Here is a 140,443-nt window from a genome sequence, read left to right as displayed (position 1 = left end):
CATCAAGAAGGCTCTGGCTGCCGGCGGATACGATGTGGACAAGAACAAGGTCCGCGTCAAGACCGCCATCAAGGGCCTGGTCGCTAACGGGACTCTGACCCAGACTAAAGGGACCGGGGCCTCCGGATCCTTCAAGCTCGCCAAGAAGGCCGCCGAGCCCAAGGCCAAGAAGCCCGCAGCTAAGAAACCTGCAGCTAAACCTAAGAAGCCCGCAGCCAAGAAACCTGCAGCGGCCAAGAAGCCCAAGACATCGGCAGCAAAGAAGCCAGCAGCCGCAAAGAAGTCTCCCAAGAAGGCCAAGAAACCCGCAGCGGCCAAGAAAGCCACCAAGAGCCCCAAGAAGGCCACCAAGCCCGCCAAGAAGGCTACACCCAAAAAGGCTGCTGCAGCCAAGAAAGCCCCCGCAAAGAAAGCTGCTGCCAAGCCCAAAGCCAAGAAAGCAGCACCCAAGAAGAAGTGAGCGCCACATCACTCTCATCACCAAAGGCTCTTTTAAGAGCCAACCACACCAGCTTTAAAGAGTGTTTTCCCTTTTATATCTCTTTATGAAACACACGATGTGTGGGTTATGCCTTATTTATTGTATTGCCTTACAACTAACATAAGATACATTCTAGATGGCTGAATCATTTTTATACCAGCTAACTGCAGACCTGTGTTTCAATTTAAGGTCAAAATGTGATTTTAAATACAATACATATGGTGTTACTTACATTACATAGGAAATATGTCTAAAGGGTTGTTAAAATGTTCCACTTAATATATCGTTGTGTGGTTTGATTTGCAAAATCTCATGCATATACATTTTACATTGTTCATATATTTTTCTATCTTAACAATATGAAAAGTAACTAAATTGACTGTAGTGGAGTAAAAAGTAACATCTGACCCTAGAATGTAGTGAAGTATAGTACATAGTAGTACAAATACCTGGAAATGATTCCACCACTGATATTTATTTACTTGAATTTAACATTTAGTTCCAAAACGGGGAAACATCCAGTGTTTTAACAAAATACAATTAAATAGAAATAACGTTCAGAGGACAAGTAGGGAAATAAAACATTCATAGATAATTTTGGATTATCTGTGCAATATGAACCTCAAGAAATCATTGTTACATCTCTATACAGTGTACTGAAGAGTACTGTTTTATATTGTTATATAGCAAGTTCAGCACATTTTTGTTTTGGTTTTTAAATTATTACTTTGTAGTCTTATACAGCTGCAACTGTCACAAGCAATTTCCCACCAGGGACCAAACAATTATTTCATGTACATAGATATAACGAAGTTTCCTAAAACCCTCGAAGCATTTTATCAGGGATAAGAGCTCTATTTTCAAAGCAAAAGATGACATTGTGGGAAAAAAGGCATCAAGTGATCCAGACATTTCCCCATATGAATAAAATATATATTTACCACGTTAATTATTAATTGCTGTAGCAATATGTTTGCTGTAGGGAAAATACTCATCATTAAATTCAAGATGTAAATAGACATCTAAAAGCTATTCGTCCTGGAACCAGGAGTACTTATTTAATTTTGAATCATATTTGTCAAGCACAGAGGAAATGCTGATTATTGAATAAACTGACCAGGATTCATTATAATACATGTTAGTACTACATTTTGCTAGACTTTTAATTTAAGTTTTGAATTGAGATTTGAAGTCAACAGGAAATTTTAGGGTCTTTGGTGACTAATTTCATCATCTTGCGGTCTGCTCTCCGGGTGAACTTGCTTGGACAGCCAGACCTGGGCATGTTGGCAGTTGTTTTGAATGTCCTCCACCTATAGATTATTTTCCGGACAGTGGAATGGCTGATGTCAAATTCTTTTGAGGTCATTTTAAATCCCTTACCAGACTCACTAGCTGCTACAATCTTCTTTCTGAAGCCCACAGACAGCTCTTTTGATCTCACCATGGTCTTCACTCTCATTTCAACAGTCAGGAGCACACCAAACTAAATGTCTGAGGTTTAAATAGGGCAAGCCTCCTTCAAAATGCTGAGTAACGATGTTCTAATCATGTGCACCTAATGTGATACACATGTGTGATTTTAGCCATTTTAAGTGGGAATAAATGTGGGGGTGTCCTAATTTATTCCCCACCAGAATTTTTTTTTTTTTTTAAATTATATTTTACTTTTAATTTAAGTTTTGAATTGAGATTTGAAGTCAACAGGAAATACAATGAGTTTTTCGTCAATCTCCTTATACTCTTCATAAAGCTTTGCTGTAGGGAAAATGGTCATTAAATTAAAGAGAAAAAATGGACATCTAAAAGCTATTCATCCTAGAACCAAATGAATCAGACTTTTATTTACCAGTAGGTCATTCAACAGTCTAAAATTCTTTAATTTAAAGTCATATTTGTCATGCACAGGTCCATAGAAAATACAGATTGGATTAACTGACTAGGATTCATTGATATAAATTAAAAACGTTAGTACTACATTTTGCTAAACTTTTTTGAATTGATATGTGAAGTTAGTAAGACACCCTCTGAGGTTTTTGATCAGTCTTCTTCAGGCTTAATTCATTACTAGTCTTTTGTTTGTAGAACAAGAGGAAACGCTCTAGGATGAAGTGGGTGGCTCTTAGAAGAGCCGTTGTGTTGTTGGAGCAGCAGCAGTAAGAGTTTACTTGGAGCTGGTGTACTTGGTGACGGCCTTGGTGCCCTCAGACACGGCGTGCTTGGCCAGCTCCCCGGGCAGCAGCAGGCGGACGGCGGTCTGGATCTCCCTGGAAGTGATGGTGGAGCGTTTGTTGTAGTGAGCCAGACGGGAGGCCTCGCCGGCGATGCGCTCAAAGATGTCGCTGACAAACGAGTTCATGATGCCCATGGCCTTGGAGGAGATGCCGGTGTCGGGGTGGACCTGCTTCAGCACCTTGTACACGTAGATGGCGTAGCTCTCCTTCCTGGACTTTCTCCTCTTCTTGCCGCCCTTGGTTGCTTTAGTGACGGCTTTCTTTGAGCCCTTCTTGGGCGCTTTCACTGGATCAGGCATGATTCAAGCAGAGGTTGCTCCGGAGTAATGACGTATGTGCTGCGGTCCAGTCTTTTTATAACCACCTCATGCAAATGTTAACTGTGCTGTTGCTCTTAGAGGATTGGCTGTTTTCTGAGCCGGACTGAGCATGTGCTGAACAAAAACACTGACCTCTATAATCTCACACAATCAATTTTAAGTGGGAACAAAAGAAGGAGTTACTAAAAGGAATTTATTGTACAAAAGTAAAATAGACAGAGACCTTGGTGTTTATTATAATAGGTTTCTTGATAATAGACCCTCGATTTTTAGCTGTTCACTGTTCACTCATGCAGTTTACTTTTTCAAACTGCACTTCATAACTCAAATGATTTTATATTCAAAAATGACCCCCACGATATAAACCACATTTGTCCACAGCTTTGATGGATTTATTAACAAGGCAATACATGTTTTTAAAATTATAAAATGAAATTTTCCTCATGTTGGAGTGATTCTAGTTGAGTTCATCTAAATTGAGAAAAGGTAGATTACATGGGGTATTATGGGTAGTGGTTTTATGAAGTAGTAGAGTAGTCTTTTATGAAGAGTGTAATTGAGGCTTGTTGATGACGTTTGAAGCCTCGCTGATTCAGGGAATGGTTTGAGTGTAGGCGTGATTTACGAACGTATATAAAGAATAATATATTAATAGCAATGGATCCCTACGAGATTGAGTCCAATCACAGTGGCAAAAATATTATTTCTTAATAAAAATGAATAAAGTCGTCATCATCATCATCATCATCATCATCATCATCATCATGTTAGAAAAATTGCATGAGGAAACCTTGAAAATTGATAATCTGTCACCGACAGAAAAAATCTCACCATTTTTCTGCGCATTCGTTGATGGGAAATGAAGAGCTGGAGACGTCCAAGTTTCTCAGTTTAACAAAAGTTTTATTACAATACGTCAAAAAATGTGCACTTTACAGAGATCTCCTGGTTCAAAATTAATTCATGTCCCTGAATACAAACAGACGTGTTTCAGTTCATGAAGTCTGAACCACGACTCTCTCCTTGGAACCCATTAAAATAACCTTACAATTGTTTACAAAACATGCTGGTCGATTTCCTCCAGGAAGTCCCGCCTTCCCCCTCCGCTGATTCGCCAGTCTTCTTTCATACCGTCACACATCAGGCCACCTGGGCATAACAATCACTGCTACCCAGGACAAGGCCTTGTGGCCTGCTAACAAACTTGTTATGACGAACATACTGCCTTATTATGACCTACAGAAATATAACAAGAGCCAACTATTCTTCAATATCTACATGTTCTTTTAAAGGTTAAAAAATATAAGACAGACAATACTATTTTTTTGTGATTATAGAATCTTAATTAGTTTAAGCAAATGGAATATATGTAATTAAAGTAATCATAGTTTTCTACATCAATATTAACACAAAAACACAATCAATGTATCAAATCATATTGTCTGACTTAATATAAATGCATAGAGACATTTATTACAGTCAAGGTTTGACCTTTGATAGTGACCTGCGTCACTCACAGAGAACAGAGACAGAGAAGCAGAAATAAAGCATAACATAATTTACCAATATAGAAAATAATCAATTATTTTAAGAATCATCTTAATCACCACAGTATTCATAAGCACAATCACTGTCTAATCTTTGGAAAACACTGCAACAGCTTTAACATAAACATCTCATGTCCTCTTGGATTTTTTCAAACATTGATTGAAATCATACTGACACGTTTTTTGTTCATTAGACTTTTACCTTTACCCATGAATAAATAAAAAAGATTAAATGAATGAACCACACAAAATCAAATTAAATGGTTCTTGGCAGTGATTATCCCCATGCTAGCAGACTGATTAAGTATAGACTATTCAGATAGTCATAATATATTCAGCCAGTTGAAATACACCTAGAGTAATGATTTTACTGGAACTGATATAATTAATATATACCAGAGTTAAGATAAATCTCGTGAAATATAAATATGGCTGAATATAACAACCCATTTGTGTTAAGTTAGTATTCCCATCTTCCTTTCATAAGATGTATCGGTACCAACAATACTGGTCCTGAATTTATTCAGTATGGGATTAACACAATGTTTTGCAGATCTCGTGGCACTCCTTTTGGTCTTCCTTTTTTACTGCGCCACTTCTAGAGTCAGTCGACAAAAATGCGTTTGACAAGAATGACAATTTCAATTCAATTCAATTCAATTCAAACAACTTTATTTATCCCAAATAGGGCAATTCAGTTTGCAGTCTCCAGTCAGACAGCGCACGAGACAAAGCAAAAACAAAACAACAAACAAAACAAAAGCAGGACAGCACATAAACCAAACAATTCCCTCTGTCAGTGGCAACAAATCAGTGTGAGGGTAGCAGCAATATCCAGTCCCCAATGGACCACAGTGCAAACAATCTCAGGACAAAATGAGGGGAAGAGTAATAAATAAATAAATACATTTCCACCTTATGGCTGGAATAAATAAATACATGACTAATTACTGCTATCGGTAGCATTTAGCAGTTTGATAGCTGAGGGAATAAAAGAACTGGCGTATCTATTTGTTCTCCTTGGAGGGGCAAGATACCGCCGTCCGGAAGGCATTAAGCGAAACTCCTGGCTAAGAATATGGTCAGGATTGCCCATGACCTGTCTGGCTTTCTGGACGACACGTTTTTGCCAGAGGGAGTTCAGGTCTGACAGTCGAACTCCAATAATCTTAGAGCAGACATTAACAATGCTGCTGAGACTATTCTTCTCCTTTACTGACAGTCCATGGAACCAACTAATAAAAGAAAAGGTCAAAAGACTTTCAATAAATGAATGATAAAAGTTACACAAAATGTTCTTAGAAACATTAAAAGAATTCAGTTTACGCAACAGATATATCCTCTGTTGACCCCTTTTAGCAATCGACTCTGTGTTTACATCAAACTTAAGTTTGGAGTCAAACATGGCTCCCAAGTACTTATATGTCTCAACAATTTCAACATCATCTCCATGGATGGTGCTGGCTACAGGCTTAGGGTAACTCCTCCTGAAATCAATTACTATCTCCTTAGTTTTAGTTACATTTAAATCCAGAAAGTGATCGTCACACCAGTTGACAAAAGAAGACACAGGCACAGAAGGCACAGTCGTGGTCTGATTGGGCCCCCTGAAGAAGTGATACTAGCAGTGTCGTCCGAGAACTTTACAAAGTAGCTGTCCTCTTGCACAGACCTACAGCTGTCTGTGTACATAATAAATAACAAAGGAGAAAGGACACAGCCCTGTGGAGAACCTGTATTTGAGGTGATGACGGAGGACATGCTGCCATTCACAAATACTCTCTGAATTCTGTCAGTTAAGAAGTTTAAGAGCAACAAAAGAATCTGATCTGGTAGATTAAAATAAGATAAAAGCTGCTCAATTAAAATGAGGCTGCATCTTATTAAAAGCTGAGGAAAAGTCAGCAAATAAAAGCCTCGCATGTGCACTGGGTTTTTCAAGGTGCTTGTAAAGATAAAAATATTATCATCTACACTTTTCCCAGATTGATAAGCAAATTGGAGAGGATCAAGTTTGCCATTAATCAAAGAAGCAATTTCTTCTTTCAGTATTTTTTCAAAGACCTTTATCACAAGGGACGTTAAAGCAACTGGCCTAAATTCATTGAGCTCCTTTGGATTATTATTTTTTGGGACAGGGATTATGGTAGATATTTCCATATAGTTGGTATCTGGCCACTCTCAACACACATTAAGAAAAGTGATGTAAACACTTTGCTGAGCTGGTCTACACAGTGGGTCCACAAATAGAGTCTGGACCGGCAGCCTTACATTTATTAACCCTCTTAAGATTTGTGACATTTTGGTGAGTGATCATCACAATATAATTCTGAGGTGACAGATTCCTTCAACATAGAAATATCCCAAAATTCAGATCTTTCAAACAGAGAAAAAAATGAATTACAACAGTTAGCCAAGTTGTCAGCAAATGTTTTGCCTTTTAAAATATGTACTTAAAAACTAGTAAATTACTATCTGATGGACAGTCAAAAGACTTGCTTTTACCATGTTCTGATATTTTTTTTACAGTCTATGGTTCTGACTAAAAAAAAAGTTTTTTTTGTTTTAAAGTTACCGCAATTACCACTATAAAGTATCACAATGTAAAATCTAAGGCATGTAAACCTTTTTAACCCTTTAAACATTTCGAATTGTATTTTTTAAACTTACTCCAAGCATTGCATGAATCACATTTAACATTTTTAACGGTTTAAAACTTAAATCGTTGCTGAACTGGCCCTTACAGCAGTATTGCAGAACACTGTCCGATGTATACACACAATGACGGGAAGTTTCTCTGTAGATGAAGTGTGTGGCTCTTAAAAGAGCCTTTGTGTTTGTATCAGCAGTGTGTAGTTTAACCTCCGAAGCCGTACAGGGTGCGGCCCTGCCTCTTGAGAGCGTACACCACATCCATGGCGGTCACAGTCTTCCTCTTGGCGTGCTCGGTGTAGGTGACGGCATCACGGATGACGTTCTCCAGGAAGACCTTCAACACACCGCGGGTCTCCTCGTAGATCAGACCGGAGATACGCTTGACTCCACCGCGGCGAGCCAGACGGCGGATAGCGGGCTTGGTGATGCCCTGGATGTTATCACGGAGCACTTTACGGTGACGCTTAGCGCCTCCTTTACCGAGTCCTTTACCTCCCTTACCGCGGCCAGACATTTTCAATTATGTTGAGTTTGGGTCGTCAAAAACGAATGACCGGTAACTGGCTGATTGCCGGTATTTATATCTGAACTGCGGACGTGAGAGAGAACATATGACGCGTTTCACGGTGGGCGGAGACAAACTCATCAGACCTTCGTAAATCATGTGATATTTTTTCTTCTCTTTTTCTGCATTTATTCATTTGAAGGTTCAGAACGTCATGTACATTTTTTAAATTAATCATAATATGTCATTTGTGGAACAACAGCACCAGAACGGACTGACGGGGATATATATTAATGTAACCAATGTCCAATTTTCTTGTGCAATATTGTCAAAAGTCAATGTCAACTTTATCGTCTTATCGTATTTCCCATATGTACAAGACACACAGATAATTAAATTACGTTTCTTGACGTACCATGGTTAGAAGAACAGAAATGTGCAAAATATACAAAAAAAAAACAAGTTTGTAGGAGTTTAAAGTGTGTAAACTTCTGTCTCTTATTCAAACATTCTATAAAATAAAACATTTAAATGACACATAGAAAATAAATAGGAAAGCACTCTTTAAAGCTGGTGTGGTTGGCTCTTAAAAGAGCCTTTGGTGATGAGAGTGATGTGGCGCTCACTTCTTCTTGGGTGCTGCTTTCTTGGCTTTGGGCTTGGCAGCAGCTTTCTTTGCGGGGGCTTTCTTGGCTGCAGCAGCCTTTTTGGGTGTAGCCTTCTTGGCGGGCTTGGTGGCCTTCTTGGGGCTCTTGGTGGCTTTCTTGGCCGCTGCGGGTTTCTTGGCCTTCTTGGGAGACTTCTTTGCGGCTGCTGGCTTCTTTGCTGCCGATGTCTTGGACTTCTTGGCCGCTGCAGGTTTCTTGGCTGCGGGCTTCTTAGGTTTAGCTGCAGGTTTCTTAGCTGCGGGCTTCTTGGCCTTGGGCTCGGCGGCCTTCTTGGCGAGCTTGAAGGATCCGGAGGCCCCGGTCCCTTTAGTCTGGGTCAGAGTCCCGTTAGCGACCAGGCCCTTGACGGCGGTCTTGACGCGGACCTTGTTCTTGTCCACATCGTATCCGCCGGCAGCCAGAGCCTTCTTGATGGCGGCCAGAGACGTGCCGCCCCGCTCCTTGGATGCGGACACAGCAGCAATGATGAGGTCTTTGGCGCTGGGACCAGCCGGTTTGGGTTTGGAAACCTTCTTCTTCGGTGCTTTGGCCGGGGCCGGGGCGGCGGGAGCGACTTCTTTATCTGCCATGACTTCCTCTAAGCTTTGTTCCTCACGGAGTGACCAGAGAGTCTGAGGGACTGTTGCAGAGCTCGGAGCAGCGGGCTGTACTTGAACACACCATGAGAACCGTGGAGACTCAAGCCAGGCCGCGGCTCCTCTGTGCAGTGTGAAAGCCGGGACACTTGTGTTTTCTCTGCACTGATAAAAGGCTAAAAACTAAATGTAGGAGAAGTGCTGAAGGCTGACAGTGACGGAGCTGATAGCGGACTTGTTTCTCTTCACATTGAAGTCACGTAGAGTTCTGATGCTCTCTGCATTTTGTTTGTGGAGCCTCCAAACCTCACCTCTTCACCGCCAAGAACAGCACTTCTCAGCGGCTTTTAACACTTATTTCTCTCCTAAAATGATTTAAAGTGCATCAGAGCTCCGATAATAAACATTTCCCAGCTGCTCCACGTGTTTGTCCAGAGACTGAGTGTAAAAACAAACATCTCCCCCTAATGAATTTATAATAAAATTAAGTTATTCTGGTCGCTGCAAACACACTGATGAGGCTGATGGAGTTCATCCAGACTTCCTATCAGAGCTGCTGGCTGTGAACATTTCTTCTGTTAAAGACCACTTTTAATATAAATACTTCATAATTCTAATATTAATGATCAAATGCATGACATCTGTGCAGAAATGTTCAAATGTTACAGTTACTCTGTTCCACTGACACCTGAATATTAGTACTCTTCATCAAGTGTCACACAAAAGATATGACTTTTTTTCCTGCAGTGGGGAACTTTAGTCGTCACAGAAGCTCAAGATATAGACATATAGATATGAAAACAGAAAAGAATAAAAAGTGAGACTAATACATACATAATATACACCTTGTATACATAAAATACTTACATGGCTGCTATTTGGCATTGATCATATGTATAAAATTTGTTTTTCCTGTTTTCTTTATTTTCATGGCTATTTACATTGTAGATTCTCACTATAGGCATCAAAGCTATGAATGAACACATATGGAATTATGTTCTTTACAAAAAAGTGTGAAATAACTGAAAACATTTCTTGTATTTTAGATTCCTCAAAGTAACCACCCTTTGCTTTTTTGATAGCGCTGCGAATCCTGGGTGTTTTCTCAATGAGCTTCATGAGAAAGTCACCTGAAATGGTTTTTCACTTCACAGGTGTGCCTTGTCAGGGTTAATTACTGGAATTCTTTCCCTTATTAATGGGGTTGGGACCATCAGTTGTGTTGTGCAGAAGTCAGGTTGATACATAGCTGACAGCCCTATTGGACAACTGTTAGAATTCATATTATGGCAAGAACCAATCAGCTAATTAAAGAGAAACGAGTGGCCATCATTACTTTAAGAAATGAAGGTCAGTCAGTCCGGAAAATTGCGAAAACTTTGAATGTGTCCCCAAGTGCTGTCACAAAAAACATCAAGCGCTACAACAGAACTGGCTCACATGAGGCCCGTCCCAGGAAAGTAAGACCAAGAGTCACCTCTGCTGCTGAAGATAAGTTCTTCTGAGTCACCAGCCTCAGTAATCACAAGTTAACAGCAGCTCAGATTAGAGACCAGATGAATGGCACACAGAGTTCTAGCAGCAGACACATCTCTAGAACAACTGTTAAGAGGAGACTACGTGAACCAGGCCTTCATGGTCAAGTTGCTAGGAAACCACGGCTAAGGAGAGGCAACAAGCAGACAAGATTTGTTTGGGCCAAGAAACACAAGGAATGGACATTAGACCAGTGGAAATCTGTGCTTTGGTCTGATGAGTCAAAATTGAAGTCAAAACCATTTCAGGTGACTACCTCTTGAAGCTCATCAAGAGAATGCCAATAGTGTGCAAAGTAGTTATCAGAGCAAAGGGTGGCTACTTTGAATAAACTAGAATATAAAACATGTTTTCAGTTATTTCACACTTTTTTGTTAAGTACATAATTCCACGTGTTCATTAATAGTTTTGATGAATCTACAATTTAAATAGTCATGAAAATAAAGGAAATGCTTCGAATGAGAAGATATATCAGATATATGATATATATATATAAAAAACCATATAACCATATATTTAATATAGATACGATAATCACAGCCTCATGAAAATTTACAACCAAAAAAGAGAAGTGCTTGGTATCCAATCGCTGAAAATATATAAATCTCCAAAATTTTCGAAAGCCAAATCACTGTTAAATGTACTAAACACTATATCTCTAACAGAAATATACTGTAATATTTAATGGTCAAATTTTTAATTCATGTGGCATTTATAAAGTATTTTCTTGTCAATTATATGGCGGAACAACGTTTCTTTTGATGGAAAACCTTTTTATTTTTTACGGTTAAAAAAAAATGGAATAAAATGGCAATCTTAAACAGGAATTCAACAGTGCTAATATAATTTTACTGTAATATTTCCAAAAAAGCTGCACGATATTTATGAAAACTATAATTGTATAATCTTTATTTTTCCCTTTTTGCAGTTCAGTATACAGAGCAAACATATAATCTTTTGTTTGTGCACTCCATCTTTCTCCCTCTGCAGGTTTAATTGCTGCTCTGAGGTGCGTTCAGGTGCACGCTGCCAAGTGTGCAGAGAGCCAAAACACCTGAGGGCCCAGCCTGCAAAGATTTCTATCTGTCAGTGATCACAAGCACCTTGGACAGCTCCCTCATGTCTTACTGTTCTCCATCAGAGCAGAAACACACCACTCTGCTCCCATTTCTCTAGTCTTGTTCCTCAGATAGACTGTATCTGCTCTCAACTTGTTAAATAAGGTGTTGGTGCAATAGCGACACCTACTGAGCATCAGCATTCATTATAGACAGCATGGAGCTTGCTCGTTGAGTGTATTTCAGACCCTTTACTTCAGTGAAAGTACGAATATTACACCGTGAAATTACTCTGAGTAGCTGAAAGTATCAAAAGAAAAAGCACTCATATGAAAGATGGCTCCAGCCAGATTGTCATGTATACATTACAAATATATTATTTGTGCATTAAAGTAAGTATCTTCATACATTTACCAAGGTGGGACTCATTTGACTGCTTTATTTAATGAAGGTTAAAGTAAATCAATGCGAGTACCAAACAGTTTTTATTCATACAGCAATATATTGTATGTTATGGCTTTAGTTGGAGTGGAGGTTAAGTGTTTTTATTTTATCAAGCTAGGTATAGTGAATTTAACGTTAAAGGCTTTGTTTTCTTTTCTTTTCAAATACAAATTATTCAGTAATATGATTTAACATTTGAAGCCAGCAGAGGAATGAGCTCTGGAGTTGAGTGAGGTGGCTCTTAAAAGAGCCGTTTTGTTGTGTTGGTGTGGTAGCGGGTGAGTCTAAGCTCTCTCTCCACGGATGCGGCGGGCCAGCTGGATGTCTTTGGGCATGATGGTGACCCTCTTGGCGTGGATGGCGCACAGGTTGGTGTCCTCGAAGAGTCCGACCAGGTAAGCCTCGCTGGACTCCTGCAGAGCCATGACAGCGGAGCTCTGGAAGCGCAGGTCGGTCTTGAAGTCCTGAGCGATTTCTCGGACCAGGCGCTGGAAGGGCAGCTTGCGGATCAGCAGCTCGGTGGATTTCTGGTAGCGACGGATCTCTCTCAGAGCCACGGTACCGGGCCTGTAACGGTGAGGCTTCTTCACGCCGCCGGTGGCCGGGGCGCTCTTACGGGCAGCCTTGGTGGCCAGCTGCTTCCTGGGAGCTTTGCCTCCGGTGGATTTACGAGCGGTCTGCTTGGTTCTAGCCATGACTTCTTTTTCTTTCTCTGAACAGGAGAAAATGTGTGATTCAACGGAGAGACTCGCTGCTCTTAAACTGTGGGACCGGCGGTGAAATGTGACGCTGCTTCAGACCTCCGGATCCTGATTGGTGAGCGGCTCCTCCTGCAGCTCAGCTCCTCCTAGAGGAGGAACCCACCGCCCGGATCTCCGCTGCTTATTGGGGGAAAATTATTTTAACATGCCCGCCAACAGTGAGAGCGGGCCGCCCCCTGCTGCTCTACTGGAGCCTCCTGTTTGCTTGGTTGTCCGCGGACATATAAAGGAGGCTCCGGCTGCTGGAGCTCCAGTTTCTCTGAGTTCTTAGTCCAGAAAACACATCTAACCATGAGTGGAAGAGGCAAAACCGGTGGCAAAGCCAGAGCAAAGGCCAAGACCCGCTCCTCTCGTGCCGGGCTCCAGTTCCCGGTCGGTCGTGTCCACAGGCTGCTGAGAAAGGGAAACTACGCTCAGCGTGTCGGTGCCGGAGCTCCGGTCTACCTGGCGGCCGTGCTGGAGTACCTGACCGCTGAGATCCTGGAGCTGGCTGGAAACGCTGCCCGCGACAACAAGAAGACCCGTATCATCCCCCGTCACCTGCAGCTGGCTGTCCGCAACGACGAGGAGCTCAACAAGCTGCTGGGCGGAGTGACCATCGCTCAGGGCGGCGTGCTGCCCAACATCCAGGCGGTCCTGCTGCCCAAGAAGACCGAGAAGGCCGCCAAGAAGTAAACATGGACCCTCTCTGACTGCTGGAGACAACACAAAGGCTCTTTTAAGAGCCAACCACTTCTGATAAACGGCAGCGTTTCTCTATTACGTGCTCAGTGGGCTAACTGTAGGGACAGCAGCTAATCACCTACAATATAAAGTATAGTAACTAGTAACAAACCAGGTGCTTAAAAGTTGATCACCATGAACCTCTCACTAGTATATTGTCTTTAGATGAATATTTTTCTTTATTAAAGTAATAAAGTATAGGCGTTTACTGCTGGCCTTTAAAATAATAAAGGTAATATTAATAGTCTCGGTTTATATATTAAGTCCTATTCAAATATTTATTTTTAATGGAATACTAGAAGTATTGCCGCGGTATAACTAAGTATTTAATGCGTATTAATGAAAATCAACATGCTGTTGTCGAAAAATGTATTTGGGTGATTCTTCAATTAAGGGAGTTTTTCTTTCCCCAGGGTAGATTTTCAAGAAAATGTTTTTTAGGAAAAACAATTATTGTATTTGTTAAGGTTAGGTTGTAGTAGCTATGAAAAAAATAACTGTCTCAATGATGACATTTTAATACTTTTTGAAATGTTGAAGATTGAAATGGGCAAGAATTTCACTGTTTTGGGCTTGTCCCCAACCCAGACTTTTTGACATTCCCTCTTCAATAAAGCAATAAAAAGTGCTAAATTAATTAAAACTTTACTTTGCATTTCCTCATAACAACTTAAAAAGACATTTTTTTAATTCATATAATTTAAATTTATTCAATTTACAATTTATTTATAGTTAAATATCACTGTCCCTCATACATCTGTCATTACCATCACACTCAACATTTTAGAGAGCAATAAAGTTTTTACAAAAAGTTACTTACATTGTTGCATGCACATTAGATGCTCCAGAGGACCAATCCCAGACATGAATTAAGTAATTTGATGTTTTATACATCCTCATTTGAGAGTATGTTTATTAGGCGTCATTACCAAACAAGTTACTATTTGAGTATTTTAATTCATTAATAGGAAATTTCACTTTATTTAAGTATATTTAGTGTAAATTGTATGCTAGCTAACCAGTCAGCTTAGCTTAGCGAAAACCTAGCCAACATATTGTGCGGCAAGTGAAAATTGTCATTACCATCGCACAAGTGACTGTGATGGTAATGACAATCACTGATGGTAATGACAATTTATCTGTTTATTACCTTATAACTAGAATATATTAGCTTAATTTACTATTTACTACTTTACTATGATACAAAATTAAACAGTGACCAAAATGTATTTCAATTGTACTTGCAAATATTTAGAATATGATTCTTAAAGAGCATGTTTTGTACTTACTGGAATGATTGTGAAAACTTTGCTTTTCAAATCATTTTCTATTAAAATCAGTGTTTTGTTTTTGTGATGGTAATGACATTTTGCTCTGACAACTTTGAAAAAAATATCAAAATCATCATGAAATACAATCAAAGCTATGCTAAGATCTTTGTTTCAGACCAATTGATAAACTTTTTGAAATAGAAAAAACAGAGATAAAAGAACATTATTTTTTCAAAATTTGGGGACAGAAAAACTCCCTTAATTGAAGAATCACCCATTTATAAATTATGTTTAAAGAAAGTAAAGGGTATAATAAACATAAAGCCACTTATTAATGCCTGTAAGCCCTTTATAACGTGGTAATAAAAAAACGAAGAAAACGTCACTATAAAAGATATGTCACACGGTGTTAATCATTAAAATGGCAGATACACTCGACGCAGAGTAGTTATTAACCAAAAAATCCAGAAAATTAGATTTTAAACCTTATGTTTCAGGAGTTATTGTCTAAAATATGTAAGCTGTTTTATAAATATTTTAAAATTACTTGTTCCTTTGTGATGAACTAGAACTCTGTCAGAATCGTTTTACGAGCTAGTACACATGTTTGTTCAGGGACTTGAAGTAAAACCAACCATTTGCTGATACTCAGTTTGTAATAAACTCGTTATTCAGGTAACACACTAATGATAGCTGAGGCTTACAGTGCAGTTAGTCAGACTTCCTATCAGAGCTGCTGTTATTAAGAGAAAAAAACACTTTAATATAATTTCTAATATATATATATATATATATATATATATATATATATATATATATATATATATATATATAAACAAGATGCAACATTGATCTCTACAGCCGATATAACTAACCTGCATTATTTATTTCCTTTTTTTATTTCAGTAACTGTTATCACAAACCCATTGATAGGAATCAGGCCTGTGGTTTCAGGTAGACAACTCATGTTGTGTGTTAATGGGGATAGAAGTGCAAAATAACAAAGGACAAGTACTCGTTTTAAACTTAAACTTTATTTGAAATACATATTGAGTGGATTTGCTGATAAAGCTTGTGACATGTGGAGCCAGTGTCTGATCACCAAAAAAAACAATGGATATAATGACAACATTGCACAAAGGAATTGTTAATACACACAGGATGTGGACCTGTGGTCATGACCTTTGGATAGTGACTAACAGAATTAGATTGTGGATTCAAAGTGTAAAAAAACAGAAAATAATTAAGATAAGAAGCAGCTCTATATTGGCTACTGGACTCGCTTCACTCTATAATATCGGTCATTGAAAAACCCATATCGGTGGACTGCTTACTTATTAGAAAGTAATATTAATGTAAGTGTTTATCCTAATATGCGTCTTGAAGAAGGCAGGGTGATGTGCAAAAAAAGTATATAGATAATTGGGTACAGGCTGTGTGCATATCGATCACACTGATAATTACTGTCTGATTAAAGACAAAATATGATTTGTCTTAACTCACTAGTGTACCGTGAAGTGAGACCTTTGTGTCCCAGTGTCCCACTGGTTGCTGCTCTGCTCTCATTATCACTATTGGCAGTTAATGCATGTTACTTTTTTATGAACATTTAATATGCTAAACTCAAACTGTATATCATATTTCATTTTCTGATAAGACTCAGATCTTATAAAATGGATAGATAGCTTTCTTTACATCTGATGCCCAAAGGTATATTCTGTTTTCACCAAAGTAAATGGCACACCTTCTACACAACCTTTTTTATATTCTCTCTACACTATGTGTTTTATACCATTTTATACTAACAAAGGATATGCATAATTGAACCTCAACATACTTTTTTTTTTTTTTAAATATATAAATCCACCTACATTGCAGTCACACGTTTGAGCAAAAGTACACTGCTATTGAATATATTTGCTAAATATTATATGAATGTAAGAGATATAAACAGATTAACTCTTCAGAGAACGTGTGTGGCTCATAAAAGAGCCTTTGGCTTGTTGCTGGTTTACAGCAACAGGTAGAGAACATGCTGATTATTGGATAAACTGACAAGCTTTCATTGTAATTAATTAAAACCATTTTACTACATTTCATGTTTTAAATTGATATTTGAAGTCAATAACACACCCTGAGGTTTTTGGTCAATCTTATATAAACTTCATGAGGTTTAATTAGTTACTAATCTTTTTAAAGTTTGAAGGACAAGAGGAAAAGCTCTTGGGATGAAGTGGGTGGCTCTTAAAAGAGCCGTTGTGTTGTTGTTGTTGTTGTTGGAGCAGCAGCAGTAAGAGTTTACTTGGAGCTGGTGTACTTGGTGACGGCCTTGGTGCCCTCAGACACGGCGTGCTTGGCCAGCTCCCCGGGCAGCAGTAGGCGGACGGCGGTCTGGATCTCCCTGGAAGTGATGGTGGAGCGTTTGTTGTAGTGAGCCAGACGGGAGGCCTCGCCGGCGATGCGCTCAAAGATGTCGCTGACAAACGAGTTCATGATGCCCATGGCCTTGGAGGAGATGCCGGTGTCGGGGTGGACCTGCTTCAGCACCTTGTACACGTAGATGGCGTAGCTCTCCTTCCTCTTGGTCCTCCTCTTCTTGCCGCTCTTGGTGACGGCCTTAGAAACGGCTTTCTTGGAGCCCTTCTTGGGCGCTTTCACGGTGGTCTCAGGCATGATTCAATGCAGTTTCTCTTTCAGTCTGAATGAGCTCAAGCGAATGCAGTCCGGTGATTTTGTATCCTTTCGATGCAAATGTGACTGTGTGGTTGCTCATACATGATTGGATTGGATCAGACCTGAGCATGCGCCGAAGCAGTGATACTGTAAAGTGGGGGTTGCCAGGCGGTCCCTGAAAAGTTTCTTCCTTGGTCCTATTCCTCTTCTTGCCGCTCTTGGTGACGGCCTTAGAAACGGCTTCCTTGGAGCCCTTCTGCTCCAGAAGGCTGCTTTCAGTGCTGGTTCAGGCATGTTGAAGTATCGAGTCTTTCAGAAGTCGAATACCCACTCAGTCCACAGAGCGGTATTTTTTATAGCGGCGGTCCGTGGGTTAGGAATCGGGCTTGTAACTGGAGAGTCGCCGGTTCGAATCCCAGGACTGACGGGCCAAGGACTGAAGTGCCCTTGAGCAAGGCACCTAACCCCGCTGCTCCTTGCATGGTGTGTTCACTTGTGTGTAAAAAAGGATGGGTTAAATGCAGAGGTTGAATTTCCCTATTAATAAATTAATCTGGGCGAATTCACTCTGCACCTTTTGCATGGAATAAGCTACAGAATGACAGGAAACTAACAGAGTTAATATCATTGAGTGCTTTTAAATCTCAACTGAGAGTATTTGAGGACAACTCTATAACATGTACGTGTTTTTAATAATCTGTTTGTTCTTAATTTGTGTTTTCACTGTGTTACTTTGTAACTCAATGGGATTTTCCTATTTGAGTAAAGGTTATAATAATATAATATTTATTAAATCAACAGTTGCAAATGGATCATATATAGTGAAATATACACCTAAATGTTTGATTTGGATTTGCTGTTTTTACTGTTCTGTTATGGGAGAAAAATAGCCAGAAACATCAAAACTGACCACTGCGTGATGTTTTTGCCTGTAGTGTCTCACCTGAAAGTTAAAGTATTGTATAGTTGAATAGAACATTATTTTTGCTTTGTGTAATTCACTGATTTACCTGATTTCATATCAATTATGTGTTGCTTTGTGGCTCCACTGTGAGTTGATATAATCCGTGCTGGATGTTTCAGGTCTGTCTCAAAGTCTTTAGCTAAACTAGACCCGCCTCAATCTGTTAACATTAGCTCCGGCTTCATGAAACAGAATGATCCTGGTTCGGTGAATTCAAGACTGTTTCCTGACAATAAGACCTGAGTCAACTCTACACAGCAATTTCCAAAGTGTTATTTTTCCAGAGTTCAGGTTGATAGAGTAAATTTTTTTCACTGGGGAGTTCATTGTGGCATATTAACACTTGTGATACTGATAAAGTGTTGCTGATTGGTGCAGTGGTTCAGTGTTGGTGTAGAATTAATGTGTACTGCACTGACTCCCTTTTCAGCTCTTTTCTCAACATGAAAGCCCCAAAGCTAATCCTGTGGTGACTAGTCTTGAACTCCAGTGTGTTAAAACCATAAAACTAACATTTTTTTTTTAATGTATGTGATCTGATTTCTACAGAAAAAGATGCTGTTTGCTATGCTATGTCAAACTGAATTGAGCCTCTTAATCGGCATTTGTCAAATAGGGTAATGCATTAAAACACAGTTAAAACAGAGGGGCACCATTGAAGCCAATAATTGTATAAATATTTAAGCTACATTTTGTGCAAGCTCTCCAAATATTCTATTTTATGTGAAAGATGTGACATACAGTATATTACAGTGATGCACATATTATATATATAATATTAATGCTAGCAATGATTATTGAAACATTATTAAAACACTAGTTAAAATTTAGAATATTTCAAAAAGCAACTAAATGTTGATGAAATGTTTTCTAAATCAATACAAGGTCACCTGCATCACGAATGCTTGTGTATATACAGCCAAAGAGGAGTTCAGCATCTCCAGTGCAGTGAGACTGTGTATATCTAGTGTATCTAGTGTATATCTAGTGATATAATGAAACATGGACACAGATTGATGAAGAGGTCTTCGGTGATGCCCGAGAGAAGTCCGAGATCATCTGGACCATTGTTGATGCCTCTGCAGTGATTGGTAGGGCATGCTCTGCACTCAATTTTTTAAGTCATTCCAGCTATACAAAATGAAGTCTAATAAATAAACAATAATAAACAATAAATCCGTTTTCATTTGTTCACAAACATTTTTTAACTATTTGGTTTCTTTTAGAGTCTCCTCTTGAGTCCTTACGTACAGACACACTTTCTCTTTCTTCATCGTCATCAGACAGTGAGGCTTCATTTATGTCCCGAAAGAGACAGTGGTTCAATGACACCGACATGATGTTCCAGAGAAGGAACGAAAGCGACGATGACTACTCACAGGCCAAAGAAGTGAAGTGTTGAGTTCAGTAATTGAAGTATCTTCAGTGGCGGTTCTAGATCAATTTTACTGTGGGGGCCAAGGAGGGGCCAGTGTTAATCAGAGGGGCACATTAAAAAACAGCAAAGATGATATTTAAGCATTCACAACCTTTATTTTAGCTTATTGAAAAATCTCATTTAGTATATTTGGAAGATACAAATACATTGATTGAAACAATGAGACAGACTCACCAACAATAACAATTATTTTTGTACGACAATGACATTTTTCATTTTTGTGCTTTTATTTTGAAAGTGCAGGACAGTGAGAATTATCTTTTATATCTGTATATATACACACACACAAGCTTTTATTGCACAATTAAACTATCATACAATGTGCACATTCTGGGTTCCTTTTGTGTACAATGAGATATTGTTTAAACAAAGAAAGGTACGAATTGTTCCGACGTTCATCGTTATAAATTGATAATTTTATTATTAATTTGACACAGGGGCCACAGTACGGGCCAAGGGCTTTTTCACAGGGGCAGTTGCCCCTGTGGCCCCTGTGTAGAACCGCCACTGAGTATCTTATATTTCTGTTACTTATTCTAGACTATCAGAGACACTATGAATTCTGACGAATCTTGTCGGCTGTTGTTGTACTTATACAATATCAGGGACATGATGTGAGTTTCTGGTAAGCTGTTTTGTGACTTTAAACCTGAAGAGATTTTGGTTCAAATTTGTCAACTTCCTATGCATTCCTTTCTGTCTCTGTTTAGCATCTTTCAGTCTGTCCTTACATCACATGCATGGCTCCTTTTTCTCCACACAAACTTGGCTATCAGTCAGATTTTTCATTTTATTTCAATTAAAGTATAAAGCTGCCAGGAACCCAAAATACAAACAAAAGACACAGGTGTCTATGGAAATGTACCTTTTTGTGTGTGTGTGTGTGTGTGTGTGTGTGTGTGTGTGTGTGTGTGTGTGTGTGTGTGTGTGTGCGTGCGTGCTTGCGTGTGTGTGTGCGTGCGTGCGTGCTTGCGTGTGTGTGTGTGTGTGTGTGTGTGTGTGTGTGTGTGTGTGTGTGTGTAAAGCTCCTATGATTCACTTCCAACTGGCTTTCTCAGCTTGTCTACATGTCATAAATAAATAAAGTCATTACTGTAAATTATAAATGTGTATTTTCAATAAATAGATATACTCCAGAGGGTTAATATGTAGTTGTGTTTTTTTTTTTTTTTAAATTCATGACTGATGGTAGTAACCCAGCTGCAGTACATTTAATCTTCTTCATTTAAGTGCAACAAGATGCAACCTTAAACTTTTGTGTCCTTTTTGTCCTCTCTAAGCTTGTTCAACAGCTTCTGAAAACAAAGCCAGGCGGTCAATTGACCAGGCAAACTGGTCAACATAGTGGTAGCAACAATGATTGAGAAGCATGGTAAGGCAAAAAAAAATCAATGCCAGATATTAAATAAGAGTAACAACTTCAAGCAATATGTACGACAATGTATTGAATATTGTCTTAAAATGGATAATATTACTACATATTTGTTCTCTTAGGAGTGCTCCCTAAAAGGATATGAAATTATTTCTGTGTTATGAAAAGGGATTTTGATACATTTTAACAAGATTTTTATTAGCACGATATCTTTTTTAAAAATATTTTATTGAACATTTTGTTTTGTTTTTCTTATGCTAACTATACATCAGAGGACTTTGACAAGATTTGGAAAAGACTCCCAGAAAACTACTAGCTCACATCTGCTCACATATAAAGACAAGTGTTTAGAGTTTTTAGTCTCACACTGAGATTTTAGACAGATTGTGAATCTTGCAGGGTAACTATTTACAAGACTACAACTATTTTTTTTTTAGCATTTCTTTCCTACCATGCAAATTCTCTCTTGGTAAAAACTTAACAACAAAAAGAAGAGAAGACGTCACAAAATGCCCCCTCGCAAAGCTGAAAGAGGGTTTCTGTTTTTCTGACATGAAAAGTTGACTGATTTTCAGTAAAAATAGATATAAGGAAGAATAAAGAAAAGGAAAATTTAGAAATTAATTCTTGATATACATTTAAGTCCTATTTAATTATAATTTGTTTAATTAAATCATTATATTTATCAGCTCTATCAACTCTCATTTCGTTAATCATACATTAATCATTGATTATTTATAACTTATTTATGTATACATTTATTTATACATTTTAACTGGGTCTCCTTACTGTTCTCTTTACTAAGAAACAACGCCCCCAAAATCCTGCTTGTGGCCGTAAAAATATATGACATCACTATATTTCTATTTAGGACTGAGCTTACTAACATGGAGGGCAGGGAGGCCATATCCCTACTGACGCACATGTGAGGGGCAGATCTTTACGAAAAGGAAACATGTACATAGAAATTGATTCATGATCCAGAGACATCCTGTAACATGCTACAACTGTTCCCCACATTCCTTGACACAAAGGGCCTTGTGAGTTCAGGAAAAAACTGTGTATTACATTTTTTTGATATTCACATTCCCAATTACGGTTTTTACTGATGTCTTTAGGTGCTGCAGGATTTTCAGCTGCTGCTTGGAGAAGCAACCTCATCCAGACTTAAGGAGAAGTGTGGTCATGAGTTTACACTAAGTTTTTTGTAATTTTATTTTGTTTGTAGATATGTTAAAATGCATCACTCCTCTCTAAGAGATAATCAATAAACAATGGCCAACATTTTATCATGTTTCATTCTTATCAGTTTATATTTTGTCTCCTTAATCCACATATATCAGACCTTATGTAAATTTAATGTTTTATGTCTCCCATGTCCAATTAATTCAATGAGACACAGGTAGACTGCAGTCAAGTTGTATTAGCATCTCTGGGAGCATTGTTGAAAAACCTGTAGCTGGTTGGTTTTCATTTTTTTTTTTTTACAACAGTCTATTCGTAATATTTGCCTATTTTTTTCCTCAATTTAAACATTCTAAAAAAAAAAAAAATATATATATATATATATATATATATATATATATATATATAAATGTATATTTCTGTATAAAGTATGCAATGCTGCCCAAGTGTATAGCCATAGGGAAAAAATTAGACCTGTCTAGAGTTTACTTTCAAGAGTTGATTTAGCATTTTTCCATAAGTAAACTCAAGAAAATTAACCGATGTAGAATTGAATGTACACTGACGGGAAGTTTCTCTGTAGATGAAGTGTGTGGCTCTTAAAAGAGCCTTTGTGTTTGTATCAGTAGTGTGTAGTTTAACCTCCGAAGCCGTACAGGGTGCGGCCCTGCCTCTTGAGAGCGTACACCACATCCATGGCGGTCACAGTCTTCCTCTTGGCGTGCTCGGTGTAGGTGACGGCATCACGGATGACGTTCTCCAGGAAGACCTTCAACACACCGCGGGTCTCCTCGTAGATCAGACCGGAGATACGCTTGACTCCACCGCGGCGAGCCAGACGGCGGATAGCGGGCTTGGTGATGCCCTGGATGTTATCACGGAGCACTTTACGGTGACGCTTAGCGCCTCCTTTACCGAGTCCTTTACCTCCCTTACCGCGGCCAGACATTTTCTATTTTGTTGAGTTTGGATCGTCAGAAACGAATGAGTGGAAGCTCTCTGATCGCCGGTATTTACATCTGAACTGCGGACGTGAAGGAGAACAGATGAGCCGTCTCTCGGTGGGCGGAGACAAACTGCTGAGTTTGTCTCCGCCTTCTTACATTGTTTTGTCCATCATGTGATCTTTTTTCTTCTCCTTTTCTGCATTTATTCATTTGAAGGTTCCGAACGTCATGTACATGTTTTACATTTATCATAATATGTCATTTGTGGAACAACAACACCAGAACGGACTGACGGGGATATATATTAATGTAACCAATGTCAAATTTTCTTGTGCAATATTTTCAAAAGTCAATGTCAACTTTATCGTCAATTTCCCATATGTACAAGACACGCAGATAATTAAATTACGTTTCTCGACGTACCATGGTTAGAAGAAAAGAAATGTGCAAAATATACAAAAAAAAACAACAGGAAAATATGTAAGTAATAAGTAATGTGCACATATGCGTATGGAATTTAACTAAGTACATTTACTCAAGTACTGTACATACTTTACTATATTATAGTATTTACACATTTGTAACTTTATACTTCAACTTCACTACATTTTAAGGGCAAGTATTGTACTTTTTACTCTACTACATTGAGCTGACAGCTGTAGTTACTTTTCAGGTCAAAATTTCCTTCATTATATTCAAGGACAATGTGATTATTGATGACTTTTCTACATGCATTTAGACCAGGGGTCTAAAACTCAAATTACCTGGGGGCTGCTGGAGGCAGTATCAAAATGACCAAAAAAGACACAAAATTACAAAAAAAGACACTAAATGACACAAAATGAACAAAAAAATACACAGAATTACCAAAAAAGAAAAAACTAATTAAAAAAACAGACACAAAATGACCCAAAAAGACAGAAAAAGAAAAATTACGTAAGACATAAAAAGTGACCAAAAAAGACAGAATTATTTTTTTTTAAAAAGACACAAAATTACCCAAAAAAGTAATTAAATGGACCTTCCACACACAACACGGTAAAGTGCCATTCATATAAAACTCACATTAAACTTACATATCAAGGTGGGGGCCGAGAGTTTGAGACCCATGGTAATGAGTCGACTGGTAAAGCCATTGCCTAGACCGAGGATGTTAGATGTAGACAGCTGTTGCTACACCTCAGAGTGAAATGATAAAGAAAGCTGACACTTTAATTGAGGAGTTGGAGGAAAATTAGGACAATCTTAGTATAAATCTACAGGTGTTCTCAAGTCATTTATTGCTTTGTGTGGAGGTGGTCTATTGTGTGAAGCATTGTTATATTTTACAAAAGTCCTACTGATTTATCTGTAAATATATCTGGATCATCAGAAGATCGGAATCAAATGTTGAGCAGCCCAATAGTAGAGAAAACCAGTTAAGTTATTTGGGAACACCTTTCCATCTGCATCGTTATGACCTTCTAGGTGGCAGTTAATGTACATCTAAAAGTGTTACTGTTCTTGATGTATGATGATTGATGATGGCGGCGGCGATGGCGGCTGCAGCGCGTCGTGGGTCTGCTGGCATCCCATTACGCACAAACCCGGAAATCTACCGAACCACGGATAATAAGATCATCGTGGTGGACGAACTTCTTAACTTCCTTGTGATAAAAATGAGACGTTTAAATCACGATGATATCGTCCTACTGGCCACGGGTAACTTCAGCTCCGAGTGGATTGAGGCGTCGAAAAACATTCTCTTTGACGTCTGCCCTCAAACGACTCAGCGCAATGTTGCCCACAAAGGGACACAGAAGGACGTAAATAACATCAAAACGTGCTTGAAGGTGTTGAATGAATGTGATGAAAACATCCCTAGATTTGTCTCGCACCACTTGGACAACTTGCCACCAATTACGTTTGATAACATTGATGTCTCTGCGCTATTGGGGCGTTTGGACCAGCTAAGCAACGACATCACTTGTGTGAGGAAAACGCTAGAAACCCAAAATGTCACCTGTGAGAGCTTACAAGCAATCACCACGTCTATTCACGACCGGGTGTCCGCTTTGGAGCACCCCTATGGATCTACCGACGAGGGCGCTCGCGCTGTGGATGGCAGCGGGAGCCAGGGTGAGCCTCTGGCGGATGGCGTGCGCGGCGAATTGCAGCGCATGGAGACGAACGACGCCAAGGAAGCGACACCGGTGGTTTCCAGCGTATGCGGTGGCCCGTCTTCACCATCAAAACCCCGCACTGCTCCGCTGTGGATTGACGTCGTGAGGAATGGGCGCCGCCGGCCGGCTCCTGTGCGTGAGCCGAGCGCACAGCAACAGCCCCAGCAAGTGTCAAACAAACGCCCGAGAAAGAATACCGGCATAGTTGGAACTGGCAGCACGAGCTCCATTCAAGTTATCAACACGAAGAGGGTGAGTGTTTTTGCCACACGCTTTTCCCCGGACATGGAAGAAAACACACTAACCGAATATTTACGTGACAAACTTTGCCGAGAGGTCACATGTCGCAAGATTCAGAGCGCGCACAATAGATTCAGCTCATTCCAAATAACTGCTGAATGTAATGAAGTGACCGAAATGTACCTACCCGAACTGTGGCCGGCCGGGATACATGTTCGGCGATACTATGAGCCCAGGCAGCCCAAACATCCTCATGCATCATGAACATCAACATGTTGACAAACTATTGGAAGAATGTGACATTTTGTGCCTACAAGAGACTTGGTTACCTAAGCAGGAGTTGATGCATCTGAACTCAATTCATACCAACTTCTTGGGTGCTGGTGAATCTACGACTGACTACTGCGATAAATTACATCGTGGTAGAATACCGGGAGGTGTCGCTATCTTATGGAACAATAAATATGATAATTGTATTTCAGTGGTACGTCTAGATGTTGACTGGGCAATTGGCATAAAGATCAAGTGTGACAACAGGTCCTTTATCATACTGAATATTTATACTCCCTATGAATCTTATCAGAATGAAGAAGTCTACTGCAATAGATTATCTTTTATTAATGCCTTCATTAGGGACAATGCCACAACAAGTGTATTTGTAGTGGGTGATTTTAATGCAGATATTTCTGATGAAAGATCACTGTTTGCCAAATGTCTTACTACTTTTTGTGACGACAATAATTTTGTGTTATCCACCAAATGCCTGCTACCTGAGAACAGCTATACTTATATCAGTGAAGCATGGCATACCACCTCATGGCTGGACCACTGTATATGCACTGCAGACGCACATGGGTCTGTGAGCAACATAAGAATACGTTATGAAATGGCCACTTCTGACCATATTCCATTTCAACTGGTTTTAAATCTAGAGAATATTCCAGCACAATCTGACAATGTTTCCAATTCATTCACTGCCAAACTGGACTGGACAAAGCTCACTGAAGAAAATGTACAGCAATATTCATCACATACAGATGAATTACTTCAGATTATCAAATTACCAATGGACTCTCTGCTATGCAGGGATCCAGTGATGCCGGTAACGCGTTAATTAGTAACGCGTTACTCTAATATGACCACTTTTTTCAGTAACGAGTAATCTAACGCGTTACTATTTCCAAACCAGTAATCAGATTAAAGTTACTTATCCAAGTCACTGTGTGCGTTACTATTTTTTTTGTCATTTTCCTTAGTAAAACGATATATTTGCTTTCTTCTTGCGACTCGGGGAGCGACGTCGATCGGCGGTTTTGCAATCTATTTTGCGGGTAAAAATGGGTTTTGGTGGGTGGATAAACTTGGGCTGTTTTCGGATCAGTTCTGCGGGTTTTTGAAGCCGAAACACGGGCACTTCCGATCCTTTTTCTGCGACCCTCTGTTCAGCAGGCAGCAGTCTCACTCACTCATTCACTCACACACACACTACAGCTCTGGCTGACGTGCCCCCTAAACTCACAACAGACACTCCCACTACCTTCAGGCTACGTTAAGTCAATCAGTAAGGATGACTATATGGCGCTTTATATCCAACACAATCATGATCTAGTCTGTCCTTAGCCTACAAAATAAAGTTTGAGAAATGTCTGCATGGAGCACAGCTGCTTACAGGTGTGCAGCTGACAGGTGTGCAGCTTACAGTGACAGTTTCCTCATCGCTACCTGAGCCACCATCCGATCCTCCTCCTTCAGTTTTTGCCCGTACGCGCCCGGTATCTCATCTCTTTCTCTCTTGCGATTCACACAGCACAGCTGGACAAAGTGGTCTATAACTGCCGTTTATATGCAGCAGTCAATATGATCGCTATTGGCAGTCCGGGGTATAAATGCTCAGAGTTTGTTTCATTTTAATATATTATTATATATAAGTTGTAAGCTTCAGAAACCATCAAACACATATATTTAGGAAAAGTCGCCGACTGAGAGACATGTAGCTTTAATGTAAACGAAGTTATTTATAAAAGAACATGTTAAAAAGATTTTGATTGTTACATTTATAAACAATGTAGATCATAAAACAGTAGGTTTTGTCATTACAGTATTAGTTAAATATGTCAGGTCAGAAAAGACTGTCTTTATGTTATATACAGTCTTATACAAAAAGAGTATTTTTAAGTGAAGTCAAGAAAGACTGTCTTTATTTTATTTTTTATTTAAAAAAGAGTATTTGTTTTTAAGTGAAGTCAAGAAAGACTGTCTTTATTTTATTTTTTATAAAAACATGTATTTTTTTCAGGAAATTGTTTTTAAGTTTGTACGTTATTGTTAAAAATACACTTCCAATAAAATGAGTATTGGCAATTTAAAACTGGTTGTCATTTTTATGTTGAGGCGGCGAGGGGTTGTTGTCGGCAGCCGCTGAATGTAACTAATAAAGTAACTTGTAATCTGACTTAGTTACTTTTAAAATCAAGTAATCAGTAAAGTAACTAAGTTACTTTTTAAAGGAGTAATCAGTAATCGGATTACTTTTTCAAGGTAACTGTGGCAACACTGCAGGGATCCTAACTGTAGAAATGAGCAGCAAAGGTCAGCTCTATGCGGCATGTATAATTTTATTATTGAAGCACTAAATGAATCTAGTAAGTGTTTTTACTCAAACAAAAATAAGGTGCATAATCTTAAACCGGGCTGGAACGAGCATGTGTCAGAGCTTCACATGGCTGCTAGAGACGCCTTTAAAATGTGGTCACAAGCTGGAAGGCCGAAACATGGGCCACTTTCTGCACAGAAAATGGCTTCCAATGCGAAATTTAAATATGCTGTCCGTTTTATTAAAAAGAACGAAGACACAATGAGGGCTGATGCACTTGCTAGGAAGCTGTATAAATACAGTAGTACTGACTTCTGGCAGGAGATCAAAGTAATGAACAACAGTAAAGCCCCATTACCGTCTTCAATTGACGGAGTGTGTGGCTCGGACGACATTGCTGAACTTTGGTGGCAACATTACCATGATCTATTTAACTGTTTAAAAAGTGACACTTTTCAAGTAGATGGAGTTGAATTCTCGGAGGATAATTTCATCACTCCTGCGGAGATTCACAGTACAGTCAGAGGTCTGGAGAACAACAAAACATGTGGTCTGGATCACATTACAGCTGAACATTTAAAATATGCCAGCCCTAGGATTGCTCCTCTTCTTTCAGTATGCCTTACTGGGTGTTTTTCCCACGGAATATTGCCTGCGTCCATGCTGTCTATCCTTTTAGTACCTGTTATTAAAGATAAAGCAGGAAAAATTAGCAGCAAGGATAACTATAGACCCATAGCACTGGTGAGTACGATGTCTAAGCTGCTAGAGAGGATCCTCTTAAACAGACTGGAAACATATATACAGTCTGCTGATAACCAGTTTGGCTTTAAGCAAAAGCATGGCACAGATATGTGTATATTTGCTTTAAAGGAAATGGTGTCAAGCTATAGAAGTAGAGGGTCCACTGTGTTTTTGTGTTTTATTGATGCCTCTAAAGCCTTCGACCGTATAAATCACTATAAATTATTTGATAAATTAAACCAAAGGGGTGTGCTTAGGTACATTCTCAGGATTTTATTATTTTGGTACACTGAACAGACAATGAAGGTAAAGTGGGGAAACAGTATTTCTGCTAATTTTCACGCCAGTAATGGAGTGAAACAAGGTGGAATTTTATCCCCATTTTTATTTAATGTTTATGTGGATGATCTGAGCAGACAATTGAACCAATGTAAGACTGGTTGTGTACTCGGTGACACTCTTGTCAATAACCTCATGTATGCAGATGACTTAGTCATCCTGTCTCCTTACAGTGCTGGCCTGCAAGAGCTATTAATGATTTGCTCCCAGTATGGTGTTGATTTTGATATTCAGTATAATGCCAAGAAGCGTGCCATCATGATTGTGCGTAGCAAAGATGACAGGAAGTCAGTTTTTCCCAAGTTTACACTGTGTGACAACACATTGAACGTGAGCAGTGAGATTAATCAGTATATTAACTCAGTATATTGGAGACACTGGCGTAACAGTTTATTTTGGTCGGTCTGAAGATCATCTTTTTGTATTTTTTGGTCTCTGTCATATTTTTGTCTGCTGTGTTATTTATTTATTTATTTGTATTGTTCCTGTTTTTAATATCTGTCTCCTATGGACCCTGAGTCTTGAATAAAATTTGATTGATTGAAAAGTCTTTAATATTTATGTATGGCAGTGTATTTCCAGATAATGTTTAGAAACAGCTTTTTGAAATCAGAAGTGGTTGGCTCTTAAAAGAGCCTTTGTGTTGTCTCCAGCAGTCAGAGAGGGTCCATGTTTACTTCTTGGCGGCCTTCTCGGTCTTCTTGGGCAGCAGGACCGCCTGGATGTTGGGCAGCACGCCGCCCTGAGCGATGGTCACTCCGCCCAGCAGCTTGTTGAGCTCCTCGTCGTTGCGGACAGCCAGCTGCAGGTGACGGGGGATGATACGGGTCTTCTTGTTGTCGCGGGCAGCGTTTCCAGCCAGCTCCAGGATCTCAGCGGTCAGGTACTCCAGCACGGCCGCCAGGTAGACCGGAGCTCCGGCACCGACACGCTGAGCGTAGTTTCCCTTTCTCAGCAGCCTGTGGACACGACCGACCGGGAACTGGAGCCCGGCACGAGAGGAGCGGGTCTTGGCCTTTGCTCTGGCTTTGCCACCGGTTTTGCCTCTTCCACTCATGGTTAGATGTGTTTTCTGGACTAAGAACTCAGAGAAACTGGGTCTCCAGCAGCCGGAGCCTCCTTTAGCAGCACAGGGGGGCAGCTCTCAATTTTGGCGGACATTTTCAAATAATCTCTCTTCTCCCCCCCCCCCCAATAAGCAGCGGAGATCCGGGCGGTGGGTTCCTCCTCTAGGCGGAGCTGAGCTGCAGGAGGAGCCGCTCACCAATCAGGATCCGGAGGTCTGAAGCAGCGTCACATTTCACCGCCGGTCCCACAGTTTAAGAGCAGCGAGTCTCTCCGTTGAATCACACATTTTCTCCTGTTCAGGGAAAGAAACGAAGTCATGGCAAGAACCAAGCAGACCGCTCGTAAATCCACCGGAGGCAAAGCTCCCAGGAAGCAGCTGGCCACCAAGGCTGCCCGTAAGAGCGCCCCGGCCACCGGCGGCGTGAAGAAGCCTCACCGTTACAGGCCCGGTACCGTGGCTCTGAGAGAGATCCGTCGCTACCAGAAATCCACCGAGCTGCTGATCCGCAAACTACCCTTCCAGCGCCTGGTCCGAGAAATCGCTCAGGACTTCAAGACCGACCTGCGCTTCCAGAGCTCCGCTGTCATGGCTCTGCAGGAGTCCAGCGAGGCTTACCTGGTCGGACTCTTCGAGGACACCAACCTGTGCGCCATCCACGCCAAGAGGGTCACCATCATGCCCAAAGACATCCAGCTGGCCCGCCGCATCCGTGGAGAGAGAGCTTAGACTCACCCGCTACCACACCAACACAACAAAACGGCTCTTTCAAGAGCCACCTCACTCTCAACTCAAGAGCTCATTCCTCTACTTGCTTCACATGTTCAATCATATTATTACTGAATAATGTTTTTTTTTTTTTTTTTTTTTTAAACAAAACCTTTAACGTTAAATCACTATACCTACCTTGAGAAAACACACTTTACTCTCCAAGTAAGACTATAACATGCATAAACAATACCTCTTGCTATATGGACAAAAACATTTGCCTCGCGCATAGGTTTACAATAACCTTCATTAAATAAAGTCGAATGAGTCCTACCTTGAGTAATGTATAATGCTACTTAGGCCTACTTAAATGCACAAATAATGTATTTGGAATATATAATCTGTGGCCATTTTGCATGAGTACTTTTTCTTTTCATACTAAAACTGACATTAGTACTTTAACTGAAGTAAAGGGTCTGAATACACTGTCAGTGAACAAGACGTACAAGCTCCATGTTGTCTATAATCACTGTTGCTCAGTAGGTGGCGCTATTGCACCAACACTTTATTTAACAAACAGAGCCGAGACAGTCTGTCTGAGGAACAGGACTAGAGAAACGAGAGCAGAGTGGTGTGTTTCTGCTCTGATGGAGAACAGTAAGACATGAGGGAGCTGTCCAAGGTGCTTGTGATCACTGACAGATAGAAATCTTTGCAGGCTGGGCCCTCAGGTGTTTTGGCTCTCTGCACACTTGGCAGCATGCACCTGACCGCACCTCAGAGCAGCAATTAAACCTGCAGAGGGAGAAAGATGGAGTGCAGATAACCCTTCTGGGTTGGTCTCACCTGCATACATCAGCTTCAAAGTATTTATTTTTTGTAAATGTAAAATAACGTTTGTGTCCTTTGGACACATGGATACATATCATTTTAAGATGATCATGCATCAGCTCTGTGGACAGACATTATTGCAAAATACACAGCATGGTCAATTAGTGTACGTCAATTTACTGCTGCAGAGTGCTTTATTTCCAGAAGTGGGTAAAAATGGAACATATAATTATAATTTCCGAGCATAAATGTCCGCAGCTCTTCTGGTTTGATCATCTGTATTGTGTGCAGGTTATTTGTTCACCTTGACTGCAGCAGCATCTATTGTGACTGTTTACAAAGACATCAAGAAGCACTGAAATGTAATGTTTAAGTGTTACCATTAAGCACTTGAATATTACGATAAACTAATCTGTAATGTCCTTATATTAATTAAGATATTTCCCACTTTAATTGTTAGTTTATAATATAGTCATTTACCTTTTTTTACTAAGACATTTGCACATATAGAAAAAAAACTAAAAAAAAAAGGGCAAGTTTATGGAAAACGTCTTTTCTTTTACATTGTAGTTATCCAGGGCAACCAGAGTCATCTGTTTAAATATTTGTTTTGTCTACATGAGAAAATTGATGAGTGGCATATATGAGTCTCCCTGTCAAAGTTTGAGAGTTGGCAGACTGGTGAGCTGTAAGAACTAATGAATATTTTAAAAAGATTTTTGAAATAAGTCCAAATCTAACTTTTCTCCTCAGCAGAAAATAACATTTGTTTTACACTTGAAGTTTACTTATATTAGGGCATCAGTGACAACATAATGTAACATTTGAAGCCACTTACCGCGCTCCAAACATGTTGTGTATTTTATAATAGAATTACGCATTTATATTAAAAGTAATCTTTAACAGAAGGCATGTTCACAGCCAGCAGCTCTGATGTGCAAGACTGGTGAGCTCAATTCATGTAAACTGAAAGGATCAGTATTCCCATCTTCTTTTCATGAGGGAAAGGATCGGCACGATACTGGCCCAGAATTCATTTAGTATGGGATTAATACCATATTCTGCAGGATTGCCGACCAGTTCAATAATGATAAACAATGAAAGAAAGTTCCTCTGTAGATGTAGTGTGTGGCTCTTAAAAGAGCCTTTGTGTTTGTATCAGTAGTGTGCAGTTTAACCTCCGAAGCCGTACAGGGTGCGGCCCTGCCTCTTGAGAGCGTACACCACATCCATGGCGGTCACAGTCTTCCTCTTGGCGTGCTCGGTGTAGGTGACGGCATCACGGATGACGTTCTCCAGGAAGACCTTCAACACACCGCGGGTCTCCTCGTAGATCAGACCGGAGATACGCTTGACTCCACCGCGGCGAGCCAGACGGCGGATAGCGGGCTTGGTGATGCCCTGGATGTTATCACGGAGCACTTTACGGTGACGCTTAGCGCCTCCTTTACCGAGTCCTTTACCTCCCTTACCGCGGCCAGACATTTTCTATTATGTTGATTGTGGGTCGTCAGAAACGAATGAGTGGAAGCTCTCTGATCGCCGGTATTTACATCTGAACTGCGGACGTGAAGGAGAACAGAGGAGACGTCTCTCGGTGGGCGGAGACAAACTCAGCAGAACTTCATTAAAAGGACTATGTAATTATCTACGACTTTTCTACATGCATTTAGAGAAACAGAATGTATAAATATAAAGAACTAGAGGCAAAAAACAAAACAAAACATCAGCAGCCTTTAAATATATTAAATCTCTTCTTAAAACCCAACTCTTCTCTTTGGCTTTTAACACTATTATTTTATGTGTATACATGCATATTTCATATTGCGTGGGCAGTGCATTTTATTTAATTCTATTTTTATCTTATTGTATTTTATCATTTTATTGTCTACTTTTTTATTGTGTGATCTATTTATTGTTTTTATCTATTTGTGCAGCACTTTGAAAACCCTTTGTTTGCCATTAACGTTGCTATATAAATTAAGTGGATTGGATATAGGTATTTACATATATTTGCAGGTTATTTACAGTGAGGATATTGAAAAAGCTAATTTATACAATTGTACAAAACAGTTTCTTTCCTTTTATTCTGTTTCTCTGTATTAATTTATACGAAGGCTCATAAGCTCATATACCTTATATGGGCTTATCATTCAAAAAACTACAAGTTACTTTTTAGCCCATATTATATTCCTCCCAAATTAAATGCAAAAATTATTTTCATCTGAAAAGAGGACATTTGCACCACTGAGCAAAAGTCCAGTTCTTTTTCTCCTCAGCCCAAGACACTTCTGATGTTTTCTCCAGTTCAGGAGTGGCTTGACTTGAGGAACGCCCAGATTCGTCTGTGCATAGTGGCTCTTGATGCGCAGACTCCACACTCAGTCCACTCTTTGTGAAGCGCCCCCAAATTCTTTAAAGGATTTGCTTGACAATCCTCTGAGGCTGCGGTTATCCCTGTTACTGGTGCACCTTTTCCTATCACTTACCTTTCTACATGCTTGGATACATCACTTTGTGAACAACCAGCTTCTTTATCAATGACCTCTTGTGGCTTTATCTCCTTATGGATGGTATCAATGACTGTCTTCTGGATATCTGTCAAGTCAGCAGTCATCCCCATGATTGTGTAGTCTACTGACCCCAACTGAGACACCATTTAAAGGCCCAGGAAACCTTTGCAGGTGTTTGAGTTTAATAGCTGATTCGGGTGTGAGACCGTGAGTTTCCAATATTGAACTTTTTCTACAATATTCTCATTTTCGGAGACACTGATTTTTAGGTTTTCGTTATCTCTAAGCCAAAATCATCAAAATTAAAAGAAAAACAGGCTTGAAATATTTCACTCAATGTGTAATGAATCTATATCATGTATGAGTTTCACTTTCTGAAATGACTGACAAAAAATATTGAACTTTTTCAAGATGTTCCAATTTTTGAGATGTACCTGTATGCAATTCTTTGTTACATATGTGTGTCCGTTGTCTCCACTGTGAGCTGGTGTGATCAGTGCTGGATGTTTCTGGTCAGTCTCAACGTCTTTAAATAAACCAGACTTGACTCAGTCTGCAACATTAGCCACAGTCCGGTTGATTCTGGTATGCTTTTCTCTGCTGTCATTGTGTCTGACAATAATATCATCATTCAGGAGAAGAATAGTATAACCCTCAATTTATTAAAAAAAAAAAGAAAGAAAAGGGGCCAATACTGTGACATGTAGTAAGAATCAGACTTAAGGAGGACAAGCTGACAGAAACGTTGGAGAACAGGTTTATTCTTTAACATAGCATGTTTTTAACTTTTTAATTTATTTACCACCATGTGATCCAGGTTAGAAGTAGAGTGCATTAGAACAGGTCTAAAATTAAAAACAAAATCCCTTCATATGTTTGTGGTGTACTAGTGTACACTCTCAATGCTATACTCTCTCTGTGTAATATACATCTCACACACACACACACACACACACACACACACACACACACACACACACATATATATATATATATATATATATATATATATATTAGGGATTTTTGCTTTTTAGGTACTTATTTTGTTGTTTTATTGTAATCATCCACCCACTAAGAGCCAATGCAACAAAAATCTGTCCAAAGTCTAAAGTTAGTGTTTGTATAATATCAATGATGTTTACCATTTTAGATCAGACTGCTTTCATGAAACAGTACGAACAATGATTAATAGTTTATTAGCGATGCACAAACTGTGTCAGTCAGTCCTTCTTTCGGTCTCACCAGTGGAGCTCTAGCTGATACCTGTCAATGGAAAAACTACAAATATCAACTAAAACAACTTACTGTGCTGTCCAAAACAGGTGACATGTGATTTTCAAGGTGTTTGCATTGTTTATAGTGGAAGAATTTAAAAATAGCCTTCAGCAGAGGACACGTTGGGAAACAGAGCAGCTCAACTGCACTTTAAGCGTCAGGCATCATCAGTGTGTTTGCTGCGACCAGAATAACTTCATTTTATTATAAATTCATTCGCAGCAAATTTTTGTTTTTACACTCAGTCTCTGGACAAACATGTGCAGCAGCTGGGAAATGTTTATTATCGGAGCTCTGGTGCACTTTAAATCATTTTAGGAGAGAAATAAGTGTGAAAAGCCGCTAAGAAGTGCTGTTCTTGGCGGTGAAGAGGTGAGGTTTGGAGGCTCCACAAACAAAATGCAGAGAGCATCAGAACTCTACGTGACTTCAATATGAAGAGAAACAAGTCCGCTATCAGCTCCGTCACTCTCAGCCTTCAGCACTTCTCCTACATTTAGTTTTTAGCCTTTTATCAGAGCAGAGAAAACACAAGTGTCCCGGCTTTCACAGTGCACAGAGGAGCCGCGGCCTGGCTTGAGTCTCCACGGTTCTCATGGTGTGTTCAAGTACAGCCCGCTGCTCCGAGCTCTGCAACAGTCCCTCAGACTCTCTGGTCACTCCGTGAGGAACAGAGCTTAGAGGAAGTCATGGCAGATAAAGAAGTCGCTCCCGCCGCCCCGGCCCCGGCCAAAGCACCGAAGAAGAAGGTTTCCAAACCCAAACCGGCTGGTCCCAGCGCCAAAGACCTCATCATTGCTGCTGTGTCCGCATCCAAGGAGCGGGGCGGCACGTCTCTGGCCGCCATCAAGAAGGCTCTGGCTGCCGGCGGATACGATGTGGACAAGAACAAGGTCCGCGTCAAGACCGCCGTCAAGGGCCTGGTCGCTAACGGGACTCTGACCCAGACTAAAGGGACCGGGGCCTCCGGATCCTTCAAGCTCGCCAAGAAGGCCGCCGAGCCCAAGGCCAAGAAGCCCGCAGCTAAGAAACCTGCAGCTAAACCTAAGAAGCCCGCAGCCAAGAAACCTGCAGCGGCCAAGAAGCCCAAGGCATCGGCAACAAAGAAGCCAGCAGCCGCAAAGAAGTCTCCCAAGAAGGCCAAGAAACCCGCAGCGGCCAAGAAAGCCACCAAGAGCCCCAAGAAGGCCACCAAGCCCGCCAAGAAGGCTACACCCAAAAAGGCTGCTGCAGCCAAGAAAGCCCCCGCAAAGAAAGCTGCTGCCAAGCCCAAAGCCAAGAAAGCAGCACCCAAGAAGAAGTGAGCGCCACATCACTCTCATCACCAAAGGCTCTTTTAAGAGCCAACCACTTCATCTAAAGAAAAAAAAAAAAAAAAAAATCCTCTTATGTTGGTGTATGATTACTAGTACTAAGTGATTATTAAGCACAATACTTACTATTAATTGCTCCTTAAAATGACTGATTTAAACATTTTTATTCTGGGACATTTCTTTCAGCATATTAGTCACATAGTCAAGATTACTACCTGAGATATTATAGTATAAAAGATATTTAAGTGTTTACAAAAGGTACAGACTGGGTTTGTAAATTGCAATAACATCCATCAATTTACAATAAGTGATTTACATTTTATGAATTATGTATTCAGGATTATTTAAGATAAGTAAAATGCTTACTTTTATACTTTTTGCAGAAATGTCCGACATTTCTATTCTTTCAACCAAAATGGGGTTATACATTTATACATTTTATTTATGACACATTTTCCATCAAGGTACAGAGTAAAATTTACAAAAAATAAGTACTAAATGATCCACTTAGTGAACACCATGGGGTTGTAATACCTGATCTTCAGGAGATGCCAATTTAAAACTTTGAAATAGTCAAAGTTATCCATATATTAAAAAAATGCAGTTGATAGGAGTCATTGAATTAGTTGTCAGTTTTTACAAACACGACACTTACTATGAATTCATATACATGTATGGAACAAGGTTATAATAGTTTGGGATTTTTTATTAGTTTTTGTGTTAATTTCGTTGTGCATTTTTATTTTCAAGTTGTTAGTTTTTAAAGTTTGTTTACCAGTTTTAATTTGTTTTTAGTTATTGGAAAATGCTTAATTTTAGTTTAATGGGTTATTGGGTGCCGCATTCAATAAAGTCACAAATGTTGCCTTTATTTCCTTCGTCTTATCCATCTCATCCCTAAAAGGTTTATTAAGTCACAAAACCAGGTAGATGAATTACGTATGAAAAACTTTGGCAAAATAAAATACTTTCTCATTTTAGTTAGTTTTAGTCGGCAAAATGAAAACGGACATTTTCACTTTCTCATTTTAGTTAAACTAAACAATTCGTTACAATTAGTTAGTTTTCGTTAAGAAAAAAAAAAAAAAAAACTTTATTTCATTTAACAAAAATGTTTTGTTATTGTGGGTTTGTCATTTCCGTTGACTAAAATCAGGGGGAAAAAATAACCAACTCTCTGGTTTTTATCTGAATGTTTGTCAATTTACAGTCATATTTGAATCAATGATTTTTAGTTGTAGCTGGTATCCTATATTAAGTTAGTTATACTGACCCGATATGACACTTTTTTTAAATTAAATTTTTTGAAATTATGCAATCTGCAAACATTGAAGTAAATGTCCAAAAAAATAATTCTACAGATGCAAAGAGAGTAGTGAAATAAGTGCCCATATGAATCTTAGATATTCTCTTTCCACAAGTCTGGACGAAGATTGTTATGGAGGCAAACCATCCTGCAAGTCAAAATTATTGTTACACTTTTCCTTCTAAAGAAATCTGCTCTTTGAAATAGTGTGTGGCTCTTAAAAGAGCCTTTGTGTTGTCTCCAGCAGGCAGAGAGGGTCCATGTTTACTTCTTGGCGGCCTTCTCGGTCTTCTTGGGCAGCAGGACCGCCTGGATGTTGGGCAGCACGCCGCCCTGAGCGATGGTCACTCCGCCCAGCAGCTTGTTGAGCTCCTCGTCGTTGCGGACAGCCAGCTGCAGGTGACGGGGGATGATACGGGTCTTCTTGTTGTCGCGGGCAGCGTTTCCAGCCAGCTCCAGGATCTCAGCGGTCAGGTACTCCAGCACGGCCGCCAGGTAGACCGGAGCTCCGGCACCGACACGCTGAGCGTAGTTTCCCTTTCTCAGCAGCCTGTGGACACGACCGACCGGGAACTGGAGCCCGGCACGAGAGGAGCGGGTCTTGGCCTTCGCTCTGGCTTTACCGGCGCCCTTACCACGTCCAGACATCTTCACTTACTAGTATTATTCGAGATTAAACGAAAGAAAGTGCCACATGGCGTCCACGCCGACAATTTGTAGCAACGCTGCTGCGCTCTGATTGGTCGAATTGAGCGTAACGGTGGTTGTCCAATCAGAAACGAGCTCAGTTCAAGCTTCCTGCTGGACAGCCGCAGGTGTTTTTCAGAATAAAATGCTACACATTTTTAATTAAAATTAACTTATTTTGAAGCGAATGGTTGCTTCTACAGGTGCATCTCAATAAATTAGAATATCATTATAAAAGTTTATGTCAGTAATTCAATTCAAACAGTGGAAACAACACATATAGATCCGTTACACACAGAATGAAACATGTCATGTCTTAATTTATTTAATTTCTTCTAAATATAACTATTATGGCTTACATTTAATGAAGACCTAAAATTCAGTTTCTCAAAACATTTGAATATTACAAAAGACCAATTTCAAAAAGTATGTTTAATATGGAAATGTTGGCCTCTGAAAAGTATGCCCATCTATATGACTCAATACTTGGTTGGGGCTGTTTGATTTGAACTACTGGAAATGGACTTTTCCATCATATTCTAATTTATTGAGATGCTCCTGTAGATAGTAGGGTCCAGCCCCAAGCGAGTGACTGAACAACTAAGATAGACAAATGGACAAGTCCTTCATAACAGTCATCTAGTTCAACCAAATAAGACAACAAATTAAAATACGAATAAGGATATAAGGAATGAATTGTCATTGTAATTCAGCAAACGAAATTCAGTAACTTTAAAGCTCTATAAAAACTCAAATATATTATATCTGTTTTATTTCTGCATTGTGATGTCAGTTACACTTTATTGTTTAAAGATACATTAAGAAAAAAAAAGTTATGCTTAATGTTATAACCATTACGTCTTCAAGATTAGGAATATGCTTGAATGTGAATATAAGCTTGAAGAATTGCTTTATTTTCAACAGGTCTTAGTACTTATTTGTGGATTACAAAAGAGAGGTCTTTTAATACACACTGACAGACAACAAATAGATAAAATGATATCAACAATAAATACAACTAGAAAATGTCCTCTGGGGAAATTCTGAAAGGGCCACGGGGGCTACTGCCGGTGTGTGTACACTATGATGAGATTCTTCAGAGATTTCATCTTCGAGCTGGACAGTCGTATGTCCCCTCTTTCTTCTATTTTTATTTTAATTTTTTAATTAAAATAAAACATTTTTATTTGTTTTATTTATTTTTCTTATTATTTTTATTTCTCCTTTCAGTGGAGCTTATTGGCTTTCTGCACAAAAGAGCAGCTGTTAAAAATAGCACAACATTTTGGCCTTGACGTTGGTGACAAAATTATAAAAGACAGAGTGAAACTTGTCTTGAAGGCCAGTTAAAAAAAATATATATATATAAAAAAAATAAAAAAATAAAAGAGGGGGGATTTATCAGAAGTCCCGTCAGCATGTTTAAATGTTGTCCATTCATTATATTGCAAATATATATTTATATAGCAAATTGCAGCCGTTTTAAATGCAGTCTGTTTTTACCCCATTGGTCAAAGTTATGTTTTGGAACTGAAATAGATTGTTAACGCAAGTTGCTCAACGTCCTGTGTAAGTTGATGTGATATCTTGCTAAAGGATAGATGACAGGTGGTTGAAATCAAGTGAGTGTAACAGATGGAAAAGAGTACGTAGGGGAAGAGAGACAAAAAAGAAGGTATTAGTATGTGTTGACAAGAGAAGAAAAGAGAAGAAAAGAAAAGGGCAACTTGCTTGCTACGAACTGTATGTAATTAAAAAATTTTTGGGATGTTTGAACTCACAATCTGTCTGAATTTATATTCTTGCCCCAACATTTCATGCAATTTATTCTCCGATACTGATTCAGTTATCAGTGTACTGAGATATTTTGTTACATTTTGGTTTCATTTCCACTGAGTGTGCGTCACTATTCTACAGTAAATGTTTTAAAGGACCAGCCACTGTGGGTGAAAGGGGGGTGCCCCTGGATTTACCACAGTTGGACCATGTGTCCTTTTGCTGTACATTAACTGCACTGGAAGCCTCCTGTCCACACAGGTCCAGGAGACATGACAGCTCCAGACAGAGAAAAACTCTGGCAGGGTGCAAGACCCTCCGAGAGTGTGTGTGTGGCTGAAGGTCATCAACAGGAAGTGGACAGAACCACGTTGGGCAAGTCCATATCAGGTTAAAAAAGAGCTGTGAGAATCATATATTCATGAAACAATCATATTCATATAATCAATTGTTTTTGACATTATATACTGCAAAAAAATTTTGATAAATGGGTACAGAAAGATTGTTTTGGAACGGCTGTGTTGTGTTGTTCTGTTTGGCTCTGCTATCTCTCTTTATAGTGCTCTCTGTTCTGTGTCACCTGGAGCCGAGGGGGAGAGTGGACGGTGGTAATATTACTATATTATGTACAGAAATTGACATATTGATGACACAAGCATAGTGGTGTTGTATGTTATGTGTATTTCTCATATCTGTTCTGTCTGTGTCTGCCTCATCTCCATGGTCATCGAAGGTAAATCCCTTTCCCCATATCAAATGACATTATCCACTCTGAAATGCATGCTTTGCTGCTCACTGATATTGCTACTATTCATTATTTTGTTTGAGTTGGCCTAATGAATGTTAGGCAAAAAGAGGGAATTGTTAAAATAATTGATTATTTTCTATATTGGTAAATTATTTTATGCTTTATTTCTGCTTCTCTGTCTCTGTTCTCTGTGAGTGACGCAGGTCACTATCAAAGGTCAAACCTTGACTAAATATCTCTATGCATTTCTATTAAGTCAGACAATATGATTTGATACATTGATTGTGTTTGTGTGTTAATATTGATGTAGAAAACTATGATTACTTTAATTACATATATTCCATTTGCTTAAACTGATTAAGATTCTATAAATCACAAAGAAGGACATCCAGATATATTGATGCACAGTTTTTGCTGTGTGTGTATGTGCATTTGTGAGTGTGTGTGTGTGTGTGTGTGTGTGTGTGTGTGTGTGTGTGTGTGTGTGTATGTGTGTCTGGAGAGGGGAGACCACAGAAGGCCGAATGAAAATCCCGTGTGAGAATCTCTGTAAGTCATAACAAGGAAAAATGTTTGTGCTAACAAGTTTGTTAGTAGGTCAGGGCAAGGCCTGGTTTCGGCAGCAAGCAACCAGGTGGCATGACGTGCCGTTGTATGCATTAAAACTGGCGAATGAGCGGATCAAGAAGGCGGAACTTCCTGGAAGAAATCGACCAGCATGTTTTGTAAACAAATGTTAGTATTTTAATGGGTTCAGGGAGGGAGTCGTGGTTCAGACTTCACGAACTGAAACACGTCTGTTTGTATTCAGGGACATGAGTTAATTTTGAACCCGGAGATCTCTGTAAAGTGCACATTTTTTGACGTATTGTAATAAAACTTTTGTTAAACTGAGAAACTTGGACGTCTCCAGCTCTTCATTTCCCCATCAATGAATGCGCAGAAAAATGGTGAGGTTTTTTCTGTTGGTGACAGATTTTTTCTGTCTGTGACAGATTATCAATTTTCAAGGTTTCCTCATGCAATTTTTCTAACAATACTCGTAATGTTATAATACTATTTAATATACAAGGAGCACACCTACAACAAGCATTCCTTTTCAAGTAGTTATTTATACAGCAACGTATGCCCTTTAACCTCAAAATCACATTACGTTACCTGTGTGTGTGTGTGTGTGTGTGTGTGTGTGTGTGTGTGTGTGCGCGTGTGTGTGTGTGTGTGTGTGTGTGTGTGTGTGTGTGTGTGTGTGTGTGTGTGTGTGTTTGAAACATGTGTATTTTGAGTGTGCTTGCTTACGCCCATGTGTGTGTGTGTTTATCTGTAACTGTAATCAGAGCAAAGATCAAAGGCCATCAGAGCAGAGCAATCAACAGAATTAACTGCCACCAACTGCCAATGTTCCATAACAGAGGTGGACAGACTGGAATTTCTGGCCTCAGCAGAAAGCATTTTTGGCAAAACCATAATACCTATCATTGATCCGACTTCACTTTGAGCGTCCCGAGTTCTTCCAGAACGTCTACATATGTCTTTTTTAAGAAAAATGAAAAAATAGCTTTGTTAGAGCGATCTAAAAAAACTGTTACATCTCCCTTTTTCAGAAATCTTCTTGCGTTTTTAATATGGGAGGCTGTTGGTGCGTGTTGGTGGCGCATCTGTGCGTCCTACGCCCAAACTATAACTCTGACAGCTTTACCAGAGGATTGTGAGTGAGAAGACAAATTTTCCTACGTTTCTATGTATAAATTACCTCTGTAGAGTGGAATTTGGGGCCTGGAGCACAGTTTTCAAATTTATGTTTTGACAATTTTTTGTCTCCCTCTACACTCTGGCGATGATGTCACACACTGTGACACGAACATTCCATGCAGTACACACCCATTATAATCTCAGAATTTCTCCAAAAATGATCATGGTCATTGAACAGGGATTGATAAAAAACTATATGACCTATTGATACGTGGATTAATACACCGATACACAAGACTTGTGTCTACTGTTTAAAGTTTAAATGGAGTCTCTAGGTGAAAATATGCCGGAGAAGCAGACATTTAAAAATCTCCAATTATTGTTCTTTTTTGCTCTTTTTTTTTTTTGGCCGTCCCATTCACTTCAATGCAAAATTTTGGGCAGTTTTTTGCGACTTACGTTGCGAAAAATTCGTATTCCGTAGAGAAAAGTAATAGCACACAGATCCCGATCAACCTGCACGTTTTGATATATAACTTGTCCTGCAACTCTTCAAGTTGTAGGACTAGTAGCGGGACGAAATTGCGTCAGGAAGAGAAAGAAGAAAAAATCCACAGTGTAACAGTAGTGCTCGGTGCGATTGCCCCGTGGCCCTAATAATAATAAAAAATAAAATGATGCTGTAAATGATGCTGAACGTGTTTCCAGCCTAAACAAACTATTACTTTGAGAAACATGAGTCAACAAAAACTTGTTAATGTGGGTAATTTGTGCAAATTCGTATCAATTAAAACTTCAATTTACTTCAGTGGTAGGAAACTATAAACTGGAAACTACGCTGCCAGTTGTGTTCAGTTTTAATATAGTTTAGTTTATTTGCGATTTAAAAACAATTGTAAATAGTGCATAAAAAGACTTGTCATATGTGCATAAGCGATCTTTTTTTTGAAAAAGTATATAAAAACAATTTCAAAAGGAGCATAAAAGACAGTGTTAGAAAAATTGCATGAGGAAACCTTGAAAATTGATAATCTGTCACCGACAGAAAAAATCTGTCACCAACAGAAAAAACCTCACCATTTTTCTGCGCATTCTTTGATGGGGAAATGAAGAGCTGGAGAACGTCCAAGTTTCTCAGTTTAACAAAAGTTTTATTACAATACGTCAAAAAATGTGCACTTTACAGAGATCTCCGGGTTCAAAATTAACTCATGTCCCTGAATACAAACAGACGTGTTTCAGTTCGTGAAGTCTGAACCCCGACTCCCTCCCTGGAACCCATTAAAATACTAACATTTGTTTACAAAACATGCTGGTCGATTTCTTCCAGGAACTCCCGCCTTCTTGATCGTTCATTCGCCAGTTTTAATGCATACAACGGCACGTCATGCCACCTGGTTGCTTGCTGCCGAAACCAGGCCTTGCCTTGACCTACTAACAAACTTGTTAGCACAAACATTTTTCCTTGTTATGACTTACAGAGATTCTCACACTGGATTTTCATTCGGCCTTCTGTGGTCTCCCCTCTCCAGACACACATACACACACACACACACACACACACACACACACACACACACACACACACACACACACACACACACACTCACAAATGCACATACACACACACACACAGCAAAAACTGTGCACCAATATATCTGGATGTCATTCTTTGTGATTTATAGAATCTTAATCAGTTTAAGCAAATGGAATATATGTAATTAAAGTAATCATAGTTTTCTACATCAATATTAACACACAAACACAATCAATGTATCAAATCATATTGTCTGACTTAATATAAATGCATAGAGATATTTATTACAGTCAAGGTTTGACCTTTGATAGTGACCTGCGTCACTCACAGAGAACAGAGACAGACCACAGAGAAGCAGAAATAAAGCATAAAACCATTTACCAATATAGAAAATAATAAATTATTTTAACAACAGTTTGTGTCAGGGAAGACATCTTTTTAATAATAAAAAAGTAACATTAACACTCAACTTCCATTTAAAATACAGAAATCAAGTTTGACAGATTGTACATTTTTTATAGTTGCTTTTAGCTGTAGAATCATGTATTTCTTTCCATTATCTGGCCCTAAACCAGTGGTGGATACTAATACAACACTGTGAAATAACTCGTCTAAACCTCATTCAAACTTTATTTCATTTAAACTTAAACTTCATTTAAGTAAAATTTAAAAAAAGTATCAAAAGTGAAAGTACTTGTGAGGCAAAATGTCCCAACTCAGATTGTTTTATTATAGTGCAAATATATTATTGTATTATTCTTCTTAATGTTGGGGATAACTTTAACTACTTAAAATACTATTATGTAGATCTGAAAGGTAACTTGAACTGTACTTTCTACCGTGTTTTAAGTTTATAGGCCAAAGTATAATTGAATATGTTTATACACTGTGGGTACTTCCTAAAAGATAATTACATAAACACAATAACTTGCTTTAGCATGTTAATGATCTGATGTCAACGTACAGTCGAATATTGTTAAAATTTGCTTTTATTTTGAAAGATATCGTACCCGGAAATGCAGCGGCTTAGTTGAGCTGCAGGTTTTCAATTACGTCCGTAAGAGACACTCAACCATACAGTCACTCAACACGTCCTTTATTTCTAAAATCCATCACATTTAACCAAGGAAAAGCGGAACCAACCACCATGTGATAACTTCATTTTTAATATTTTACTTCCAGGCGACTTATGATTACCACCATTCTCCAAATTTATTATGCATTGCGCATTATTTAGTGTCAATTTGAAGCCATTCACATTATTTTCTTGTGACTTATGTAATGATTATGAATGTGACCCCTATCTTATTTATTGGATTTGTACAAAGAGCAGAACATTCTTAATTGTGTAACTTATGTCTTCAAGGTTATATAAGGAATATGCTTGGATGTGTATAAGCTGTAAGAAATGCTTCACCTCTAACACGTTAGCATGGATTATATGACTTTAAAATGGGGAAAGTATAGTGATGTTTACCAGGCCAATCATTAACATTAGTTGTACATTTACACTTCAATATAGATCTCTACTTAAGATTTGCTGTGCAGTGTTTCTTATTGATGCAATTTCTATTCCATTTGGGCAACAAGAAGAAAACAATGAATGCATTTGTAGTTGTAGGATACCAGCTCTCTGAAAGAGATGCGTGGCTCTTAAAAGAGCCGTTTTGTTGTGTTGGTGTGGTAGCGGGTGAGTCTAAGCTCTCTCTCCACGGATGCGGCGGGCCAGCTGGATGTCTTTGGGCATGATGGTGACCCTCTTGGCGTGGATGGCGCACAGGTTGGTGTCCTCGAAGAGTCCGACCAGGTAAGCCTCGCTGGACTCCTGCAGAGCCATGACAGCGGAGCTCTGGAAGCGCAGGTCGGTCTTGAAGTCCTGAGCGATTTCTCGGACCAGGCGCTGGAAGGGCAGCTTGCGGATCAGCAGCTCGGTGGATTTCTGGTAGCGACGGATCTCTCTCAGAGCCACGGTACCGGGCCTGTAACGGTGAGGCTTCTTCACGCCGCCGGTGGCCGGGGCGCTCTTACGGGCAGCCTTGGTGGCCAGCTGCTTCCTGGGAGCTTTGCCTCCGGTGGATTTACGAGCGGTCTGCTTGGTTCTTGCCATGACTTCTTTTTCTTTCCCTGAACAGGAGAAAATGTGTGATTCAACGGAGAGACTCGCTGCTCTTAAACTGTGGGACCGGCGGTGAAATGTGACGCTGCTTCAGACCTCCGGATCCTGATTGGTGAGCGGCTCCTCCTGCAGCTCAGCTCCGCCTAGAGGAGGAACCCACCGCCCGGATCTCCGCTGCTTATTGGGGGGAAATTATTTTAACATGCCCGCCAACAGTGAGAGCGGGCCGCCCCCTGCTGCTCTACTGGAGCCTCCTGTTTGCTTGGTTGTCCGCGGACATATAAAGGAGGCTCCGGCTGCTGGAGCTCCAGTTTCTCTGAGTTCTTAGTCCAGAAAACACATCTAACCATGAGTGGAAGAGGCAAAACCGGTGGCAAAGCCAGAGCAAAGGCCAAGACCCGCTCCTCTCGCGCCGGGCTCCAGTTCCCGGTCGGTCGTGTCCACAGGCTGCTGAGAAAGGGAAACTACGCTCAGCGTGTCGGTGCCGGAGCTCCGGTCTACCTGGCGGCCGTGCTGGAGTACCTGACCGCTGAGATCCTGGAGCTGGCTGGAAACGCTGCCCGCGACAACAAGAAGACCCGTATCATCCCCCGTCACCTGCAGCTGGCTGTCCGCAACGACGAGGAGCTCAACAAGCTGCTGGGCGGAGTGACCATCGCTCAGGGCGGCGTGCTGCCCAACATCCAGGCGGTCCTGCTGCCCAAGAAGACCGAGAAGGCCGCCAAGAAGTAAACATGGACCCTCTCTGACTGCTGGAGACAACACAAAGGCTCTTTTAAGAGCCACACACTATTTCCAAGAGAGCAGATTTCTTTAAAAGAAAAAAATGTAACAATTATTTTGACATGCAGGATTTTTTGCCACTATAACAATCTCCGTTTTGTGGAAAGAGGATATCTAAGATTCTAAGGCGTTTATTTCACTACACTATGCATCTGTAGATTTTTTTGGACATGTGTATAGGCTACTTCTAAACTAATATCAGGTCACTAAAACTAACTTAATATAGGCTACTAGTTAAAACTAAATATCACTGATTCAAATATCATTGTAAATTGACCAATTGACAATTCAGATAAAGACCAGACAGTTGGTTATTTTTTCCCCCTGATTTTAGTTAACGGAAATCACAAACAAGACTTGAAAAACATTTTTGTTAAGTGAAATAAAGTTATTTATTATAGTTACGATTTGTACAGTTTAGTTAAACTAACTAAAATGAGGAAAAAAGTGAAAATGTCCGTTTTCATTTTGCTAACTTTTTTCATACGTAAACCTTTTTGGTTGATATAAAACCTATTTCATCTAGTGGTGACAAAAGAAGAAAGACAAAGGAAATGAAGGCAACATTTGTGACTTTTTTTTTAATCTGGCACCCAATAAAACTAACACTAAAACTAATAAAAACCAAACTAAAACTAAGCATTTTCCAAAAACTAAAATTAAAACTGGTAAACAAACTCTAAAAACTCAACAACTGAATTTGAAAATAAAAATTCACAACGAAATTAAGACTAATGAAAAATCCAAAACTATTATAACCTTGTTCCTGACACGTATATGAATTAGTAGTAATTGTCGTGTTTGTAAAAACTGACAACTAATTCAATTACTTATCAACTGCATTTTATTATATAATTGGATAATTTTGACTATTTCAAACCCATCTGTTTTAAATTGGCATCTCCTGAAGATCACGTATTACAAGCCCATTGTGTTAACTAAGTGGACCATTTAGTACTTATTTATTTTTTGTGAATTTGACTGACACTGTAAGTTGAGTGAAAAATGTGTGATAGTAAAATGTATACCCCCATTTTGGTTGAAAGAATAGAAATATCAGACATTTCTGCAAAAAGTAAACATTTACTTATCTTAAATTTCTGAATTCATAAAATGTAAATCACTAACTGTAAATTGATGGATGTTATTGCAATTTATAAACCCACAGTCTGTACCTTAAACGTCTTTGTTGCCGTCTAGGTTTGCCTTAAGATTTTTTTTTATACTATAATATCTCAGGTAGTAATCTTGACTATGTGACTAATATGCTGAAAGAAATGTCCCAGAATGAAAATGTTTATATCAGTCATCTTAAGGAGCAATTAATAGTAAGTATTGTGCTTAATAATCACTTAGTACTAGTAATCAGACAACATCATAAGAGGATTTTTTTTTCTTTAGATGAAGTGGTTGGCTCTTAAAAGAGCCTTTGGTGATGAGAGTGATGTGGCGCTCACTTCTTCTTGGGTGCTGCTTTCTTGGCTTTGGGCTTGGCAGCAGCTTTCTTTGCGGGGGCTTTCTTGGCTGCAGCAGCCTTTTTGGGTGTAGCCTTCTTGGCGGGCTTGGTGGCCTTCTTGGGGCTCTTGGTGGTTTTCTTGGCCGCTGCGGGTTTCTTGGCCTTCTTGGGAGACTTCTTTGCGGCTGCTGGCTTCTTTGCTGCCGATGTCTTGGTCTTCTTGGCCGCTGCAGGTTTCTTGGCTGCTGGCTTCTTAGTTTTAGCTGCAGGTTTCTTCGCTGCGGGCTTCTTGGCCTTGGGCTCGGCGGCCTTCTTGGCGAGCTTGAAAGATCCGGAGGCCCCGGTCCCTTTAGTCTGGGTCAGAGTCCCGTTAGCGACCAGGCCCTTGACGGCGGTCTTGACGCGGACCTTGTTCTTGTCCACATCGTATCCGCCGGCAGCCAGAGCCTTCTTGATGGCGGCCAGAGACGTGCCGCCCCGCTCCTTGGATGCGGACACAGCAGCAATGATGAGGTCTTTGGCGCTGGGACCAGCCGGTTTGGGTTTGGAAACCTTCTTCTTCTTCTTCGCTGCTTTGGCCGGGGCCGGGGCGGCGGGAGCGACTTCTTTATCTGCCATGACTTCCTCTAAGCTTTGTTCCTCACGGAGTGACCAGAGAGTCTGAGGGACTGTTGCAGAGCTCGGAGCAGCGGGCTGTACTTGAACACACCATGAGAACCGTGGAGACTCAAGCCAGGCCGCGGCTCCTCTGTGCACTGTGAAAGCCGGGACACTTGTGTTTTCTCTGCACTGATAAAAGGCTAAAAACTAAATGTAGGAGAAGTGCTGAAGGCTGAGAGTGACGGAGCTGATAGCGGACTTGTTTCTCTTCACATTGAAGTCACGTAGAGTTCTGATGCTCTCTGCATTTTGTTTGTGGAGCCTCCAAACCTCACCTCTTCACCGCCAAGAACAGCACTTCTCAGCGGCTTTTAACACTTATTTCTCTCCTAAAATGCTTTAAAGTGCATCAGAGCTCCGATAATAAACATTTCCCAGCTGCTGCACATGTTTGTCCAGAGACTGAGTGTAAAAACAAACATCTCCCCCTAATGAAATTATAATAAAATGAAGTTATTCTGGTCGCAGCAAACACACTGATGAGGCTGATGGAGTTCATCCAGACTTCCTATCAGAGCTGCTGGCTGTGAACATTTCTTCTGTTAAAGACCACTTTTAATGTAAATACTTAATAATTATACTATTAATGATCAAATGCATGGCATCTGTGCAGAAATGTTCAAATGTTACAGTTACTCTGTTCCACTTACGCCTGAATATTAGTACTCTTCATCAAGTGTCACACAAAAGATACGACTTTGTTTTTTTCCTGCAGTGGGAAAATTTAGTCGTCACAGCAGCTCAAGATATAGATATAGACATATAGATATGAAAACAGAAAAAAAGAATAAAAAGTGAGACTAATACATACATACTATTCACCTTGTATACATACAATACTTAAATGGCTGCTATTTGGCATTGATCATATTTATATAATTTATTATTTTGTAAGATTGTTTTTCCTGAGTATTTTGTGTTTTGTTGAAGAAAAATATATTCTAACATAATAAATAGGTTGTCATATGTAGTAATATGAACATCAATTGATAATTATATTTAAATATATAGGCTATATACAGAGGATACAAAATGTAAAGTATAAGGAATATAAAACCAGATATTTAATATAGAAAAATAACAGAATATATTTTTATAAGGTATGCTATACAGCAAATACATTATTAAACTTATCATCATACAAAATAGCAAACTTCATACATTTACATAAGTATGATTATATCATTGTGATCAGGGCCGGTTCTAGGCAACATGTATGAGGGGACAGTCAGAAATGTGAAGGGGGCATCGTGTACACTTCATGCTCCAGCACTTTTTTCTGTGCTTATAGTAACGATGCCTTTTTCATTGAAAGGGGTCTATGTGTCCAACCCCAACCTGGAGAAGTGGATTACACTTTGTCTCTACCTTCACACCTGTCCAGGTGTCCCACCTGAAGACTAAGCTCCTGCTGGTTTAGCTCTTAAGGTCACTGAGGCACGCAACCCCCCTGACCACAATAAGATGGCAATCCTTCAGGGGGGAACTGAAAAATGAAAATAAAATAAATAAAACATCCTTCATCCAGACTTCAACCAACAATTGTGTATCATGTGTCCCTTTTTTGGCTGATTTTTCTGCTACTGCAGATAATTTTGTCAGTGAGTGTACTAAAATGTGCTTTCTCAACTTCTAAAATTTTGATTTGAGGGGGCAAGACATTTATTTAAGGGGGTTCGGCCCCCTCTTGCCCCAGCGTAGAGCCAGCCACGATAATGATGATCAAAGAGTTCATGTGACCTCTTGACGTCATGCTTCCCTTTTATGCTGATTACCTGCAATTTAAGTAAAAAACCACATGTTTTTCCTCATTTACTAGGAATTTTCTATTTCCACGTACTGTATTTGAATAGTTGTGCATACTGAGGTCCCTTTAGGCTTTGAATGACATAAACTGGGTATCAGTGGAACGCTGAGACTCTTGTGGACTCAATGAGTTTTCTTCATGTGGGATGATGTTAGTCATCAGTTGAGTCTGGACCTCACTGTATAAAATGAGTTGCTGTGACCTCTAGGATTATCACAGCCTCATGGAACCGAAAACTAGAGACCTAAATCATTTAGAGGATGTGAAGTTGTCCTAGGTATATTGACAATAAGGGAGTTTCTCTGCAGTTTGAAAAACAGAAGTGCTTGTTATCCAATCACTGAAATACATAAATTTCCAAAATGACCAAAGTTTTCGAACCCAAATCACTGCATGTATTTTTCCCCTATTGCTCATAAAGTATTGGCACATTGATGTAACATTTTGACTGATTTTTTGACCATTTCTATCCATTCTCGATATGAATAAAATTGCATAATTCAGCACCAAATGTGTGTAACAAATTGTATCAACCCAAAAATATATGGGACATAGTTGAACATGGAAACAAATTTCAAAGGGGCACATATTTATGTTAAGAACCCTTATACACCTCAATAGTAAGTAAGTCATTTTATTAGATATTTTGACCAGAACAAATGAACATACTAATTCAAATTGATCTTCAGATTCACAGCTTTGAGATGATGTCACCACTTCTATGTGGCATTTACTGTTGACCTGCTATCTACCCCTAAAGACTCACTGCCCACAGTTTTTGTGCACTCCATCTTTCTCCCTCTGCAGGTTTCTCTCCCGTATCGTCCTGTACATGGCAGGTGCCAAACAAAACAGACCTAAAATGACAGTTATTTTGTGTGGTTGTATGTTGGCCGGTGTTGTCATGTGCGTAATGGGAAGAGCGCCTTTGCGCACACACTTTGCGTGTGTAGGCACTAGGCAGGGGCCCGTGGCGAGTTTGTGTCCAGAGGTTGTGGGCTGAGGGGTTGCAACCTTGGCTTGATTTTATTTATTTTTTATCACAGATGAAGTCCCACAGTGCCAACTTGCAACAGAACCAGTATGGACAGAGCCCTCCTGCAGCAGTAATATATATGCCATTGTTTTGTAGGTCGTGGAGAAATGCCACCTATAAATAGGGTGGTATCACTAATGGACAGCATGATTTCCAATTTACTTGATTCATGTTAAAGCTTTGACACATTTAATTTAATTAAAATGTAAAATGAAAAAAAATTAAATGAATGAATAAATACATAAATATGAGGGAAATGTCACTGTAATGTATTTTATTAAACTTAACAAAAGAAGACAACACAACCATGCCAACATGTCAGCACTGAAATGTGCTTAAGAGTACTCCTGAGTGTTTGTAGGATTTGTTCTTACCTAAGAAAAATCCTGGTTAAGAAAAAAATTCATGAATGCCACAATCTTCGTAAGTAGGACTTGAGAACAAATTTGTTCTTAAGAACGGTTCGTGAATGAGGCCCAATGAATTTAACGTTAAAGGTTTTACTTGGGAAAAAAACAAAAACAAAACATTATTCAGTCATAATATGATTGAACATGTGAAGCCAGCAGGGGAATGAGCTCTTGAGTTGAGAGTGAGGTGGCTCTTAAAAGAGCCGTTTTGTTGTTGTGGTGTGGTAGCGGGTGAGTCTAAGCTCTCTCTCCATGGATGCGGCGGGCCAGCTGGATGTCTTTGGGTATGATGGTGACCCTCTTGGCGTGGATGGCGCACAGGTTGGTGTCCTAAACCCAAAACCAATCCAAAACATCACTCAATGGCCAGTTTTGAGGTTTCTGGCTATTTTTCTCCAATAACAGAATAGTGAGAATAAAACATCCAAATCAAACATTTAGGTGTTTATTTCACTATATATGATCCATTTGCAACTGTTGATTTAATAAATATTATATTATTATAACCTTTACTTAACTTGAAAAGCCCATTGAGTTGACAGTTACAAAATAATACAGTAAAAAAACAAAAATGATTACATTTACAAACAGATTATTAAAAATACGTACGTTATAGAGTCGTCCTCAAATACTCTCAGTTTAGATTTACAAGCACTCAATGATATTTAGTCTGTTAGTTTCCTGTCATTCTGTAACTTATTCCATGCAAAAGGTGCAGAGTGAACAAAAGTCTTTTTACCCAATTCAGTACAGGCATATTGAACAGAAAGCAAAAAAAGATCTTGAGAACGGAAAGAATAAGGACCAGCACTTCTCTGCGCAATAAGGCTACAAATATAGGTAGGCAGTAGTCCTAGCATTGTCTTATTTATAAAAGTATACCAATGCTGATCTAAAGCAGGCCTTCCCATCCGGGAGTGTAACTCACAATAATGTGTCAAAGCTTCACAATTAGTAATAAACCGAAGAGAAGCATGGTGAGCAGTCTCAATCATTCAAAGACATTTAGCAGAAGCATTCATGTACAAAAGATCTCCATTTTCCAGCACAGATTAAAAAAGAAAAAAAAGATGCAGTGACAAGTTGCTTTTTTACATTTAAAAAAAACAAACTTGCTAAAAAAACAAAACATTTATAGCTTCAGCTTCTTCACAAGTTTCTCCACAACATCAAACCTATTCATCACAGGCATCTTTAGAAAGCTCCCTCTCTCCTGCACAGTATTACATGTTTTACATGTTCTATATTGCTGTAGCAATTAATTAGATTCAATATTTTGCATTCCAATAGTTATTTCCATTAAGAATGTATGAAATCTTGAGTGGCAGACAGACAATGCAATCACATTGTATGGTAACTGTGTTCCAACTGAAATGGACCTCAAGTCTCTGATAAGATGCAGCATTAATCTGGTTGAAGAAAACAGGCTTGTCAGAAGTAGGATTCGACACCTCCAGGGGAGGTGAACGCTCGGCCATCCTGATTTTGCAGTGACGGCAGAGAACTTGGACTCTTTGTACTGCGCATGCTCAGTCCCGCTCAGAAGCCAACCAATCATGTGAGCGCAACAGCACAGCTTTATTTACATGAAACGGACATAAAGTAGCGCTCTGAGGGCTGAGAGGACATTCGACTCTGATAGACTCGATAACCAAACATGCCTGATCCAGCACCGAAAGCAGCCAAGAAGGGCTCCAAGAAAGCCGTTTCTAAGGCCGTCACCAAGAGCGGCAAGAAGAAGAGGACTAAGAGGAAGGAGAGCTACGCCATCTACGTGTACAAGGTGCTGAAGCAGGTCCACCCCGACACCGGCATCTCCTCCAAGGCCATGGGCATCATGAACTCGTTTGTCAGCGACATCTTTGAGCGCATCGCCGGCGAGGCCTCCCGTCTGGCTCACTACAACAAACGCTCCACCATCACTTCCAGGGAGATCCAGACCGCCGTCCGCCTGCTGCTGCCCGGGGAGCTGGCCAAGCACGCCGTGTCTGAGGGCACCAAGGCCGTCACCAAGTACACCAGCTCCAAGTAAACTCTTACTGCTGCTGCTCAAACAACACAACGGCTCTTTTAAGAGCCACCCACTTCATCCCAAGAGCTTTTCCTCTGATCATTGAAACTTCAGTCAAAAAAACCTTCTAGTAATTTATTGAAATAAGTGTGTGTATAGCAAGGTTGATTTAAAAAAAAAAAAAAAAAAAAACCCAGTTGGCAGTCTATTGACTTCAAATATCCTTTCTAAAAAATATGAAAAATGTAGTACTAATGTTCTTAATGTATTACAATGAACCCTGGTCAGTTTATCCAATCTGTATATTCTTTGTACCTGTGCATGACAAATATGACTGAAAATGAAAATCCTTTTAGATTGTTGGATACCCAAATGGTAAAAGAGATGTGTCTGATTCAGTTGGTTTGAGGATGAATATCTTTTAGATGTCCAATTTTTTCCCTTGAATTTAATGATATTTTCCCTACAGCAAACGCATTGCTACAACAAAGCTATTAATAATTAGTGTGGTAAATATATTTTTTTATTCATATGGGGAAATGTCTGGATGACTCGTCTCATCTTTTGCTTTGAAAATAAGGCTCATAACTCTTTAATAGAAAGTCATGTTGGTTTAGTTAGAAAAAAATATATTTTCAGCCTGAAAAGTAATGAAAGATGTCAGCTAAATGTAGTCTAGTAAAAATAATTGAATTACATAAAATGGAAATACTCAAGTAAAGTACACAAAATTGTACTTAAGTACATTACTTGAGTGTATGTATTTATTCATTTATCATAAACTCAATATCTAGGTTTTCCCTCTTTACACAAGTCTACATTTCAGTGGAAAACTTTATTTCGGCACACCTGTCAATATGTTGTATTTTTTTGGAGGCTTATTATTAGTAGTTGTAGGAGCTGAATGTGTTTGGTTTTGTTTTTATGTGTGGTGTAATTCACTCAATGTATGTGTGGGGTCGCTGTGCTGTTACCTGGGGAGCTCAGGTGCATATAGGTGTGATTGTTCACTCTTTGTGCAGGGTTTGACCCAGAAGGGCAAATGGTTTTTTGACCGCTGTAGCGCTGTAACTCATCATGCCGGTATTTTGTTTGTATGTTTTTCTTTGTTTACATTGCACGGCAATAAACACACTGTGTTGTGGAACAGCGTGAACACTTATTCAATGTGGTATGAGAGCATCAGTCAATGCGAGGCGTGTCAACCAGGTTATTCCGGGACTCAAATACCTCAGTATTAGACTGAGCTCCTTTAATAGTAGTAGTATTATTGCTAATGATCTATCACTTGTGCAGCCGAAGCAAGTTACAAAAAAAAAATGCAAAAAGTCGAATGCAATTTATAATAGGGAAACAATAACAGTGTCTAGTAATAGTAGGCCTCTATTATACTGTAAAATGACGACTTTAACTGCAAAACTATATTCTTCAGCCCTTATTTTAAATCATAGCCCCCACCATTCATCATGCTTTGGGTCATATTCTTTGACTTTTTCTAATGTTTGGGTCATTCTTTAGTAAAAGCTAGTTGAATAACAAGCAACAGTTAATACTACATCGTTAAATCTCTACAATCTGTAAGTATATACCTATCATCTTTGTTTTCTGCTATAAAAGATCTTATGTCCAGATTCAACTTCTAAACTCGAGGAAGCGCTGAGTTTGTCTCCGCCCACCGGAACACATGAGTCATCTGTTCTCTCTCACGTCCGCAGTTCAGATTCAAATACCGGCGATCAGAGAGCTTCCAGTCATTCGTTTCTGACGATCCAAACTCAGCATAATAGAAAATGTCTGGCCGCGGTAAGGGAGGTAAAGGACTCGGTAAAGGAGGCGCTAAGCGTCACCGGAAAGTGCTCCGTGATAACATCCAGGGCATCACCAAGCCCGCTATCCGCCGTCTGGCTCGCCGCGGTGGAGTCAAGCGTATCTCCGGTCTGATCTACGAGGAGACCCGCGGTGTGTTGAAGGTCTTCCTGGAGAACGTCATCCGTGATGCCGTCACCTACACCGAGCACGCCAAGAGGAAGACTGTGACCGCCATGGATGTGGTGTACGCTCTCAAGAGGCAGGGCCGCACCCTGTACGGCTTCGGAGGTTAAACTACACACTGCTGATACAAACACAAAGGCTCTTTTAAGAGCCACACATCTCTTCAAAGAGTGCTTTCTCTTTTTGTTTTTTTTGTACTACTTAATATGACGTATTATGAAAAAATATTGTGTCGAAATGCCACTCAAAGTTTGGTTGTACAATATTGCACTATATATTTACTGAGGTTTTTCACAGCATAACAAAACTGGTTCACCGTTCAGTTGCGGGCATAGTGGGAACTGTAAGGTAATGTCGGATACATTGAGTCAGGACAACATGGCGGCAGACGAAGAACTGCAGAATAATAAGTAATAATTTTATATATATATATATATATATATATTATTTATGTATGTATTTAGACTTTTTTTGACTTACTTGACTACACGCATACATACATACAGGTGCATCTCCAATTAGAATATCCTAGAAAGTTTATGTCAGTAATTAATTTCGAAAAGTTGAAATAACACATATAGATCCATTACACACAGAACAAAACTTTTCATGTCTTAATTTCTTCTAATCATAATGATTATGGCTTACATTTAATGAAGACCTTAAATTCAGTGTCTCAAAAATGTTTAATATTACAAAAGACCAATTTTAATAAGTATGTTTAATATGGAAATGTTTGCCTTTGAAAAGTATGTCCATCTATATGACTCAATACTTGGTTGGGGCTATTTGACTTGAACTACTAGAAATAGACTTTTCCATGATATTCTAATATTTTCAGATGCATGTGTATACTAGTATTTTTTTAACTGTATGTATATAAATTCCTAACATAGTATTATTATTCTGACGAGTTGATGTAAGCAGAACTTTACTGTAGTCACTAATATACTTTTATGTGGTATATTTATAAACATTCTTAATTGTTTAATTTAATTTAGTGGAATGTTTATGTTAAATCTATGTTTTGTTTTTCAGTTACGTTTATTTGCACTATTAATATATTTGTTTAACATTATTGGCTCTATAATTATTATAACAATGATTTATAAAAGTATAATTTAATTACTAACTTGCTATACAAATAAAGTTAAACCTGAAGTTAGATTTTTTTTTTTCCGTACCAAACAGAGCTGCTGTCACGTGCGTTAAATCCACCAATCAGCGTCGTCGGCCCGCCGGCTCTGGCTATATAAAGCAACCAGTGACCGTACGACGGTATCACTCTTTTTCTAGCAAGAAGGAAAGAAAGATGGCCAGAACCAAGCAGACCGCTCGTAAATCCACCGGAGGCAAAGCTCCCAGGAAGCAGCTGGCCACCAAGGCTGCCCGTAAGAGCGCCCCGGCCACCGGCGGCGTGAAGAAGCCTCACCGTTACAGGCCCGGTACCGTGGCTCTGAGAGAGATCCGTCGCTACCAGAAATCCACCGAGCTGCTGATCCGCAAGCTGCCCTTCCAGCGCCTGGTCCGAGAAATCGCTCAGGACTTCAAGACCGACCTGCGCTTCCAGAGCTCCGCTGTCATGGCTCTGCAGGAGTCCAGCGAGGCTTACCTGGTCGGACTCTTCGAGGACACCAACCTGTGCGCCATCCACGCCAAGAGGGTCACCATCATGCCCAAAGACATCCAGCTGGCCCGCCGCATCCGTGGAGAGAGAGCTTAGACTCACCCGCTACCACCCCAACACAACAAAACGGCTCTTTTAAGAGCCACGCATCTCTTTCAGAGAGCTGGTATCCCAAATGCATTCATTGTTTTCATCTTGTTGCTCAAAATGGAATAGAAATGACATCAATAAAAATTGCACCACAACTCTTAAGTAGAGATCTATATTGAAATGCATTTAATGTAGGTACATGGTGGTTTTTTTTTTTTTTTCCCCCATCTGTGCGGAGCTGACTTGTAAAATAAAATTGAGAGGGAAAAGTGTTGCAGAAGTAGTAAAAATGTATGTTTAAAAAGGCCCACATAGGTTACCATAAATAGTCTCTTATATGATGACCAATATTTTAAGGATTGGCCTGGTAAATATCACTACGTTTATCCCATATATAGCCATACAATACATGCTAACGTGTTAGAGATGAAGCATTGTTTGAAACTTTTTCACATCCAAGCATATTTCTTATATAACCTTGAAGACATAAGTTACACAATTAAGAATGTTCTGCTCTTTGTACAAATCCAACAAATAAGATAGAGGTCACATTCATAATCATTACATAAGTCAAAAGAAAATACTGTGAATGGCTTCAAATTGACACTAAATAATGCGCAATGCGTAATACATTTGGAGAATGGTGGTAATCAAAGTCGCCTGGAAGTAAATTATTAAAAATAAAGTTATCACATGGTGGTTGGGTCCGCTTTTCCTTGGTTAAACGTGATGGATTTTAGAAATAAAGGACATTTGGCTAAGGAGTCATGAGCCTGGAGGGATAGCTCAGGGCTTGTGTGTAGAGAAGGGTTGTTTATTGCTGTTTTCATGTATTTCTGTTTAATGACTCTATGTCTCTGTCTGATGGTCTGGATGCCGGTTATGGTGTGGATGTAATGGTTGCTGATGTAGGACGGGAGTCTGTGAGCCAGTTTAAGTGCCTTGTTTTGGATGATTTGTAGTCTTTGTAGCTGGTTGTCAGAGATGGTGATCCAAGCGGGGACGGAGTATTCAAAGAGTGGTCTGATGTATGCCAGGTAAACTTTGATGATTGTTGAGGGTGAGGCGCCATGTTTTCCACAGAGGGCTTTGAGGTGGTTGAGTCTATTGTTTGCTTTTTGTTCCAGGTTATTGATGTGTTTGGTCCAGGTCATGTTATTTTGAAAAGTAATGCAGAGGAAAGTTGCTTCTTTGCTGATATTGATTTTGCGATTGTTGAGTGACAGGTTGATATTGGGCTGCAGGTGTGGGTTCTTAGTGAAAAGGATGAGTTGCATTAAATCCACCGGAGCCTCCGAGCTCGCGGAGCTTCTCCTCTACGGACACAGAGAACCACGGAGAGGTACAAGCACTTTAGGAGACCAATAAAGGACGTGTTGAGTGACTGTATGGTTGAGTGTCTCTTACGGACGTAATTGAAAACCTGCAGCTCGACTAAGCCGCTGCATTTCCGGGTACGATATCTTTCAAAATAAAAGCAATTTTAAAAAAAATTAAAAGCAAGTAGTAGTTTGTTTAGGCTGGATACACTTTCAGGATCATTTACAGCATCATTTTATTATTATTGTATTTATTGTTGATTTCATTTTATCTATTTGTTATCTGTCAGTGTGTATTAAAACACCTCTCTTTTGTAATCCAAAATTAAGGAGTAAGACCTGTTGAAAATAAAGCAATTATTCAAGCTTATATTCACATTCAAGCATATTCCTAATCTTGAAGACGTAATGGTTATAACATTAAGCATGATTTTTTTTTTTTTTTAAATGTATCTTTGAACAATAAAGTGTTACTGACATCACAATGGAGAAATAAAACAGATATAATATATTTGAGTTTTTATAGAGCTTTAAAGTTACTGAATTTCGTTGGCTGAATTACAATGACAATTAATTCCTTATATCCTTATTCTTATTTTCATTTGTTGTCTTATTTGGTTGAACTAGATGACTGTTATGAAGGACTTGTCCATTTGTCTATCTCAGTTGTTCAGTCACTCGCTTGGGGCTGGACCCTACTATCTACAGGAGCATCTCAATAAATTAGAATATGATGGAAAAGTCAATTTCCAGTAGTTCAAATCAAACAGCCTCAACCAAGTATTGAGTGCATTTAGTTGGACATACTTTTCAGAGGCCAACATTTCCATATTAAACCTACTATTTAAAATGGTCTTTTGTAATATTCAAATGTTTTGAGACACTGAATTTTAGGTCTTCATTAAATGTAAGCCATAATAGTTATATTTAGAAGAAATTAAATAAATTAAGACATGACATGTTTCATTCTGTGTGTAACGGATCTATATGTGTTGTTTCCACTGTTTGAATTGAATTACTGACATAAATAAACTTTTTTAATGATATTCTAATTTATTGAGATGCGCCTGTAGAAGCAACCATTCTCTTCAAAATTAGGTAATTTTAATTAAAAACGTGTAGCATTTTATTCCGAAAAACACCTGCGGCTGTCCAGCAGGAAGCTTGAACTGAGCTCGTTCCTGATTGGACAACCACCGTTACGCTCAATTCGACCAATCAGAGCGCAGCAGCGTTGCTACATATTGTCGGCGTGGACGCCATATGGCACTTTCTTTCGTTTAATCTCGAATAATACTAGTAAGTGAAGATGTCTGGACGTGGTAAGGGCGCCGGCAAAGCCAGAGCGAAGGCCAAGACCCGCTCCTCTCGTGCCGGGCTCCAGTTCCCGGTCGGTCGTGTCCACAGGCTGCTGAGAAAGGGAAACTACGCTCAGCGTGTCGGTGCCGGAGCTCCGGTCTACCTGGCGGCCGTGCTGGAGTACCTGACTGCTGAGATCCTGGAGCTGGCTGGAAACGCTGCCCGCGACAACAAGAAGACCCGTATCATCCCCCGTCACCTGCAGCTGGCTGTCCGCAACGACGAGGAGCTCAACAAGCTGCTGGGCGGAGTGACCATCGCTCAGGGCGGCGTGCTGCCCAACATCCAGGCGGTCCTGCTGCCCAAGAAGACCGAGAAGGCCGCCAAGAAGTAAACATGGACCCTCTCTGACTGCTGGACACAACACAAAGGCTCTTTTAAGAGCCACACACTATTTCTAAGAGCAAATTTCTTTAGAAAGAAAAATGTACAACAATTTTGACATGCAGGGTGTTTTGCCTCCATAACAATCTTCGTCCAGACTTGTGGAAAGAGAATATCTAAGATGCACAATGAGGCTTTTATTTCACTACACTCTATGCATCTGTAGGTTTTTTTTTTTTTTTTTTGAGACATCTACTTCATTGTTTGCATATTGCAGAATTTCAAAAAATGTAAAACTTATTTCTACTCCCTTCATATCAGGTTTATAACTACGAGCTATAACTAAATATCACTGATTCAAATACCACTGTAAATTGACAAACATTCAGATAAAGACCAGAGTATTTTTTTTTTTTTTTTTTTTTTCCTGATTTTAGTTAACGGAAATAAACTAGACTTGAAAAACATTTGTGTGGAATGAAATAAAGTTTTTAAAAAAATAAAAAACGAATGTACTGTTTAGTGACAAGACTAACAGATGAGAGAAGTCAAAATGTCCGTTTTCATTTTGCAAACTTTTTTCATACGTAAACCTTTTTGGTTGATATGAAATGTCAATATGTTTCATCTATCTGGTTTTATGACTTAATAAACCTTTTAGGGATGAGATGGATAAGACAAAGGAAATAAAGGCAACATTTGTGACTTTTTTTGCATCTGGCACCCAATACCCCATTACAATAAAACACTGAAACTAATAAAAAACCAAACTAAAACTAAGCATTTTCCAAAAACTAAAAACAAATAAAGAAAACTAATAAAATCCAAAACTATTATAACCTTGTTCCTGACATGTATATAAATTCATAGTAATTGTTGTGTTTGTAAAAACTGTCAACTAATTCAATGACTTTTTTATATATATAAATGGATAACTTTGACTATTTCAAACCCATATGTTTTATATTGGCATCTCCTGAAGATCATGTATTACAACCCCATTATGTTCACTAAGTGGATTATTTAGTACTTGTTTGTCTTTTGTAAATTTGACTCTGACACTATACCTTGAGTGAGAAAAATGTGTCATAGATAAAATGTATAACCCCATTTTGGTTCAAAGAATAGAAATGTCAGACATTTATGCAAAAAGTATAAAAGTAACACACATTTGACGTATCTTAAATATTCCTGAATACACAATTCATAAAATGTAAATCACTTATTGTAAATTGATGGATGTTATTGCAATTTATAAACTGTATCTGTAACTTAAATATCTTTGTTTGCCTCAAGATTTTTTTTATACTTTAATATCTCAGATAGTTATTTTGACTATGTGACTACTGTGCTGAAAGAAATGTCCCAGAATGAAAATGTTTAAATCAGTCATCTTAAGGAGCAATTAATAGTAAGTATTGTGCTTAATGAACACTTAGTACTAGTAATCATACACCAACATAAGAGGATTTTTTTTTTTCTTTAGATGAAGTGGTTGGCTCTTAAAAGAGCCTTTGGTGATGAGAGTGATGTGGCGCTCACTTCTTCTTGGGTGCTGCTTTCTTGGCTTTGGGCTTGGCAGCAGCTTTCTTTGCGGGGGCTTTCTTGGCTGCAGCAGCCTTTTTGGGTGTAGCCTTCTTGACGGGCTTGGTGGCCTTCTTGGGGCTCTTGGTGGTTTTCTTGGCCGCTGCGGGTTTCTTGGCCTTCTTGGGAGACTTCTTTGCGGCTGCTGGCTTCTTTGCTGCCGATGTCTTGGACTTCTTGGCCGCTGCAGGTTTCTTGGCTGCGGGCTTCTTAGGTTTAGCTGCAGGTTTCTTAGCTGCGGGCTTCTTGGCCTTGGGCTCGGCGGCCTTCTTGGCGAGCTTGAAAGATCCGGAGGCCCCGGTCCCTTTAGTCTGGGTCAGAGTCCCGTTAGCGACCAGGCCCTTGATGGCGGTCTTGACGCGGACCTTGTTCTTGTCCACATCGTATCCGCCGGCAGCCAGAGCCTTCTTGATGGCGGCCAGAGACGTGCCGCCCCGCTCCTTGGATGCGGACACAGCAGCAATGATGAGGTCTTTGGCGCTGGGACCAGCCGGTTTGGGTTTAGAAACCTTCTTCTTCGCTGCTTTGGCCGGGGCCGGGGCGGCGGGAGCGACTTCTTTATCTGCCATGACTTCCTCTAAGCTTTGTTCCTCACGGAGTGGCCAGAGAGTCTGAGGGACTGTTGCAGAGCTCGGAGCAGCGGGCTGTACTTGAACACACCATGAGAACCGTGGAGACTCAAGCCAGGCCGCGGCTCCTCTGTGCACTGTGAAAGCCGGGACACTTGTGTTTTCTCTGCACTGATAAAAGGCTAAAAACTAAATGTAGGAGAAGTGCTGAAGGCTGAGAGTGACGGAGCTGATAGCGGACTTGTTTCTCTTCACATTGAAGTCACGTAGAGTTCTGATGCTCTCTGCATTTTGTTTGTGGAGCCTCCAAACCTCACCTCTTCACCGCCAAGAACAGCACTTCTTAGCGGCTTTTAACACTTATTTCTCTCCTAAAATGCTTTAAAGTGCATCAGAGCTCCGATAATAAACATTTCCCAGCTGCTCCACATGTTTGTCCAGAGACTGAGTGTAAAAACAAACATCTCCCCCTAATGAATTTATAATAAAATGAAGTTATTCTGGTCGCAGCAAACACACTGATGAGGCTGATGGAGTTCATCCAGACTTCCTATGAGAGTTGCTGGCTGTGAACATTTCTTCTGTTAAAGACCACTTTTAATATAAATACTTCATAATTCTACTATTAATGATCAAATGCATGACATCTGTGCAGAAATGTTCAAATGTTACAGTTACTCTGTTCCACTTACGCCTGAATATTAGTACTCTTCATCAAGTGTCACACAAAAGATATGACTTTGTTTTTTCCTGCAGTGGGGAACTTTAGTCGTCACAGCAGCTAAAGATATAGACATATAGATATGATAAAAGAACAAAAAGTGAGACTAATACATAATATACACCTTGTATACATGAAATACTTAAATGGCTACTATTTGGCATTGATCATAAAAAAATGTAAGATTGTTTTTCCTTAGGGAAAATATATTTTAACATGTTAAATAGGTTGTCATATTTAATAATATGAACATATATATATAGTACGGTCCAAAAGTTTGGACACACCTTCTCATTCAATGTGTTTTCTTTATTTTCATGGCTATTTACATTGTAGATTCTCACTGAAGGCATCAAAGCTATGAATGAACACATATGGAATTATGTTCTTTACAAAAAGTGTGAAATAACTGAAAACATTTCTTGTATTTTAGATTCCTCAAAGTAACCACCCTTTGCTTTTTTTATAGCGCTGCGAATCCTGGGTGTTTTCTCAATGAGCTTCATGAGAAAGTCACCTGAAATGGTTTTTCACTTCACAGGTGTGCCTTGTCAGGGTTAATTACTGGACTTTTTTCCCTTATTAATGGGGTTGGGACCATCAGTTGTGTTGTGCAGAAGTCAGGTTGATACATAGCTGACAGCCCTATTGGACAACTGTTAGAATTCATATTATGGCAAGAACCAATCAGCTAATTAAAGAGAAACGAGTGGCCATCATTACTTTAAGAAATGAAGGTCAGTCAGTCCGGAAAATTGCGAAAACTTTGAATGTGTCCCCAAGTGCTGTCACAAAAAACATCAAGCGCTACAACAGAACTGGCTCACATGAGGCCCGTCCCAGGAAAGTAAGACCAAGAGTCACCTCTGCTGCTGAAGATAAGTTCATCTGAGTCACCAGCCTCAGTAATCACAAGTTAACAGCAGCTCAGATTAGAGACCAGATGAATGCACACAGAGTTCTAGCAGCAGACACATCTCTAGAACAACTGTTAAGAGGAGACTACGTGAACCAGGCCTTCATGGTCAAGTTGCTAGGAAACCACGGCTAAGGAGAGGCAACAAGCAGACAAGATTTGTTTGGGCCAAGAAACACAAGGAATGGACATTAGACCAGTGGAAATCTGTGCTTTGGTCTGATGAGTCAAAATTGAAGTCAAAACCATTTCAGGTGACTACCTCTTGAAGCTCATCAAGAGAATGCCAATAGTGTGCAAAGTAGTTATCAGAGCAAAGGGTGGCTACTTTGAATAAACTAGAATATAAGACATGTTTTCAGTTATTTCACACTTTTTTGTTAAGTACATAATTCCACATGTGTTCATTAATAGTTCTGATGAATCTACAATTTAAATAGTCATGAAAATAAAGGAAATGCTTCGAATGAGAAGGTGTGTCCAAACTTTTGGCCTGGACTGTGTGTATATATATATATCATGCAGAGGATACAAAATGTATAGTTTAAGGGATATAAAACCATATATTTAATATAGGATAATCCTCTACGATAATCACAGCCTCATGAAAATTTACAACCAAAAAAGAGAAGTGCTTGTTATCAAATCGCTGAAAATATATAAATCTCCAAAATTTTCGAAAGCCAAATCACTGTTAAATGTACTAAACACTATATCTCTAACAGAAATATACTGTAATATTTAATGGTCAAATATTTAATTCATGTGGCATTTATAAAGTATTTTCTTGTCAATTATATGGCGGAACAACGTTTCTTTTGATGGAAAACCTTTTTATTTTTTACGGTAAAAAAAAATGGAATAAAATGGCAATCTTAAACAGGAATTCAACAGTGCTAATATAATTTTACCGTAATATTTCCAAAAAAGCTGCACGATATTTATGAAAACTATAATTGTATAATCTTTATTTTTCCCTTTTTGCAGTTCAGTATACAGAGCAAACATATAATATTTTGTTTGTGCACTCCATCTTTCTCCCTCTGCAGGTTTAATTGCTGCTCTGAGGTGCGGTCAGGTGCACGCTGCCAAGTGTGCAGAGAGCCAAAACACCTGAGGGCCCAGCCTGCCAAGATTTCTATCTGTCAGTGATCACAAGCACCTTGGACAGCTCCCTCATGTCTTACTGTTCTCCATCAGAGCAGAAACACACCACTCTGCTCCCATTTCTCTAGTCTTGTTCCTCAGATAGACTGTATCTGCTCTCAACTTGTTAAATAAAGTGTTGGTGCAATAGCGCCACCTACTGAGCATCAGCATTCATTATAGACAGCATGGAGCTTGCTCGTTGAGTGTATTTCAGACCCTTTACTTCAGTGAAAGTACGAATATTACACCGTGAAATTACTCTGAGTAGCTGAAAGTATCAAAAGAAAAAGCACTCATATGAAAGATGGCTCCAGCCAGATTGTCATGTATACATTACAAATATATTATTTGTGCATTAAAGTAAGTATCTTCATACATTACCCAAGGTGGGACTCATTTGACTGCTTTATTTAATGAAGGTTAAAGTAAATCATGAGAGTACCAAACAGTTTTTATCCATACAGCAATATATTGTATGTTATGGCTTTAGTTGGAGTGGAGGTTAAGTGTTTTTATTTTATCAAGCTAGGTATAGTGAATTTAACGTTAAAGGCTTTGTTTTCTTTTCTTTTTAAATACAAATTATTCAGTAATATGATTTAACATTTGAAGCCAGCAGAGGAAATGAGCTCTTGAGTTGAGAGTGAGGTGGCTCTTAAAAGAGCCGTTTTGTTGTGGTGGTGTGGTAGCGGGTGAGTCTAAGCTCTCTCTCCACGGATGCGGCGGGCCAGCTGGATGTCTTTGGGCATGATGGTGACCCTCTTGGCGTGGATGGCGCACAGGTTGGTGTCCTCGAAGAGTCCTACCAGGTAAGCCTCGCTGGACTCCTGCAGAGCCATGACAGCGGAGCTCTGGAAGCGCAGGTCGGTCTTGAAGTCCTGAGCGATTTCTCGGACCAGGCGCTGGAAGGGCAGCTTGCGGATCAGCAGCTCGGTGGATTTCTGGTAGCGACGGATCTCTCTCAGAGCCACGGTACCGGGCCTGTAACGGTGAGGCTTCTTCACGCCGCCGGTGGCCGGGGCGCTCTTACGGGCAGCCTTGGTGGCCAGCTGCTTCCTGGGAGCTTTGCCTCCGGTGGATTTACGAGCGGTCTGCTTGGTTCTTGCCATGACTTCTTTTTCTTTCTCTGAACAGGAGAAAATGTGTGATTCAACGGAGAGACTCGCTGCTCTTAAACTGTGGGACCGGCGGTGAAATGTGACGCTGCTTCAGACCTCCGGATCCTGATTGGTGAGCGGCTCCTCCTGCAGCTCAGCTCCGCCTAGAGGAGGAACCCACCGCCCGGATCTCCGCTGCTTATTGGGGGGGAAATTATTTTAACATGCCCGCCAACAGTGAGAGCGGGCCGCCCCCTGCTGCTCTACTGGAGCCTCCTGTTTGCTTGGTTGTCCGCCGACATATAAAGGAGGCTCCGGCTGCTGGAGCTCCAGTTTCTCTGAGTTCTTAGTCCAGAAAACACATCTAACCATGAGTGGAAGAGGCAAAACCGGTGGCAAAGCCAGAGCAAAGGCCAAGACCCGCTCCTCTCGCGCCGGGCTCCAGTTCCCGGTCGGTCGTGTCCACAGGCTGCTGAGAAAGGGAAACTACGCTCAGCGTGTCGGTGCCGGAGCTCCGGTCTACCTGGCGGCCGTGCTGGAGTACCTGACCGCTGAGATCCTGGAGCTGGCTGGAAACGCTGCCCGCGACAACAAGAAGACCCGTATCATCCCCCGTCACCTGCAGCTGGCTGTCCGCAACGACGAGGAGCTCAACAAGCTGCTGGGCGGAGTGACCATCGCTCAGGGCGGCGTGCTGCCCAACATCCAGGCGGTCCTGCTGCCCAAGAAGACCGAGAAGGCCGCCAAGAAGTAAACATGGACCCTCTCTGACTGCTGGAGACAACACAAAGGCTCTTTTAAGAGCCACACACTTCTCATTTAAAAAGCTGTTTCTAAACATGAATTGAAATATTGTGCCATATATAAATATTCAAGGCATTTATTAAGAACAATAAAATTTCAAATGTGTTAACCACCAACTAGAAGATCATAATGATGCAGATAGAAAAAGATGTTTGCAGATAACTTGACTGGTTGTCTCTACTATCAGGTTCCTCAATATTTGACTCTTGAAATCTTCTGATGTCGAGATTTATTTTACAGATTAATCAATGTTGCTTTTGTAAAATATAACAGTGCTTTACACAATAGACTAGCTCCACTCAAAGCACTCAATTACACTAGAAGACCTATATAGATTTATATTATGATTTTATTTATTTCTCCTCCAGCTCTTCAATTAAAGTCTCAGATTTCGTCTTCATGTCACTTTCCCTTTTAATCATGTCATCTGTCTATCATCAATCATGTATATATTTCTCTCAAATGCACATCATCTTTATCTTCTCATGGAAAGAGTATTTTCTTTGTAATATATGTTAAGTGTTAAGTGTTCACTTAATATAACAGAATAAATCTCTCTTGCAGTTGGGCAATTTCACATTAACTATAACAACACCGACGGAAAGAATACAAGGCTGACTCATAACTTGCCGTTATAATCCATGAGTTCGAACCATAACACAGTTCAGCAGTTATCGGTTAATGCGCGTGCCCTTAACCAGACTGCAATTGTATCTGATTTTAACTGATTTTTAACTGATTTTAACAGTACATTAGCATTAGCCTAAACATTTTGAACATTGTACCAAATCAACAATGGATTTTCACACATACAGCCCATAGATTGTGAAAATCTGTTGTGGGTGTCTGGGACTTTGTGGGTTATGGTGTTTATACACATACAGCCATAACCCACAAATGCCCAGGAGCCGAAAGAAACAAGGAAGTTGTGTTAGCAATATTTTCTCAACTACTATGTGCCTTGACACTTTAATATTTACATAGTTAACACTCATTTAGCTTACAAAATACATATCACGGGGGATTCATATTAGTTTTTCAACATTTGAAATCATATAAAAAAAGTGAATAACCAATCTGGAATTCTAAAACAGAAATCAGCGAAGCAGGACAGATGTTGCTCATTCTCCATTCATCTGGATTATGAGCTCTACCTCGCGATTCGTTGCCTAGAGTCCCAGTAATCTTATGATACTATACAAGGAGCACACCTACAACAAGCATTCCTGTGCCCTTTAAACCTCAAAATGTGTGTGTGTGTGTGTGTGTGTGTGTGTGTGTGTGTGTTTGTTTGTTTGTTTAACTAAAATCACATGAAGTTACCTGTCTGTCTGTCTGTCTGTGCGTGTGTCCGGTTCTCTCTTTCTGTGAGAGATGAATGAAAGGATCAAAGGCTTTGGGGTCGACAAATCAGAGCAGAGGAATCAACGGAAATTAACAGCTGTGGAATGTTCCGCCACAGTGAGCAGCCAGAGGTGGACAGACTGGAATTTCTGGCATCAAACAGAAAGCATTTTTGGCAAAACCATAATACATGTGTTTAAATATGCACTGCATCACATTGTGAACGGCAACACAAAGTGTAGTTTCTTCAGGTCCGGGGTTTCTCGCTTCACAGATCCATCTCTCCCTTCTTTCCTGGATCAGAGACAGACAGAAAGATAGATACAGTTTAACAACATACAGAATATGGATAGAGAGAGATTAGCTGCTGTTGAGAAATGCATTGAGGAAACCTTTAAAATTAAATGATCAGGCTCCAACGCAAAATCCTCACCTATTTCTCTGCGCCGACCATTGATGAGCAGGAGAAGTCCGAGTTCTCAGTTTAACTTCATTTTTTTACAATACTTAAAGAAATTTGTAGTTACAGAGTCTCTGGGTTCAATCTACACGTCCCTGACATAGGATTAGGCTGGTCAGTCCATGGAGGTTGGACACAGTCTACTTTCCCTGAACCCAGTTTTATAGCCTAACATTGTTTTACTAAGAATGTAGGTTGATCTCTTCCAGAAGGGGCGTCCCTCTCGAACCGTTGATTTGTCAGTTTCAATCAATATCTGGACACGTCATGTCACCAAGCAGAGAAGACCATGATCATTGTATCAAAGCATCTTGCATGCACAGAGAGGGAACACACACACACACACACACACACACACACACACACACACACACACACACACACATATAATGACTTACCCATGCATAGATAGTGATGTTCATCACACAGAGACAGACAACAGAGACAGAAAAACAGATTATTTCTAACACTGCACAAGTATGAGTTATTGATATCTGTGGGAGTTATGATAGAAACTAACAAAAAAGCTGGTGCAGAATAAATAAAAAATTGATGAATGGGCGAGAAAATATAAATAAAACAAAATAAAAATCAATAGAGATGGGTGAAAGGGGAATAAACTTCAATAAATAATAATGTAACAACAACAGTGTTCTTCAGATGAAGTTCTTTGCAGCCATAATGTGTCTGTGTTTCTTTAACTCTGTTAGTTTCCTGTCATTCTGTAACTTATTCCATGCAAAAGGTGCAGAGTGAACAAAAACCCTTTTACCCAATTCAGTACAGGCATATGGAACAGAAAGCAACAAAAGATCTTGAGAACGGAAAGAATAAGGACCAGCACTTCTCTGCGCAATAAGGCAATTGAAATGGACCTCAAATTTCTGATAAGATGCAGCATTATACCGCTCGGCCATCCTGACTTGACTAAAGCAGAGAGAACTCGGACACTCAGTAACACGCATGCTCAGTCCCGCTCAGAAGACAACCAATCCCGTGAGCGCAACAGCACAGCTTTATTTACATGAAACGGACATAAAATACCTCTCTGAGGGCTGAGAGGACATTCGACTCTGATAGACTCGATAACCAAACATGCCTGATCCAGCACCGAAAGCAGCCAAGAAGGGCTCCAAGAAAGCCGTTTCTAAGGCCGTCACCAAGAGCGGCAAGAAGAGGAGGACCAAGAGGAAGGAGAGCTACGCCATCTACGTGTACAAGGTGCTGAAGCAGGTCCACCCCGACACCGGCATCTCCTCCAAGGCCATGGGCATCATGAACTCGTTTGTCAGCGACATCTTTGAGCGCATCGCCGGCGAGGCCTCCCGTCTGGCTCACTACAACAAACGCTCCACCATCACTTCCAGGGAGATCCAGACCGCCGTCCGCCTGCTGCTGCCCGGGGAGCTGGCCAAGCACGCCGTGTCTGAGGGCACCAAGGCCGTCACCAAGTACACCAGCTCCAAGTAAACTCCTACTACTGCTGCTGCTCCAACAACATAACGGCTCTTTTAAGAGCCACCCACTTCATCCCCAAGAGCTTTTCCTCTTGTCCTTCAAACTTTTAAAAGACTAGTAATTAATTAAACCTTATGAAGATAAGATTGACCAAAAACCCCAAGGTGTTTTATTGACTTCAAATATCAATTTAACAAATTATTTTAAAATGTAGTAAAAATTTTTTTAATTAATTACAATGAAAGCTTGTTAGTTTATCCAATAATCAGCATCTTCTCTGTTCCTGTGCATGACAAAAAATTAAATAATCCTTTAAGATGTTGAATAACCTAACGGTAAATAAAAGGCTGATTCAGTTGGTTCTAGGATGAATAACTTTTACACTTCTATTTTACTGCTTGTCACACCGCTGCTCGTTGAGCTCCACTGGCTATCTGTTGCAGCCCGCATCAAATTCAAATCTCTAATGTTCGCCTACAAAGTTGTCTCCGGTACTGCTCCCACCTACCTGAACGCCCTGATTCAGACATACGCTACCCCACGACTGTTGCGCTCTTCCAATGAACGGCGCGTGACTCTGCCCCCCGTTGGTCCAAGGCAATCCAGACTCTTTGCACTTCTTGTTCCCTGCTGGTGGAACACACTACCAGTTCCTACCAGAGCAGAGGCGTCCCTATCTACCTTTTTTTAAAAAAAAAAAAAAAACTCCTGAAGACCCAGCTCTTCAGAGAGCATCTTCTCTCCTAGACCACACGATAATTCTACTCCTTAAAAAATTGTCACTAGCACTTATTGATGCACTAATATCTCTTATTGCACTATACCTTGATTGTTCGCCTTTACTCTTCCTGTAAGTCGCTTTGGATAAAAGCGTCTGCTAAATGACTAAATGTAAATGTAATGCTTGAATTTAATAAGTATTTTGCCAAGAGCAAACACAATGCTACAACAAAGCTTATAATACTTAGTTTTTCTCAGTCGCTTGGTGCATTTCCCACATCGCTCTTTACATTTGCACAACAGTTAATGCATATCTCAAAACAGATAGTACAAACGGCAAAACCTAGTTGATAACCTGCAGGAGCGTGTCACTTACTCAAAATGGATAGCTCACTCCTCAAAAGCAAGGATTCATGTCAATGAAAGTGTCAGTGACATCAAGATGAAAAGTCCTGACACCATGTTTATGAACAAGAAAGTCAAATGTCTCTGTCATGTTTTCATTATAACAGTTTACTCTGGAAATGTTTTCCAATGCTAAACAGTCAGATCTTGGTGACGCTACCTGAAAATGCTCCAGACAGCACTATATACTATTTACACAGCTATTTGAAAACTACAGTAAAGTTACACATTACTGTATTTAGTGAGGTAACTGAGTACAACACACTGAATATGTATGTTTCACATTTATATTGCATTTGCTCTTTGCAATTCTAATTTGTTTACAGCATTGTGCAAAAGAAAAAAAATAGTTTTTATTTTGCACAAACATAAACACCCTTTGGGTAGAGCTGTGCACAACTGTTGGAACTGGACATACAACATAAATATTACTGTAAATCATTCATGCACATCCAGACATTCCACTCTGTCTGGACACATAGTTTCATCTACATCACAGCCAATATCATCTCTGGCAATGCAGCGAGCCAAGTATCTCCTCGAGTGGCGAATCCACCCTCTGCAGGACTCTGCTGTGATGTCATTACATGTCACCCACTTCCTCCCCGAACCCTCACCCCTCTTCCATGAGGATGACCTACCATTTCTGTGTCACAGTGTTGTAGAAATGGTCCACACTATGTCTTGCTTGGTTCATATATGTTGTAAAGTGTTTATGGTTTATGGATTCAGCTCTGAGTGATTGTAGAGAAGTGTCTTATGTTAAAATAAATTGATTATTCTCTATTTTGTTTTTGATTGCTTGATTTCTGCTTCTCTGTTGTGTGACTCCCTGGTGTCTGTCTCTGTGTGTGACGCAGGTCACTATCAAAGGTCAGTCTTGGTAATATCTATCTCTATGCATTTATATTAATCAGGCAATATGATTTTGATACAATGATTATATTTGTGTGTTAATGTTGATTTAGAAACTGTGATTACTTTGATTACATATATTCCATTTGAAAAAAATGATTAAGATTCTATAATCACAAAGAATATATTTTATGTTTCATATTTTTTAGACTTTAGAATGCATTTAGACATTGAAAAAATAAGTGGCTCCAAATTATATCTGGAAGACATAACAAGGCAGGAGGTTTTGTTGAATGTTCTGGAGAAGAGGCCAGGTCAGGACTTGATGTGCCGGGCATCAGAAGATTGTGGCCCGGTGACATGATGTTTCCCTGTATTGATTAAAACTGACGAATCAACGGATGAAGAAGGCGGAACTTCCTGGAAGAAATCTACCTTCATGTTTAGTAAACAACTGTTAGGATAAATATTGGGTCTGAAGGAAATAGATGGGGTTCAGACTTCACAAACTGAAACCCGTCTGTGTGTATCGGGGACATGTAGTTTTGGACCCAGAGATCTCTGTATTGCACATTTTTTGACGTATTGTAATAATTGTAACAGCTGCTCGATTGGTCTTCAATCTTCCCAAATTTTCACACACAACACCCCTCCTCCGCTCCCTCCACTGGCTACCGGTGGCTGCGCGGATACGCTTCAAGACTTTAGCTCTGGCGTACTCTGCTGCTAACGGTTCAGGTCCTACTTACATCCAGGACCTTGTCAAACTCTACACCCCTGCCCGTCCTCTACGCTCTGCATCAGCCAAACAGCTGGCGACTCCCACCCTGCGTGGGTCAACTCGCCTCAAAACCTCCTCCAGACTTTTCTCTGTCTTGGCTTCCAAATGGTGGAACGAGCTCCCCACCGACATCAGGACCTCAGACAGCCTGTACATCTTCCGCAGCAGGCTGAAGACCTATCTCTTCCAACAATACCTCGGTTAAGTCATGGTCACCTAACAGATATATTTAAAAAAAAAAAAAAAAAAAAAAAAAAAAAAGCTCTTACTCTTTTCTTTTCTCTTCTTTTCTTCCTTAACATATAGCACTCCTTTAGCAATGACAGTTAGCTCTTGAAGTTATGTACTTACATGATTCCTATGGTCTATGTCTAGTACCATCAGGTTGAATGCACTTATTGTAAGTCGCTTTGGACAAAAGCGTCTGCTAAATGACATGTAATGTAATGTAATGTAATGTAATGTAAAATTATGTTAAACTGAGAACTTGGACGTCCTCCTGCTCATCATTTCCCCATCAACGATCTGCGCAGAGAAATGGTGAGGATTCTCTGTTGGTGTCAGATTATTCAATTTTCAAGGTTTCCTCATGCAATTTTTCTAACAGTTATTACTGGTTCAACTAATGCTTCACACAGCCCTTCTCATCAGTGAAAGCTGAGGTTCACCTGAGAAAAAATATTCAATTTAGGAGACATATTCAGGAAAAAAAAGATTTAGGAAAAAAATATATAAAATTTGCTTGACAGATTTTGACAACTAGTTCAACAGTTTTGTATGTAATGACTCAAGCAATGAAATGAGGACTATTAGTTTTGTATGGAATGACTTCAGCATTCACAAGTATAGTACATTTTGACTGACATGACATGATATGATAATGTTATAAAACAGCAGAGAGTTGTATGAAAGCACTTGATGCATGTCCAAAAGCCTTTGTAATTTGTTGAAAGGAATGAGAAACTGATGCTATGATGAGCACAATTGACTAAATGTTGTGGAGGTTGAACTTACTGTTTTGGAAATGTAAAGAGCTATGTGAGAAATGCACCAAAGTGACTGAGAAAACCTGTAACGTCATAAATATTTTATTCATATGGGGAAATGTTTGGATCACTTGACTCTTTTTCCCACAATATGTCATCTGAAAATGGGGCTCATAACTCTAATAAAATGTTATGAGGGTTTAGTAAAAAAAAAAAAAAATAACTTTGAATTGATAATATTTGTTTATTTTCAGCCTAAAAAGTAATGAAAGCTGTCAGCTAAATGTAGCGTGGTAAAAAGTACAGTATTTGTATAGTATCAAATGGAAATGTTCAAGTAAAGTACAAGAAATTGTGCTTAAGTACATTATTTGAGTAAATGTATTTCATCATTCATCGTAAACTTTGTCATTTATATGTTCTTTTTCTTTTTCTCTAAATGCATGTAGAAAAGTCATCAATCATCACATTGTTTGAGTATAATGAAGGTCTGCTGCATCTGTCTCCGCCCACCGAGAGACGTCTCCTCTGTTCTCTTTCACGTCCGCAATTCAGATGTAAATAACGGCGATCAGAGAGCTTCCACTCATTCATTGACCCCATTCATCGACCCCATATATTTTCGTTTATACATATTTTCGTTGATATTATCAGCCACAGTACAGCCACACTACCCGATTCCGGTTCTTGCGGTGCGAGACCACAGGGTTCGCCACGAACCAGACCTCACTCCAAGCAGCGGTGTATTTTGGATCCACCGGAGCCTCCGAGCCCGCGGAGCTTCGCCTCTTCTCCTCCACGACCACAGCGATCACAGTGAGGTACAAGCAGATTTGGAGACCAAGGCACTTATTTTGTTGTTTTTCATGTAAAAGCTCACTGGTTTGCACTAAGCACTATATTTAACTGCACCGTTTAACACTAATCACACACTTAACACCTCACCTACTGGAACAGATCCTACTGGAAGGACAGGACCCACTCACCCCACTCTCTGCCAGCTTCTCAGACATTGTCAATGCTAATATACACAAGTATCAAACATTCAACACAGGCACCAGAAAAAGAGCAAGAAGAGAGTCTGCAGAAAACCATGAAATTACACCGGTTGTCATAGAAAATTACAAAACCCCAGACAGCTCTTCTACAACCAACCTATCCATCAGCAAAGAAATACAAAAACACAAGCCACAAGTCCAACTGCAAAAACTGGTCCACATGCGAAACGGCAACCTCCTCATCTTCCCTAAGGACATTCCCTCCCTCAACAGTCTTCTGTCACCATGGCCCGAAGGAGCATTCAACGGAGCACACTTCACCTGCAGACTAGCACGCAAACAAGGCACTAAAACCCCATCTGACACCCCTGTAAAACTGCTCGTCATCAAAGGCATCAACACCAACATCACAGAAGCACAAGTGAAAGACGAACTGGAAAACCAAGGCATCCGAATCACCAGACTACACAGAATCATCAGCAGAAATACTCAGCAGCCAACCACATTCATCAAAATCCACCTAACCAACCCAGAGCAAGCTGCCGGCCTTCTCCACGAAGGATTCTACATGGACCTATTTCAGTACCGTGTGGAGAAGGCACGGCCCCCGCCTAACACCAAACAATGCTTCAAATGTCAACAGTTCAATCATATATCCATCAACTGCAATAACCCGGTGGTCTGCCTGAGATGTGGAGAAAATCACCATCACAAAACCTGCACCAAAGAAAAACACGAAGCCAAGTGTGCCAACTGCTCAGGTGAACATTCTGACGCTTCCAAGACCTGCCCAGTTTATCTCTCAAACATGACTCCACTTGCCAATAACCCACCAACCCCTCCAGCTTGCACTCCAGAGACAGCACCCATCTTGTTCACCTCCGAGACAACCTCAAAAAACGACAAAAAAAATAGAAGAAGTCATCAAAAGCATCAGAAAACACACAAACTACAGTTCATGAACAAAACCCTTCCACCAAGAACACCACACCGGTCTTTTTTCCCCATAATTCTCACCATGGCAGTCTGCACCTTTCTACATCTAAACATCAGAGGAATAAGATGAAATAAAGAAGAACTAATCCAACTGCTCAATGACAAGAACATCTCTGTAGCTTCCATAAACGAAACACTCTTATCAACCAAATCACGGATCAATATTCCCAACTACTATATCATCAGAAAAGAACGACAGACAGGAAAAGGAGGAGGAGTAGCCATATTAATCAGAAACCACATTGAATACAGTGAAATGGATTTTGGTCTCACATCAGAAGAACTCAACGGAAACGAATATGTAGCAATAAAAATGAAAACCCACTTAAATCACTCCATCACAGTCATCAGCATCTATTGTCCCCCTGGAATAAAACCATCTGCAAATCTGTTCCAAGCTGCATCCACCTTCAGCCACACCCTCATCATGGGAGACTTCAATGCCAAACATGTCGACTTCTACTGCAATAAAACAAACACAAGTGGCAGAGTACTCAAACAGATCCTCACTGACACCAACTTAACAATCATCAACACAAACAAACCCACTTACATATCTCCACTAACTGGCAACACAGACATCCTGGATCTCATCATCTGCTCCCCTGACCTGGCTTCTAAACTTCATGAGTTCTCCACCACCGACCACCTCTCCAGCGACCACCAGCCTGTTCTCACCACATTCTCCTCTCAGCTACAAGTCAACAAGAAGAAGAAATACAACTACAAAACAGCAAACTGGGAAAAATACAGATCAAACATCGAAGGTAAACTGGAGAACATCACTCTCACCACAACCCCTCAACACTTGGACCAACAAGCATCACTCTTAAGCCAAATTCTCACCCAAGCCAGAGAGGAAACCATATCCCTATATTCTGCTAAACCACCAAAACAGACCTTACCTGCCCACCTCCTCCAACTCATCAGACACAAAAGGAAGCTGCGTCGCGAGTTTATCAGGTTCAGATCATCCCATATCAAAACAGTACTAAACAGACTACAAAGCAGTATTAAAAAACAACTCACCCTCCACCGACAGAAAACATGGAACACATTCTACAGAAAACTGGACCAAGATACAAACCCCCGGACATTCTGGCAAAAAATAAAGAACCTGAACGGAGACTCAGAGACCCACAACATACCACCACTCAAATCCTCAGGCACAATAATTAATAACAACACTGAAAAGGCCACACTTTTCCGCAATCACCTCGAAATCATTCACTCTTGTCCGACAGACCCCCATTTTGACAATGAATGGAAAGACCTGGTTAACAGAGAAATAGCAAAACACAATAGAAAACAAACAAATACGGCCAACTTCACCACAGAGCACCAAGCCCTCACAAAACCAGTCACCATCCAGGAAATACAACTACATCTAAAGAAAATGAAAAACAAAGCCCCAGGAGAAGATAATGTCGACACCACTCTGATAAAACAAGCACCAGCACCTACTTTCAGCACCTCGGACAGCTCTTCTCCACCTGCCTCTCCACTGGACACTTCCCCTCACCCTGGAAAATTGCCTTAGTCATCATGATACACAAACCCGGAAAAGATCCACATAACACCACAAGCTACCGCCCCATAAGCCTTCTCAGCCAAATTGGAAAACTCTTTGAAAGAGTCTTCACTTCACGCCTCACCAGTCACATTGAAACAACAGGCCTCCTTGGTATACATCAAGCCGGATTCAGGAAGGGGAGAGCCACTACAGACAACATTCTCAGACTCTCAGAAGACATCCACAGAAACTACAACAAAAAAGAAATAACCCTTGCAATATTCTTCAACATCGAAAAAGCTTTTGACAAAGTATGGCACAACGGATTGAAATACAGACTACTGGACAGCAACCTCAAACTACCACAACCCACCCAATCCATCATTTCAAGCTTTCTAGATAACCGTCAAATCAAAATCAAAGTTGCTTCAACCATCTCAACACCTTTCATACCCCAAGCAGGAGTCCCACAGGGTTCAGTTTTAAGCCCACTTCTATTCCTCATATACATCTCTGATATCTACTAACCCCCAGCCACCATAGCCAAAGTATCACAGTTCGCCGATGACCTCTGCTACTGGACAAGTTCAAAACACCCAAACCTTGCAGCCAGGAAACTCCACACATGCATCACGGAAATAGAAACCTGGACCAACATGTGGCGAATCAAACTCAACCCTGTCAAAACACAACTCATCCTTTTCACTAAGAACCCACACTTGCAGTCCAATATCAACCTGTCACTCAACAATCACAAAATCAATATCAGCAAAGAAGCAACATTCCTCTGCATTACTTTTCAAAATAACATGACCTGGACCAAACGCATCAATAACCTGGAACAAAAAGCTAACAATAGACTCAACCACCTCAAAGCCCTCTGTGGAAAACATGGCGCCTCACCCTCAACAATCATCAAAGTTTACCTGGCATACATCAGACCACTCTTTGAATACTCCGTCCCCGCTTGGATCACCATCTCTGACAACCAGCTACAAAGACTACAAATCATCCAAAACAAGGCACTTAAACTGGCTCACAGACTCCCGTCCTACATCAGCAACCATTACATCCACACCATAACCGGCATCCAGACCATCAGACAGAGACACAGAGTCATCTCACAGAAATACATGAAAACAGCAATAAACAACCCTTCTCTCCAGAAAACCATACATGAAGCACACAACACAGTCAATACACCCATGTCATTTATGCTGCTCCTGGCCAAAGACCCCCATTCACAGAACCCCTCAAAGCCCCCATGACCCATTAAAGAACTGACATCACACCACATGCGCACACACACACACACACACACACACACACACACACACACACACACACACAGTTATGTAAATAACATGCACACACAGGGTGTTTCCTTGTTCTTTTCTTTTCATTTGTTTATTTGTGCCTTGGTCCTCCTCTGCTGAAACCTCACGAGTCCTTTGCCTCCTCCCACCTCTCCGGTCCACTCCTGACTCCTGACATCACAACTATGGATAGAAAAGGGCACAAGCCCTGAGCTATCCCTCCAGGCTCATGACTCTTTAGCCTTAGCCTTAGCTTCCACTCATTCGTTTCTGACAATCCACACTCAGTGTAATAGAAAATGTCTGGCCGCGGTAAGGGAGGTAAAGGACTCGGTAAAGGAGGCGCTAAGCGTCACCGTAAAGTGCTCCGTGATAACATCCAGGGCATCACCAAGCCCGCTATCCACCGTCTGGCTCGCCGCGGTGGAGTCAAGCGTATCTCCGGTCTGATCTACGAGGAGACCCGCGGTGTGTTGAAGGTCTTCCTGGAGAACGTCATCCGTGATGCCGTCACCTACACCGAGCACGCCAAGAGGAAGACTGTGACCGCCATGGATGTGGTGTACGCTCTCAAGAGGCAGGGCCGCACCCTGTACGGCTTTGGAGGTTAAACTACACACTGCTGATACAAACACAAAGGCTCTTTTAAGAGCCACACACTTCATCTACAGAGAAACTTCCCGTCGTTGCGTGTATATTATTGAACTTTACATCGGGTAATTTTCTGGATAAAGATTTTGCTCATGGGGAATTGCTAAATATCATTTATCCCAGGCTTTAAAATAAACTAGAAATTGAAGACCATCATCTAAAATTTTCTTTTCTATGACTATACACTTGGGACGCATTGCATACTTTATACCATTTTGTAATGTTTCATTTTAAACTAAATGCGCTGAATAGCACATCTATTGTCTTGTAAAAAAAAAAAAAAAAAAAAAAAACTGATCAGCTACATTTACTTTTGTTACAAATGCGACTAAGCTCTAGTGCATTGTACTTTCAACAACGCTCCCACACACACTTTATCTACAGATAAACTTCTAGTATTGATATATGATTTATAGAGAAAGGATAGTGTAAAAGTGATGTTAATTTGGTCTCTTTGGTGAGATGGTTAATTTGGCTCAGCTCATCAAGAGGAGCTGTCTCTTTCGGCTCCCAAATGGCTCTTCAATTTACCACTTATACCTTTTTATAATTCAGCCAAATTTAGTGCTGTTTTGACTTCTGATTTGTATTTCAACACTTATCACTTACTTTTCAATACATTGGTGTAGCTAATTGCATTTACAGTTGTAAAGTCCCTTGTAACTCTCCAACTTGCTTAAAGAACCACTCTGCTACACAAAGATAGAAAAACCTAAGCATAGGAGTTTTAAAAAAGGACAATATTGACATTTTACTTATTTGTTTAAACACACCTAACAAAACAAGTAAAGTACTGAAAAAAAATATATATACAATGTGCAAAACAGCATGCATCTAACAGTTAACAGTTTTTTTCAGGGCAAATAGGCATTGAGGAAGACCAATTATATATATTTTATATTTCTGTCATTGTCACCTTCTCAGTGGAGAAAGAAAGCCTCGCTGACGGACGTGAGCTGGCTCCCATCATTCACTTAATTGAGTGACACATCACTAGTAAATAAATGGTGTTTTCTTAATGTGTAATTAAATCCTTGTGTTCAAAATGATCAACCACTACCCATAATAGCATAGGTAACCCCTGTAGTACCTTTTCTCAATTTAGATTAACTCAACTAGTATCACTCCAACATTAGGAAAAGTAAAACATTTATTGCCTTGTTAATGAATCCATTAAAGCTGTAGACCAATGTGGTTTATATCTTGGGGGTCATTTTTTAATAAAAAATAATTTGAGTTATGAAGTGATGTATATCTTGTGTTATAATTGAAAAGTAATATATACATGAAATAAGGTTTATGATATGTCCTGTATTATTTTGTTGAGTTTAGACGGCTTGAAAAAATAAACTGCATGAGTGAGAAGAAAGATAGTGATGAGTGAGAGGGGAAGAAACCTCATTAAATTGTAATGCAACAGTAAAAATTATCAGATGAAGTTCCACACAGTCATAATGTGAGTGCTTCATTAAGATCTGAAAGAAAGTAGAAAGTGTTTAAAATATATGACAAAATATTTAGAAATTTGTGCAAACAGTGCAAGCTAAAAAATACTATAAACTACAAGTAAAAAAAACTATTAAAATAAACACCAAGGTCTCTGTCTATTTTACTTATGTACAATGCATTCCTTTTACTAACTTCCTATTTTGTTCCCACATAAAAAAAATTGATTGTGTGAGATTATAGAGGTCAGTGTTTTTGTTCAGCACATGCTCAGTCCGGCTCAGAAAACAGCCAATCCTCTAAGAGCAACAGCACAGTTAACATTTGCATGAGGTGGTTATAAAAAGACTGGACCGCAGTACATACGTCATTACTCCGGAGCAACCTCTGCTTGAATCATGCCTGATCCAGTGAAAGCGCCCAAGAAGGGCTCAAAGAAAGCCGTCACTAAAGCAACCAAGGGCGGCAAGAAGAGGAGAAAGTCCAGGAAGGAGAGCTACGCCATCTACGTGTACAAGGTGCTGAAGCAGGTCCACCCCGACACCGGCATCTCCTCCAAGGCCATGGGCATCATGAACTCGTTTGTCAGCGACATCTTTGAGCGCATCGCCGGTGAGGCCTCCCGTCTGGCTCACTACAACAAACGCTCCACCATCACTTCCAGGGAGATCCAGACCGCCGTCCGCCTGCTGCTGCCCGGAGAGCTGGCCAAGCACGCCGTGTCTGAGGGCACCAAGGCCGTCACCAAGTACACCAGCTCCAAGTAAACTCTTACTGCTGCTGCTCCAACAACACAACGGCTCTTCTAAGAGCCACCCACTTCATCCCCAAGAGCTTTTCCTCTTGTCCTTCAAACTTTAAAAAAGATTAGTAATTAAACCTCATGAGGTTAATATAAGATTGACCAAAAACCCCATAGGCTTCTGTTGACTTCGAAACTTAAAATATGAGTATAGTACAAGGTTTTTATTGGATTATAATGAATGGGTAGGTTTATCAAATCAGCGTTCTCTCTGTACCTGTACATGACAAATATGACTCAATATTAAGTGACGGTTGATGGTAAATAAAAGGGTGATTTGGTTGGTTCTAGGATGACTTCTTGAATTTAATTAGTATTTTCCCTACAGCAAACACGGTGCTACAACAAAGCTATTAATTAACGTGGTAAATATATATTTTATTCACATGGGGAAATGTCTGATCACTTGAGTCTTTATTCAGTGAATCCTGGTCAGTTTATCCATCAGCATTGGAAGACTGTTGAATATCCTAATGTAAACAAAAGGATGATTCAGTTCTAGGATGAATAGCTATATAGCCTATTTTACTTCTACTACAGCAAACACATTACGACAAGAAAGCTATTAATAATTAACGTGGTAAATATATATTTAGTCATATGGGGAAATGTCGAACAATTGATGCCTATTTTCCCCACAATGTCATCTTTAGCTTTGAAAAAGGGCCTCATAACTCCCTGATAAAATGTTATGAGGGTTTAGATTTAAAAAAAAATGAAAATAAAAAGTAATGACCTGCTGGTGTTTTAGGAAACTTTGTTTTATCTATGTACATGTTGTGTTTGTATCTGAAATATTTTATTGGTCCCTGGTGGGAAATTGCTTGTGACTGCAGCTGTATAAGACTAGAAAGTAATCATGTAAAATTAAAAACGTGCTAAACTTACTATATAACAATATAAAACGGTACTGTTCAGTACACTGTACAAATGGAGATGTAGCAATGATTTCTTGATGTACATTGCACAGATAATCAAATTATCTATAAATACTTAATTTCCCTACTTGTTCTGTGAATGTTACTTCTATTTAATTGTATTTTGCTAAAACACTGGATATTTCCCCGTTTTGAGACTAAAAATGTTAAATTTTAATTTCGTGATTATTCCATTTGTAACAACAGTGTAAAAAGAATAACTCAGTGGTGGAATTATTTTCAGGTGCTTGTAAAACTATGTACAATACTTCACGACATTCTAAGGTCAGGTAAGGTTACTCCACTCGTCAATTTAGTTACTTTTCATATCGTTAAGATAGACAAAAATATGAACAGTGTAAAAAGAATATGCATGAGTATTTACAAATCAAACCACACAACGATATATTAAGTAGAGCAACAACCCTCTGGACGCATTATCTATGAAATTTGTGAACACCATGTGTATTGTATTTTTAATCACATTTTGACCTTAAATTGAAACCCAGGTCTGCAGTTAGCTGTTGGAGGGAGAAAATAGATAATTCAGTCATCTGGAACCTGTAAAAGTATCTTATTTTAATTGTAAGGCATTACAATAAATAAGAAATCTACCCATCGTGTGTATCATAAAGAGATATAAAAGGGAAAGCACTCTTTAAAGCTGGTGTGGTTGGCTCTTAAAAGAGCCTTTGGTGATGAGTGATGTGGCGCTCACTTCTTCTTGGGTGCTGCTTTCTTGGCTTTGGGCTTGGCAGCAGCTTTCTTTGCGGGGGCTTTCTTGGCTGCAGCAGCCTTTTTGGGTGCAGCCTTCTTGGCGGGCTTGGTGGCCTTCTTGGGGCTCTTGGTGGCTTTCTTGGCCGCTGCGGGTTTCTTGGCCTTCTTGGGAGACTTCTTTGCGGCTGCTGGCTTCTTTGCTGCCGATGTCTTGGTCTTCTTAGCCGCTGCAGGTTTCTTGGCTGCGGGCTTCTTAGGTTTAGCTGCAGGTTTCTTCGCTGCGGGCTTCTTGGCCTTGGGCTCGGCGGCCTTCTTGGCGAGCTTGAAGGAGCCGGAGGCCCCGGTCCCTTTAGTCTGGGTCAGAGTCCCGTTAGCGACCAGGCCCTTGACGGCGGTCTTGACGCGGACCTTGTTCTTGTCCACATCGTATCCGCCGGCAGCCAGAGCCTTCTTGATGGCGGCCAGAGACGTGCCGCCCCGCTCCTTGGATGCGGACACAGCAGCAATGATGAGGTCTTTGGCGCTGGGACCAGCCGGTTTGGGTTTAGAAACCTTCTTCTTCGGTGCTTTGGCCGGGGCCGGGGCGGCGGGAGCGACTTCTTTATCTGCCATGACTTCCTCTAAGCTTTGATCCTCACGGAGTGACCAGAGAGTCTGAGGGACTGTTGCAGAGCTCGGAGCAGCGGGCTGTACTTGAACACACCATGAGAACCGTGGAGACTCAAGCCAGGCCGCGGCTCCTCTGTGCAGTGTGAAAGCCGGGACACTTGTGTTTTCTCTGCACTGATAAAAGGCTAAAAACTAAATGTAGGAGAAGTGCTGAAGGCTGAGAGTGACGGAGCTGATAGCGGACTTGTTTCTCTTCATATTGAAGTCACGTAGAGTTCTGATGCTCTCTGCATTTTGTTTGTGGAGCCTCCAAACCTCACCTCTTCACCGCCGCGAACAGCACTTCTCAGCGACTTTTCACACTTATTTCTCTCCTAAAATGATTTAAAATGCATCAGAGCTCCAATAATAAACATTTCCCAACTGCTCCACATGTTTGTCCAGAGACTGAGTGTAAAAACAAACATCTCATCCTTATGAATTTATGATAAAATGAAGTTCATCTGGTCGCATCAAACACACTGATGAGGCTGACGCTTAAAGTGCAGTTGAGCTGCTCTGTTTCTGAACTTGTCCTCTGCTGAAGACTATTTTTAAATTCTTCCACTATAAACAATGCAAACACCTTGAAAATCACATGTCACCTGTTTTGGACAGCACAGTAAGTTGTTTTAGTTGCTATTTTTTACTTTTTCTCCACTGGTGAGACCGAAAGTAGGACTGACACCGTTTCTGCATGGATAATAAACTATTAATCATTGTTCAAACTGTTTCATGAAAGCAGTATGGTCTAAAATGGTAAACATCATTAATATTATACCAACACTAACTTTGAACATGTTTGTGTTGCATTTGGCTCTTGGTGGGTGAATGATTACGTTGATACAACAAATTAAGTAACCTACTTAAAAAGCTAAAATCTCTCAAATAAATATATACATATGAATACAGATACTGTAAAAAAAAAAAATATATGATGTATATTACACAGAGAGAGTATAGCATTGAGAGTGTACACTAGTACAGCACAAACATATAAAGATGTTGTGTTTTAAATTTTAGATCTGTTCTAATGCACTCTACTTCTAACCTGGATCACATGGTGGTAAATAAATTAAAAAACATGCTATGTTAAAGAATAAACCTGTTCTCCAACGTTTCTGTCAGTTTGTCCTCCTTAAGTCTGACTATTACTACATGTCACAGTATTTTTAAATTTAATTTAAATAAATTGAGGGTTATACTGTTCTTCTCCTGAATGATGATATTATTGTCAGACACAATGACAGCAGAGAAAAGCATACCAGAATCAACCGGACTGTGGCTAATGTTAGCAGACTGAGTCAAGTTTGGTGTATTTAAAGACGGTGATATATGTCTTCTCTCATAATAGTGGCAACAAAACATCCAAATTAAATATTTGTGTGCATACTTTACTATATCTGATCCTTTTGCGACTGTAGATTTCTCCTTAAGTCAGTAAAAGTTATTTTACTGAATCAGAGTTTTGTGTTTTCATTATCTCTAAGCCAGAATCATCAAAATAAAAAAAAAAAAAGGCTTGAAATATTTCACTCTATTTCACTCTTCCCAAACATTTTTAGCTGTGCACCCCCTTCTATGTCCCATCCAGGTTGACGTACCCCCAATCCCCCACACCTTAAAAAAAAAAAAAAAAAAGCAATAAGCTCTTTTCATAACCATATTAAAGGTGGCATGTTTAATCATGCTCAAATTACCAAAAGAGACATAAAATAATCATGATCACAACAATGCGCTCTCGCAATTGAATTAATCTGAAACCCTGTAACACAGTTTCAATATAATGCAAACAGAAATTGTCTTAATGTAAGTAAAAAACTGAGGAAGTTTCATGGTGATATCTTTATGTTAAAAATAAAAACCCTGTTCATGTAGTGTCACCATTTACAATGTGTTTGTTCTGGCTGGTTGTTTGGGGGGAAATCAGAGGAAGTCAAGGGCTCCCTCTATTTCCTTCTTGTTTTGTAGATCGTAATTGTTTTAGTCTGAGTTTCTGCCACCAGTTTTCAACCACAACTACCAATGATGTAACCGTGTTAGTCCACTTCAAACTGGTCTGTTGTTGACCTGCTACCTTCCCCTAAAACTCCACTGTCCACAACCTCCCATCTCAATTAAAGGGGGAAATATAATAAGGGGTAAAAAGTAAGTTGTTGTTGTTGTTGGAATGATAAGCCATCATCATTCACAAATATCTTACAAGAGACATATAATAATAAGTGTTTATCAAACGTCAGGTATATGAGGTTTTTAACCTTCAAATAACTTGATAGAGAACTAAAATAAAAGCAAAGAAACACATGAAAACTCTGAGACACACATTCACAGACCGCACCCACAGAAAGAAAATGTTTTGTACAATTGTATAAATAAGCTATTTTAAGTTTCACCAATTACCTCCCTGTATATAACCTGCAAATGTATATAATTATACCCAATCCAATCCACTTTATTTATATAGCATGTTTATAGCAAACACAGGGTTTTCAAAGTGCTGCACAAAAAGATAAAAACAAAAAATAGATGACACAATAAAAGCACAATAAAAAAGTAGACGATAAAACGATTAAATACAATAAGATAAAACATAATAAAAATAGAATTAAATAAAAATATATAAAATGCACTGCCCGCACAAATAAAATATGCATAAAAATAATTTTTAAAAATCATAATATCAACACTCTACGTGGTGTTAAAAGCCAAAGAGAAGAGATGGGTTATAAGAAGAGATTTAATATATATTAAGGCTGCTGTAATGGTGTTTTTTTTTTTTTTGTTGTTTTTTTGCTTCTAGTTCTTTATATTTATATATTCTGTTTCTCTAAATGCATGTTGAGAAGTCATCAATAATCACATTGTTTGAGAACAATGAAGGTCTGCTGAGTTTGTCTCCGCCCACCGAGAGACGTCTCCTCTGTTCTCTCTCACGTCCGCAATTCAGATGTAAATACCGGCGATCAGAGAGCTTCCACTCATTCGTTTCTGACGATCCAAACTCAACATAATAGAAAATGTCTGGCCGCGGTAAGGGAGGTAAAGGACTCGGTAAAGGAGGCGCTAAGCGTCACCGTAAAGTGCTCCGTGATAACATCCAGGGCATCACCAAGCCCGCTATCCGCCGTCTGGCTCGCCGCGGTGGAGTCAAGCGTATCTCCGGTCTGATCTACGAGGAGACCCGCGGTGTGTTGAAGGTCTTCCTGGAGAACGTCATCCGTGATGCCGTCACCTACACCGAGCACGCCAAGAGGAAGACTGTGACCGCCATGGATGTGGTGTACGCTCTCAAGAGGCAGGGCCGCACCCTGTACGGCTTCGGAGGTTAAACTACACACTGCTGATACAAACACAAAGGCTCTTTTAAGAGCCACACACTTATCTTCAAAGAGTGGTTTCTCTTATTTCGTATTCCTTACTGTTCAACTGTCAGACAAATTTAAGGTTAAAGGTATCTTATTTATAATATATTGCCAATAAACCGTTTACTGAAGACACGATCATGTTCAACAATTTTATAATTTTTTGATGTCTGTCTTCTTGAGAGGTTAACAGCCAGGATTAATAATGCTAGACCCGAAACAATGCTCAATTGGTCTAAAGCTATTGCTGTGGTCCAACAGTTACTTTGAATTTAACGTTTCATACGATTCTCTTTTTATCCTGGAATCTGTGAATATTACCCGTCTCTCTCTAGATCTGTTTTGGCTAAATTCATGTTTATTTTTCGTTTGACTGTTTTCACCGTGTGGCTTTGTACTGGTGTATGGTTTTTTTCATTTTTGTTGTTGTGGTAGTCCTATATTCTTTGTATGTTACGTACATTATGTCTAATTTGTAAATATGTTTCTAGAATTGTGTTTTAGTTTTCCATATTGTGGCTCCTAATAAGTAATCAACTTTTCTTTGTTTATGTGTTGAGTTTTGTGTTGAGTTAGAAATTATTTTAAAAAGAAAATGCTCAATAAAGAATTTTAAATGTTGCAAATGTCAACAAAAATTGCAAATATAACATAAGAGGGTTCCATCAAGTTCTATCATTACCAAACTAAATATAGGGCCAGTATTGTTTCCGATACTTCTCATCTTACAAAAAGATGGAAATACTGATACTTCTAAAGTTTACATGAATTGAGTTCATCCAAACTTCCTATCAGAGCTGCTGGCTTGAACATGTCTTCTGTTAAAGACCACTTTTAATATAAATGTTTAATAATTATACTATGAACCCAGACACAGTTATCCTTGAAGGAAAATTATGGGAGATATACCACAGAACAAGAGGACCACATAGAACACATTTATGATGTTTGTTTTTTTTTAAATACTACCCCTAAATGACAAAGATCTGTATTGTGACATATACGTTACATTGGGCGTTTATGGTATTTATGTTCATGATATTTGTTATTTTTAATTTAATAAACTAGACACATTTTCTGCTTACAGAAACACGTTTGCCTTTTTCTTTGCATCTCCACAACATATATAAAAATTGTGACATTAATAGTTCTGTTGAACAACAAATTCCATTTCAGATTTGTTTTTAATTAACTAAATATTAATAAATCGATAATAAATAAATATAAATAACACTGCCTCGTTGGACGGCTTCTCAACAAGCTACTGTAGCTGTAGAACACTGAAAAACACACTTATGTACTTGAGAAAACATACATGACATTACTAGAACATTTAAAATGTTTGTGACACCCGTGTCACCCTTGGGTTCTCAAATACACAACATATGTTTGGTGAAGTGCAGTAATGAGCTTCAAAGTTTACATTACTCTGTTTCACTGATGCCCTAATATAAGTAAACTTCAAGTGTCGAAGTTTAAAATTTGGACTTCCTTCAAAAAATCTTTTTAACGGCAGTTCCGACTCTACAGATCTAGTATAATATATATATATATATATATATATATATATATATATATATATATATATATATAAATATAAATATAAAACCAGTCTGCCAACTCTCACACTCTGAAAGGGAGACTCACACATGCCGCTCATCAATTTTCTCATGTAGACAAAACAAATATTGAAACAGATGACTCTGGTTGCCCTGAATAACTACAGTGTAAAAGAAAAGACATTTTCCAGAAACTTACTGTTTTATTACGTTCTTCATTTTTCTACATGTGCAAATGTCTTAGTAAAGAAAAGGTAAATGACTCTATATTATAAACATTAACCATTAATAAAATAAAGTGGAAATCTATTAATATAACAGGACATTATAGATTAGTTTATCGTAATATTCAAGTGCTTAATGGTAACACTTAAACATTACATTTCAGTGCTTCTGATGTCTTTGTAAACAGTCACAATAGATGCTGCTGCAGTCAAGGTGAACAAAAAACCTGCACACAATCCAGATGATCAAACCGGAAGAGCTGAAATTATAAATATATGTTCCATTTTTACCCACTTCTGGAAATAAAGCACTCTGCAGCAGTAAATTGATGTATACTAATTGACCATGCTGTGTATTTGACAATAATGTCTGACCACAGAGCTGATGCATGATCATCTTAAAATGATATTTATCCATGTGTCCAAAGAAAACAAACGTTATTTTACATTTACAAAAAATAAATACTTTGAAGCTGATGTATGCAGGTGAGACCAACCCAGAAGGATTATCTGCACTCCATCTTTCTCCCTCTGCAGGTTTAATTGCTGCTCTGAGGTGCGTTCAGGTGCATGCTGCCAAGTGTGCAGAGAGCCAAAACACCTGAGGGCCCAGCCTGCAAAGATTTCTATCTGTCAGTGATCACAAGCACCTTGGACAGCTCCCTCATGTCTTACTGTTCTCCATCAGAGCAGAAACACACCACTCTGCTCTCATTTCTCTAGTCTTGTTCCTCAGAGAGACTGTCTCTGTTCTCAACTTGTTAAATAAAATGTTGGTGCAATAGCGCCACCTACTTGTTGCATGTAGACAGTGATGAAGAATTATTCAGACAGATGAAGTACTAATATCAATCCGCGAAATTACTCCACTACAAGTACCCATTATGCAAAATGGCCCCACTAAGATTATTAAATATATCCCAAATATATTATTTGAGCATTAAGTAAGCAGCATCTTACTGTCAAGGTAGGACTCATTTGATCTTTTAATATAATGGCGGATATGGTGTATGTCATATATAACCAACTCGTTTTCATCTCAGACTTGGTATATCTATTCTTTTTTATTTCTGTCTTTATTAAACACAGCCAATGGGTAGGTTACACCATTATTTATTGTAAGGCCTTACGACTTACATAAGAGAAATTACCAGGTTCCAGATGACTAAATCATTTATATTTTGTCCCCTGAGTTAACTGAAGACGTGTGTTTCAATTTAAGGTCAAAATGTGATTAAAAATACAATAGATATGGTGTTAACAAATGTGATAGGAAATGTACCTAAAGGGTTGTTAAAATGTTCTTCTTAATATACCGTTTTGTGGTTTGATTTGTAAATACTCATGCATACTGATTACTATTGTTCATATTGTTCTATCGTAATAACGACTTGAAAAGTAACTAAATTGACTGTATTTGTTGATGTACTTGTTAGTCCCACAACGGGGACATTTTCCAGGTTATTCAGTCCATGAAAATATTTATGAACATGTGAAGCAAGTAGAGGAATGAGCTCTTGAGTTGAGAGTGAGGTGGCTCTTAAAAGAGCCGTTTTGTTGTGGTGGTGTGGTAGCGGGTGAGTCTAAGCTCTCTCTCCACGGATGCGGCGGGCCAGCTGGATGTCTTTGGGCATGATGGTGACCCTCTTGGCGTGGATGGCGCACAGGTTGGTGTCCTCGAAGAGTCCGACCAGGTAAGCCTCGCTGGACTCCTGCAGAGCCATGACAGCGGAGCTCTGGAAGCGCAGGTCGGTCTTGAAGTCCTGAGCGATTTCTCGGACCAGGCGCTGGAAGGGCAGCTTGCGGATCAGCAGCTCGGTGGATTTCTGGTAGCGACGGATCTCTCTCAGAGCCACGGTACCGGGCCTGTAACGGTGAGGCTTCTTCACGCCGCCGGTGGCCGGGGCGCTCTTACGGGCAGCCTTGGTGGCCAGCTGCTTCCTGGGAGCTTTGCCTCCGGTGGATTTACGAGCGGTCTGCTTGGTTCTTGCCATGACTTCGTTTCTTTCCCTGAACAGGAGAAAATGTGTGATTCAACGGAGAGACTCGCTGCTCTTAAACTGTGGGACCGGCGGTGAAATGTGACGCTGCTTCAGACCTCCGGATCCTGATTGGTGAGCGGCTCCTCCTGCAGCTCAGCTCCGCCTAGAGGAGGAACCCACCGCCCGGATCTCCGCTGCTTATTGGGGGGAAAATTATTTTAACATGCCCGCCAACAGTGAGAGCGGGCCGCCCCCTGCTGCTCTACTGGAGCCTCCTGTTTGCTTGGTTGTCCGCGGACATATAAAGGAGGCTCCGGCTGCTGGAGCTCCAGTTTCTCTGAGTTCTTAGTCCAGAAAACACATCTAACCATGAGTGGAAGAGGCAAAACCGGTGGCAAAGCCAGAGCAAAGGCCAAGACCCGCTCCTCTCGCGCCGGGCTCCAGTTCCCGGTCGGTCGTGTCCACAGGCTGCTGAGAAAGGGAAACTACGCTCAGCGTGTCGGTGCCGGAGCTCCGGTCTACCTGGCGGCCGTGCTGGAGTACCTGACCGCTGAGATCCTGGAGCTGGCTGGAAACGCTGCCCGCGACAACAAGAAGACCCGTATCATCCCCCGTCACCTGCAGCTGGCTGTCCGCAACGACGAGGAGCTCAACAAGCTGCTGGGCGGAGTGACCATCGCTCAGGGCGGCGTGCTGCCCAACATCCAGGCGGTCCTGCTGCCCAAGAAGACCGAGAAGGCCGCCAAGAAGTAAACATGGACCCTCTCTGACTGCTGGAGACAACACAAAGGCTCTTTTAAGAGCCAACCACTTTACTGAAAGAGCTGTTTCTAAACATTAATTATTATAAATTAAAAAAAAAAAAAAAAAATATATATATATATATATATATATATATATATATATATATATATATATATATATATATATATATATATATATATATATATATATATATATATATATATATATATATATATATATATATATATATATATATATATATATATATATATATATATATATATATATATATATATATATATATATATATATATATATATATATGTTTAGAAACAGCTCTTTATATATCTCTCTATATATATATATATATATATATATATATATATATATATATATATATATATATATATATATATATATATATATATATATATATATATATATATATATATATATATATATATATATATATAAAATCTCACAGATGTATTCTTTGTAAAATATAACAGTATTTCACACACTTGACCACCTCCACACGCAAAGCAAGACATTTAGAAGACCTTTATTTTTAATACTACTGTATTTTTTCCACCCTCCAGCTCCTAAATTGTAAATTATCTTCACTTTCACTCTGAGGTCTATGTCTAGCTTCACACCAAACTCATTTTCTCATGATTTTCTAAAAATTGATTGTAACATCCTCAGTCTAGGCAATGGCTTTGCCAGTCGATTCATTACCAGACTTTAAAATACAACCTGCTACTGATTTCAATCAATGTCATAAAAGGATCAATCACATTATGTAAGAGTAGTAGTACTAAAACCCCCATAAATGAGCTGTTCTTGGTAGGTTACTGCAACCATTGTTTTGGGAAGATCTGCTTTCATGTAATATATTTGAATTTTGTAGACATATATTAGACATAATGAGGAAAAACAGGTTATAGCTTACAGTTTACTTTCCCAAACTCAAAAAGTGACTTTATTCTGGACATTTTGATTTTTTTTTCACACTGCTTAACTGACTTAACAAAAACATGAGGAAGGCCAAATGCTGTTACTGCAGCCCAGTGATAGTATCTGGAAATCAAAAGTCTCTTGGTGAAGCCTAACAATATGAAAATTAATTTCTGGTTTGTTTTTAATTGTACAAACTCATGTATATAGGGTGCAAAACTCATTTTGTGTTATCTTCACTACTCTACATGTAGGCTATAGTTGTCATTATTCTTATTTTATATACCTTTACCTTCTGTTTCAGCTTACATGTTCTTTTTCTCTAAATGCATGTAGGAAAGTCATGAATAATCACATTGTTTGAGTATAATGAAGGTCTGCTGAGTTCGTCTCCGCCCACCGAGAGACGTCTCATTGTTCTCCTTCACGTCCGCAGTTCAGACATTAATACCGGCGGTCAGCCAACGTCTTCTCATTCGTTTCTGACGACCCAATCTCAACATAATCGAAAATGTCTGGCCGCGGTAAGGGAGGTAAAGGACTCGGTAAAGGAGGCGCTAAGCGTCACCGTAAAGTGCTCCGTGATAACATCCAGGGCATCACCAAGCCCGCTATCCGCCGTCTGGCTCGCCGCGGTGGAGTCAAGCGTATCTCCGGTCTGATCTACGAGGAGACCCGCGGTGTGTTGAAGGTCTTCCTGGAGAACGTCATCCGTGATGCCGTCACCTACACCGAGCACGCCAAGAGGAAGACTGTGACCGCCATGGATGTGGTGTACGCTCTCAAGAGGCAGGGCCGCACCCTGTACGGCTTCGGAGGTTAAACTACACACTGCTGATACAAACACAAAGGCTCTTTTAAGAGCCACACACTTCATCTACAGAGAAACTTCCCGTCATTATTTCTTATTGAACTCTACATCGGGTAGTCGTGGGTAATACTGCAAAATATGGTATTAATGTTGTACAACTAAATACAAGGCCAGTATTGTTGACACTGATACTTAACGATTATTTTTATAGTTGACACAAACTGGTTATTCAGCCATATATATCTTAATTTTAAACATTTTTAAGCTGCTTTAACGTCATCGTGAGATAACATTGGAGCTCTACATCAGATTGTTTTCTTTATAATGATGTTGGTCAACATTAAAAAAACATGAAAAATGGCTAGAAGGTAAACTCCTATGAGTTATATTTGTCCAAACAAAGGTATCTGTAGTTGTACCAGGCATTAACATGAACAAGAAATTAATGAAAACAATAGTTTATTTTTTTTCCATGACTACACTTTGGCAGCATTGCATACTTTATACAAGGGCAGTGTTATCAGACCATTTGATCAGGTTTCATTTTAAATTAAATGAGCTAATTTTTTTAAATCCTCAATTGTGTTGCAAAAATGAAAACCCATCAGCTACCTTTACATCTTATTCAGACCTTTTGTTATACATGCAATTAAGCTCTGGTGCATACTTTCAACAACGCTCCCAGAGATGCTTCTACAACTTGACTGCATGTTGAGAATGTATTTGTCTGAATAAAAGAATAAATATGTTAATACAGGTTAAAATATAAGTTAACAGTGATATTATTAAAACCAGTTATTGTGTGTAATGTGATTAAAGAGACTGCATTTAATTTAATTTATTTGAGTTAAATATAAAAAAAAGGACTTCATTTCCCAAGATGCTCTAGGAGCAGAGATAACGTACGTGATTACGTCAGAGTTTGTTGAGTTAGGCAGTTATGTGGCACCTCGGCATGAACCCATACGCTGTATGTTTTTTGCTCTTTATTTTTCACTAAAGAACGTCTGAACTTGAAAGAAAAGGTCTCGCTTCGTTATTTTAGTCCAGAAGCATTTCCTGCTACACTGCAGTCCACTTGTTTCTCATTGAATTTATTGGACATAAAGGCAAACTTTATTTTTCATTTATCTTACAAACCACATATAGCCAGGGATTCATATTAGTTTTTCAACATTTGTAGTCATATAAAAAAAAAAAGAGTAACTAACCCGAAATGATGAGACAGATATCAGTGAACCAGACCCACTGTTGCTCATTCTCCATTCATCTGGATTATACAGTCTATGGTTTTACCCTATGGCTTTACCTCCCGATTCGTTGCCTAGAGACCCAGTGACGCTGCCGGCAGGCGCCGTCACCCAACGTCCACCTCACGCAACAGTGCGTCACTGTGTGCTTCCCTGTGCGACTCACACCAAACCAGACAGACCACAATGAACCAATAGCAACAAACCAAAAAAAGTGACTCTCAGAAGAAATAAACAGCAGTAACCGGTCAACAAAAACACATATTTTGTGAGTACGACAAAAACATAAGGGAAACCAGTGTTGAAAGTGTTGTTAGATGAATAATACCACAGCGGCCTCTTGTGGCTCCCTGTTACCATGACAACGCTGAGTGAGTTTGATTTTGTCCTCACAACTGCACCATTCAATTTTCTTTTAGGGAGCAGTGGGTAATGGCTACTAAACAAGAAACGACTCCTCAGTGGAAAACAACCATTATAGTCAGCACATCACTCCAGGTAACTCTTGAACTTTGAAACATTTTGAGTTTGTTTGTTAATTAGATATCGTTAGTGGTCAATTAGATATCGTTAGTGGTCAATTAACGTGTTAATATGTTAGCCATCTAGCTATAGCTAGCTTAAAGCAATATCGACAAAAACATAACATGAAATGTGCGAGAAGACAATGACAGTTGTTGGTAAAATATTAATTAATATTAAGAATAGACCCTTATTCAACTTTGTCTGGCCTTTAGCTGAATTTAGCAGCTTTCTTAATTGAATTATTTATGTATCTTTGTTGTACCAGAATCATGAGGCAAGCAGGATGCTAAGCTCGCAGCAGCACCGAATCAGATTTTCTGACGGTGTTGAGTCTGGAGCCTTTATTTTTCCTCTGTCAGGTAAACCTGCCCTTAGATAATAAGATAACACTTATCTTTAACACAAATCATATAGCACCCTCTCCAATACACTTTCTAAGTATACATTCACTTTGCATACTAGTACTTTCACATGTACACTGTAAATAATCATTGTGAAATCTACAGTTATTTACTGTATTATTCACAGTTCATCACTGTTTTTGATTTTTACAGTATAGTGCTGTATAATTTACAATTACAATAGTCAAAGCATTAATGTGGAAAATCACAGTAGTTAAAACATTTATGTAGAAAAACACAGTAGACAGTATGTCTACTGTTTTTTATCAGAATCAGTCCTATACAAATGCTGTTTAAATAATTAACTTAAAGTGAAGTTTTTCCACACAAAACACAGGATGGAAATCATTTATAAAACAGTAAATGTATTAATGTTATTTTCTTTAGTGTATAGAGTAATTACTTACTATAAAAAATAATGATGAAATTATTATCAAATTAACAGCATTGTTTACTGTGCCATATTGCCATACACAGTATCATTAAAAATCAGTGTTTAACTGTTTTTATATTCTTACAGTTAACAAATCAGTACTGTAAACACAACTAAAAAAGTCTTAATTGTTTTTATTTTACAGTAAAGAAACCAGTACTGTAAATTAAACTAAAATCACAGTGTTTATTTTTTTATTTTACAGTATAAAGAACAGTACTGTAAATAAAAATACAGTAATTCTACTGTAAATAATAATTACAGTTTTTTAATTAAGTTACTTGTTAATTGCTGCCAATAAGTTACTGTAAAAATCACAGTAAATTCTTTACAGTGTTAGTTGCTATGGATACCAGTGTTAGAATGTATAGTACATTTATACTACTCATGTACTGTACTTAAGTACAATTTTAAGGTGCTTGTACTTTACTTAAGTATTTCCATTTTATGTAACGTTTTTGCTTCTACTTCACTGCATTATGAAGCAAATATTGTACTTTTTACTCTACTACATTTAGCTGCCAGCTTTAGTTACTTTAAGGTGGAGATTTAACATAAAAATATTATCAATTAAAAATGATGACGCATTTTTATAAATAAAACCTCATAACAGTATATATAGTTAAAGGGAGCCTTACCTTTGCAAAGTTAAAACGCTGCTTAAATAAATGCATCACAGCAAATAATCTAATAACATATTTATATCTGAGTGAGGACATTCTGCATGAGTACTTATACTTCTGATACTAGTAGTACATTTTGATGCTGGTACTTTTGCACTTTTACTTAAGCAAGTTTTGAAGTTTTACTTGTAGTTGAGCCATTTCACAGTGTGGTATTAGTACTTTTACTTAAGTAGGAGATCTAAATACTTTTTCCACCACTGATGGATACTTACCTGAATCTGAACACACAATGGATGTTGTGGCCAAATTAATCCTCACAGTAAACAAATAAAACCATTTTGTGTTTGGTTGAAAATGTAAGTTTGACATTTTTAACTTCTAACATTTTTAGCTTACTTGCCTAGGTACTGCATTTATGTTGGTTGACCCTCAACACCTCCCAGAGCATATTGAAGAATCTGGACTCATTGATGGGATAAAGACGTTTGTGCAGGTCCACCGGAACAGCTTTCTACTTCTCTATGCCCCCTTTAATGGGAAAAGGGAACTGGACGTTTTGTCAGTGATCCAACACAGGTACTGTAGATAAATGGCTGTGTTGTGTTTTTACAAATTAAGTCACTATTATCATCCCTTGTTTTTATACTTTATACTGGAGCACCAACTAGAGTTCATGACTTCAGACAACAGCAAACCACAGTGAACATGAACGAAGAAGCTGATAAGACCGCTTTGGTTGGCCCTGTGGATGATGGGACATTTTGTTACAAAAAACCAACGGATGGAAGCGTCAATTTCTAAATATGCTATTGCTACACTTAATGGCAAAAATTGCATTGGTCTGTTGGACTTGAACAAAAATAAACAATATTTTTGTTGCTTAAGCGTCATTATTCAATGGTATACTAAAAATCCATGTGAAAAAAATTACTTCTCACTGTTCTCAGGTCAAATATTTATATGCGATTAAAATGCGATTAATTTTGATAAATTAATTACAAAGCCTGTAATTAATTACAAAAGCCTGTAACTAATTAATTACAAAGCCTGTAATTAATTAGATTAATTTTTTTAATCGAGTCCTGGCCCAGGTATTTGTCTTTTTCTCTTTCAGATTCTTTGGCAGCAATCTTAGGATCCTTCCTGTACGAAACAATGCTGAGATGGTCAAAGGAATGTTGACTATTGCCAAGGTAAGAACAGAGGCAGTGCTCAAAAGTAATTTGGTAATTCTGGATAAAAAAATAGACATGCTGTTGTTCCCTTGTGATACTTCGAGGTAAGCAGAGACTAATTTGTCTGCAGGCCACCAGTAAGCCCCATGTAGACAGTATCCGCGACCGGATGTCTCTGGTCCGGGCTCACATCATTGAAAGCAGTCCTGTGTGGGAGATGCTACGAGACATTCTATAAAGCTCAGCATATGCTCCAGCATTATTTTTTTCATACACTTGAAAACACTTGTTTTATTTAATGCTAACCCGTACAAGCATAAATGGCTGAATATATAAAAAAAAACTATTTAAAAGATGTGTTTTAATATGTTAGCACCGTTTGTTCTACTTATATAAGTTTTACAAAGTTTATGCAATACATGTTTTTTGTATTCGTCAAACAGCAAAAGCAATGAAAAATGTTTATGAAAAATAACCTAGAGGTTCTAAGGGGATGCACTGATTTAGTTTGGGATCTTCATCTTTTCCTCTGTGATCTCTTCAATCCGGAATATAAGACTCTCCATCAGGTCAAATGTCACCAAAGCACTCTGCAACACCTGTGATACATGAGAACAAGTCAGCCTACTGGTCCTTCAGAGGCCAAAATCTAAATGGGATTGGAAAGAAAGTGTCCGTACCTGGTGCTGCTCCTCTGGGGACATATTGGATACTTTCTCATGTTTCACTGTTAAGCTTTTGACTAATCTGGTAGATCTGGCAGCATCTCTTGCTTCTGTGTAGGAAAATAGAGATAGTTCACAGTATGAAAACCGCTTATTGTGCCGCCATTTGTGCAAGGTTATTTCAATGTTATTTGTGACACAGATTAGCAGCTAATGCCTACCTTTTGCTTTTAGCTTTTGATCCTCCCGCAGTGCCTTCAGTTCAGCGGAATAATATCCCCTTGATATGCTGATACACACACGCAGCATTTTCAGGTAGTTGTCTTTGATCCTGCACAGTTTTTCCCACACATCTGTCTGAAGGTAGGAGGAGTAGATCGTTAGCTTTTTGCATCAGCCAGGATGGCTGGCGGGACAGCAGTGAAAGTAAATTAAACTGACTTACAGAGCTCAGCAGTACTTTGTCTCTGATGAGGAGGTAGCGCAGAAGATTCAGACTCTCCATTATCCTGGATAAACAAAGACAGGGCATTGTGTCCCAGTTCTCACAATAAAAGATTATTTTTTGTCTTTAAATCTCTTCAGAAAAGCCAAATAGTTAGAAGGTTGGAATTGAGATATTGTTGTAACAAATACAAGTAGCCACAGAGGCCTGTGACTTAAACACAGTATGTTATTTTTTCTGTCAAAATAGAATAGAATAACAAGAGACAGACTTTGATGACATTGTGAAGTAGCATGGGGTCATGGGTTGTTGTCCTTATTGTTTCTATTGTAATCTATCCGCGTGACTCAAGCAGAAATAATGTTCACGAAAAGTTATGTTTATTCACGTAATTTCATTCAAATGAAATAGCCACAAGTAAGGTTAGCTAATGTTAGTTACATAGATTAAAGTTCTTCAGCGCTACGACGGATTTCCGTCATTTGGAGTTCACAGAGACCACTTATGAGATCAATAGCCGTGTTTCATTTAGGGGGAAGAGTGGCCGCTGGGAAAGTCTCAGGCCACGCCCTCTCAAATGTCCAATCACTCAGCGTGTCTCCATTACAGAAAAAGGCCCCCAGAGGGATTTATGAGACTCCGGAGGTGACGTATGGTTTTTGATCATAGCTTAATCGCTTAGCGAACAGTTTTCAACCGTGATCACATATGCAATGGATTCAACACAAGAGACGCAGTCGCTAACTGTGCACAACGTCAGCCGGTGATCATAAACAAAGCGGCATGGCTAATTATGCACAGTGTCTCCTGATCATAAACATTGTGATCATGAATTAGCCAGCATCGTTAACTGTGCACAGAGTGTCCAGTGCTTGTTGTAAACAAACAGAGATTGCTAAGTGAACACCTCCTGCAGCAGCAGCACATACAGACTGTACTGCTACAGAGCTAACTGTTAGCAATTTGCAGACTCGCTGCTAAGGGGTTAACATCCCCTCTTGCTCTGTGACTGTAGCTGGGAGAGACTGCTGCAGGAGGACTGTGCCGCTTCAACTAGTTCTTACTCTTCTTAACAATCGTGGGGTCACCCAGTGCTGTTATCTGTGATCAAAACACTCTTCTAAGTATAACTTTGAGAGTGTTGAACGTTGTTGTGACGTGATAATGTTATTGTATGCATCAGCTTGGTGGCTGCATAGAATGTTGAAAGGATATTAAAATATATGTTAAAAAAACAGGTCTCTTCTAGATAAATGTGTTGCTAAAGGCATGCAATTAATGAAAATTATGTGGCAGAAAAATGCTGTATTACTGTTAATGAGTATAATTCCTTGACATTGTATGATTTACAATTACTCTGTGAGGTATCATCTGGTATTTCCCTGTAAGTTAGAGCAACTAAAGGGGCTAAAGGTTACATTGACAGGTAGCCAAACGAAATAGACCGTTACCTTGAATAAAAGTACAGATTTCTCTGGGTTTGAACATTGTCAAAAACATTTAGGATAATGTAAGTACACAACTCAACCCATTTTTGACAAATATATGTTGCATATTATTATATAGACCAGACAGACTGACTGTCACTAAGGGATTGCTCCCAGTCTGCATCACCTTCAGTGTACCAAGAAAAAGGTGTAGCATGCTTTGGCGAAAAGTAGCTCGATATTATCTACGTATAATGATGAATTATGCCCAGTGCTAAAAAATAAGCAGGCCTGTCTGTGTGCTAAACTGTTGTAGATGTTATTTACCTGTCCATATTGTTCAGCAAATCAGTCTCAGCACCTTGTGGGAAACACAAAACCAGATCCAACAACGACAGAAACTCCTCTCCCAGGAACCATTTATTAGCATTACCCACCTGGAATTAATTAAGAAATGTCAGGATCTTTTGAATTCTTATTAAACATAGTAACATTTGTTTGTTCAAGTGTGTCATCTTTTATCTCACCTCCATGGAAAATTCAACCTGGTTTCTGATGTTCTTTACGATGTAACTCTCTACTCCTGCATGGTTGCTGGTTTTCAACATGCACCTGCAACAGAAAGTGTTACTTTTGTTAACAGACTTCAAATCAGTATAAAATGTAGGTTCAAAAATTGTTATAGAGTACAGCAAAGAAAAAAAGAACATAACTGAAATATAAATATAGTTGGTATTTTCTTTCTATTCTGATTCTCTCACCTGAAGAACTTGTGCTTTGCTTCAGCGTCTAATTTATTGATGAAGAGCTGTAAAACTTGCAATCCTGATTGTCTCTGGGGGAGCAGTGATGGCAAAAAAGAAAATTCAACAAATGTGCATGTTTCATAGTACCACAGATGTAGAATACATTCCTCTGATCAAGCATGATTGTATACTCTACTCACCAAATGCTGCATTGGGCAGTCAGTTAAAACTTGCCTCAGGTTCTGTGAATTTCAGCACATCAAAAGTCACTGATTGGTAGTCAAAGTACTCATATAGCTCATTATTTTTGAATCAGCATACCCACTGGCCCACAGTGATTACTTATATTTTAGTCAAAATAATTGCTGTCACATTTACATTTTATTTGAAAAAATGTATACTTTTTTTAACAGGGTTGAAACATATGTTTTCTTGAAAATATCTCCAAAAATACACCATTTGTCGAAGAAAGATATTGTAAAAACAGGCATTATCATCAAAATTTCCAACAGTCATAGAACAAATCATAGGTTATGAAAGTTTCAGTTAAAAAAGTAAACAGAAACAAAGCGTAAAATGTTGATATGTCTGTCAAAATTACATTACATTTCAAATCTTGCAAAAAACCCCAGTTTGGAATAACTAGTTACTGTAAAAAACATTAAATTGTTCGCTCCTCAGCACAATTGGAAAAACCATGATTGATTGTTGAACAGTCAAATGACAAATATTCACTGAAAATCTGTTTACACAGAGCAGAGAGGAGGGGACAGGATAGGGTGTAAGTACAGGTTGTAGAAATGCAAATAGTTGAATATGTGTAATATGGAAACCACATTTTTTGATTATGATTCTTGTGGGCACCTGAAACAGGGTTGTATATAATTACCATTCTATTTTATAAAAAAAAAAAATATCAGAGAAATTTAACTTGAATTTTTCTTTTTTTATGATTGATGTCATTATAACTTTGTTATACTGCACAAGATACATTTTGGTTTAGTTGTTCACACTTCTAGCCATGGACGTGCTGTTTCCATAGAGATGCAGGTCACAGTGAGTAAAATGTAAAAAGAGCAAATGCCCTGAAACAGCTTGGAGTTCAGAGTTGGTCCACCAGTTAAAGTTGCTCAGTGATTCAGTTTAATGAACATCCTACCAGACCCCTGCAGATAAACTGCTCATTTTGTGTTAAAAAGGAAATTGCTGACATGCTTGTCTTACCTGTGGTACACTATAGAAGCTCTTCAGTTCCAGTAGACTCACTGGAAGGCTGTTGTTCTGCACACTCTCCAAGCTTTTTGTATACAGTGCCTGAGTGAAAATGCCCACAAAAAATGACCTCAGTGTTCTGCTTTCACATGTTGTCTTATCACATCTCAAAGCCAGTTTGTGCACAGTCAGTGCGTTTATATGACACTTAAAAAAATGAATGATTGCCTTAATCTGACTATAACTGGACAACTGAAGTGCATTTAAATGTACTGACACCCAGATAATGTGATTGGAATAGGATTTTTCGCGGGCATGTATGACAAGACAACGCATGTGCGTATACTCCCATGCTCCACCCCCCGCGCTGGTGTATGACCCCCGGAACAAAAACATCCAAGAAGGCCGGTCACATTAGCCGGTCCCACATTAGCCGGTTGCGTGAGCCGGTCACACATTAGCCAGTCACGTTAACCGGTCGCGTTAGCCGGTCGCACGTTAGCCGGTCACACATTAGCCGGTCACTTTAATCGATCACATTAGCCGGTCACGTTAACCGGTCGCACATTAGCCGGTCCCGTTAGCCGGTCGCACGTTAGCCGGCCACACATTAGCCGGTCACATTAACCGGTCACGTTAGCCGGCCACACATTAGCCGGTCACATTAACCGGTCACGTTAGCCGGTCGCACATTAGCAGGTCACATTAGCCGGTCACATTAGTCAATCGCATTAGCAGGTCAGTAGCGACGGCACAAAGTGTCGGATTGAGGTCAACCGGAAAGGGCGCCATATTAACCCGATGAAACGACGCATATCACCACCCAGTGTTAAGGAGGAGGACAAGTTCCCGTCAGTTATTCAGTTTTCTCAGTTGCATGTAAACTGGGACAAGGACAGAAGTCAAAATCGATTTTTAAGCATAGCTCGATTAAACTTAAAGCATGTAAATTGATCTTTTACTGAACGCCTTCACTCTTGATCTACACTGACGATTACGACAAGTATAGCACTGACCGCTCCTGCAACCTATAAAGCACTTGTGTCCTAATGGACTCAAACTTAACCCACGGCACTTACTCTTGCTATGTTTCTTGACTTCATCCTTGCTTGTGTTGTATTACTCTCATTTGTACATCGATTTGGATAAAGCGTCTGCTAAATGACATTGTAGAATTGTTGAATTGTAGAATTGATGTGGCCTTACCAGTCCTTTGAGCAAGTGTGATTCCTTTTTGCTGTCAAAGAAACAAGATTACACTTAAGAAATCAATCATTTTTCAAACAAGAATAACATTCTATTCGTATTGTACTGACTGCATACCTACTGAGTAGTTCATTGATGTATTCCATGTTGCACTGAAGAACAAATACAGGACTGGAACAGCAGGAGACAGTAAAGTGTAAATAGTTTGTCACAGGACTGTAAAAATTAGCAGTGTGTCCCTGAATGTACTTCATCAGTCTCATTTATGGCTTTTCAGTATTTCACCTGAATACTGCTGGAAAACTGTCGATGGTGATGAGCTGGACAAACAGTAGATAAGCCAGACAGGCCCTCGACTCCTTGGACTGACTGTTGTCCATCTGTGTGCTTTTCTTCAGAGGACTGAAGAACAGGAGCTCTGGCAGAGACTCTTGGATTGCAGGCAGTGTGATCTGTAGTAATGCACAGTGGCACATTGAAACACAATCCATTGTTCAACTGCTTTCCCATTGATAGAAAAGGAAGAACAACGTAAACTTGCTCTTACCATTATTTCTGTTGCAAAGAGCCACAGTGGAGATTTTCTGTTCCAGTTCAGTTCAGCCTCAAGTAATGGCTCCCTTAAGCTCCTCATGCAGCTGCAGATAATCAGAAACAAAACTTTTAAAATTGTTGTCATCATTGCTTCTACTCTGCGATTCTTAGTTTAACCAGCTAGATGAAAAAGTCCTGAAAGAAATAATGTTTCCATACAACAAAACTGCTTTCTCAATTATTTTTGAAGTTGTGAATTTCAACAAAACTTAGTAAAATATCACGGTTTGGGTTAAAATGACTTTATTGTTACATAACTTAAATTCTGTATGTAAGTTAAGTAGGTTATGTAAGTTAATTTAAGTAAAGAAGTAAAAAATGAAAATAAGGTGAGGTTGACTTTTTGTTTCACACTGGACTAGAGCTGCAACAATTAATCGATTAATCGAACAATAGCCGATTATTAAATTAATCTTCAACTATTTTGATAATCGAATAATTGGTTTGAGCAGTTTTTTAAAGACAAAAGTCCAAATTCTCTGATTTCAGCTTCTCAATATATTATTATATATATATATATCGATATATTTTTAAATGTGATATGGAATTAGGGCTGGGCGATATGGACCAAAAGTCATATCCCGATGTATTTAGGCTGAATATCGATATATGATATATATCCTGATATTTTTATCACAAAGTGAGAGCAAATGTTCAGTCAAAGCCAAATATAACATGTCACAAGTAGTTTTATTGAAACTGTTTATTTAAGTGAACATAAATACTGTATAACAACAGGAGTACCTTTTTTTTTTTTTTTAATCAAAGCTCCATAAAGTGCACATTTAAATAAAAAATATCTTAAATGAAAATAGCCTATCAAATAAAATAGGCCAATCTTTTTCTGAAATAGTCGAGTCAAAGTTTATTTTTAGAGCACATTTAAAAACAACCTATGTTGACCAAAGTGCTGTACAGTTATAAAAAACAATAAAATCATACACAAATGTAGTAATAAATTAAAAAAACAGTGAAAACAATAAAATAGTAATAAAGAACTCAATTAAAAAATTAGTTAGAGATAAAAAAGGAATAAAAGGGTAAAAAGTCATATAAAATAAATATATTTATATGAGAAAAGAATAACAAACATTAAAAAATAACTAAATACCTACCTACAAACCCTAGTAAGGGCAGTATTTATATTTAAAGAAAGAAAAAAAATTGAACTATATCGATATATGCGATATAGTCTAATTTCATATCACATTTAAAAATATATCGATATATCTTTTATATTGATACATTGCCCAGCCCTATATGGAATTAGACCATATCGCATATATCCATATAGTTCAACATGTTTTTTCTTTCCTTATATATAAATGCTGCCCTTACTCTGGTTTGTCATATTTAATTCTATTGTAATGTTCGTTATTCTTTGGTCATATAAATATATTTATTTCAGAAAAAGATTGGCCTATTTTATTTCACAGGTTATTTTTTATTTAAGATGTTTTGTTTTATTTAAATGTGCACTTTATAAAGCTTTGATTTTAAAAATAGGTTTCTTCTGTTATACAATGTTTATGTTTCTTTAAATAAACAGTTTGAATTAGAGCGGCAACAATTATACGATTAATCGAACAATAATCGATTATTAAATGAATCGTCAACTATTCTGATAATTGAATAATTGGTTTGAGCAGTTTCTTTAAAGACAAAAGTCCGAAATTCTCTCCTCCTTCCTTTATGACAATAAACTGAATATATCTTTGGTTTGTGGACAAAACAAGAGATTTGAGGACATCATCTTGTGGTTTGGGAAACACTGATTGATATTTTTCAACATTTTATTGACCAAACAACTAATCGATTAATCGTTTAAATAATCGACAGATTAATCGATAATGAAAATAATCATTAGTTGCAGCCCTACATTTGACACAAAGTTTGGCACATCCATCCACCCCGACCTCCTCCAACATGGACTTACACTTAGACTTATACTTAATTTAAAACATATTTCCAATATATCAAAAATGAATGTAATCTGTAAGAGAATACCCTTCCCAATGCAAAAGACAAAGCAATGTTTGGCTGTATGGAAATGGTCATTTTTAGGAGGCAAAGTAAAAAATGTAAAATAAACATTTAACATCCCATTACTTTAAACCACAAAACATAGAGATAAAAACCTACAACTTGAGAAGCTCGGTCCTCAGCTCCTCATCCTCAGAGTTCTTCTTCACCTCCTCTATGAACGGCTTCGTAAACACAGCCAAGGCGTTGCAGCAGCGACACAGGCCGTGCTCATCAGCCTCCTCCTGCTGCTGGGTGTAAGGCACAGGCAGCCGGGACAGCTGCTTCTGCAGGGCACTGAGAGCCGAGCCCACACAGGCTGCCTTTCTGTCATCCAGCTGAAGCAGCACTTTTAAAGACACATGGCTGTAGTTAGCATGAATGTACAACAGAGGGAGCAAAAACCTTTATGTTTATGCAACTGCATTTGCTTCATTACAAGTAAACCATTCATGCATACATCTAGACCAGTGATTCCCAACAGGGGGGTCCGACCCCCCCAGGGGGGCGCCAAAGATTCACAGGGGGTCGCGAAGCCCTCTTGATTTTAACGGATGTAATGAATATAATGTGTTAAATATAGATGAGTCAGCATTTAATTCATTAGTGGGACAAAAACAACTAAATAAGGGCTACATTAAACATTTATTCATTTATTTAAATAGAAAAATCACTATAGAAATGTTTAAAAATAAAGGCTATATCGCAAGAATAGGGACATGTGTAACATCCCTCCTGCAGTATACACAGGCAACCTCACCTAGTGGTAACCTCACCAAGCGGTAACCTCACCTAGCGGTAACCTCACCTAACAACAGAAACACAGAGCTAATGGAAAAATGGCGAAGCGTCAGGGAGACAAAAATGCTGAATATCTCAAAAAGAAAAAGAGAGGGTACCATGAAAGTCACATTGAGTTCGGCTACATAGAAGCAACGGACAATGGACCAAAAGTTTACAATGGTAAAAATGTGGGTCCCTCAAAGAAAAAGGTTGGGAACCACTGATCTAGACATAGTGAGACTTATTTATGTTTATTAGATAGAAAGTCCAACAGTTCTGCTAAAGAAATCCTCCACTCATGAAGATTATGATCCATTTTTTAAAAAGCTGTTTGAAGAGTGTAGTATAAATTTACTCCCTCTCTGAGGGAGAAAAGTGGATTAAAGACCAAGGCGAAGTTCCTTTTAGTTGTCTTTGTTATCAAACATCAGAATACACTGCCTAGGTACAGCGGAGGAGAACTTTGTCAATTTCAAGGCTGCTGAAAAAAGGTGGTCCCTCCAATGGAGCCCATGTTCTCTCTGGCTTTTCTGTCTGTGTGTAAGATCATTTAATTCCAATGTTCCAGCCCATACGCATGTGCACGTTCTCCAGGGCACGAGCACGCTGCTAAGTCTACTTTTTAACCTTAAAAGCATTCAACCTATATTTGTTTATATTCAAATTCCAACGCCTCTTCTGTCTGACAACTCCCAGATCTTAAAGTTCAATATTGTGGTTTGACCCAGTTGTTACAGTTCTGTTCTGAACAAAAGACCAGACTGTAGCTTCTCCACTGATCATAAACATAGAGATTGTGAATTAACCGGCATCGCTAACTGTGCACAGAGTGTCCGGTGCTTGTTGTAAACAAACAGAGATCACTAAGTGAACACCTCCTGCAGCAGCAGCACAGACACACTGTACTGCTATAGAGCTAACTGTTAGCCGGCTCTGTGACTGCAGCTGGGAGAGACTGCTGCAGGAGGAATGTGCCGCTTCGACTCGTTGTTACTCTTCTTAACGAGCCGCCTGGCCCCGCAGCTCGTTAAGAAGAGCCGAAAAGTTGCTAATTATAGCAACAAAGTCGCTAAGTTGGCAACACTGCTTCGCTGGCTTTTACAAATGGCGCGTGTGGTTGTGGCGTCAAGTATTACGTCACATCCTGCTTAGTGATCTATCCAATCAGTAACCAGGCTTTTTTCAGGGGAGAAAAAAGACCCTGCTCTACGACAGGGACGAAAAAAGTCCCGACAAAAGCCCGCTCCGGACTGTTCGTATTGAAATTAGGGGCGTTTCGGCGAGTGGGACCCGCCTCATTCCGGGTATTGCCCGGTAGTGGAAACAGCCATAATGACAGCATTGCATCCAGAGTTGTGTTACCTGTTTGAAGATGTGGGACAACAGTTAAGATGGTCTCAGAAATGGCCGCTGGGTCAATGTCTTCAATGAGTTCAAGCAAGCTATGCGTGAGTTCATCTGGGCTGCAAGTCTAGACAGCAGAACACACATTAAATTGTAAGTATTATATATAGGAAGCATGTCTAAATATATAGATGAATTGTTTGTACCTACCTGGGTCAGATGTGTGATGGCAGCCTGGCAGTGCTCAAGACTCTTCTCTTTTTTAACAGCTTCATTTATAAGAGGTGCCATGAGAACACAACCCATAGACTTCACAAGCCCCTAAGTGACAGAGAAAACAATCAATAAACTCATGGGTGACATTTTAATTTCCCAAGAATTTCCAAAAAGTTGCCTGTAAGAAACACTCTTGTACAAGGGAGAATATTTAAACCAAAGTAAATATGATGATATGACTCATTTTTTATTGGAAACTTAAATATTAATATTTATTTAATGCTAAATCATCTTTTCACAGTTTTTCTTTCACTCTAAGTTATAGGAGTAATTAATTCAAATTGGACCAACTGAACACTGTCTATTTTTGTCTTTATATTTTAAAAGTCACATAACAGTGATGGAAAAATTATTAGACCACCTTTGTTTTCTTAATTTTTCTGTTCATTTGAATGCCTGGTACAACTAAAGGTACATTTGTTTGGACAAATATAATAACAGAAATAGCTCATAAGAGTTTAATTCAAGAGCTGATATTGAGGCATTCTCCATAGTTTTCTTGATAATAACCAAAATCATTATCAAGAAAACCATGGAAAATGTCTAGATATCAGCTCTTAAATTAAACTCTTATGAGCTTTTTTGTTGTTATCATTATATTTCTCCAAACAAATGTACCTTTAGTTGTACCAGACATTAAAATGAACAAGAAATTAGAGAAAACAAAGGTGGTCTAATAATTTTTTCCATGACTGTACATTATAGAGATGCAGTTTTTATTGGCAGACGCTCTGGTTTTAAAACGTATCTGCCTCCATGTCCAAAGTTGTCTTCTCTATGTCCATGTCCAGAGCCAGGGATTTCTCATTTGACAATCAATCATTTGAACCCCTTGAGATTGTTTTGCCCTCAGAAAGAGGAAGGAGTAAGAAATGACACATGCTTCTAAAAGTACGCTACACACAACTGCATGAAGCGTGGAGAGATGGGACAACCAAGGGCACTTAGAGGAGCGCCGTATTGAAGAGGGTTATCAGTGGAGCGAGAAATCTGACTGAATATCTGCTTGTTTCCTCCCCGCACCTCCAGGTCAAGAGGCCAGCAGGCGCAGAGTAGTGGCTGCATGTTAATGTTTGCTGCTGTTCGCTTCAGTAGCTGCTTTATGTGTCTGTTGTTGCTCAGGAGGCTGCAGTGTGACTGTGTATGTGCTTTCACTGCTGTATGACAGATTAACAGCGTCAGTGTCACTTCATACGTGTAAAGTGTGACTACTGCTAGTCAGAATGGAGGATAGAGCAGATCTGTGTCGGAGGAGAATTACCTGGTTTTTCTCATCTTGAAGGAACTTCAGTAGTTCTGCACTTCTATCCTCTGCAAGACAGGCACATCCCAAGTCCTTGAACTGCAGGTAGTCCTCCGGATTCAAATCTTCTTCTGCAGTATTTTTCTAAATTTAAGACGGAGGCAGAGCACTGTTTTATCATCAAGCAATGCCAGCAGACTTTTATTCTACATGTATGTTTATGTGTGTATATATATATATATATTATATATATATATATTTTATTGTCACAATATTATTGTCACGATACTAAAATTTTCAACTCGATACCGATACTCAGGAAAATATTCGATACTTGATACCATTTTCGATACCACAAGGATAAAAACAAAGACCCCAAAATTGAAAATGCTTGAATTTAAATGTTGTATTTTCAAGGTTTAAAAAGTGCTTGGATTTTGGATAAAGTGCTTGTAAATGCTTGAAATTCTTACTGTATTTCTCTTGCAATCTGACTATATCCATCTATAGACTATAGATAATCAATGTAAAAAATAATGAGTAGCCTATCTGAAATGAAGACCGTTCCTCCTAAAAGTGTAACACCATCTCTGTTGGTATGGTTCAGTGAAATCTCCCCCTTTTAGTATGTAAGTACTCATCTAAAACATGCAACTTACAACCGGTGTAAGATACTGGAAAAGCTTGAAAATTTACCTTGAAAGTCCATGAAAAATGCTTGAATTTGACCACTGCTAAAGTGTACGAACCCTTTTCAAGTATATACAAGTATATACAACTATACAAGGGCTATTGAGGAAAATGTTATGAGGTGAAATGACACGTTCTGACTAGCAGTGAGTCTAATATTATGTAAACAATAATCACCAGAAAAAATATTTAGCAGTGATACTTAGATTTGTATGTCTTTAGTTACAGCACAGAAATAAAAAAAGTTGGGACATTGTCTAAACGTTAAAAAAAATTCAACAATTTGCTGACCCTGTTTGACATATATTCCACTGAGTAAGAAAAAGTAGGTTATGTTCAAATATATAAATAATATAATAATATAATATAATTTATATAATATAATATAATACAAATATACACATGGAATTCTGTATGTGATGCATTCTGTTTTCATTCATCTTTTACACAGTGTCCCAAGTTTTTTGGAATCTGGTCTGTGGCAGCATTCATTAATTAAGGTGATTTAAAGTGCATATATATATATATATATATATATATATATATATACACACACATACATGTACATCAATGGTGGAATGTAACTTAGTACATTTACTCAAGTACTGTACTTAAGCACAAGTTTGAGGTATTTGTACTTTACTTGAGTATTTCCATTTTATGTAACTTTATACTTCTACTTCACTACATTTTGAGGCAAATATTGTACTTTTTACTCCACTACATTTAGCTGACAGCTTTAGTTACTTTTCAGGAGATTTAACATAAAAATCACGATAAAGTTAAAGTTATTAAATATTTAAACCTCATAATAGTAAAATGAGCCATATCTTTACAAAATCAAAACACTGCTTACATAAATGCATCGATACAAATAATCTAATAATATATTTAAAATATGTAAAACAATCCGAGTGGGTCTGTTCTGCATAATAAGTACTTTAAATTTTGATCAAATTAAGCCTTGAGAAAATTAAAATGCTGCTTACATATTAATACATCCATAATAATAAAAATAATAATCTAATAATATCTTTAGAATATATAAAACAGTCTGAGTGGGTTCATTCTGCATAAAGAGTAATTTTACTTTTGATACTTTAAGTACATTTTGATGCTAATACTTTTGTACTTTTACTTCAGTAAGTTTTAAATGCAGGACTTTTACTTGTAGTGGAGTAATTTCACAGTGTGGTATTAGTACTTTTACTTAAGGAAAGGATCTGAATACTTTTTCCACCACTGATGTACATACATATATACATATGATATCATATGGTGTGTGTGTGTGTGTGTGTGTGTGTGTGTGTGTGTGTGTGTATTTTCCTTCACTTGAATATCACAGCCCACAGCATCATTCTGACATCATGGATAATAACTACGATTTCTTTGTTAAATTGTATTACACTGACAGAATACTGTTGACTCACCCATCTCTGGATTACATCATTCATCTGCTCTTCATTCATCTTCAGTGTGTCCTCAATCCTATTATCAATCAATCAATCAATGCTCCACAATGGACCCTTGGCAGAACCAAGTTTCAGCACCAGTATCAAAAATGACCGAATGTGTATCTGTCCTGCTGAGAGGGATTGAGTGTGTAAGGAACCCCAACATAAACCTCTTATCTCCCTTTGTGCTTGACGTGTAATAGGATTAAACCAGAGCACTTGTGTGTGGTTACAGGAAACGTGGAAGTGTCTGGAAGGATCTAGTCAAATAACAACTTCACTTCTGGATAATAAATTAAATTAAAAATATTAAATGATAGATGATATGGAAAGCAGTAAATCATATTAACATAGTATATTATGATTATGTACAGCAGTAGTTCTCAACCTTTTTGAGTCGCGACCCCCAATTTAACATCCTTGTTGTCCACGACCCCCGCTCACTGAACAGAATCTCACACGCACAGTTCAGATCACCCAAAAAAATAAACAAAATGACCAAAAAAAGGAAACAAAATGACCAAAAATGACAGAAAATGACCAGAAAAGACAGAAAATTACCAAAAAAGGAAACAAAATGACCAAAAAAGACACAAATTGACCACAAAATGATCAAAAAAGACACAAAATGGCCAAAAAAGACACAAAATGACAAAAAAAGACACAAAATGATCAAAAAAAGACACAAAAGGACCAAATAAGACACAAAATGACCAAAAAAAGACACAAAATGACCAAAAAAGACACAAAATGATCAAAAAAAGACACAAAATGATCTAAAAAAGACACAAAATTACCAAAAAAAGACACAAAATTACCAAAAAAAGACGCAAAATTACAAAAAAAAACACAAAATTACCAAAAAAAGACATTAAGTGACCAAAAACACATTCACACATGAACACTTTAACACAGTGGAGACAGAGCTGACTTGGCGACTCCCAGAAATCATCTCCCGACCCCAAGGTTGAGAACAGCTGATGTACAGTATATTATAGTACAAGGTATAGGAGGTGATTTAAAGTGCGTATATATATACACATATATACACATAAACATCCTAGTCAATCCTAGTCAAATAACAACTTCAGTTCTGGAGAATAGATAGTGTCGAGGTGGTCACATTTTGGAAAACACCTGTTATATATTACACCTTGGCCCCCATCTGTAAATACTTGGGGAACCCAGTGAAAGAACACTGAATGTTTATTGTGCAAATAGCAACACACCCACAATTTCCTGCGCTGTAGGTGGGGATATGCCGCTAAATAACACCTGTGATGAAAATAGCACTTCTTATGCATTTTATCTTGCTGTAACATCTGGGGAAAAAAAACAATTACTGTATAATTTAGCTTGAAACAAAGGTATTATAGAATCCAGCTGTTTAACCTAACCATGACTCTTTGCTTAAAGGAAAATGCCAATCAGTTGCTGTTTTTTTACTTTCTTTATTTTTCAGCACAAATCAAGTAAACTTTACCTGACTAAACATTACTTCATTGTCATTTTAATCAATATGTCCTGTTAGTGAGTCTGAGTGTGTGTTTGTGTGCGTGCATGACTAAATGTGTGCACGTTTGTTTATGTATACATACAGATGTGTATGTGGGGGAGGGAGGGGTGGGTTTTGTCATTTCTATTGTCTGTTTTTATTCTTATTTTTTGTGAAGCACTGTTGCATTTTTATGTATGAAAAGCGCTATATAAATAAAGTTTGATTTGTTCATAGCACAACGAAATTAGAGTGCAACTCTCATAGAGCATAAAACAAATTAAGAACAACAACACACAAACACTTAAGGACAATAAGGTATAGAGGTATAAAAAGTATAAAATATCACAGCAAGAATAAATAATTGAATGGCAAAAAATACAGAATATAGAATAAATAGCTATGTATGTAAAGGAGGCAAATGAGGATGAGTGGTAGCATTTAGAGGTAGTATTTTAGATAATATGAATATAAATATATTGCACTATAATGTTATTGCACTTATACTGTAAGAACAGGACGCAGCAGGTACAGAAGACAGATGAAGGTTGTGCATATGTAGGTGTTATAGATTAATGAATTGTCTATTTCCAGCAGCTATCTGTAATATTTTTAAACTACAAATTTATATCAAAAACGCTCAATCTTCAGAAAACTTGCACACAGCCTGTATTCAGAAACTGTGCCTTTTAAACGAGAAGTCAGGACTTCTGTAACGTTGTGATGTCACAACTCATAACTATATTGTATATAGGTAGAAAGTGGTGCTACAGTGCTGCCAATCAGAGCAGACTGGGCTTAAAGAGACAGAGGGTGAATACAGGTATATTCAGACAGACAGGATGAGAAAAGATGTGTTTTTTGAACATGAAAGCATGTTAACATGTTACAACATGCTAGTAGAACCCCAGAATACAAGTATGAACCTGAAAATGAGAATATTATGTCCATTTTAACCCTTCCATTGTCCAACAACCTGAATTATTTTTTTAAAGATGAAAATTTGTTGAAAGGTTTTATTTTACTAAGTGTTGTTTCAATAGTAAGATAAGGGGCAATGAAACAAAAATGGGTGTGACAGATGAGTATTTTGTAGCCAATTTCCTTATTCTCCTGTATATGAAACCATAGTTCAAGTTTCTCATTGTTTCACTTCAGTTTTCAACTCTGATATTCACACAATTATTGCTGCTTGAGAGGATGTTTCTTCATGAGAAAATAAGATCTGAGGTTTGTAATTTAATGAAGCTCGTTTTTTTATTAGAGCATGGGTCTCAAACTCGTGGGCCAATTGTGGCCCTCGTGATGATTCTTGGTGGCCCCCACCTTGATTTGAAAGTTTAATGTGAGTTTTATATGAAAGGCACTGTACCGTGTTGTGTGGAAGGTCCCTTTAATTACTTTTTTTGGTAATTTTGTGTCTTTTTAAAAAAAATAATTTTGTGTCTTTTTTGGTAATTCTGTGTCTTTTGTTGGTAAGTTTGTGTCTTTTTTAGTAATTTTGTGTATTTTTGGGTGATTTTGTGTCCTTTTTTAGTAATTTTTGTGTCTTTTTTTTCATTTTGTGTGTTTTTGTAATAAAATTTTGTCTTTTTTTGTAATTTTGTGTATTTTTTGGTCATTTTGTGTCCTTTTTTTGTGTCTTTTTTTGGTCATTTTGTGTCTTTTTGTAATAATATTTTGTCTTTTTTTGTAATTTTGTGTATTTTTTGGTCACTTTGATACTGCCTCCAGCGGCCCCCAGGTAATTTTAGTTTGAGACCACTGTTTTAGAGATTTAATAGTGGGGGGGTCATTTTTGATGCTTAGGACAAGGCGAGTATGCAGAATGTTAAGACTACACACAAATTGTTTAAACTACCGAAGACAAACAAATTTGTCTTTGGTATTTTGGTATCATATGAACATTATGTCTGTTTTCAGTATTGTCAAAGATAAGTTGCTGCACAGGTGTACCGACTATACTGGCATCATGCTGTACATTACAATGATTTGGTAAAAAGGTCAACAATAATGCAATGTATGATTGCAGTTCCAAGGAAGTATAATGACTGCTGTGTTCCTCTGAATTAGATGATGATTTGTTTAGCTTATATAACACGAGCAGCACTCATTGTGATGTGACAGTATATTAGACAAATAAATCCACCTGGATACGCACGCTGACTTCTCTTCATAATTAAATGGAAGAGCCTGTTGTACAGAGAAGCACACGGATTAGGAATGCTTTTCCATGATTGCTTAATGACAACATATGTGTAAACACAAAGGCTTCAAAGGATCGGATCATCTTTTCCCCTCCAGCGTTTGCTTGTGTGTGTGTGTGTGTGTGTGTGTGTGTGTGTGTGTTCTTGTACTTCCCTACATAGTGAGGACCGGAACACGTTTTTAACCAACAGAGTGAGGACATTTTTGCGAAGTGAGGACATTTCGTCCGGTCCTCACTTCTTTAAAGGCTTTTTTGAGATTTAAGGCTTTGTCTTAGGGTTAAAGGTTACAATTAGGTTTATGTTACGGTTAGGGTTGGACATTTAGTTGTGATGGTGAAGGTTAAGTTAAGGGTTAGGGAACAAGGTTATTATAGTTAACAAAAATGAAGCTAAATAACGGAAACTAGAATTGAAAAAACATTTTCGTTAATTGAAATAAAAATGAGAGTTTTAAAAAAAACATAATTAACTGAAACTGTATTGTGAAGTTACAAAACTAACTAAAATTATAGTGAAAATGTCTTTTGTTTTCATCTTTGCCATCTTTTTCATACATAATGAAGATGGATAATAAAAGGAAAAAAAGTAAAAATTCACTGTGACCTCTTTTAATCTCCCACCCAACTAATACCCCATTACAAAAAACCTAAAACTAATAAAAACTAAACTAAAACTAAAGCATTTCAAAAAATAAATACTAAACTAAAACAAGCAAACCCACTCTAAAAAACTAATTAAAACTAACTGAATTTAAAAACAAAAAATCACAACAAAATTAAAACTAAAACTAAAGAAAAATTCAAAACATATAACCTTGATAGGGAATTCACTGTTCCAATGAGGGTCCTCACAAAGATAGAAGTACAAGAATGTGTGTGTGTGTGTGTGTGTGTGTGTGTGTGTGTGTGTGTGTGTGTGTGTGTGTGTGTGTGTGTGTGTGTGTGTGTGTGTGTGAGTGTGCGTGTGTGTGTGTGTGTGTGTGTGTGTAATATAATAGAATCCAATCACTGACTTCCTGCTCGGGCCAGACAGCTTCAGTAAAGAAGCAGCTCAAGTCCTGATTTTAGATGAATAGGGAGACGAGTGTGTTTGAACGGTCGGATTTAGCCGACATCTGCCGCGTCAGGTTTGCTCTCTGTATTACTGTGTGATGAAAGCCTCAGACAAAAGACACAAAGCAAACACACTGCACACTGCCGCTCACTCCGTGTTTGTCCCTGATTTTGTCATTCTTAATTGCTGGCTGATGAGATTTTGTTTTGACAGTGGATCCTGGGTGCAGGAAATACAAAAGTAAATAACATCTAGGACCAAAATGTCTTTATCATATTACATATTAGGGCTGGGCGATATGGACCAAAAGTCATATCCCGATATATTTAGGCTGCATATCGATATACGATATATATATCCCGATATTTTTATGGCAAAGTGAGAGCAAATGTTCAGTCAAAGTCAAAGTCAAATATGACATGTTACAAGTAGTTTTATTGAAACTGTTTATTTAAGTGAACATAAATACTGTTTAACAACAGGAGTACCTTTAAAAAAAATAAAAATAAAGCTCTACAAAGTGCACATTTAAATAAAAAAAATATCTTGAATAAAAATAGCCTATGAATTTAAGTAGGCCAATCTTTTTCTGAAAAATATATATTTATATGAGAAAAGAATTACGAACATTACAAAATAACTAAATATGACAAACCCTAGTAAGGGCAGCATTTACATATAAAGAAAGAGAAAAAATATATCGAAATAAAGTATGTCTATGCGATATGATCTAATTCCATATCACATTTAAAAACATATCAATATAATTTTTATATCAATATATCGCCCAGCCTTATTATATATGTCTTTCTATACTTTTGATAGGGCAAATTGATCATTTTAATTAAAGTAAAATAAAAAACATTTTTAATTAAGGTTTGCTTATTGAAGTGAGCAAACTGCTCAGGAAGACTTTTGGAAGCTTGTGAAAAAGCTAGTAAGTGAGTCTTGAGTTTTGAAAAAAACAAAACAAACAATTTTTAAAGTAAAAAATGAACTTTGATGCTAAAATGTATTTTTTTTTAGTTTTTGTGTCAAGAGGACCAACAGTTTTAAGGAATTCCTGCTGCTTTGTTGTCATGGTTACAAAAACTTGCAGAAATAGTCCAGATTTTCATGAAGGTGAAGGTATAAAGGTATTGGATCCTTGAGTTGACGGTTTTCATTTTTTCAGTAGAAATAATCCAAATGGCCACATCAGTGAGTGGAAGCAGTGAGCTCTTTCCAACTCAGGGGGGCGCTGTTTGCCTGGAGGGCCATGTCTGTGATTCAGCTCCTTATGGAGACACAGGAGTGTTCAGATTGTTTACTAAAGTAAACATCATCTTAAGTGTTTCAAACAGGGGTCTCAAACTCGCGGCCCGCGGGCCAATTGCGGCCCTCGTGACGATATTTTGTGGCCCCCACCTTGATATGAAAGTTTGATGTGAGTTTTATATGAATGGCACTTTACCGTGTTGTGTGTGGAAGGTCCTTTTAATTACTTTTTTTGGTAATTTTGTGTATTTTTAAAGAATTTTGTGTCTTTTTTAATAATTTTGTGTCTTTTTTTGTAATTCTGTGTCTTTTTTTTTTGGTCATTTTGTCTTTTTAAAGTAATTTAGTTTTTTTCTGTCATTTTGTGTCTTTTTTTAATAATTTTGTGTCTTTTGGGTAATTCTGTGTCTTTTTTTGGTCATTTTGTGACTTTTTTAAGTAATTTAGTTTTTTTCTGTCATTTTGTGTCTTTTTTGGATCATTTTGTCTTTTTTTAGTAATTTTGTTTCTTTTTTTGGTCATTTTGATACTGCCCCTAGGTAATTTGAGTTTGGTCATTTTTAAAATCATATTTTTTACAGGCTGAAGAATTTTAACCATCACTGTAATATCTCTGTTATTTGATCTTATTGTATACAAATTGTTGGGTGGATTTGGTTTGATTTGATAATTAAATGATGTGGCTAATGGCGGAGAGTGAGCCCATTTATGCGTATTAATACCTGTATCACTTTGTCAGCAGATAAAATGTTCCAGCGTGAAATCCGACCCACAATCTGCTGCTTTACACCTGCGATTAATCTTGGAGAAGCAGATATATTTATTTGGAAGCTTCGACATGAGTATCCATTTCCATGAGAGACTATCCTGAGCAGTCTTCAGGTCAGGTGAAGATACTGTATGACAGTCAGTAAGCATGTGGGGAGCGGTCGCCACTGTTCAGAGGCATACATGTATCTCAGGTCACTGATATCGCATTTCCATTTATATTTAATTTGCTGGACGACAACAACACAGTAGTGTGACAAGGTGTACAGAGCATGGTCTGAGCTGCAGTAGAAGAGCTTATACCATAGTTTTATTCATTTTTACATCATTCTCTAATGAAATTTGAGGGTAAAATGTGTGTTTTTGTGGTTTATTTATATGGAAAAAATTATTAGAGCATTTTTTTTTCAATTTCTTGTTCATTTTAATGCCTGATACAACTAAAGATACGATTGTTTGGACAAATATAATGAAAACAAAAACAAGACAAATGTATATTTAGTTGTACCAGGCATTAAAGTGAACAAGACATTGAAGAAAACAAGGGTCAAAGATTTTTTTTCCATGACTGTATGTGTTTTTAGTGGTTTATTTACATGTTAATAGTCATGGAAAAAAATATTAGACCATTTTTGTCTTCAATTTTTGGTTCATTTTAATGCCTAAAGGTACATTTGTTTGGACAAATATAATGATAACAACAAATATAGCTCACAAGAGTTTAATTTACGAGCTGGTTTCTTTATTATCTGATAATTTTCCATGGTGTTCTTGATAATAACCAAAATCACTATCAAGAAAACCATGGAAGATGTCTAGATGTCAGCTCTTAAATTAAACTCATATGAGATATGTTTGTTGTTATCATTATTTTTGTCCAAACAAATGTACTTTTAGGCATTAAAATGAACAAAGAATTGGAGAAAACAAGGGTCAAATCATTTTTTCCATGACTGTATGTGTTTTAGTGGTTTATTTACATGTTAATAGTCATGGGAAAAAATATTAAACCATTTTTTCTTCAATTTCTTGTATTTGTCCAAACAAATGTATCCTTTAGGCATTAAAATGATCAAAAAAATAAGAAAACAAGGGTCAAATATTTTTTTTCCATGGCTGCATGTGTTTTAGTGGTTTATTTACATGTTAATATGTCCTGTTAGAACACAGGATACAGTGGCATTAGAAAAAAGCAGGAATGAAAGCCTACTGTATCATTTCAGTGGTGCAGCAGATAGTGCAGTATTTATTTATGGAGCAGTCTAGTATACAAAACAAGCAGCAATCCTATGAGAGCGAGATAAAGCCTCTCCATTTTCCCTTTCCATCCCATATTTCCTTGGTGACCTCTTAGAGAGCAAGAGGTTCTAAGTGAACTATTTATCCAGCCGGCTTCCCCCCGAGGCCTCCGCAGACTGCTGCAAGCTCTCCTGTCTGCCCCAAAACCTCCCCAGGCCCCGCTGTGCTTGTCAGGAAAAACGGCCATGTTTAGGGCCCCTCCCCCGGGTCCCGCTTCAGCTTCACTGCTGCTCTCTGAGCCGGGCGGGATGAATTTGATTTTTTAAAGATATTTTTTATATCGTCCAGATTTGCTTTGTGATTGCTGCTTCACTATTTGGATCTGAAGAATCTCAAATGATTATAAATGTTTGATAGGCTGAATTTGAAGGGTCAGTTCACAAAGATCACACAGAGAACATATTTTCTCTTTCACCCCAAGTGGTTTACAGCCTCAGGCAGAGAACACTTCATTAAATGCTGAAAACATAAAAAGGACGGAGGGAAAAAACACTAGATAATATTTCATCATTCAAACCATTTGGGTGTTCAGTTATAAGTGTATAGAATTCAGGATGGATTCAGTTTTAAATCCATTTACTGCTTTTCAGTAAAATCACACATATTATAAGAAAATTGTACTTGAAGTAGCTGGTATGGCCAAAGTCTTCTATCCCAATATAGGTCATCTCATATCTCATTAATGATATATATATATATATATATATATATATATATCATTAATGAGATATATTATATATATATATATATATATATATATATATATATATATATATATATATGCTGCCCTACAAAGTCTAACTGCAGTAACTACGTAAGGGGTAAAACTGAGAAAAACTGCTTTAAATTTTTTTAACGTTTTTTAACTGGCCAGCCAAATGGGTTATAGGTAGGTCAATGATATGACACTTATTTCTACATGTATTGATGATGTCATTTTTATGCTCAAAAATCATGACGATTTATTTCACCTTTGACCCCAAAAATGTAGTTACTGCACTCTGGTTTTGCTGTAAAAGGTTCTAATAGTAAAAACAAGAACAGAGTGCAGTAACTACATTGTTGTCGTCTTCTTTCAGCTTTTATATTTTGTTTTCAGTGAATAAACATTCTCAAATTGATTTTGTTATAAATGTATTTAAAAGTGTTTAACAACTCTTTTTTGAAGATTTCTGTATTTTGGACTTAATATTATAAAAAAAAATTATATTTTACTCTTAATATAATTTTATCTCACTTTTTTTACTTCATCACTATCTAGATACTAATTTCCCTTCCAAATAAACGTATAATTTATATTATTCTTGTCTTCACTATTCAACACAATGAAGAAATTCAGGGCTGCACTGTATCACAGTCAAAGTGAAGTTACTGCGTTCTGCTTTGGCTTTGAGTTGGATTTTGTAGTTACTGCAATTTTTATATCATTATTTCTCTGAAATAAAGCAAAATTGAAATCTAAAACTTTGCCACAAGATAAAACAGACATCAAGGAGTTCATTTTTAGTTATAACTCAATTTCAACCAAAAATGTAGCTACTGCAGTTAGACTTTGTAGGGCAGAATAGTCAACACCAGCAAGATCAGAACATAAACTGTTCACCAAATTATGTAAATATTCTAATGCAGTTCAGTCTACATCACAATAGAAACAATACAGAAAAATATATGGAGCAGATATTTTACATTTTGACCATATATATTGTCATATAATAAATTTTTTTAACCTCTGTTCATGAAATGATTGTGACAATGTGATTTATTCTTGACAGATAAAGTGTCTATCTTATCAAAACTTTATTAATCAATCTCATCCAAACATATCGCAATTAAAATGAATCCACAATTAACAGAGAATTGTCTCTGAAAATTTTTCCAACTGTAACCGTGTAGGCCTAGTTTACATTTAGAATATCAATATTTATTTATTTATTTGTATTTTATCTCCCCAGTTTCTTATGCATTAAAGATATATTGCAAAACTGTCTGCAAAAATGTCTAAAAATGTTTAGATAAATGTTATATATTATGAGTTGTGTAGGCCTACTTACATTATTCCAAATGTTTCAACAATGTTCAGAGGAATCTGTCATTTTCATAAAGGTAAAAGCCTGTAAATGGCACTTTATCCTTTTAACTCATGCTTCAGTGTTGAAGCTGTCATAAATTGAAGTTTTATCCAGTTGTAAGCCACATTTTTATGATGCGTTAATGAGATCATGGTGGTTTTTAACTCTGTGGAGTCTTGTGGGTATTTTGTCCATTTTTGAATCCTTTTCATGTCTTTTCGTGTCTTTGTAAGTCTTTTTTTTGTCATTTTGTGTCTTTTTTGTCATTTTGTGTCTTTTTTGGTCATTTTGTGTCTTTTTTGGTCATTTTGTGACTTTTTTTTAGTCATTTTGTGTCTTCTTTTGGTCATTTTGTGTCTTCTGTGGGGTTTTTGGTCATTTTGTGTCTTTTTTTAGTCATTTTGTGTCTTCTGTGGGGTTTTTGGTCATTTTGTGTCTTTTTTAGTCATTTTGTGTCTTCTGTGGGTTTTTTTGGTCATTTTGTGTCTTTTCTTCTGTCATTTTTTGTTATTTTATGTCTTTTTTTGGTCATTTTCTCTCCTCATTTGTGTCTTTTTGGTCATTTTGTGTCTTTTTTAGTCCTCAAGCTTGATAAAAAAAAAATAACAATAACTTAACTTAAGTGTTCATTCCTTGGCTAGGTATCGATACTTTTGAAAATGTGTATCGTATCCGAATACAACGTTTAAGTATCGATACTTTTTTGAGTATCGATACTTTTGACAACCCTATTACATAAAGTATTCTAGGTGTTCTTTTTCTTCTTCTCTCACCTATGGTGCAGAAGTAGAATATCTTCCTGTCTTCAGGGGGAAAGAGATACCCCAGTGAACTGAGAGCTAATGGAGGTGGAGGTCTCACAAGGGAAAATCTTGACCTTGGCCCCTTTTTGTAAAAGCTTTGCCCCTGTAGCAAACAATTGCAGGGAGGGGCTGCGTGCGCCGCTGCAGTCTGAGTGTGCGAGCGTGTTTAGTGAACATTTGTTTGTGCTCTGGCAGTAACATAGTCCAGTCATTCTCACGTCTTTCAACATGGCGTAAAGCTGCTTTATGTGCCAGTGTGCTGTGAGGTGAAAGCTCCCAGGGCGAGACAAAAGCTCTCGGGCCGGACGCCTCGCTGTTTCCTGAGCTGTAGCATCTGTCTGCTATGGAGCACCGCTGGGGGAACTGCAGCAACAGATCCATACTGCCTGCACCGTGCAGACTTCACCACCGCCTGCTCAACCTTTTGTAAATCGGCATTTTGATGACAATTCCCAGTGTCGAGTTGTTCACAATCAATACACACAGAGTGGACGCCTTAATAGACACAGATAACCGCTGCTTGGCTGCTGTATCTCCGGGCTGTGGAGACTGACACCCTGTCTGACTCTGATCAATATGTGGCTCGGCCCTGCCCACTCTGCTATCACACACGGGGCTTGGTTTCCCCCGGCAGCGGGGTAAAACTGCCCGGCAACTCCCCAAGGTGGATGAATCGGGGATGTTACATGTGAACTGGCTGTCAAAACGATTTTGTCATCTCCCCATCTCTCCGGTGTTTAAAGATGCTGACACACTGTGTTTGGGGTACCAATGTCTTGTATGGAAGTGATGGAGGCTTTTAGCCTTTTTTTTTTTTTTTTTTTAAACTCCCTTTATCCATTTAAGTGTTCACTCAAGTATTAGAATTCCTATTTCAGCTGCCACAGACGTCTCCTGGCACATTGTGCCCACTCACAGCTTCCTTTCAGGTCATCTGATCCGGACCCTGCTTTGAATTTACACACTTTACACAACTTTAAGTGGAATCTTTTCTTTCACTGCTAGTTATGAAGGTCTTTTAGATGCTGTATTATTTATTCGTTTTCAAATTCGGTATTGAAATTCAAAATCTGACTTTCTCGGCGTACACTGAAAAAAGTATAACCTTGCTCAAACTAAAAAAAATTATGTCCAGATATCACATCTAAAATATTTGACTTCATAGAATCTAAATTGAGTAACTTCTTATGACCTGATTATTTTATGTTGATGTAAACAATAATACTGCACTTGACTCAACCTTAATTCTTTGCCTTGATCCAAATAATTTTCTTAACATTTTAGTTATAGAACCAAACCTTTGAACCAACCTAATATGTCACTTCTAACTGAATTAATGTTTGCATTGACACCAGTTAATTTATTTACATATACCCAAACTATATTTTTCACATTTTATTTGACTTAACTAATTTTTGTTTCCCACCTTATAAACTCTATAAAAAAAAGGCACTTGGCCAACAGATTACATTAAATGTATTTATTTATTAAAACTTGAGGGAAATCAAAAACTTTGTTTTGGGTCCGTAGGATGTATATTTAGTTCAATATAAATCAAACTTGATGTCTCTAAATGCAAAAAGAATTAGTTTTACAATCAAGTCAATAATTTTATCCTCTTTTAAATTAGTTTGAATGAACAACTGCATGTTACACTTTTTTCAGTGTAAGAGTATTCTCAAAATCTGAATAACTTTTCACATTATATATAACAGCAAATTTCTTTTCTGCAGCTGTTGACATTAGTTAAATTAGCTCAAACGTTTTACTTTTACTATGTATGTGTGTGTGTGTGTGTGTGTGTGTGTGTGTGTGTGCCCCCCCCCCCCCCCCCCGTTCTGTCTTTCTCTCCTTTTTGAGTTGACAGTGCATTAACAATATATTTAACTGATACTTCAAATATTTTTATTTATTTAAGCATTTTAAAATTCGACAATTTTTGACAAAAATCGACACACTATAGTATATCTTTATTTTATTTATATTTTGACACAGCTAATCAATAGTTCCTTGATAATGATTTTAGGCGATGTGAAGTGAATATTATGAGTGGGGAGACAGTTGTGAGTGGAGATAAAACAGTGAGTAAAGAAGGCCAGATCGGATTCAGCTTGGGGTCATTAATGTTTCAGAGGATGCCAGAGGGAGAATGGGAGAGTCACTGCACTGCCGGGATCCATTTCCTTTGACTGTGGCTTTGTCATTTTGGATCAATCCCACCAAATGCAGGCCTATTGTTAAGTGGCTTGTCTCTAATGGAGTGATTGGCAACACACTGGCACGTGATAAAAAGATTTTGAGATACTGGGATCATGATTTCAAGGTATATGGGCTAATGATTCAGCGTCACCTTTCATTTAGATAAGTGTACCTTTAAACCTCTCAAGTCCAGGAGATTTTGGTTCAAATGTATCAACTTCCTATGCATTCATTTCTGTCTCTGTTTAGCATCTTTCAGTCTGTTCTTACATCACATGCATGGCTCCTTTTTCTCCACACAAACGTGTGTTGGTTCTGGCGGTTCTAGACCAATTTTACTGTGGGGGCCAAGGAGGGGCCAGTGTTTAATCAGAGGGGCATATTTAAAAACTGCAAAAAGGATATTTAAGCATTCAAAACCTTTATTTTACCTTATTTTAAGTATATTTGGAAGATAGAAATACATTGATTGAAGCAATGAGACTTACCAGCAAGAACAGTTATTTTTGTACGACAATGATATTTCTCATCTTTGTGCACAATTACTTTTTTTTTATTTTGAAAGTGCAGTACATACATACATACAACAGTAAACACAAAAGATTGCATTACAAATGCTAAATGCACAAAGCTAAATTAGAAAAATCTCTGCAAAAAAAGTAAAATCAGGTTAATACACTTCAAGGGGTTTTGTTTTGTTTTTTTACCTTTTTTACCAATTACTTTTTATTTTTATTTTGAAAGTGCAGTACAGTCAGAATTATCTTTTTTTTTAATATACACAAACTTTTATTAGTTTTATTTAACTACACAATGGACACATCTGGGGTTCCTTTTGTTTACAATGTGATATTGTTTGAAGAAAAAATAGGTAAGAATTGTTCCGTCATTCATCATTATAAATTAATAATTTCATTATTAATTTGACACAGGGGCCACAGCAGGGGCCAAAGGCTTCTTCACAAGGGCAGTGGCCCCTGTAGGCCCCTGTGTAGAACCACCACTGCAAACTTGGCTATCAGTCTGATTTTTATTTTAATTTTAATTAACAAAGTATAAAGCTGCCAGGAACCCAAAAGGACACAGGTGTCTATGGAAATGTACTTCTTTTTTTTTTTTTTACCATTCATACACACAAAAACAGCAGAAAAAATAATAAATAATAAAACTACAAAACATTCTATTTGCATGTAAATTAAAAAATAGTAATAGTTTTCATTGTAGAAAGAAAAATTCACATTTTAAAACTGTGAAAACTCCTCTGATTGAACTTTCAACTGACTTTCTCAGCTTGTCTACATATCATATATAAATAAAGTTATTACTGTAAATAAAACGTGTATTTTCAATAAATAGATGGACTCCAGAGGGTTAAATCATGGGGGGAAAAATAGTCAAAATGTCGTTAAAAACACCTGTTCTCCTGCAGGAGTTTTCAACAAAGACAGCATATTAATGTAGTAATTGTTTCCCTCCTTCAGCCGCGGCCCATGTAGACCTCTGGGGCTGTGGAAGTACTTACCATCCTACTCCTCTATGCTGTGATCCTCGCAATGTCATTACTCTGCTTTGATCCTGCTGCAGTCTGACACATGACCACCACAGGACCCCTGAATGGGCATTAGTGCAGGCTTCAGCAAACCCAACATCTGTGCCTCCCAGCACTGCCACTGCTCAAATCATTCATTAAATCAGAACACAAAAAGTAACTTTACTTGAATGCCTCAGCATAAATATTTGATCATGGCTGAGAATAAATCTTTGTCATTTTGTACTCCTTCCTCTGGCTGCCAGCTCCTCTTATAGATCTTCCTCGCCTCGCTCTCTCTTTGCTATTTGGATACAGGCATGTGCTTGGCTTGGTCATTTGTGAAATGGATCTTATGAATTTTTTAGGAAGATTCATAGCTGCAATCAGGCCCGGTTAAGACTGTATCACAAAGTGACATCCTGTGCTGCCATGCTCACTCACAAATCATATGCTGTTTTTGAAGATAATATCGAGTGAAAGAGGTTTATGTGTTTATTTGATATAGGCATTCTGTTATAACACGTCTAAATACTTCATTAACCTTTGAGCTACGCAACAGTACATGCTTTGTTTATTAATGCATGGAGTTCCTTTGACCCTATTCATCCATTCGTGTGAATGTTTTTATGTTTTATAATTTGAATTTTGAATTTGAATGGCTTTTTGAAGCTGATCCACAGAAAAAGTCAAAGTAAAAATAAATCCCCACAAATGCATTCATAAAACATACAAACGTGCATGAGTATTGAGTATGAGCTCCAAGTCAGTATATAGTGGGTGCACCTTTACAGCCTTGTTAGCGAGCAATGTGTACCTAATAAAGTGGCTTTATGGTCTCCATCTGCTTCAAGGTTGGACGTGTTGTGATTCAGAGATGCTCTTCTGCAGAGCTTGGTTGTAACAAGTGATCATTTGAGTTACTGTTGAACCAGTCCAATCCACTTTGTTTATATAGCAGGTTTCCAAAGTGCTGCACAAACAATAAATAGATAACACAATACAAAGATATGTAGTAAACAATAGAACAGTAAAATGCAGTAAGATAAAATAAATTTAAAATAGGATAAAAAATAAATAAAATAAAATTTAAAATGTACTGCCCGCATAAACTAAAATATGCATGTATACAAATAAAAACAAAAAATCATGAAATCAATATAAAATCAACACTCTACGTGGTGGTAACCACGTAGAGTGTTGATTTTATACTGGTAACCTGGTAAACTGGTAACCAGTCTGACCATTCTCCTCTGACCTCTGACCTCTGGCATCAACAAGGCATCAAGTCTCTCTGGATATGTTAGATCAGCAGTTTGTGAAACACTCAGACCAACAAACATGTCACGTTCAAAGTCACTTAAATCACCTTTCTTCCTCTTTTTACGATGCTCGCTTCGACTTCACCAGCTCCTCTTCACCATGTCTACATGCTTAAATGCATTGAGTTACTGCCATGTGGGTTTTGCGGATTAGATATTAGCTAAACCAGCAATTAAACATGTGTACATAATAAAGTGGCGGGTGATGGTAGATTCTGCATTAATAAGTTATACAGCATTACTGTCATGTGTTTCTTTTTGCTAAAAGTCCTATTTAGAATATTGGGAAGCCCCTTGTGGCTAAAATAAGTGTTACAACAACAAAGACTTCATGATCTTGAACCATTTAGTGAGTTTACCAAATAAGCATTTATTTCAGTCAGTAGCAAATATGAAATAAGCTCGTCTTCACCATGTTTACATGCCTAATTGCATTAAGTTGTTGCCATGTGATTGGCTGATATTTGTGTTAACAAGCAGTTGAACATGTGTACATGATGCAGAGATATAAGTGTTAATTAGCCTGGCTAACGCCAGACTAATCACAAATGAGATTAGTCTGGAAACCATCCATTCTTTTCTCCATAGAGGAGGCGTGGTTTACGATCCTCTGGAGCCACCCAGAGACCCCCAGCAGCTCGTCTATTGACCATAAAATCAGTGGATATGTGTGGCTGAATGACATGAGGGGGAATAAGGCGTAAAAATAAATAATCTTCCAGAAAGAGAGAACTGGAGCAGCAAAGCAGCAAGCAACACTCTCTCACAGACACACACACACCAACACTGCCGGTAGACTGTGAGCATTCAGAACCAGAACATGCTGCAGAAAAACGTTGCAGAAGCAGAATTGAGCATTTTAGGCCCCGTTTACACGAGGACGCTTGCGGGTAAAAACGACAAAATATTTTATCGGAAGTGCCTTTTGTGTAGACGGTGACGGCGTTTTGGGGGCTTAAAAACGCAAAAATCTGAAACCACCTTCCAAAGTGGAAAAGTTAAATACGCTCCAGTACAGGAAAATAAACAAACGTGGGATTATTTCCATGCGTCGGACTTTCAAGCTGCTCTGGCAGCTCTAATAAACTTACAGGAGTCTTTCCAAATGTACAGGATATGTAGAGATAGTATTACTGAACAGAGAAGCATCTGTAATTACCTCTATCACATTTTGGATGCAGCAATTAGTCGGAGGCGAGCCAGACGGCTGTGAACGAGACCTGGTAGATCTAGTGGATGGTGGATAACTTTGTGGAAGGAGTAGCTGATGGAAATGTGTGGCGTGAAAACTTCTGCATGCCCAAAGATGCTCTTATCGCTTTAAGTGATGCCGCCTGGCTGCATACAATCGAATTTCACACACTTTTGCGTCACCGTATGCACGCAGATTTCCTCCCGAAAATGCTCGTCTAAACGAAGAATAAAAAGTGAAGACGCGACGCCACTTTTGCGTCTTCTGTTCAGACCGTCCTCGTGTAAACGTAGCTTTATTCTCAAAGTAGAGATGGGCTAGTCTGGCTATGTAAACATCAATTTCTGTCGCTCTACATACGTCATCTGGTATAACTGATAAGATTGGCTAAGAGCTACGTACAGACGCTTTTGATAGATATTCGTATCGCCCAATAAACGGCTCCGGAGGATCGTAAACCACGCCTCCTCTACGGAGAAATGAATGGCTGGTGTCCAGACTAATGTCATTTGTGATTAGTCTGGTGTTAGCCAGGCTAACTCAGCAGGGCAATGTGGCTGATAATACCATACTGCCACTGTGGGCTACTGACAGCGGTGTTAGCGCTGCTAACAGTGTTAACAACAGCAACAGAGCTGTCTTCAGTGCTAACAGTGATACTGCAGGTTAGCTCACATTTACTAACAATGGTTAGAAGTACTGACAGAATGATGGCAGTGATTAGCTGACTAGTGGAATATGACTACGAGGAGGGCCAATAGTTTAAAAAGAGAGGGACTCACATGCACGCAGTGCTAAACCAGCAACCAGGACAAAGAACAGAGAAGCTCAGGTTACAACACACACACACTAATTGTGTGGACTGCCCCAGTTCACTCATGCAATGATTTATTCTATATTTGTGAGTCATGTTGATTACTTCTTTGGTTTGTGGTTTTACTTCTTAGTCTTTTTCTACACTGTAAAAAATGTTTGTAGAAATTACAGGAAAACACTGTCAAGTTACATCAGAAATAGGGCGTAAAATTTAAAATTGTATATCACCGTAGTAGACACTTTTAATTACAGTAATTCAAAGAATAGCACAAAACTTTTACATTTACTGTCATTAACTGTACAGTTTTTGCTGATATTTACATTTAAGTTTACAGTCGAAAACCCACTCACTGTATTTTTCACGGTGAAGTTCTGGCAACCAAAGCTGCCGGTATTTTACTGTAAATTAAACAGATTATTTTTTTACAGTGTACTGAACAACTGAAATCAGCACAACTATTGAGCTCTATAATGAGAATTCACAAGGGCATGGTATCACTTTTAAATTTCAATAAACTAGTAATATGCCCCTTTTTCATTCAGGAAAAGAATCCTCTAAAATAATAAATAAGTGAAAGTGAAAATCTGAGCATGAATTTTGTGCCAATCTCAAAACGTTACATTTTCTTTTAATACTTTTTAGTGCTATGAACATGTTTCCATCGTATTGAGGTTCAGTCTCCTGCCCTGTCGCGTCTCATATATTGCTGCACAATAAACAGCACAGCATTCTTTTATTTATTCTCACATTAACTGTATAGCATGCCAGGATTTGTGTGCCTGTATCTCACAGCTTCACATTCCCCACATCCAATTCCCAGCGATGTAAAACCTTTTACGGGTGAACAAGAAGATCAACACTAAAAGGCTACGAAGCTCTCTTTCTTGTCACTAGTGTTCAGAAGATTTCCTTTTTCGTGTGTTTTCTTCTCCCCTGAAGAGAAGAGAATCTTTTGTTATCAAGCCTTTTAGTCATGAGTGGATCCTTTTAATGTCACCTTCAGGATTCATATGTTATTAGACATGACTTCGGTTATAAAAGAGGAAACCAGGGCAGAGCGTGGTCCCGGAGCAGTAAAAGGATCGAACACAGGTTCTTTTTGTGCAGCTGCCGAATATAAAATGATATGTGTAAAACCACCCAGAGAGCAGGCGAGTGTGACACACACACAAGTTTTTAGCAGAGCAGCCTTTTTTACTCCTGAGTGACAGCTCACATCCACGTTGTCTAGTGCAGCTATTCTCAACCTTGGGGTCCCGGCCCCAATTGGGATCGCGAGATGATTTCTGGGGGTCGCCAAATCATTTTGGAAGTCAGCTCTGTCTCCACTGTGTTAAAGTGATTATGTGTTAATGTGTTTTAGTCTTTTTTTGGTCATTTTGTGTCTTTTTTTTAGTAATTTTGTGTATTTTTTTGATCATTTTGTGTCAGTTTGTGGTCAATTTGTGTCTTTTCTGGTCATTTTGTGTCTTTTCTGGTCATTTTGTTTTCTTTTTTTGGTCATTTTGTGTCTTTTTTGATCACTTTGTGTCTTTTTTTGGTCATTTTGTCTTTTTTCTGTCATTTTGTGTCTTTTTGGTCACTTTGTGTCTTTTTTTTGGTCATTTTGTCTTTTTTCTGTCATTTTGTGTCTTTTTTGGTCAATTTGTGTCTTTTTGTGGTCATTTTTTGTCATTTTGTGGTCAATTTGAGTACTTTTTGGCTTAATTTTATGTAATTTTTTGGTCATGTGTCTTTTTTGGGTCATTTTGTGTCTTTTTTGGTCACTTTGTATCCTTTTTTGGTCAGTTTGTGTCTTTTTTTTGGCCATTTTGTCTTTTTTCTGTCATTTGTGTCTTTTTTGGTCAATTTGTGTCTTTTTGTGGTCGTTTTTTGTCATTTTGTGGTCAATTTGAGTACTTTTTGGCTTAATTTCATGTAATTTTTTGGTCATTTTGTGTCTTTTTTTAAATAATTTTGTGGTCAATTTGATTCTTTTTTGGGTAATTTTTCTGACAAATACCAAAGTATCACGTTCTTACTTTCCAAGGAGTCTCTGGCTTGAAGCTGACTGTTACACACTCAGGAGTTAAACTTATAGCAAAGGACTTAGATTAAAAGTAACAATAAAACATAAAAAAATATATAAATGCACAGACAGAGATGTTATAGTTGTTGTCTGCTTCATTATTTGTGCAAAAGTCATCGTATCAACTGAGTTTGTATGATCTGAACTGTGAGATTATGTTCAGTGATCGGGGGTCGCAGACAACATGCATGTTAAATTGGGGGTCGCCACTCAAAAAGGTTGAGAACTGCTGGTCTAGTGATATGTAATGCTTAATGAACCGGATAAACATGTCTTTAAATGAGCGGACAGCCCTACCAACCCCCCATCTCTTTCATCAAACCTGTGGGTCCCAGCCAGCCCCCCACACACCACCACCAGCCCCCCATGGACTCATGCTGTTCAGGGCCCCAGACCCTCAGAACAGAGGCCGGCTAATGGAAAGCTTTCAAGGCGGCTGGAGAAAAATGTCGGCTCTCATTTGGCCTCCACCATTTTCTGATGTCACTGGTGTGTGTGTGTGTGTGTGTGTGTGTGTGTGTGTGTGTGTGGTCATTGCTTTCGAATCACACAGAAACACCTTGGGACACGCCTTCATAAACAGCCCTGAAAACAACAACACTGTACACCTCCACCCCCCTACACACACACACACACGCGCCTGCATTAGCCCGCATGAATGTGTTGTATTGTGTTGGGCTAAAAATATTATTGTTATTATTAAAAGTAGTAGTAAATACAATAAACTCAATTTATAGGTTACCTTTTTAAACAAAAGTTAGATAAAAAACAAGAGATTTACAACATAAAGCCACAACACACAATAGAAAATTAAAGTATAATATAAAAGTAAATGGTTGACAGAAATGAGTGAATGAAAATGGTTAAAGTACGCTGAAATGACTAAAACCTGCGTAAACAATATGGTAAAAGCGTCATTTGTGAAGTGATTTTAAAGAGGTGTGTGTAGTTAGTTGCCATCACATTTAGTAAAGTAAAAGTAAAACTGGTTATCATCCAGAGTCTAGTCAGCTAGACAGTTCTGAAAAAGGTGCTGTGTCATCACCAGCCGCGACAGCATGTGGCTGGTATTGTTTCCATCGTGTCTGTGTGTGTGTTCATTATAGGAAAATGTGGTCTTTGGTTTTGAGTCTGTGTGTCACCGCAATAGCATTACAGTCATGCAAGATGCAGTCATGAAACTTTACAGGTGTGTTTCCATTTTATGGAACTTTATACTTCTACTTCACTACATTTTGAGGTGAATATTGTACTTTATACTTCACTACATTTAGCTGCCAGTTTTATTTTTCAGGTCAAAATTGAACATAACATGATACATTTAAAATGATTTGACATTTGTTGAAATTAAACCTCAAAACAGTATGTTAAGAAATTAATCCTTGAGAAAATTAAAATGCTGCTTACATATTAATACATCCATAATAATAATAATAATAATCTAATAATAAATAAATATATTTAGAATATATAAAACAGTCTGAGTTGGTTCAGTACTTTTACTTTTGATACTTTAAATGCATTTTGATGCTTATTCGTTTGTACTTTTACTTCAGTAAGTTTTGAATGCAGGACTTTTATTTGTAGTGGAGTCATTTCACAGTGTGGTATTAGTACTTTTACTGAAGTAAAGGATCTGAATACTTCTTTCGACCACTGTGCAGGTCCCCCTACTTTGATTTGACATCGCTGCAATTCCATTATATTCAAAGATTAATCCACTAATAATTTTCAATTAAAATATCAGAAGGTATTAGTAGTAGCAAAATGTACTATGTCACTTCCAGTAGTCACATCATTCTCATAACTTCTTCACTTCAGGCATTTACATACATTTATAAGGGCCACGGGGCAATTGCACCGAGCACTGGTCCCATACAGCAATAGCTGTAGGGACCAGTTTCGATAGGTTGTATGGTTTTTTATCAATCCCTGTTCAATGATCATGATCATTTTTGGAGAAATTCTTAGATTATAATGGGTGTGTATTGCACGGAATGTCCATGTCACAGTGTGTGACATCATCGCCAGAGTGTAGAGGGAGAGAATAAATTGTCAAAAAATAAATTTGAAAAAAAAAAAAGATTTCCACTCTACAGAAATGATTTATACATAGAAACGTAGGAAATGTGTCTTCTCACTCCCAATCCTCCCAATGGTGAAGCTGTCAGAGTTATAGTTTGGGCGTAGGACGCACAGATGTGCCACCAACACGCACCAACAGCCTCATTGGCTCCCATATTAAAAATGCAGGAAGATTTCTGAAAAAGGGAGATGTAACAGTTTTTTTAGATCGCTCTAACAAAGCTATTTTTTTATTTTTATTTTTTTTTAAAAACCATATGTAGACATTCAGGAAGAACTCAGGACGCTCAAAGTGAAGTCGGATCAATGATAGGTATTATGGTTTTGCCAAAAATGCTTTCTGTTCGAGGCCAGAAATTCCAGTCTGTCCACCTCTGGCTGTTGTCAATGTTCCGGGACATTGGCAGGTGGCAGTTAATTCTGTTGATTGCTTTGATCTGATTGCCTTTGATCTTTGATGTGATTACAGTTACAGATAAACACACACACACACATATGCGCGTAAGCGTGCCCACTCCTCACACATGCATACATATGCTTCAAACACACACACACACACACACACAAACACACACACATACACACAAACACACACACACACACACACACAGGTAACTTTATGCAATTTTAATTACACACACGCACACACACACACACACACGGGTAACTTTATGCGATTTTCGCTACACACACACAAATGCACACACACACTCCTCCAGATACACGTTTCACACACACACGCACACACACACATTTTGAGGTTAAAAGGCACAGTTTGAAATCTCTGAAGAATCTCATCACAGTGTACACACACCGGCAGTAGCCCCCGTGGCCCTTTCAGAATTTCCCCAGAGGAAATTTTCTAGTTTACTTTATTACCTTTTATTGCGCCTAACCAGGAGCTTTTTTCCCTGTGATTTTGGAGCCTGAAGTGTAGTCTTTTATGTTTACATGAATCCTTATGATTATGTAAAATGACGTGTCAATCTCCTGCAACTGTAGTCAAGCGGTTTAGGAATAGATTTGAGAAAAAAGGGGACACACCGGACAAAAGCACCAAATTTTTTCCACATGCTCTCTATCACTATAGGTTTCAATTTTTGGTAGGAGCCACTTCATCAAGATTCCGGATCAGAGATGGCAGCCATATAAAGTCTATGAGAACCAATATTTCTTTCAAGCTACTCAGAAGGTCAATCTTGGTGTCAAAATCAAAATTTTCTATGTCAAGGAATCCATTAAAGCTATTGAGAATATCACTAGATGATTATTTGATCAAATAGATATGTTCATTTTCGACATGTTTTTACGTAATTTCAAGGTTCCGCGGTCGGACATATATTGATATAGGTTTTCATGTCATTTTGATCTCAACAAGTTATACAATGTACATCATTAAAGATTCTCACCTTAAATAATTTGTTGATCAAGATCTGACATGAGATCAAAGCTTTCCCTTGATTTTATTTAGCAGTGTACATGGCAGCTAATCCGCACTCTCCCATGAACATAGATTCCAGACATTTTCATCTCAGGATTGACCTTCTAAGTGGCTTGGAATATATAGAGTTTCTCATAGGCTTTATATGGTTGCCATCTCTGATCCCCAATCTTGATGAAGTGGCTCCTACCAAAATTGAAACCTATAATGAAAGAGAGTATGTGGAAAAAATTTGGTGCTTTTGTCCGGTGTGTCCCCTTTAATTAGCTAAGCCGCCAGACTACTGGTAGGGTTTATATTTTTAGAAACTGTGTGTATCATATGCATGCGAAATTGGTTTTGCATGTCATTTGAAAGTGTAAAGTTGTGTTATTTATACGCAGATTGGTGAGACAGGGTTGCTTCAAGTGGTGTGTTTAATCAGACCAATAGTACAAAAATCCAAAGCTATTCAGTTTCTTATGTAGATAAGAAAGAGAAGTGTGAAAGCGGCAAATGATTGGCTTTCTTATTCAAACTACGAAAACAGTTTTTCATTCGTCGAAAAAAATTGCTAATTAATTTTCTGATTCTTAATTAAAGTGCAGCATGCCAAGCTCAGTGGGCTTTATTTTTGATTCATCATTAAAATGAAATTAGTCAGTTAGTAGTTAGTTAGTAATCCCCAAGAGGGAGTAAATACAGAGAAATGAGCATGTAATGCACTGCAAAAAAGGTGTGTCTAAAAACAAGATAAAAACACTAAATCTGAGGGAAATTATCTTGCTGCATGGACAGATAATTTCACTTGACAAGATTTCTTAAAATTAAGATTGTTAAACCTAGAAATAAGCATGTTGAATGCTTAAAATAAGAAATAACTCTTAAAACAAGATAAATTATCCAACACTTCTAAATCCAAAGTGTTTTTTTATCTTGGTAAGAAACAAATAATTGTCAGTGCACTCTGCTCGGGCCAGTTCATCGCTGCTTGCAGCTTTAATTTATCTTATTTTAAGAGTTAATTTCATATTTTAAGCGTACAACATGCTTATTTCTAGATTTAATAATCTTAATTTAAGAAATCTCGTCAAATGAAAGATAATTTCCCTCAGATTTAGAGTTTTTTATCTTGTTTTTAGACTCCCCTTTTTTGCAGTGTGGACAAAAGTTAGGGCCATGACATCACAAAAACTGATCGAAGTCACCCAAAACTCATTTTTGAAACCTAAAATAAGCCGCTGTAAAAATCTCTAAAACAATATGGAAGTCGTGTGTGGTGCAGGAGGAAGCTTGTCCACTCTCCTCACACATGTTCAGCCTGTCAGCTGCCTCGCTGATGTCTCTTGTTATTATTTTCCTCTCATTCTGCTGCCTTTTCTTTGCCGAGTCATGAATAATTTGTGTCTACGCCTTGTTGCTCGATGACAGCTGTGCAGTTGGTTTGCAGTCTGTTTTTCAGATCAGGTGAATAATGAATAAGCCTCTGCAACAAAAGAGCCATGTCCTATATGTGCCCTGCCTCTCTTCATCTGTCCCAGCCTAGTTGGCGTGTCAACCACCGGGGAGGGGACAGGTGAGCAGGAAACTCTCTCAAAGTTTCCTAAATGGAATGTGCATACAGGATGTATAAAACATGTATTTCAAATCTTTAATTCTTTTGAGAACTTCATGCTTTCATTTCCTGTATTCGAGTATTAATCAGTGCTTTTTCTCCAAAGCTTGCACAGAAATCCTGCATCTCTCTCTCAGGTTATCTCATCTGTCTTTGTAACACGTCAAACCCGTGTGAAAACTGCTGATCAGAGCTCAAAAGCAAATACCACATTATTATTACAATATACACAACAGGTCTGCACACCCTCAGGGAAACAATCACATTTGTTCTCTCTTCTAAGTGTCTTCACTGTCTGCTTTCTCATGGAAAGTAGACCACTTAGCAGTTTCTTCACAGCTGTGTGGGTGTGATCTGGATCTTTTTTATCATCTATGTGTTTTTACATGTTGTGTTTTAATCCAGTTCTCTCCAATAGTGCATCATGGATGAGGTCTGGTTTCACAACCTGTGGTAACTTCTCCCTACCATTTTTACATCTCATTTCAAGAGTATTGATGGTGTTTTTTTTTTACATTATATTTTTTAAATCTCTTTTCAACAGTCTGTCTCACTGACCAGGAGTAGCCTGCTTGCTGCCTGGAGGTAGGCGGACTGTTTTTATAAAGATTGTATCTCAACTATCATTTCATATACTATGAAAAAAAATGATCATTTCAACTGCAACACCTGTGCATGTGAAAACTGGTTAGCAACGAAAACAGACATAAAAGTCTCATTAATAAATTGTGGAAATAAATATGATGAAACAGTTCTCTCAAGTAATTTAGTTATCTAAAAGTAAAAGATAAATGGTTGGAATTTTCATCATCATAAATTGTTAAAGTAGTTAGCCTAATTAGTTTAAAGTAATACAGAAATGGTTAAAATAGCCGACTAAAAGTAATGTTCATGGATGAAGAGTTTAGTTAGCTAAAGGTATTGTTAATTGGTAGGCAGTTGAAAGAGTTAGCTATTAGCTGTAAGTAAATGTTAATTTTTTGGTCAATGGTCAAAATTTAAAATGCCTAAAAATGCTTCAAATGGGTCAAATATAGTCTGTTGATACATATCAGAGCATAATATGGCCAGAAATTACATAAAAACACCATATTATGCGATGTCCAAAAGCTGAAAAAAAGTAATTTGTTGATTTTTATCAGAAATGTTCAAGATTTAAAATGCCTAAAATGCTTCGAATGGGTCAGATATAGTCTGTTGATACATATCAGAGCAGTCTGTGGCCTAGAGGTTAGGAATCGGGCTTGCAACTGGAGAGTCGAATTCGAATCCCGGTACTGACAGGTCTAGGACTGAAGTGCCCTTGAGCAAGGCACCTAACCCCCCTGGACAGCTCCCCGGGCGCAGTAATGTGCTGCCC

At 38.5% G+C, this 140,443-nt stretch overlaps 26 protein-coding genes across 26 annotated transcripts in view; 13 read left to right on the top strand and 13 right to left on the bottom strand.

Moving 5' to 3' along the window:
- Positions 1–498, top strand: part of LOC131977591 (histone H1-like) — a 1,202-nt gene extending 704 nt beyond the window's left edge. The window contains exon 1 of the mRNA XM_059340977.1: positions 1–498. This exon is cut by the window's left edge and continues 704 nt beyond it. Within this exon, the coding sequence (XP_059196960.1) occupies positions 1–460 (460 nt within the window). The 3' untranslated portion in view covers positions 461–498.
- Positions 499–2,564: 2,066 nt separating this feature from the next.
- Positions 2,565–3,049, bottom strand: LOC131977606 (histone H2B). The gene has a single exon (XM_059340992.1). It carries the CDS (start codon positions 3,012–3,014, stop codon positions 2,646–2,648), a length of 369 nt encoding a protein of 122 aa, XP_059196975.1. The 5' UTR covers positions 3,015–3,049; the 3' UTR covers positions 2,565–2,645.
- A 4,344-nt stretch (positions 3,050–7,393) lies between these two features.
- LOC131977843 (uncharacterized) lies at positions 7,394–23,387 on the bottom strand. The gene is made up of 5 exons (XM_059341287.1): positions 23,050–23,387; positions 17,081–17,429; positions 13,075–13,499; positions 12,375–12,774; positions 7,394–7,752 (listed from the first exon to the last, which is right to left on the bottom strand). Exons 1-5 carry the CDS (start codon positions 23,357–23,359, stop codon positions 7,440–7,442), a joined length of 1,797 nt encoding a protein of 598 aa, XP_059197270.1. The 5' UTR covers positions 23,360–23,387; the 3' UTR covers positions 7,394–7,439.
- LOC131977590 (histone H1-like) lies at positions 7,921–9,988 on the bottom strand. Its single transcript, XM_059340976.1, has 2 exons — positions 9,853–9,988; positions 7,921–9,350 (listed from the first exon to the last, which is right to left on the bottom strand). Exon 2 carries the CDS (start codon positions 8,977–8,979, stop codon positions 8,365–8,367), a length of 615 nt encoding a protein of 204 aa, XP_059196959.1. The 5' UTR covers positions 8,980–9,350; positions 9,853–9,988; the 3' UTR covers positions 7,921–8,364.
- On the top strand, positions 12,941–13,514 carry LOC131977600 (histone H2A). The gene has a single exon (XM_059340986.1). The coding sequence runs from the start codon at positions 13,076–13,078 to the stop codon at positions 13,457–13,459; it is 384 nt and encodes a 127-aa protein (XP_059196969.1). The 5' UTR covers positions 12,941–13,075; the 3' UTR covers positions 13,460–13,514.
- LOC131977605 (histone H2B 1/2-like) lies at positions 17,010–17,472 on the bottom strand. Its single transcript, XM_059340991.1, has one exon. The coding sequence runs from the start codon at positions 17,449–17,451 to the stop codon at positions 17,077–17,079; it is 375 nt and encodes a 124-aa protein (XP_059196974.1). The 5' UTR covers positions 17,452–17,472; the 3' UTR covers positions 17,010–17,076.
- A 6,666-nt stretch (positions 23,388–30,053) lies between the features above and the next one.
- LOC131977617 (histone H2AX-like) lies at positions 30,054–39,135 on the bottom strand. The gene is made up of 3 exons (XM_059341003.1): positions 38,716–39,135; positions 33,693–33,699; positions 30,054–30,507 (listed from the first exon to the last, which is right to left on the bottom strand). Exons 1-3 carry the CDS (start codon positions 39,093–39,095, stop codon positions 30,109–30,111), a joined length of 786 nt encoding a protein of 261 aa, XP_059196986.1. The 5' UTR covers positions 39,096–39,135; the 3' UTR covers positions 30,054–30,108.
- Positions 30,801–31,274, top strand: LOC131977597 (histone H3). The gene has a single exon (XM_059340982.1). The coding sequence runs from the start codon at positions 30,820–30,822 to the stop codon at positions 31,228–31,230; it is 411 nt and encodes a 136-aa protein (XP_059196965.1). The 5' UTR covers positions 30,801–30,819; the 3' UTR covers positions 31,231–31,274.
- Positions 33,156–33,567, bottom strand: LOC131977609 (histone H4). The gene has a single exon (XM_059340994.1). The coding sequence runs from the start codon at positions 33,523–33,525 to the stop codon at positions 33,214–33,216; it is 312 nt and encodes a 103-aa protein (XP_059196977.1). The 5' UTR covers positions 33,526–33,567; the 3' UTR covers positions 33,156–33,213.
- Positions 36,500–37,170, top strand: LOC131977613 (histone H1-like). Its single transcript, XM_059340999.1, has one exon. The coding sequence runs from the start codon at positions 36,518–36,520 to the stop codon at positions 37,130–37,132; it is 615 nt and encodes a 204-aa protein (XP_059196982.1). The 5' UTR covers positions 36,500–36,517; the 3' UTR covers positions 37,133–37,170.
- A 7,395-nt stretch (positions 39,136–46,530) lies between the features above and the next one.
- Positions 46,531–47,044, bottom strand: LOC131977593 (histone H3). Its single transcript, XM_059340979.1, has one exon. It carries the CDS (start codon positions 46,989–46,991, stop codon positions 46,581–46,583), a length of 411 nt encoding a protein of 136 aa, XP_059196962.1. The 5' UTR covers positions 46,992–47,044; the 3' UTR covers positions 46,531–46,580.
- A 2,154-nt stretch (positions 47,045–49,198) lies between these two features.
- On the bottom strand, positions 49,199–50,137 carry LOC131977588 (histone H1-like). The gene has a single exon (XM_059340973.1). The coding sequence runs from the start codon at positions 49,855–49,857 to the stop codon at positions 49,237–49,239; it is 621 nt and encodes a 206-aa protein (XP_059196956.1). The 5' UTR covers positions 49,858–50,137; the 3' UTR covers positions 49,199–49,236.
- A 4,642-nt stretch (positions 50,138–54,779) lies between these two features.
- LOC131977603 (histone H2B 1/2-like) lies at positions 54,780–55,228 on the top strand. Its single transcript, XM_059340989.1, has one exon. The coding sequence runs from the start codon at positions 54,810–54,812 to the stop codon at positions 55,182–55,184; it is 375 nt and encodes a 124-aa protein (XP_059196972.1). The 5' UTR covers positions 54,780–54,809; the 3' UTR covers positions 55,185–55,228.
- Positions 55,229–56,922: 1,694 nt separating this feature from the next.
- On the top strand, positions 56,923–57,311 carry LOC131977611 (histone H4). The gene has a single exon (XM_059340997.1). It carries the CDS (start codon positions 56,954–56,956, stop codon positions 57,263–57,265), a length of 312 nt encoding a protein of 103 aa, XP_059196980.1. The 5' UTR covers positions 56,923–56,953; the 3' UTR covers positions 57,266–57,311.
- Positions 57,312–58,461: 1,150 nt separating this feature from the next.
- Positions 58,462–58,922, top strand: LOC131977616 (histone H3). Its single transcript, XM_059341002.1, has one exon. It carries the CDS (start codon positions 58,468–58,470, stop codon positions 58,876–58,878), a length of 411 nt encoding a protein of 136 aa, XP_059196985.1. The 5' UTR covers positions 58,462–58,467; the 3' UTR covers positions 58,879–58,922.
- Positions 58,923–63,412: 4,490 nt separating this feature from the next.
- LOC131977615 (histone H1-like) lies at positions 63,413–64,042 on the bottom strand. Its single transcript, XM_059341001.1, has one exon. The coding sequence runs from the start codon at positions 64,025–64,027 to the stop codon at positions 63,413–63,415; it is 615 nt and encodes a 204-aa protein (XP_059196984.1). The 5' UTR covers positions 64,028–64,042.
- Positions 64,043–67,255: 3,213 nt separating this feature from the next.
- On the bottom strand, positions 67,256–68,022 carry LOC131977595 (histone H3). Its single transcript, XM_059340981.1, has one exon. It carries the CDS (start codon positions 67,920–67,922, stop codon positions 67,512–67,514), a length of 411 nt encoding a protein of 136 aa, XP_059196964.1. The 5' UTR covers positions 67,923–68,022; the 3' UTR covers positions 67,256–67,511.
- Positions 68,023–68,276: 254 nt separating this feature from the next.
- On the top strand, positions 68,277–69,146 carry LOC131977599 (histone H2A). Its single transcript, XM_059340984.1, has one exon. It carries the CDS (start codon positions 68,281–68,283, stop codon positions 68,662–68,664), a length of 384 nt encoding a protein of 127 aa, XP_059196967.1. The 5' UTR covers positions 68,277–68,280; the 3' UTR covers positions 68,665–69,146.
- A 2,443-nt stretch (positions 69,147–71,589) lies between these two features.
- On the top strand, positions 71,590–72,060 carry LOC131977602 (histone H2B 1/2-like). The gene has a single exon (XM_059340988.1). It carries the CDS (start codon positions 71,614–71,616, stop codon positions 71,986–71,988), a length of 375 nt encoding a protein of 124 aa, XP_059196971.1. The 5' UTR covers positions 71,590–71,613; the 3' UTR covers positions 71,989–72,060.
- Positions 72,061–80,663: 8,603 nt separating this feature from the next.
- LOC131977612 (histone H4-like) lies at positions 80,664–81,310 on the top strand. Its single transcript, XM_059340998.1, has one exon. The coding sequence runs from the start codon at positions 80,846–80,848 to the stop codon at positions 81,155–81,157; it is 312 nt and encodes a 103-aa protein (XP_059196981.1). The 5' UTR covers positions 80,664–80,845; the 3' UTR covers positions 81,158–81,310.
- A 1,591-nt stretch (positions 81,311–82,901) lies between these two features.
- LOC131977608 (histone H2B) lies at positions 82,902–83,513 on the top strand. The gene has a single exon (XM_059340993.1). It carries the CDS (start codon positions 83,042–83,044, stop codon positions 83,408–83,410), a length of 369 nt encoding a protein of 122 aa, XP_059196976.1. The 5' UTR covers positions 82,902–83,041; the 3' UTR covers positions 83,411–83,513.
- A 1,563-nt stretch (positions 83,514–85,076) lies between these two features.
- LOC131977614 (histone H1-like) lies at positions 85,077–85,706 on the bottom strand. The gene has a single exon (XM_059341000.1). The coding sequence runs from the start codon at positions 85,689–85,691 to the stop codon at positions 85,077–85,079; it is 615 nt and encodes a 204-aa protein (XP_059196983.1). The 5' UTR covers positions 85,692–85,706.
- Positions 85,707–92,409: 6,703 nt separating this feature from the next.
- On the bottom strand, positions 92,410–92,905 carry LOC131977594 (histone H3). Its single transcript, XM_059340980.1, has one exon. The coding sequence runs from the start codon at positions 92,864–92,866 to the stop codon at positions 92,456–92,458; it is 411 nt and encodes a 136-aa protein (XP_059196963.1). The 5' UTR covers positions 92,867–92,905; the 3' UTR covers positions 92,410–92,455.
- On the top strand, positions 92,886–93,662 carry LOC131977601 (histone H2A). The gene has a single exon (XM_059340987.1). It carries the CDS (start codon positions 93,224–93,226, stop codon positions 93,605–93,607), a length of 384 nt encoding a protein of 127 aa, XP_059196970.1. The 5' UTR covers positions 92,886–93,223; the 3' UTR covers positions 93,608–93,662.
- Positions 93,663–96,770: 3,108 nt separating this feature from the next.
- Positions 96,771–100,127, top strand: LOC131977592 (protein SPO16 homolog). Its single transcript, XM_059340978.1, has 6 exons — positions 96,771–96,884; positions 97,036–97,114; positions 97,407–97,500; positions 99,006–99,177; positions 99,716–99,794; positions 99,907–100,127. Exons 2-6 carry the CDS (start codon positions 97,049–97,051, stop codon positions 100,012–100,014), a joined length of 519 nt encoding a protein of 172 aa, XP_059196961.1. The 5' UTR covers positions 96,771–96,884; positions 97,036–97,048; the 3' UTR covers positions 100,015–100,127.
- Positions 100,128–100,241: 114 nt separating this feature from the next.
- On the bottom strand, positions 100,242–113,913 carry LOC131977587 (glomulin-like). The gene is made up of 18 exons (XM_059340972.1): positions 113,860–113,913; positions 111,758–111,883; positions 110,431–110,541; positions 110,239–110,347; positions 108,214–108,442; positions 106,025–106,115; positions 105,763–105,929; positions 105,595–105,648; positions 105,478–105,508; positions 104,284–104,373; positions 103,260–103,301; positions 103,075–103,148; positions 102,841–102,925; positions 102,641–102,750; positions 100,887–100,950; positions 100,663–100,798; positions 100,457–100,551; positions 100,242–100,375 (listed from the first exon to the last, which is right to left on the bottom strand). Exons 1-18 carry the CDS (start codon positions 113,896–113,898, stop codon positions 100,280–100,282), a joined length of 1,749 nt encoding a protein of 582 aa, XP_059196955.1. The 5' UTR covers positions 113,899–113,913; the 3' UTR covers positions 100,242–100,279.
- Between the last annotated feature and the right edge of the window lie 26,530 nt (positions 113,914–140,443).

Source organism: Centropristis striata, chromosome 9, assembly GCF_030273125.1.
Source record: "Centropristis striata isolate RG_2023a ecotype Rhode Island chromosome 9, C.striata_1.0, whole genome shotgun sequence".
Classification (NCBI taxonomy): Eukaryota; Metazoa; Chordata; class Actinopteri; order Perciformes; family Serranidae; genus Centropristis; species Centropristis striata.
This window is presented reverse-complemented; position numbering and strand designations above follow the sequence as displayed.

What these genes read in the sequence shown, in the direction of transcription:
- LOC131977606 (XM_059340992.1), bottom strand. Translation starts at nt 3,014, where the DNA reads ATGCCTGATCCAGTGAAAGCGCCCAAGAAGGGCTCAAAGAAAGCCGTC.
- LOC131977590 (XM_059340976.1), bottom strand. Translation starts at nt 8,979, where the DNA reads ATGGCAGATAAAGAAGTCGCTCCCGCCGCCCCGGCCCCGGCCAAAGCA.
- LOC131977600 (XM_059340986.1), top strand. Translation starts at nt 13,076, where the DNA reads ATGAGTGGAAGAGGCAAAACCGGTGGCAAAGCCAGAGCAAAGGCCAAG.
- LOC131977605 (XM_059340991.1), bottom strand. Translation starts at nt 17,451, where the DNA reads ATGCCTGAGACCACCGTGAAAGCGCCCAAGAAGGGCTCCAAGAAAGCC.
- LOC131977843 (XM_059341287.1), bottom strand. Translation starts at nt 23,359, where the DNA reads ATGTCTGGCCGCGGTAAGGGAGGTAAAGGACTCGGTAAAGGAGGCGCT. An exon ending in TTTTGCCTCTTCCACTCATG is followed by an intron (nt 12,775 to 13,074) that starts GTTAGATGTGTT and finishes GTTTAAGAGCAG; the next exon opens with CGAGTCTCTCCGTTGAATCA. An exon ending in AACCTGTGCGCCATCCACGC is followed by an intron (nt 7,753 to 12,374) that starts CAAGAGGGTCAC and finishes AACATAATTGAA; the next exon opens with AATGTCTGGCCGCGGTAAGG.
- LOC131977597 (XM_059340982.1), top strand. Translation starts at nt 30,820, where the DNA reads ATGGCAAGAACCAAGCAGACCGCTCGTAAATCCACCGGAGGCAAAGCT.
- LOC131977609 (XM_059340994.1), bottom strand. Translation starts at nt 33,525, where the DNA reads ATGTCTGGCCGCGGTAAGGGAGGTAAAGGACTCGGTAAAGGAGGCGCT.
- LOC131977613 (XM_059340999.1), top strand. Translation starts at nt 36,518, where the DNA reads ATGGCAGATAAAGAAGTCGCTCCCGCCGCCCCGGCCCCGGCCAAAGCA.
- LOC131977617 (XM_059341003.1), bottom strand. Translation starts at nt 39,095, where the DNA reads ATGTCTGGACGTGGTAAGGGCGCCGGTAAAGCCAGAGCGAAGGCCAAG.
- LOC131977593 (XM_059340979.1), bottom strand. Translation starts at nt 46,991, where the DNA reads ATGGCAAGAACCAAGCAGACCGCTCGTAAATCCACCGGAGGCAAAGCT.
- LOC131977588 (XM_059340973.1), bottom strand. Translation starts at nt 49,857, where the DNA reads ATGGCAGATAAAGAAGTCGCTCCCGCCGCCCCGGCCCCGGCCAAAGCA.
- LOC131977603 (XM_059340989.1), top strand. Translation starts at nt 54,810, where the DNA reads ATGCCTGATCCAGCACCGAAAGCAGCCAAGAAGGGCTCCAAGAAAGCC.
- LOC131977611 (XM_059340997.1), top strand. Translation starts at nt 56,954, where the DNA reads ATGTCTGGCCGCGGTAAGGGAGGTAAAGGACTCGGTAAAGGAGGCGCT.
- LOC131977616 (XM_059341002.1), top strand. Translation starts at nt 58,468, where the DNA reads ATGGCCAGAACCAAGCAGACCGCTCGTAAATCCACCGGAGGCAAAGCT.
- LOC131977615 (XM_059341001.1), bottom strand. Translation starts at nt 64,027, where the DNA reads ATGGCAGATAAAGAAGTCGCTCCCGCCGCCCCGGCCCCGGCCAAAGCA.
- LOC131977595 (XM_059340981.1), bottom strand. Translation starts at nt 67,922, where the DNA reads ATGGCAAGAACCAAGCAGACCGCTCGTAAATCCACCGGAGGCAAAGCT.
- LOC131977599 (XM_059340984.1), top strand. Translation starts at nt 68,281, where the DNA reads ATGAGTGGAAGAGGCAAAACCGGTGGCAAAGCCAGAGCAAAGGCCAAG.
- LOC131977602 (XM_059340988.1), top strand. Translation starts at nt 71,614, where the DNA reads ATGCCTGATCCAGCACCGAAAGCAGCCAAGAAGGGCTCCAAGAAAGCC.
- LOC131977612 (XM_059340998.1), top strand. Translation starts at nt 80,846, where the DNA reads ATGTCTGGCCGCGGTAAGGGAGGTAAAGGACTCGGTAAAGGAGGCGCT.
- LOC131977608 (XM_059340993.1), top strand. Translation starts at nt 83,042, where the DNA reads ATGCCTGATCCAGTGAAAGCGCCCAAGAAGGGCTCAAAGAAAGCCGTC.
- LOC131977614 (XM_059341000.1), bottom strand. Translation starts at nt 85,691, where the DNA reads ATGGCAGATAAAGAAGTCGCTCCCGCCGCCCCGGCCCCGGCCAAAGCA.
- LOC131977594 (XM_059340980.1), bottom strand. Translation starts at nt 92,866, where the DNA reads ATGGCAAGAACCAAGCAGACCGCTCGTAAATCCACCGGAGGCAAAGCT.
- LOC131977601 (XM_059340987.1), top strand. Translation starts at nt 93,224, where the DNA reads ATGAGTGGAAGAGGCAAAACCGGTGGCAAAGCCAGAGCAAAGGCCAAG.
- LOC131977592 (XM_059340978.1), top strand. Translation starts at nt 97,049, where the DNA reads ATGGCTACTAAACAAGAAACGACTCCTCAGTGGAAAACAACCATTATA. An exon ending in CTTTATTTTTCCTCTGTCAG is followed by an intron (nt 97,501 to 99,005) that starts GTAAACCTGCCC and finishes TTACTTGCCTAG; the next exon opens with GTACTGCATTTATGTTGGTT. An exon ending in GAATGTTGACTATTGCCAAG is followed by an intron (nt 99,795 to 99,906) that starts GTAAGAACAGAG and finishes ATTTGTCTGCAG; the next exon opens with GCCACCAGTAAGCCCCATGT.
- LOC131977587 (XM_059340972.1), bottom strand. Translation starts at nt 113,898, where the DNA reads ATGAATGAAGAGCAGATGAATGATGTAATCCAGAGATGG. An exon ending in TGTCCCACATCTTCAAACAG is followed by an intron (nt 108,443 to 110,238) that starts GTAACACAACTC and finishes TGTCTTTAAAAG; the next exon opens with TGCTGCTTCAGCTGGATGAC. An exon ending in ACTGCCCAATGCAGCATTTG is followed by an intron (nt 103,149 to 103,259) that starts GTGAGTAGAGTA and finishes CTGCTCCCCCAG; the next exon opens with AGACAATCAGGATTGCAAGT.